General features: G+C 40.5%; 7 protein-coding genes and 1 pseudogene across 7 annotated transcripts; 4 read left to right on the plus strand and 4 right to left on the minus strand.

The window, feature by feature from the left end:
* Positions 1 to 3,668: 3,668 nt before the first annotated feature.
* mief1 (mitochondrial elongation factor 1) lies at positions 3,669 to 8,662 on the minus strand. The gene is made up of 4 exons (XM_066675897.1): positions 8,516 to 8,662; positions 8,142 to 8,322; positions 6,723 to 6,982; positions 3,669 to 5,849 (listed from the first exon to the last, which is right to left on the minus strand). Exons 1-4 carry the CDS (start codon positions 8,660 to 8,662, stop codon positions 5,031 to 5,033), a joined length of 1,407 nt encoding a protein of 468 aa, XP_066531994.1. The 3' UTR covers positions 3,669 to 5,030.
* A 2,690-nt stretch (positions 8,663 to 11,352) lies between these two features.
* LOC136700511 (mitochondrial ribosome and complex I assembly factor AltMIEF1-like) lies at positions 11,353 to 13,424 on the minus strand. The gene is made up of 2 exons (XM_066675898.1): positions 13,299 to 13,424; positions 11,353 to 11,607 (listed from the first exon to the last, which is right to left on the minus strand). The coding sequence occupies exon 2, from the start codon at positions 11,563 to 11,565 to the stop codon at positions 11,353 to 11,355; it is 213 nt and encodes a 70-aa protein (XP_066531995.1). The 5' UTR covers positions 11,566 to 11,607; positions 13,299 to 13,424.
* Positions 13,425 to 23,079: 9,655 nt separating this feature from the next.
* Positions 23,080 to 24,504, plus strand: si:ch211-256m1.8 (asparagine--tRNA ligase). Its single transcript, XM_066675935.1, has one exon. The coding sequence runs from the start codon at positions 23,260 to 23,262 to the stop codon at positions 24,502 to 24,504; it is 1,245 nt and encodes a 414-aa protein (XP_066532032.1). The 5' UTR covers positions 23,080 to 23,259.
* Positions 24,505 to 26,488: 1,984 nt separating this feature from the next.
* On the plus strand, positions 26,489 to 29,640 carry mpst (mercaptopyruvate sulfurtransferase). Its single transcript, XM_066674880.1, has 2 exons — positions 26,489 to 27,118; positions 28,298 to 29,640. The coding sequence occupies exons 1-2, from the start codon at positions 26,530 to 26,532 to the stop codon at positions 28,594 to 28,596; spliced, it is 888 nt and encodes a 295-aa protein (XP_066530977.1). The 5' UTR covers positions 26,489 to 26,529; the 3' UTR covers positions 28,597 to 29,640.
* A 3,641-nt stretch (positions 29,641 to 33,281) lies between these two features.
* LOC136699154 (ciliary microtubule inner protein 4) lies at positions 33,282 to 39,121 on the plus strand. The gene is made up of 5 exons (XM_066673626.1): positions 33,282 to 33,398; positions 34,948 to 35,079; positions 37,016 to 37,136; positions 38,395 to 38,505; positions 38,934 to 39,121. The coding sequence occupies exons 2-5, from the start codon at positions 35,032 to 35,034 to the stop codon at positions 39,011 to 39,013; spliced, it is 360 nt and encodes a 119-aa protein (XP_066529723.1). The 5' UTR covers positions 33,282 to 33,398; positions 34,948 to 35,031; the 3' UTR covers positions 39,014 to 39,121.
* A 4,134-nt stretch (positions 39,122 to 43,255) lies between these two features.
* On the minus strand, positions 43,256 to 45,316 carry LOC136699408 (uncharacterized). The gene has a single exon (XM_066674106.1). The coding sequence runs from the start codon at positions 45,314 to 45,316 to the stop codon at positions 43,256 to 43,258; it is 2,061 nt and encodes a 686-aa protein (XP_066530203.1).
* A 21,717-nt stretch (positions 45,317 to 67,033) lies between these two features.
* Positions 67,034 to 74,496, minus strand: LOC136699409 (uncharacterized; annotated as a pseudogene).
* A 1,753-nt stretch (positions 74,497 to 76,249) lies between these two features.
* Positions 76,250 to 81,581, plus strand: LOC136699410 (tropomyosin-like). Its single transcript, XM_066674107.1, has 3 exons — positions 76,250 to 76,292; positions 78,264 to 78,635; positions 81,073 to 81,581. Exons 1-3 carry the CDS (start codon positions 76,250 to 76,252, stop codon positions 81,579 to 81,581), a joined length of 924 nt encoding a protein of 307 aa, XP_066530204.1.
* Positions 81,582 to 144,179: the final 62,598 nt, after the last annotated feature.

The following is a 144,179-nucleotide window of genomic DNA, read 5'->3' on the forward strand; positions in this document are numbered from 1 at the left end:
CATCACTAACATTACTGTAAAACACAAGTTCCCAAGCCACTGAACTTGAATGTGTACATGTTAAAACTGTGAACGAGGTGTTTACGTACGGCTAAACATGTGTATTATCAGATTCCCTGCCAAACAATCTTTTAAGAGAGTTAACACATTTGAAAAGATTTTGTGGACTGATTTTTAAATCATTTTTAATGAATTAGACTTACGCGACTTTAACTTAAAAGGTAAGTTTAAAGTTATTTTTCACAATTTCAGTTTAAAGTTTATAACCGTTAATGTGGCCCAAGGTGTTTTGGTGAATTGATGTCATTTTGAACTCCCTCACATGCCTCATTAAGTTACGTTTTCCATTTCCTCCCAATTAACCTAGTCTACTCTAAGACTCTAAGAGACCATCACATGACATCCAACATGATCATCATGAGTGATACTAATTTAATTTGACCACCATTAACAAACGGCCACATGCTTCTCCTTAAGCCATAACCTTACAAGGTCAGAGCAGGTCAGAGTAAGTCGAGTCGAGCAATGATGCCAATTCACTCATACATTTATTTATACATCTAACTTTCTGTAATGAATTTCTTACATTTTTTTTTAAATCTTATATTCTCTCCAGCAAAAACGTCTGTGTGATTAGCACATGATTTCATGAATCAGCAGGGACTTCCCAGCCAAGTATTTTAGGGATCAGTAAACCTAATTTGGTCACTGAACATTCTAGCACAGCTTTTAGAGGAAATGTTTCTCTCTGGAAGTCTTATAAACGTTGTAAAACACCAAACCCACAGGAGTTTGTTCTGCCTTTTAGTTCTGACCTCTGTATTGCACAGAGAGTATTGGGTTCCTTGGAAAGTGATTAAACAATGAACCTACAGTATGTTGCATCCAAAGCACAAGGTGCAGATGAACTACAAGGTGGAGGTAGAAGGCTTTAATTGGCTCATGAAATGGCACTGTACAAAAACAACTCTAGCACAGCTTTGGTCCACAGGGGACATCATGTGACACTATTTAAGTTCACGGTAATAATAACTTTGCAAGTCTTAATTCTGGCCTGCTGTTTCAAAATAGACATCTTGTTCTATTATGTCGTTATTATGATTTATAACATCGTAATAATGAAATCCCAACCTATACTCGTACAAAACATGGTAATTTTTGTATTTATGATGTATTTTTGAAAATAACTACAGAGTACTAAAAAGGGTTCTGTTACCAGCTTGACATCTTAATAATGGAACCTTTGTTTCATACACATTTTCCCTCAATCTGAAAAACAATTGATGGCGCAGAGAATCTTTTAAGCATGCATGTGTTTCTCTAAGTTTGACTTTAGATAATACTCCATGGAAAAATTGATTTTTAAGAGTGTAGCAGCTCATATTTATGATTTGAGAAACTTTCTCACAAAGAGATTTTGTCTACTATGAGATTAGTAATGGGGCGGCATGGTGGTGCAGCAGGTAGGGGCCTGAAGGTTGTGGGTTCAGTTCCTGCTTCGGGTGACTGTCTGTGAGGAGTGTGGTGTGTTCTCCCTGTGTCTGCATGGGTTTCCTCCCACGGTCCAAAAACACACGGTAGGTGGATTGGCGACTCAAAAGTGTCCGTAGGTGTGAGTGTGTGAGTTACCCTTTGAAGGACTGGCGCCCCCTCCAGGGTGTATTCCCTCCTTGCGCCCAATGATTCCAGGTAGGCTCTGGACCCACCGCGACCCTGAACTGGATAAGGGTTACAGATAATGAATGAAAGAAATTAGTAATATCTTTATGATTAAATTATGTCAATAATGAGATGCTAAGAGTAAGTCATGATTATGAGAAATCTTAATAAATACAAAGTGGCAAACATGAGTTTCCATTCAGACGGCACTTTTTCTTGGCATAAGATTTTAAGTTTTGTTTAAATTTCTTAAATATTGTGTTTTTGGGATTTGCACACAGATTAACACAATTAGGATCACGGTTTTGTTCAAAGACCCGTTTAGAGAATGGAGTTTTTGTAACAAAAACCTTATACTTCAGTCACAGAAGGTATGATACAATAACCAGAAAATGACTTGTTTGGGTATTACCTGTACATAGAAAAATACTAAAGCCTCCTTTACATTTCTATAATCCCTGTTTTGATCTGTGTACCATACTGCCATATAACCACACACACCCGGTGACTCCTAGCGAGCATTTCCACATTTCACACCTTAAGAGAACAAAACACAGAAATAATCTGGATTTGTAAGCCTAGTTCTCCTTATATTTTATGGCTAATTATATGTTGGCAGTGCCATACAGTCTGTTAATAATAAAATAAATCCAACCAGGACAGCTACTAATCTACAGACATTAGTGATAGAGTTTGACTCATGGGCCAGAGTCCATTTCAGTTTAGTGATTTACTTGCTCAAGCACACCAGCTTTTCAAGGACGAACAGTGTTTTGTGAAGCATCAAAAGCTGTGGGCAAATAGCTCCCCCTTCTGGAGAGCATCTGCCTGCCAAATACAAGCAAGTGAGTGAGTTACAAGCTAAGACTGAGAGGTGCGTCACATTTGAAAATGAAGAACAGCTTTTGGTTAATTAAGAATTAAGCAGATGTGTTTTGAATTACAGTGAAGATATGCTTCAAATACATGCTTGCTATATTTTATAATACTTTGAGTATTTTCCTGTATAGGCATATTTTGCAGAAGTACAACTACAAGACAAATAATAGATTTACTTTTGATATAAAAAATGTATAACATTCATTCATTATCTGTAACCATTTATCCAGTTCCTACCTGAAATCACTGGGCGCAAGGCAGGAATACACCCACTGTGTGTTTTTGGACTGTATGAGGAAGCCGGAGCACCCGGAGGAAACCCACGCAGACACAGGGAGAACACACCACACTCCTCGCAGACAGTCACCTGGAGGAAACCCACGCAGACACAGGGAGAACACACCACACTCCTTGCAGGCAGTCACCTGGAGGAAACACATGCAGACGCAGGGAGAACACACCACACTCCTCACAGACAGTCACCCGGAGGAAACCCACACAGACACAAGGAGAACACACCACACTCCTCACAGACAGTCACCCGGAGGAAACCCACACAGACACAAGGAGAACACACCACACTCCTCACAGACAGTCACCCGGAGCAGGAATCGAACCCACAACCTCCAGGTCCCCGGAGCTGTGTGACTGCGACACTACCTGCTGTGCCACCGTGCCACCCCTTGATTTGTAACATAACCAAATGTATTCAATTAATTGTTGATCTTCTTAATCTCATGATCGTTTCTTAACTTGAAGGTAAAACAAAAAAAACTAGATGAATTAGATTAATCTTATATTTTCTCTCAGAAATAGCACACAAACCCTAACCCAGCCCGAGTTAAATCGTGAATAGAAATGACCTTGAGTTGAACATCCCTCTCTCCATACACTCAGCATGATTGGGCATCTGCTCCATGCGCTTTATTGGTAGTTCAAAATGTATTTGTCTGTAGTGGAGACTCAAGGATAAAGAAAAAGAAAATTAAGTATAAACTCAAAATCGTGTGTGAAAATTGAGTCTGTACCCAGCTTCAACCCCAATATTTTGTTAAGACCCATCTATTTCACATCAGATAACAGTCGTTTGTGATGAAAATATGCAATTTTATTTTTTAAAAAACAATCCCATAAGCTTACCCAAATTTCGATTGTTTAATAATTTCATAAATAGCTATTTGAACATCAAGGCATATTATTACAAACACACACAGCCTACGCATACAACTCTACAAGATTCCAGGTTCTTCATAAACACGTACTGAGAATGAGATGTTTCCTCAGGAATCCCGTGTGATTGTTTTATTCATTCAATACATTTTTGGCAACAACTGCTCAAACACATCCTAAAATTTGGTTCTTCCTTCAACTTCAGTCCCAAAAAACGATTGCAGGACGATGGTAGGCGTTTCTGGATGAGGTTTCACCATGATCACTGCAGCACTGTGATATGGAGGACAGAATATCCAGAGAGATATTTGCATAAATGATGACTGTTGTGCTACAACATCTTGGCGAAACGTGTCCTGCTTTCTAGGACCTCCACTGATCCCTTACTAAGGCAATCCTCTATCCTCTCAACGGTGTCTACAGAAATGGCTGCTTCTCTGCTACATTTGCTCAGTGTACAAAATAAAGTTTGGTAAAATTAACAAGTAGAGAGTCTCAGGTTTCTCCTGAGTGGTTATGTGGGCTAAAATCTCTCAGGCAGGCAGAATAAATACTTCAGAGACTAATACCACATGCCTTAGACCTTGAAACAATATTGATTTTAAAACAGCACAATCCAAGTTACGAGGGTGGATCTCCTGCCATATGAATGTTATCTAAAGACTTCGGGGGGTGATATGAGTGTAGAAACAATGTTTGTGAGCTGTGGGAGCAACACGTCAGTGACAGAAGGGCATGGAATTACTCTGTTTAAAAGGGTTGAGGTAATTACTCAGGCATATTTCAACCTTATTTCTATTTTCCACATCTGTAGCATATGGTCTTTTGCGAAAAAGTTATTTTGATAACGACGCCCCTCCCTATATTTAGTTCAAGAACAAAATGTGTTGACTCGTACAACGGGCAGCTGATGGGCAGGCTGTATATGAATACGTTTACGGTAACTGACCATCCTCCGTTAATAGGAATAAGGCTGGAAATCTTTGAGCGCTCCTTGACAGACGTACTACCACAAACAGGGAATGAAGTGTTTATGGCAAAGGAATCCAGCTCCAACTGTGGTACATTTAGCCAATTACCCTGCTCCTTCACGCATGATCACATTCTACAGCTAGTTACCAACTAAACGTGACTGAGCAGGGAAAAATCAGCCAACTGTGCTGCACTCCGAATCAGAACGGAACTCTAGAATCACTGGTTTATGGAGAAAAACACTGAAATAATGAAAGTGAGGAGTTTCGGAACACTGATGAGGCAAGCAGCATCTTACTTTAGCAGTGAGAGGCTAAAGTAATGTGTTTGTGTGTGCGTTCGTGTGTGTGTTACGCAGTTCTCAACAGGCTCTCTGGGTCTGAAAGAGCACAGTAGAGTGTGTATCCGAGTTCGTCTATTTCTTGAGGGGTTAGCTCACAGAACAGGTTCACTTTTTGGTTCAGGGCAGAGGGTAGCGTTCCAGCCTCTAAATGTCCCACCAGGGTACGCAGCAGCTGTGTGAAACGATCTGCCAGGGCCTCCTGAGTCCAGTTGCTCTCTTGTTCACTGAGGAGAAGGATTGAGTTGGTGAGCTGACTGGCGTTCAGCCGCGTTAGCGCTGGATTCAGCTTACATATGGCTTTAACCACTCTCAGACAAGCACAGCGACAACCACCGTCCTCCTGATCCAGAGTACGAAGCTTTGCTGTTTCCGCCACGCGAAAGCTCTGCCGCCAGAGGTTTTCGTGCCGCTCAGCTGCCAGCCGGTGCGGTTTGGCAATCAACGAAACTCCGTCCTCCATGATGAGTAGTGGGAGGATATCCACGTATAGCCGTCGGTCTGTTTCATACTGCACCTCCAGCGTTAGGGTTTCAGAAGGAACCACGGGTCGGATGATGTAATCCAGAACACTACCGATTGCTGGCCAATTAATAGAACCAGCCACAAGCTTCTCAAATACTTCTAAAACACTTTTAGGGGAGAGGTAACCACCCACCATGCAACGATCCCAGTAGCTGCTGCCCCGAGGGAAGTACTCCAGGTTTTCCCTGCGAACCAGCCAAAATCCAGGAACATTCATGATGGTGTCTTCACCAGGGATTGGTGACCACAAGTTCTTCTCCAGGATCATAGGGACCATGAGCTGAGCATGATCTGCTGTTACCACCTACAGAGGAGCATATTTAAAAAAAAATAATTAAGCATTGAGGCACAGTGCTCTATTAACTGCTCTATTCATGCATTGTTCCTCAGTTCACAATTTATGATTATTTTTAACGTCCATTTATAATTTATTTTTTACTTCAATTTTGAGGTTAATGTTATTCAAACGGTGCAACCACTGGAACCACAAATTGTTAGTTGTTCGGCTTATATGTACAGTGGAAGCTCTACTAACGAACTTTCCAAGATACGAACGGGCATCTGAATATTTTTTGCCAAGCTGGCGGCTGGAAATGGCCACTGACACCAATAGGCGAGTCTCCCAGCGCCCCCCAGACTTGAGTGAGCTTTTAAGATTAGCAAATTGTAGCTTTAGCAATTTAGCATTAGTGTAAATAGCAGACATCGAATAGCAGCTTCGTCTCCCCACATTCACCCGCCTACTCTCCGTTATTCCACCCACCCCCCACCTCCCGTCATACAGCCAGTGCCTGTGTTACTCCTCCAGCCAGTCGTCACGTCTTCAAGGTAGCGATGTGTAACCACTTACAACTTTATTATTTCTTTTTTATTACTGTTTTCACTGTATTTCTCTTTTATTTTTAGTAACGCTACATGTATTTTTTTACTAACTTGAGAGTGTTGTAAACATATATCAGTGCAAAAAGGGTGACTTTCGGGGCGGGGGCTGGAACGCATTAAATGCTTTTCCATTATTTTAAATGGGAAAAATTGACTCGAGAAACAAACTTTTTCACTTACGAACCGGGTCACGGAATGGATCAAGTTCGTAGGTAGAGGTTCCACTGTATTATTAATAGTAGTAGTATTACAATCAACAGTAATAACAACAATGCTTCTCATCCTCTTCCCTCACCTGTAGATCATCATACAGGCTGCCACTGAGGTACATTTCTCGAAGGGGCATGTCAGGCAGTTTGGCATGGAGGAAAACACGGAGCTCAGCGCAGATATCCAGGGCAGCCCGTTTGGCCACCGCCTGCTCTTGAGCAGGGATGGCCACACGCTCGTGAAAAAAGGCCCAAAGGTGCTCTTGCAATGAGAGACGCAACCGCGCCCTCTGCATGTCTGCCTTTCTGCTGCTTCCATCACGACCCACCGCCCGCCGCAGGTAATCTGAGAGCGTGACACAAACAGCTCAATATTACAAACGTAATATTACATAATGTAACTTCAAGAATATACAGAATTCATTTTCTTAACTTGTCTTAACACGTCCTGCATTGTTCAAAATATATTAATTACCCCAAGTATAAAAACACTTATCATATAAATAACAAAAATCTTATTGCAGGTTTAGCTTTCTAAAGCTACATACAGCACTACTTAGGCTCAATCATGAAAGCTACACAACGAGGGGAAAACACACAACAGTCATCTAGCGCTCCTAAATTAAGTGTAGAAACACAACAAATAAGACGTTTTTGAATCTTACAGTGACTAACACTAATGGGTTCATAGTACTAGCCATCAAACATCGCACAGGTTTTAAATACCCACTGAAAATGAAGAACAGCAACTCCACTGTGTTCAAACCTAGTAGTAAATATAGACATTCATAAGGACAGCCCATGGTCAGTAATCTGGAAATGCGGTCCTATTTATTTCAAATTTGACTGTGCCTCAAAAGACACGGTGGAACCCCTCACCCCATTTAAATTTAACTCAAGGTAAGAGGTGGAGTTCTACTTGGAACAACCGTTTTTTTTTTTTTTTTAAACAGATCATCTAATTAAAAGTTCTGCTGCCAGAAATGATTACGTGATGCAGCTATAGGACACAGACTGTAAATATAATTATACTTATACTACAGATCACTTACATATAATCAAAACTAAATAATCAAAAAATGTCTTGCCACTCTATAATACAAATAATTTTCTCTTCACATTTTAACTAGACCTCTGCTCTTTTATCTTCAATGAAACAAGACATGGGGTGCTGGTTTGCTGTGTTCTGAAGAGAACTGACTTTAATGGAGTAATGGTTCATTTGTATTTGAAAATGTAGCACACGTTAAGAAAGACATTTCGATCTAAAAGACTTAGTTTGATCAAATACACTGTAGTCAATGCTATCATTTTAAAGTAAATAAATAAAAGGTAGACTCTGAACACTAACTAATACTAAATATAGGAACCAACTAAACAAATGAGTTCTTAAGTTGATTCTTTCACAAGAAAAGCTCAGTAGCAAAATAAATCTGTTTTATTAAATAATGTTCATCCGTATTTATCCGTCAAATCATGTCACAGTGTTGGCGGAGAACAGTTACCTGGTTTAAACGAGTTAGAAGAAGTGGGCAGTGTTTGAAGAGAGCGGCTGACGTTTTGTTTCATGTCACGGTTCAGCGTTCTCGGTGAAGACCCAAGCCAGCTCGGCTCCTCCCAGCTCCTCTTACTCGATGGGTTGGCTTTAGTTGGACTGGAGGGAGCACTGAGGGCTCGGTCATACATCTGATAAAACGATACAAACGGGAGCTAGATTATATTATGGAAATTCAAAAGAGAAATGTGACCACACTGGACCTATTATTTAACTGTGAACAGTGGCTGTGGGCACAAACACAAGCCCATATGTAAATATAAAACTATTACTCTATAAGAAGATAGGACAGCAGCACCAGAGATATTGAGAATCTGGACTCACTTTCTTAACGGCCAGTGTGGCAATGCCGAGCATGGCGGCTCCTCCGACCCCCAGCACCAGTTTAGCGTTGGACAGTACAAAATCAATAGCTGAGCCGATGCCATTATCGTCTTTCTTCCCTTTCCGATCCCCATTCACTCCTGCCATCCTTTATTCGTCCCTCTCTGAAACAGCAAATGAAAACGTCTCTCACACAATCTTCTCTCATTTAGATTTAATGGACTATACAAAAGCAAACAGCAGATTCACATTTAATTAAAAGGTTTAGGATCCAAACATCATAATATTCAGCAAGAGATCATTTATCATCATCATCCTGTGCGAAAGTATAGTGCAGATTTTTAAAAGAACTATATCTGACCTGTAGAGAGATGTTCTTATGATTTGTTCACAACAATCAAAAGAAATATCTATTTTTTTTAGTATTTATAGTGGACTGACTCAGTGAGATTCATGGTTGGCTTGACAGAACTACTTTGTTGAAACATGCATGCATGAACGTATCTGATCATTGGCTACATTTCTACCTGCCACAGACATCCACTGATTTCTGAGACAAGAGCATAGACATCCATTGATTAACTAAATTTGTGGTTGTGGGAGAAATCTATCTAAACCCCCAGTGTAATCCTCATTTAATGATATAACAACACAGTAATCTGTACACTTTAGGATTCCTTGAACAATTCGATTTCTCACTCTTTCCATTAAAAAAGTAATGACTGGGATACAGATGAGGTGGTGAAAAACTCATGGCCAGTGCAAATGTATTTTACCACGTTAACATCATATTTACCACTCTACCAGGATATTAAACATTGGACCAGTCCTATGAACTGCAATAGATTTAATGCTGAGTTGACAATGTTACACTGTTTGATTCTAAGATACTTTAATAACCTCACAGCTGCTTTTTTCTCCTCCTATGTTAGAATCCAAATTCTCTATGGCACTTCTGGAATGAATATGTTCAATTTATTTTAAGTGATTTAAATACGATTAAAATACGAAAAAAATGGCATTTGGTATAAATGGTGCAGCAGGTAGTGTCGCAGTCACACAGCTCCAGGGACCTGGAGACTGGGGGTTCGATTCCTGCTCCGGGTGACCGTGTGTGAGGAGTGTGGTGTGTTCTCCCTGTGACTGTGTGGGTTTCCTCCGGGTGCTCCGGTTTCCTCCCACTATCCAAAAACACACGTTGGTAGGTGGATTGTCGACTCAAAAGTGTCCGTAGGTGTGAGTGTGTGAGTGAATGTGTGCGTGTCTGTGTTGCCCTGTGAAGGACAACACCTCCAGGGTGCATTCCCGCCTTGTGCCCAATGATTCCAGGTAGGCTCTGGACCCACCGCGACCCTGAACTGGATAAGGGTTACAGATAATGAATGAATAAAATACGAATGGCAATTGTTTCAAAATATAACATCATAAATATATTTATGTACTGCTTCTTCAAATTATTGTACATTTTCTCTCTGATGCATGTAGCTTCCTCTGAGGGTGTGTCTAGCTCAAACTCTCTGAACTATGTTGTACGCAGAGTCACATGCAATTTTGCATGAAACAACTAATGTCTATTTTCCAAAAAACAAGGCATCACCCTCTAAGTCTAAATTTCTTTTGAGGGCTTTTAATATGGAGGATATATATTTTGGACCCACGTGAATGGTGTCTTATATTCATGATGCTTGTGTGAAAACTGTTTAGGAGCTGTTGGTTTTCCAGCTAAACTAATTTTCCTGGTCTTCTTGTAACATAATCATACTTGTTTTAACTCTGTAAAATTGTATTATTTTCCTACTTCATCATGTGCTGGTTGCTAAAAAAAGAGCTCTTTAAATTCCAAATTATCTAATTAGATTTAGTTTTTCCCTCTCTGTGGTATTTATGTGGAGAGGCAAGTTATCTCTTCCACTGCTTAAGATTTCAAGAACTGAGCTGAACGCCAAATGCAACTGATTAACCACAAATAAGACAGTGGAATAACATTTTACATTTCCAGTGTGTCCTAAAAAGGTCATTGTCTAGGGCACAAGATCACGGCCTAACCACCGTATTTCAGTGAGTGATTACGGATTAAAAATCAACTGGGGGTGTCTTTTTTTGGTAGTGATTTTGACGATGACGACATCCATGGCCCAATTTAACACCAGCATGACAAAAAATTTTTGGGAGGATATGACCCCTCCTCGCCGTAATCAGCCAACTTTCATTATTATGTAAATGCAGGACAGAGGCTTTGATCAATGTAATTTACCAGGAATATCAGAAATCCAGTATCTGAAATCAAAAGCTGTTGCCCAAAATGCAAATACTTTACAATTCAGAAGGATAATAAACATACAGATAGGAATGGAAGTTAGACAGACTCCATTTCCAAGAACCTCTCTGATTACCATGTGAAACATATCCAGTCCATGCACTCTCCAGCAGCAAAAATGGAAGACATGTTTGAGACACGCATACCGCTGCTCTCACTCAGCCAGCGCTTCTGTCTCTCTTTAAAGAAATTGCAACGCTGCTTTCCCAGATTGGCGTCCATCACCCCAACCCCCTGTTAAGCATTTCTGCTGTTCAAGAAAATAGATGCTAAATGCTTTCCCAGCAGAGTAGCGGAGGACCTTGTGGATCGTTTAGCGCATGAATACATTCATAGGATTAGTCACTCTAGTGTTAATGGTCTAGCTTGATGGTCCCTGTTTGCCACAGGAAGCAGACATGGTACTTGTCCACTTTCCCAGCAAATCCTAGGCACATACCTGCTGCTCTTTTGGACCCTTGATGTATGGTTATGCTGACTGGGATCGGTGTTGCTCCCCTCTCCTCTCCTCTGTTGTTGGCTACACCAGCCCCCCCAGTCGACTCTGGAGAAAGAACTGGCCTCTCTTCAGTGCGTCCTCCTTCTCAGATGAAGCAGTGAGGGCCTGGCAGCGCCTGAACTCGCTGGTCACAGCGCGCCGGTAGTAGTTGCGGTCGGTGTATTGTAGGCGGCGCCCTGCACGGAGCAGCGCTCTGTACAGCTGCAGCACAGCACTGCGAGACCAGCCGCCCATCAGGGAGATCACACACTGCTCCGAGACGAGAGTCTCTCACACCTGCAGGGTTCATGACATAGTACTGTTCAGGAAATGAAGCATGAGAATACAGTCAAAGCTTTTTTATAGGAAAGACAGTTCACTTGGTGGGTTTCTTGGCAATGATCCCAAGCAGTGATTTCCACTCATATAAGGTTACTCTCCCAGTAAGTTAGTAGAAGACTATGAATTCTAATTTAGTCACACAGTCACACAGCTCCAGGGACCTGGAGATTGTGGGTTTGAGTCCCGCTCCGGGTGACTGTCTATGAGGAGTGTGGTGTGTTCTCCCTGTGTCTGCATGGGTTTCCTCTGGGTGACTGTCTGTGAGGAGTGTGGTGTGTTCTCCCTGTGTCTGCGTGGGTTTCCTCTGGGTGACAGTCTGTGAGGAGTGTGGTGTGTTCTCCCTGTGTCTGCGTGGGTTTCCTCTGGGTGACTGTCTGTGAGGAGTGTGGTGTGTGTTCTCCCTGTGTCCGCGTGGGTTTCCTCCGGGTGCTCCAGTTTCCTCTCACAGTCCAAAAACACATGTTGGTAGGTGGATTGGCGACTCAAAAGTGTCCGTAGGTGTGAATGTGTGTGTTTGTCTGCGTTGCCCTGTGAAGGAATGGCGGCCCCTCCAGGGTGTATTCCCGCCTTGCGCCCAATGATTCCAGGTAGGCTCTGGACCCACCGCGACCCTGAACTGGATAAGCGCTTACAGATAATGAATGAATGAAGTGTATATTCTTTGTTTATAAACGCTTGGGCATAGTAGAATGCTGCTTTTAGACATTAAGAGTTAAGTTAAACCCTCTAGAAACTGTTCCCTGTGCAGAAAATACTTATTTAACTAATAAAATCAACCATTCATTTGACTCAGGGGTGTATTCTACAAAGCAGGATTTCCTATTTTAGCCACATAAAGCCTCAAGTCAAACGCATGATATGCTGATACAATCAAGGTCACAATGCCTGCTCATTCAATATTTCTACTAAAATAAAGTGAATCAATGGGCAGCTTGTCCTCTTGTGCTGCACCAACGTCTACTCTCCTGGGAAGTCTTAACATTAGATATTCAAACACTTGTGATGATTTGATGGCACCTATCCACAAGAATGTTAGAGAGGTCAGGTAGTGAGTTCAGAAACGCCACTGGATGGAGTCTAGAAAGGTTTTAATCCCTTGCTCTGGGCCGTGGGGCATTTGGCCACATCTAAATTTAACAATTAAAAGAAGTCTTCACAAACGTTACCACACATCTTAGGAAAGTATGTATCTAACGTTGATAAAGGTACAACATGACATGATTTTATGTATTAACTCTCTAGGATATGGATATGATTTTAAAGACATTAAACCACACAGAATGCCCCGTTAATGCTGCAACATTTAAGGTGGAACGGAACAGTCGAATAAGAACAAACTCAGCTTCGTTCGGGGGAAATGCATTCAGCGTCTCGTCTACAAAGCAGAAACTAAAGCCAGTTGTCCTAAACTAGTCTAAGTGGCATAACAGAGCAACGCGTTTAAACGCTTCCTTATTTAAAACCTCATTACCAACTCGTGTTGTTATAAACATATTTTAGCTCATTCTGCCCGAACCGGCTAACCAGCTAGCAGCACGCTCAAATGACCTTTGACGTTTAAAGTAACCGGCGCGAACAATAACCCACAATCATACCCAAGCTATCGGAAACGTTCGCACTTTCACCAACGCGTTCTGAAAACTTACGTTTGATAATGCTTTGGTTTAAAAGCAGCCCGTCTCTCCGCTTTAGCCGCGGGGTCGAAACACAGCTCACACCGCAGAGGAACGCCTTCTCTTCGGAAACACACGCTTACATCCGGGGGCGCCCTCATCGACTCTCACGGGCTCCCTACTTCCTACTCCCTATGTAGTGCACTAGCTAGTCAATGCTACACTCAAATGTCGCATTAGATTTATAAACCTCTTTTAATCGCCGTCATTTTCACTTGGATTATCTGATATGTTAATTAAGATGTTTACTTTTGAAAATAACTCTAGCAGAGTATTTTATCTTTTACTTTTGAAGGCGGGGGAGTAAAAATATTCTGGTCATGAAATTAACACTTTCATTCATTCATTTGTTGCGTTCACTTCAGGGTTCTGGTGGTTCTGGAACCTACACTGAATCACTGGCAAAGGCAGAAACACACTGGACAGGGTGCCATTCAGCCATTGGGTCAATATTACTTTTACAAAATAGGTGACAGTATAGACTGGACATTTGCATCTATCAAATAAGAAATGTCTAACTCAAGAACTGACATCTTTATGGAAATTATTGTACTAAACTGTTAAGCGAGATGACCGCAAAAATGTCCTATATGTTTTAATAACAACAATCGTGGTTTCATGGTTTTATACCACAACACAGTTCCAATGTCTTGGGATCTTGGATGTAATCCTCATTTATGGTCACTGCCTGTGAGGAGGCTGGTGTATTTTCACTATTTCTGCATTTGGTAAGGCAATAGCAGCAGGTAGTGTCACCGTCACACACCTCCAGGGACCTGGAGGTTGTGGGTTCGATTCCCGCTCTGGGTGACTGTCTGTGAGGAGTGTGGTGTGTTCTCCCTGTGTCCGCGTGGGTTTCCTCCGGGTTCTCCGGTTTCTTCCCACAGTCCAAAAACACACGTTGGTAGGTGGATTGGCAACTCAAAAGTGTCCGTAGGTGTGAGTTTGTGAGTGAATGTGTGTGTGTGTGTTGCCCTGTGAAGGACTGGCGCCCCCTCCAGGGTGTATTCCCGCCTTGCGCCCAATGATTCCAGGTAGGCTCTGGACTCACCGCGACCCTGAACTGGATAAGCGGTTACAGATAATGAATGGATGCATTAATGGTAAGGCAACAGGCTCTGCAAAATTACCCAGGTGAGAAGGTGTGTTTGAGTGAGGGTGTAATGTCCTCTGACGTCCAGTGTGTGTTCCTGGCTCATGTCCAAATAAATGGTCTAGGCTACACACCCACCACGATCCTGATCAGAATAGTTATTGAAAATGAATGAATGATTAAAAAAAAAAATCCAAGCTTTTGCAGATAACATTTTAACATGTCAATTCCTTACTTCAACAGCACCAGGTCTTTATTTATTATTTTAACTTTGCTTTATTTGCATATTTGTGATATTCTGAAATCAGTAATTTAAGACTGTAAAAAAATCAAGACTGTATGTAATTTACTACACATAGAACTGTGATTATGAGTAACGATTGACCCAGTCCTACTAAAATAAAACCCAGATTTGTTCTGTAAAGTAGTTTCTGAGAGCAGAGAAGAATGCGAGTGTGAGAGTTGGACCAATGATACAGTCAGCCTCTATCAGGAAGGGAAATTGAATTCCTTAATTGAAATCACCAGGTCCATATTACAGCCCACTTCTTGTCTGTTCACTGAAACAGAACGTGTTGCGCACTCATTTTCTTTCAGCACATCATACGTATCTGTGTGTCGTTTCTGGTCTGAGGTGAGTACAGATTTATACACATTTTAGTGCTCCATCTATTAGGATTTTCAAGGTTGGTTGTAGTGATTTGAACAACACAATTTTTGTAAAGATAAATACGTTTATAGAACATAGGAAACAGAACTGCACGTTGTTTTACGCTTTATAACACTTGTCAGTTATGGTGCAATATGAATAATATTTCATAGTTTACTATGGTAAGCTGTAGCATATAATATGTTGCTGGATAAAATGCCAATAATGTTTGGAAATTCATTCAAAACCAAAAAAGGTGCTGGTTTCCCAGAAATAAAATAGTCTACACCTAGACTAAGAATAATTTTCTATAATTTCATTATTAACACTAAAATTTAGAATGAATCCTTATCTGGGGGACTGTCACTAATGTATATTTTGTGTATAGGTGCATTAATATGCATGTATTTATTACTTTGAAAAGCTTAAAAAATATGAAATATAATAAAATCTAAAACGATTATATGTTGACTGCTGAAAGAACATTCTGCCTCTCCAATATTTAGGTTTTTTTCATACATTATTTTAAACATTCCTTTTACATATTGTGCAAAATGTGAAAGAAATTGAGCAACGGAAATGGTACAAACATAGATGGAGCCATGTCTGATAAATAAATGCACATTAAACTTTAAGAATATATATTATATATTTAGGAGATTAAATATTAGGAGCTGCCAACATACTATGGTCTTTCTCTCCAAAAGTGGACCTATTAATTACCAGTATGGTGCAACTAATGAAGGGATCTGACCAGATGTTATTATATTTTGAACCAGACTGATATGTAAAAAACAAAAACAAACCAAAACATCCCACAAAAAACTATATTATTATTATAAATATTATTGTTGTTGTTGCTGTTATTATTATTATTATTATGAATTATTAATTAATTATTAAAAACCTACATAATAAAAACAAAAATCTTTCCTTTCACAGTCCAAAAACACACGTTGGTAGGTGGATTGGCGACTCAAAAGTGACCGTAGGTGTGTGTGTGAGTGAGTGTGTGTGTTGCCCTGTGAAGGACTGGCGCCCCCTCCAGGGTGTATACCCGCCTTGCGCCCAATGATTCCAGGTAGTCTCTGGACCCACAGAAACCCTGAATTGGATAAGCGGCTACAGATAATGGATGGATAGAAGGAAGTTACTTTACCATAATTTGTATCACGTTTAAGCAGCTTGACAACTATAAATTGCAAAACAAATAAAAAATTAAAAAACCCATAATATTTATAGTGTATTGGGTCTTTTACTTTACAAGTCAAGTCTGATAGAATAGACATTTGACTTTTGTATATTTTAATGAATGTAATTGGGTTACAAATGGGATATTCTGAACCCAAAATGAAAAAAAAGGAATGATTACAAGAAACATGGAAAGGGTTGGTTTCCTTAATTCCTAAGTCACTTCAAATCATATTAAACTACTTGCAGTATGAGACTGGCTCTCATGACAACTGCACACACACAAACACCATGCAACACAACCAGCATTTATGAAGAAAAAAAAGGAATTTGGAACCTCCTCCTAAGCACGTGTGAGAACAGTCATAGTCTGTCTTCATGGCATTAGAGCAGATGACTACTTAATCCTGCTTTTTTTTTAACGAATTTCAATAGTGATTCAAAAGGAGCCTTTTGTTGGGAAAAGATGGTAACTTCTTTGGAAATGGTAATGTACTGATTGAATTAAAGCCTAAACAATGAAGACCCAACATGTCACATGCTCCCTGAAAAGCCACATTAGTATAATCATTTACACATGCTTTATAATTCAGTCACATTTTATTCCATTAAACTAAACCTTGCTTTACTCAGAGTTGTTATAAATTACCTGCTGTGGTGGTGCAGCAGGTTAGTGTCGCAATCACACAGCTCCAGGGACCTGGAGGTTGTGGGTTCAAGTCCCGCTCCGGGTGACTGTGAGGAGTGTGGTGTGCTCTCCCTGTGTCTGCGTGGGTTACCTCCGGGTGACTGTCTGTGAGGAGTGTGGTGTGTTCTCTCTGTGTCTGTGTGGGTTTCCTTCGGGTGACTGTCTGTGAGGAGTGTGGTGTGTTCTCCCTGTGTCTGCGTGGGTTTCCTCCGGGTGACTGTCTGTGAGGAGTGTGGTGTGTTCTCTCTGTGTCTGCGTGGGTTTCCTCCGGGTGACTGTCTGTTAGGAGTGTGGTGTGTTCTCCCTGTGTCTGCGTGGGTTTCCTCCGGCTGAATGTCTGTGAGGAGTTTGTTGTGTTCTCCCTGTGTCTGCGTGGGTTTCCTCCACCCACTTTCCCAAAACACACCTTGGTAGGTGGACTGGCGACTCAAAAGTGTCCATAGGGGTGTGTGTTGCCCTGTGAGGGACTAGCGCCCTCTCCTGGGTGTGTCCCTGCCTTGCACCCAGTGATTCCGGGTAGGCTCCGGTCCCACCGTGACCCTGAACTGGATAATAAATGGATGTATGGCACTTCATAGATTTTGATATGTCGGAAATTTTCACATTTTCCTTTTATCTTCACATTTTTAGCAACAATGTCATTATTTTAACACTGCTAATAAAGCCATTAATTTGACATTAGCCAAAATATTGATATAAATAAGATTTTTTTGAAACAGTAAGTCAACACTTGGACAGACTGTGGCCAGAAACATACGCAGTACACATTCTTTGTTTTCTGGTGTGTGTGATCTCATGTACAAAGCCCCTGTTGTTAAATACATGTATTATTTCAAACTTGTTGTTTCTTTCCAGGATGGCACTTCATGATTATCCTATTCCAGAGCTGGACACCACCCTAAAAGAAACAAGCCGTGTACTTCATCTCATTCTGAGCCCTGAGGAGTATGTCCACTATAAAAATGCCCTGTCTCAGCAGTCAGAGGCCCTTCAGGAAGCCCAGGAGAAGCTGAAGGCCAGTGCTTCTGGAAACGAGAACTGGGTGACTGAGCAATTCAAGGAACGCCTGCTCTCCTGCTGTGACCCTCTGCCCACCTCTACGGCAATCCCCTCTGTTCTACCGCCATCCAAGGCCAAGGGAGAGGGTGCACAGTTAGAAAGGGCTTCTATTCTCCTGTGGGCTGCAGCCAAACTGTACAGTGAACCGTGTCTTATTGAGGGAGATTTACCAACAGAGCGCACCCAACAGTCTGAGGTCTTTGCCTCCAGTCGTCTACCTGGCAAGAGTAAAGATCAGATAAATGTAAGCTGGCGACCTTGGGAAATTCATCAACTGAATATTAATGGAATCTATTTCAAAACAAATTTACAATATATGAATATTTGGAAGTATTCCACAACTTTTTCAACATTTTTCTGAATATACTTCCAGCTTGAGTTTAATTGCTTAAATGTTTTTCTTCCCAGGTGTATCCAGAAAGCCTCCATGCCATTGTGACCTGCAAAGGAGGTGTCTTTCCCATTCAAATCTTGAACCCAGATGCAGGGGATACAGCTTCCCCCTCCTCTCTCATTGATATCTATAGTCAGTTGGCCCATGTGATGTGTCTGCCAGCAGCACAAGCAATGCAGGATCCTTCCACAATCTGTGGGTTATCTGCCCTTCATCGCAGGACCTGGCACTCTATCAGAGAGCAAATACTGAAGTGTGGCGGGGAGGCAGCAAAATCACTGGGAGTGATGGAGAGTGCCATTTTATGTCTTTCACTGGATGACTGCCCTGCACCAGCCAATCTGGCTGATATCCTCAATGCTGTCCGTTTGGGAGGGGACAGCCAGTGCCTGAGGTACTATGACAAGGTATGATGTGACGGTGTTGAAATGGTAAAACTTAATTTGTTTTCATCAGAAAGGATGCCTTTACAGTTTAATTAATAAAAACATTCCATTTTGGTCTAGATACATTTGCCAATTCTGCAACTAAAACATAACATATACATATATACACAAATGTGCAATGTATATTTACATTAATTTTCAAAATGGTGGTAGTGTTGGTTAAATAATATAAACGTCAGGTTTTCTTCTCAAATTTGTGACAAAATGCCAATCTTTTGTGATTTAATGTCACATCATTAGCATATTGTTATCATCATAATTATATTTTTACTTAACATTTACATTTTGTAGGGAGGCATGGTGGTGCAGCAGGTAGTGTCACAGTCACACAGCTCCAGGGACCTGGAGATTATGGGTTCGAGTCCCGCTCTGGGTGACTGTTTGTGAGGAGTGTGGTGTGTTCTCCCTGTGTCTGCGTGGGTTTCCTCCAGGTGACTGTCTCTGAGGAGTGTCGTGTGTTCTCCCTGTGTCTGCATGGGTTTCCTCTGGGTGACTGTCTGTGAGGAGTTTCGTGTGTTCTCCCTGTGTCTGCGTGGGTTTCCTCTGGGTGACTGTCTGTGAGGAGTGTGGTGTGTTCCCCCTGTGTCTGCGTGGGTTTCCTCCGGGTGCTCCGGTTTCCTCCCAGGGTCTAAAAACACATGTTGGTAGGTGGATTGGTGACTCAAAGTGTCCGTAGGTGTGAATGTGTGAGTGTGTGTTGTCTTATCAAGAACTGGTGGCCCCTCCAGGGTGTGTTCCTGGTTTGCACTCAGTGATTCTGGGTAGGCACCAAACCCACTGCGACCCTGAACTGGATTAGCGTTACAGACAATCAATGAATGAGTTAATTTACATTTTGTTTCAAAATTGTGTCCTATTACATTTCCACATGCAAGTGATTTTTCTCGAGATAAGAAATCCTTAATTTAAGGGAAATTAATTAGTGTTTTGATAGTCAGAAGTTTGAGGGGTTAGTTTTAACTGTCAAAGTTAATAGTTTGCAAAAAAGAATGGTCAGAAGTCCAAACCCACTCCTGATAATCAAATATGGTACTTATGTGATTTTTGGAGTTTGTCTAATCAAACACATGATTCAGTTCATAAATTCATTAACTGATGTATAGAATGGAAAATATTATGCAAAGCATGAGGTCACCAGGAGAGTGAGAGGTAAACCATTAGTTGTCACCATGTTTTGAATATAAGGATCATCTACAGTAATCCTTTCATTCATTCATTTCTGTAACCACTTATCCAGTTCAGGGTCGTGGTGGGTCCAGAGCCTACCCGGAATCACAGGGCGCAAGGCAGGAATACACCCTGAAGGGGGCGCCAGTCCTTCACATGGCGACACATTCACTCACACACTCACACCTATGGACACTTTTGAGTCACAAATCCACCTACCAACACGTGTTTTTGGACCATGAGAGGAAACTGGAGCACCTGGAGGAAACCCACGCATGGGAGGGGAGACACGGGGAGAACACACTCTTCACAGACAGTCACCTGGAGTGGGACTTGAACCCACAACCTCCTGGTCCCTAGAGCTGTGTAACTGCGACACTACCTGCTGCACCACCGTGCCACCCATCTACAGTAATGAGCATCATAAATATTATTTGTTTGAAGCCCATATAGTATTACAGTGATGTTAGAATCATTGTATACCTGTATCTGGATTTTACTTATTTATTTAAACATAAAATACCTTTTTGATTGGTGATAAACAGTTTACTAATGCGGGTTCATTCTTAACATGTACGCAAAACACATAATGGAACAACAACTATTTTTTTTGCAGGTGGTGAACATGGTGGTGTTCAAAGATGGCGTTGCAGGCATGGTGTTTGAACACAGTGCTCTGGATGGCATGGTGGCTGGCCTTGTAGTTGAAAACATGTGGCACCTTTCAGAGTCCCAAAACATAGACCAAATGAAGTCTCAGATATTGAATGGTTCCAGTGTTGCTTCCTCATATCCAAAAGCTTTAAGATTTCCAATGGATGGTGTAAATATGCCAAGTCAGCTCCTAAATAGCCATCCAAAAGCAAGTAACCCTGTCATCACATTTGAGGTTTCATCTTTTCCAGATGTTTTTGCCACTCTAAGGAGTCACAGAGGTTTATATGATGCATGGATTACTTTTACACTGCAGCTTTCTCTAAGTCAAATCCTTGGAGAAAAAGCAGCCAGATACATCATGGTGACTCCCACACACATGCGTCACTTCAAACATGGCCGGTGTGATCCAACCTACTCTGTCACAACACAGTCTCGTAAACTCAGTTCAGCTCTGCGATCCTGCATTGGGCTGGACAATGCTCCTTGCTACACCAAGGAGCTCTTCCAACAGTTTCACCAGGCATTTTTGGAGCACAAAAATCTTATCAAAGCAACAAAAAGTGGTCATGGGGTAGGGCCACATTTGGCTGTCCTGCGCAGGGGTATGTCTGAAGACAATCCACTCAAGAAGTATCTAGATCTATTTGGATGCCCATCCATCTACCTCACAGGCTCAGATCTGATGGAAGGTGTGGAGTGTGCTGTAGGAAATGTGTATGCTACCAATCAGCTAGCTGTGACTTACCTGGGAAAGAGGGACAAAGTCCGTATTGTGCTGAATGGGAAGGGAACCTTTGCCAGTGTCCTAGAAAAACTAAAACAGTGTCTGGAACAAAACTTAAAGCTTGTGATGCTTTTGGCCGTAAGGTATGGGATTGCTGGGCAAATGGGAGCAATTGAATGCCTCTTGCAAAAAGATAAAGGATCAGCAGAAGATTTCACTAACCTTGACCATACAAATGGAATGAAAGTAAAGAAAGTAAGTCAGAAGCAACTCTCAAACTCCAAACCAGCATTCACTCTTGTGATTCATGGTGGAGCTGGGGAGGAAATGATTCTAAGCCATAAGGTGGTTGAGGTAATTGAATTTGCCCTTCAAACAGCACTGACCCTGGGAGCACAAGTGTTAAGCAATAAAGGCAGCAGCCTGGATGCAGTGCAGAGAAGTGTAGCTGCCTTAGAAGACTGTTTCTTGTTCAATGCAGGTAAGGGCTCTGTATACAACCGAAATGGACACCATGAGATGGAGGCAACCGTTGTTGATGGACATGGAAAAAACTCAGGATCAGTGGCTTGCTTGCGTAGTGTGAAAAACCCAGTGAATGCAGCCCGCCAAGTGATGGAAAAAAGTGTACACTCATTACTGACAGGAGATGGGGCAGAGGAGTTTCTAGAGGGTCTCCAGGATAAAGATAAAACAATGAATGAAGAGTACTTTCACACTGACATCAGATACAAGGAGCTGGCTATGAAGTTAAGCGGCAGTACAAACAACCACCCTCAGACTGTAGGTGCGGTTGCTCTGGATTGCTGGGGAAACCTTGCAGCAGCCACGTCGACTGGAGGTTTAGTAGGCAAGTGGAAAGGTAGAGTTGGAGACACTGCAATTGTAGGAGCAGGAATATATGCTGACAAGAAACTTGCTGTAACATGCTCAGGAGATGGTGATGCCTTCTTACGTGAGACAGTCGCTCATAAAGTGGCTAGTCTGTACAACTTAAAAGGCTACACTTTAGCACAGGCATGTCGGGAAGTCATAAATGAAGATGTAGGTGCAAAATGTGCTGGAATAATTGCAGTTGACCATGAAGGTGATGCTGTAGTTGAAACTAATGCTGGAGTGATGTTTGTTGCTTCTATGGTTAATGGGGTTGCTCGAGCTGAAGTCTTCAGACCGATGATGAGCTTTACGAATGTGATCTGGGAAACAGATGAATTCATAGCCTATTTGCATCCTGAACCTTGGACTCCAGGAACAACAGTTCTTACTCGAAAGGCCTTAAATGGGCTGAGCAGCATTTTTGAGTTACCTGAGCCTGATTATGTGGCAATGCTATTTGGGGCACAAACAGTTGCTAATTTGCTTTGTGAAAAACTCAGAGTGTACCGCTGTGCCCTTGTGTTCATGCCTCAGCTAGGCAAACCTGCTCAGATTAAAATCTTGCCAATTCATGGACTAGAACCCAACTGGAAGCCTCATCTTTCCGGTGAAGAAGAATTTAACACACATGATCCTGGTTACTGCAGTTCTAAGAATGGCCCACGTTGTGAGGATGCTGAGCTTGACAAGGTCCAGGCAAAGATCAGAGATTGCCTCCCAACACCCAATGCTCCATCCTGCTATGATTTCCATGGAGATCCATCCTATGATGACCTTTTTTCACGCATTGTTAGAGGGCAGGAGCAACAGTGGCGAGTATGGGAAGACAATGAACATGTTGCCTTTCTAACCCCATTCCCTAACACACCTGGCTTTACTGTCTTGGTGCCAAGAAAGCCACTAACAAGTGACATCTTCCGTCTAGAAAGGAGTGAGTACACAGCACTGATCTTGACCACACAGAAGGTGGCTCGGCTCCTGCAAAAAGGGATGGGTGCTCGAGGGGTGGCTCTAATATTTGAGGGATTTGAGATTGACTATGCCCATGTGAAGTTGATTCCACTTGTCACAAACCTTGGTGAAATGTTGCCTACAGTGCCTCATCAGTTTTGTCCAACCTACCCTGGATATGTAACTTCAGCAGACGGTCCCCCGGCATCAGCAGAGGCACTTAAAGAAATCCACATAAAGATCACAAAGACCGCTCCACCTCGCACTTGGGAACACCCTCAAAACCACTCCATATTAGCCATTAAGAGCCAGTGGTACCGCAACCTCTTTCAGATCCAAAATACTCTATTTCACAGCACAGTCGAGTACTTCAGCAACAAATGCAAATATGCATATGCTCTAACACCAATCACAACTGATACTATATCATCACCAATGGGCCTGGGTTCAGACTCAGAACCTGTGATCGTCAATATGTTAGGACAAGATGTGTACTTGGCAGACTCCATGCAATTTGTTTTAGAATACTTCTTGCGGTTCCAGGACGGGCTTCCAGGGACATACTATGTCTCCCCCAGCTTTCGAGGGGAGGATCCCGATGCTACTCATCTCAATCAATTCTACCATGTTGAATGTGAATTACTTGGTGACATGGATGATGCTATTAGTATAGCAGAAGGGTATGTGGCCCATTTGACTCATGTGATGTTAAAGCACCACTCCAAGATTATCCTGAATTCAGCTGGAACATTATCACATGCTCAAGACATGCTGAAGAGGTTGGAGGAACCCCTCCCGAGAGTAACTTTGGCCCAAGCTATTACGATGTTGCCCTCCGCTGACTGCCTTGAATGGGTGCAAGACGAACAGCCACAGTTTGGTAGGAAGTTAACCCGCAAAGGAGAAAGAATCCTAATCGAAAAGTATGGTGGTGCTGTTTGGTTGACTGAAATGGATCATCTTAGTGTTCCCTTCTACCAAGCTTATGTTGAAGGTTCTGGAAGAAACAAAGCAAAGGCAGCTGACCTGCTCTTTGGGTTAGGAGAGACAGTCGGGCTTGGGGAAAGACACTCCACTCCTGAGATGGTACAAGAAGCCCTAAGACACCATGCCGTACCAGAGGAGTCATACAAATGGTATATAAACATGAGACAAGTTATGCCTCTGACTACAAGTGGGTGGGGTATGGGCACAGAAAGATACCTATGTTGGCTGCTGCAGCAAAATGATGTCAGAGATATGCAGATCATACCCAGGTTGAAAGCAAAAAAGTTCTTACCTTAAAAAGAGTCATATGACTGAAAAGTAATATTATGTCAGTAGCATATAAGATGTTACTGACTTAATACACTAATTTTCATTGGTAATATATTTTAGAGTTTGAAATACTATAGCCCTCTATCACAGCATGATACTTTGGTTTGGTATTTTTAAGTTTATTAATATATAGGGTTTTTTTTTTATGTTAACATTCTAAAAATAAACTTTGTTGTTGTTTATGTTGATGAATACAGCTTTACGTGAATCTGTAATTTAAAAAATGTATTTTGTTTGTAGCCTGGGTTCACAGATGTATAAACATTTTTGAATTTTTATACATATTGCTTTCATCTTCTTGACCATTTCTTCTTTTATTCCTTTATTTTAATATTGGAAGATAATAATAAAAACAAGACACTGTAACCTTGACATGTCACTCTCTCTTTCCTACACGCTGTTTAAACTGAAGATAATATAGATTAGATTAGTACTGGATTTGTAGTGATTATATGGGTGTAACTGTAATCAACTATTAAGTGCCAAGCTGATTCAAGCTGAAAAGTCTCCACATAGATATCATTTGCACAGTTCTGATCCTTACGTTTAGTGACTTCTCCAGGTTTAATGACACTGTCCAGTCATGAATATGTATTAAAGGCAATTTAGTTAGTGAGATTCTATGCATGTGTACGTTATCATCATTTAAGTAAAGCATAAATGGTTTGTCATAGTTTAATAAACTTTTTTACATAAGGGACACATCACTACAGACCCTGTTTAAAACACCATATATTTACAAGACAAATTCAACAATAAGCATGCATAAAAAGACCTCTGCTTGCTAGAACAAACCAACCCCAACAATATTCTGTAACAAACTAGCACCAGTGCTACACCATCTACAACATTACCCTAGCATCAAATCACCACAATACAGATGTGCACCAATACCATACTAGCAACAATATTTCAACTTTGTAGTTGGCATTTTCCTGCTTGAATAGACCTGAAAATCCTAGATATATTTAGAAATAACAGTGCAAGCATGTTGTTTTTTGATACTTTATCTATCACTAAGCTAGTTTGGATGAACTATGTATATTTTCCTTCAGAAAGAAGAGAGCTGCAGAGTGGTGGAGCTAAAGGAGCTAATTGTATGTTCACACTGGTGAAGACCTAGAGATTCATATATGCTATTTTAGGGTGTTGGGGATATTTTCTGTGAAATACACACAATAACTTATAAATACAGGTATATATATACCTTATAAGGTATAATTGAGGTACATATTACTTTTAATAATTTACTGGAGTCTGGAAAAGGACTTCAAGCTAGCTCAAGGGCAAATTATTTGTGTAGTGAGTAGCTACGATGATGTGGAATGTGGGCAAAATAATTGCACTTTTTTGGAAAGTGGGCAAAATAATTGCACTTTTTTGGAAAGTGGGCAAAAAATAAACCCCACACGTTTGTGAAACTAGAACGAAAAGGTCTTAATGTCGTTATCTGACAGATAAATACTTCAGACAGATAAATACTTCAGCTTATGTGAGCAGGCAGAGTGAAATAAAATTGTTGGTGCCGAGTTGCAGTACACAAAGCTCACACTGGGAGGCGCTGGTGGAGTAAGACCTGAGCTCTATAAAGTTAAGGGATCAACGACTTTACGTTTTCTGGAGTCGACTCAGACTCTCGAGGGAATCGATTCATCAATTCCATCTAATTTTACACAGGCTTGTATAATTTCTTTTTTTTTCTTTTAAACAAAGACTGCGCCCGATATATAGACAAAACGTCATACAGAATTGGGAGTAATCATTAACATGTTTGACCGTTTTTATTTGAATATTACAGGTCATGCAGAAAAATAATGCCATTATGTCATGTTCTAATAAGAGTATTTAAGTTGAATGTGAGGTGAAACCTGTAAACCGGGACTGAGTCGACACCAAATACTTCGACTCAGTTGATCCAGGTGTTCCCAGACGATATGAGTAGAAGAATCAAGTTTCGGGAGTCGACTCCTCATCACTAGTGAAGTGAGTGTCATGGCTGGACAAGTGAAAGCTCTGGTGGCTGCAAAGTGGTTGGCAGAAGCGGTCCGAAACAACCGAGTCGGACCGGGTCTGCGGATCCTGGACGCGTCCTGGTACCTTCCCAAACTTAACCGGAACGCACAGGAGGAGTTCCGACGATGCCATATACCAGGAGCCGCGTTCTTCGACATAGACGAGTGCTGTGATAAATCCTCTACCTTCGACCACATGCTGCCCTCCGCGGGGGAGTTCGCGGACTACGTAGGGGAGCTGGGTATTGGGAACCGGACTCACGTAGTGGTCTACGACGGCAGCGACCTCGGGTCGTTCTCGGCCCCCCGGGTGTGGTGGATGTTCCGAGTGTTTGGTCACAGTTCCGTGTCCGTGCTGAACGGAGGACTGAAGAACTGGCTACGGGAGGGTCACCCCACCACGGACCAGTGCACCAAACCGGACAGAGCCGAGTTTAAACCCGAGTTTAACGCGTCCTGGGTCAAATCATACGAAGAGGTGCTGGAAAACGTGAGCAGCAGAAAAGTGCCGCTAGTGGACGCCAGGGTCGAGGGGCGTTTTCGCGGCATCGAACCAGAACCGAGAGAAGGTAAACATTAAAGCAGTAACCTATTTAGACTCCTATTTAGAACCGATATCGTTTTCTCTTCTCCAAAATTAAAGGAAATGAGTTAGTTTAGAGTTCTACACTTATTTGGGGTTCAGTCACACCCAGTTATTTCCCCCTTCCTCTACAGGATCTGGAGAATTCACAATTACACAATTTTTCATGTAACTTCTACCGGCGTTTCTCAATTTCCGCATTAACTATTAAAGCACTATAGGCCTCTTAGCTGTGGTACATACCCCTTATTTATTCTTTCATCTTCTGTAATTGTTCATCCTGACCAGGGTTGTAAGTTCAGGTGTCTACCCAGAATCACTGGCCACAGTGACTATAAACGTGCTCCGGGTGCTCAGGTTTCCTCCCAAATTAATGCATCTCAAATGAATAAATCTCAAAAATGATCACAGAAAACCGACGCAGACACAGGGAGAACACACCAAACTCCTCACAGACAGTCACACGGAGGAAACCCATGCAGACACAGAGAGAACACACCACACTCCTCACAGACAGTCACCCGGAGGAAACCCATGCAGACACAGGAAGAACACACCAAACTCCTCACAGACAGTCACCCGGAGGAAACCCATGCAGACACAGGGAGAACACACCACACTCCTCACAGACAGTCACCCGGAGCGGGAATCAAACCCACAACCTGCTGCACCACCGTGCTGCCCGACACTCAATTCAACTGCCAAAATGTCTGCATTAAAAAAAAACTTGGAAAAAGAAAAACATCTCTAAAAGCAGAGTCATCAAACAAAATTAAATCATTACTATGTGTTTTTATTTTCTTTGTGGATCAGCAAGTGCATTTTTGAGTTGCATATTGGATCAAGTTTGCTGTGATGGTGTGATTAGAGAATGGAAAAGAATACATGTCCAGTGTAGAGAGGCTTCAGGACCAAGACTAGAACGTACTGAGCTAATGTAACTTATTTGCACTGCACTCTGCACTTCTGCATAAAAGATAACTTGCTGAATGGAGAGCGACAGCCTTTGATACGGCCTATGAGTAGAGTGACTATTAAATAATTAGAACTATGCTGAATTGCTGTTATCACTCAAACAAAATAAATACTAGTCTATGATGAGTATACTCCCTAACTTTTTAGTCAAAATATTGATATTAAATCTCGCTCTCTCACACACTCTTAGGCACCGAACCTGGTCACATCCCTGGCTCTATTAACATGCCGTTCCCCTCCTTCATGGACTCATCTGGACTGGAGCGGCCCGTAGAAGAGCTGACCAAGATGTTCCAAGTGGCAGGGGTGGATCTGCAGAAACCCTTCTGGGTCACCTGTGGCTCAGGTGTGACCGCCTGCCACATCGCCCTCGCGGCCCACCTCTGCGGACACCCGGGAGTGTGTTTGTATGATGGGTCATGGTCAGAGTGGTTTGCCAAGGCTGCACCTGAACATGTGATCTCTGAGGGTAAAGGCAAACAGGTGTGAGAGTGTTGTGACCTGTGTTGTTAAAAGAAAGTGCTGGCAATCATTGGAAAAGGAAGTCTGTGATTAGGTTTTAAAGGGTTCAAATCAACAAGACCTGAGAATAGTGCTTTACAAAACAACTTTCAGTTATTTTAATTATACAGACGTAGGCTAATTCATAGCGTTCCAGAAGTACAATTAATGGTAAAGTGGGTTTTCTTGCCTGAGCTAGGAATATATCCCCAGTGTGATGTTTCAAACACTAAAGTACCCACTGTGACGGGGTCAGATTTAAAATGACTGGAAATGTGAATTCTAAATGGTTCTAACAGCTGTATCTTAAAGCACTTTTCTGTAACCTTTTATAATAATAATTAGAAAAGGAGAAACTAATAATACATTGCAACGGTTTGAAAGTGATTTGGTTATTTGACCCTAGGTCATTTCTGACAATCAGCAGAAATCAGTGTGTCCTGAGGATGAATGGAGCGTTACTGATTTTTTAACCTATTCACTACAATTATATTTCTAGCTGTTCTTTATGTTGGAAAGAAAAAGCAGTGGACTACAGGATATTATGGTCCAACATGTCTGGAATAAACCTGGGCATATCACCAATAAGCCAAACTCATCCTAATATTCTTTAAATTAATTCCAGAATTCTACTACAGCATTAAGAGTATTTTATACGAAATCTAAAATAAATATTTTGGAAATTGTTCAGATATGACTGTGTATATTTATGAGAGCAGAGAAAGTACAGCCTGTGCAGAGAACACTGGTCTAACCAACAAAGATTGCCTTTGCTAAACATTTTTGTAGGGATTTCTCAGTGGTATTTACTGTACTATGCGCTTCTTTTCTGAAATGTCTAGAACAGAACACTGTATGTGTTATTAGTTGAGAAGGATGTTAAGACAGTTACCAAACTGCAGAATGTCATTTACAGTAATGTAATGTAAATATTTCGCCATGTGCCCTTAAAAATCTTCTGCTTGTAGAAGGTTTTTATGTCTTTAAATTCTGTCAGTGTCTGCAATGATAATAAAATACTATTTGAATGATTAGAAGATCTTTTGTTGAATGTTGATTTTTGTTTTCAGTGTATTATTTTAAAACTTTTACATCAGGTGTTGAATATGATAAAATCTCCAGGATTAATTTCCCGCTGCCTGGTTTATTAATTTGTCACATCTTGACTATTTGCACAGTTCCATTTGTACTGTTGAAGTATATGTAGCTATTAAATAAAAATGCTATGACAAACATTTAAACTATTTAATCACTGATTTATATCTAAGTGTGAATAGACTTTTGAAAAATTAGGGCACCCCTGTTCCAATGAGATGCTGATTTCTTTAGATGTAATAGTGTGGCATGAAACAACTAAAATGGTTTGAGTCCATGTCCAGATGGTGTTTTTCCATGTGATAGAAGATGTGTCCTAAGCAAATAAGCAGTCACCACCAGCTTCTCTGGGCCTGAGCTCATCTGAGGTGGACTGACGCAAAGTGGAAAAGTGTCCTGTGATCTGACGAGTCCACATTTCACAATTGTTTTTTGAAATCATGGATGTCTTATTCTTTGGGCTGAAAAAGCAACATATGCTGCCATTCAAGCAACAACTTTTCAGGGACATCCCTGCTTATTTCAGCAAGACAATGCCAAGCCACATTCTGCACGTGTTACAGCAGCGTGGCTCCATAGTAAAAGAGTGCGGGTACTAGACTGGCCTGCCTTGCTAACATCTGCAGGGCACCTCTTTTAACGTGCTCATTGAAGATATATGAAGCAGTTTATTACTGAAGGCCATGTATTTGTAAAAACATAGTGTACATTGTTAAAAACGATGTATGACAACAACTTGTTGATTGTGTTTTTCTTTCTTTTTGTTAACAGTCAGAATACGATGGACTATGAGAAACGAATGAGGGCTCAAGCCAAAATATTTGCACCAACATAATTCACCAGTTACAGCTTGGACTTTGCAGCAGAATGGAGCCAACAATCATGAGTGCAGCATTGCTCCTAAGTCTGTGGCACTTTCAAGTTTGATAACTGTATGATTGTTGTTTCACAAAAGGTTTTGGAGTTTTTATCAGGATCAGGACGATGGATGGCATGTCGATTTGTTTACTGGACTGCTTCAGTGGAGTCAACACAAAGTCTTCTAAATAAGCTAATAAGCCCAAAAGGTCAAAACCACACCACAACAGTCATTCTGAAGTTATTGCTGGTAACTTGTCTGTTCTCAGTGTTCAGCTGAATATGTTTTACTCTATTACAGTTACACAAGTGGAGTGTAAATATGAGCTTGAGCTTTATGTTTATGAGCACTATCATGGCTTTTCATTCTTTAGACACCTGCTTAAGCAAATTTACTTTGGAAATGAAAGGTGTTATTAGATTATTTGGACCCATTTAAAACAGTACCAGCCTCTAGCCTTCTAGGAAGGCCTTACTTCAGATTTTGGAAGATTGCTGTGAGCATTGAACTCAGTCATGAGAACCTTAGTGAGGTCAGAAACTGATGTTGAATGATTAGTTCTAGATCTCAAATTCCACTCCAACTTTTATCCCAAATGTTTGAAGGGAACTCAAGAAAATTTTTACACCGCCCAATGTTGGGAGGCTTCATACCCTTCTATCACTTGGCATGGAATATGATGATCTCAGACCAGTGCTGCTTTTTTTAAAAAAATCCTTGTTTGTTATTTCTAATTCTTGTTGAACCTGTTTCCAGTCAATGGACAAGCTTACCAGAGTGTTTGTAAATAAGTAAATATGTCAATTTGTGGGCAGCACGGTGTCGCAGCAGGTAGAGTCGCAGTCACACAGCTGCAGGGACCTGGAGGTTGTGGGTTAAAGTCCTGCTCCAGGTGACTGTCTGGGAGGAGTGTGGTGTGTTCTCCCTGTGTCTGCGTGGGTTTCCTCCAGGTCACTGTCTGTGAGGAGTGTGATGTGTTCTCCCTGTGTCTGTGTGAGTTTCCTCCAGGTGACTGTCTGTGAGGAGTGTGGTGTGTTCTCTCTGTGTCTGCGTGGGTTTCCTCCGGGTGACTGTCTGTGAGGAGTGTGGTGTGTTCTCTCTGTGTCTGCGTGGGTTTCCTCTGGGTGACTGTCTGTGAGGAGTGTGGTGTGTTCTCCCTGTGTCTGCGTGGGTTTCCTCCAGGTGACTGTCTGTGAGGAGTGTGGTTTGTTCTCCCTTTTTCTGTGTGAGTTTCCTCCAGGTGACTGTCTGTGAGGAGTGTGATGTGTTCTCCCTGTGTCTGTGTGGGTTTCCTCCAGGTGCTCTGGTTTCCTCCCATAGTCAAAAAAACACACATTAGTAGGTGGATTGGTGAGTCAAAATTATCCATAGGTGTGGGTGAGTGTTTGTCGTTCTGTGAAGGACTGGCACCCCCTCCAGGGTGTGTTCCTGCCTTGCGCCCAGTGATTCCTGGTAGGCTCCGGACCCACCGCGACCCTGAACTGGATAAACGCTTACAGATAGTGAATGAATGATGAATGTTTAATTTATAAAGTGTTTCTTAACAGAAATAAAATAACTACTATAATTTAATAAGAAATCCCATGGCTCCAAGTGAGTTAACATCAGTTCAAAGATCTCGATTATCAATTCTGCTCAAGGTGAGAAATCACAAGCTCATGGCTATTGACTTGGCTTCCATAGTGAGAATGTTCTTGGCTCATGTCTATAAACTCTGCTTATGTGGGGAGAAATTCCATAGCTCATTGCCAGTAAACTCTGCTATCACAGAAAGTGAACCCTTAGCCTATAACTATTAATTTTGTTACCATTGTGAGAAAGTGTCTGACTCATGGATATCAAATCTATTCTCAAATGTAAAAGTCCCTGGCTCATGGCTATTAACTCCACTACCACAGTCAGAAAGGTCCTGGCTTGTAGCTATGAACTCTGCTATAACAGGGAAGAGCTGTATGTGTGAGTACAAACACCAGTAACATATGCCCTGAGCTTTACCCGAAATCTATCCTGCTTGCAGCTCATTAGAAACTCGGGTAATGTCTAAGTGGACATGTGTGAATCGAGCCACTAATGTTCCAGAGAATCGCTGTATTTCTTGCATGCTCTGCACAGGAGCCGCAGCTTAAAGCGCGTGGAACATTTTTAGATTGGGAACGCATTGGACACAGAACATCTGCTGTGCGAAAGAACAACTGATTGTGATTACCAAGTCCAACACTCATGTATATCAGTTCTGCTGCCACAGTGAGCAAGTCCTTGGGTTAGGCTGTCAAATCTGTCAAAACTAGAGGTCTCCAATCAATCAATCAATCAGTTTTTATTTACATAGAACATTACATAGCACAAAGTTATCACAACGCAGCACTACAGAGATCTAGGTCTATGCCTCCTCTGAGCAAGCCAAGGGTGACAGCGGTGACAAGATTAAACTCCCTCAGTTCACAGGGGTCTGATGATTGCTCAGTGGGTTTTTGTCCCAGGTGAAAAGAATAAAACAATGGCAGATTTCCGCAGTCCAAAACATTCAAGATGCCATCTGATACATGTTCCAAATGACTGTCGTTTATAGTGTATATAACACCCATGGTCTGGGTGTAAAGGCCCATAATCATATTAAATCATTATGTGGGTAAAATATAATCATCATCCACTTACTGTGACATCATGTGGTTTATCTGTGTACTACATGGTTTCACGTGATTGTGTCATTATGACACGTCTCAGGGGAACTGACCTCTGCAGGGTCCTGCTTAAAATTCCATTATTTATTCATGTTGAGCTCATCTGCAGGTTTCAGTTACTGACACAAACTACTGTCAACTGTTTAGACACAGAGGTAAGCATTTATATATATATATATATATATTCATGTGTGCAGACATGTAGATATTTAGTTACAGATAATCTATTTCTAGCCACAGACATTGATCTTTAAGGTGTTTTATATTTCGTTGTGTTTCTCTTTGTTGAAAACAAACAAAAAAAGGAGGCTCCTCTTGGACACGTGAGGAGCCCATTGCAGTAATTTAGACCTAGGCATATTTAATGTGTCAAGAACATTTTAAGTTTAGACATGATCCTGGTTACAAGGAGGTCCCAAGAACATTTAATAAAGCGATAAAAAGATTCCTGGAGGCACCTTTAAGGGTTCTGCTGGTACAACAGTCTAAAGAAGTCCTGAAGGACCTTTCCAGGAAACTTTCATTTAGAGTGTATGCTCTTATTGTTATAAACTGAATTGCAGAGCATTGTTCATGTAGTAGTTCAGTGTCGCCTCCAGAGGGCAGCAATTTATAGAGTTTCATTTACAGGAAAATTACACAGTGGCAGTTCAGGTAAACTGTGGCTAGAGGTAGAGACCCCTTATAAACGGTGAATACAGCTGCTGACACAGACACTCAGTCGACGTTCAGCTTGAAAAATCTTCATAGAGGAATATTGCCTGTAGAATGAGATGCACTGATGCTGACCCTAAGGTCACCATGCAAAGTATCAGCTAAAGGGGTTTTAGAAGAAAAAAGATTTGGCTGTGGAGTGCAACTGTATTCTGTGGAGTGATGGAACATCATCCAATACCTGGAGTGAGTGCCGTTTGTGATCCAGAACACATCATTTGTTGACTTTAATGCTGACAATCAAATTTTCGCAAAAAGTGCTGTTAAAAAATGTCCTAGAAGTTGTTACTCCATCAAAGGCGAACAAACCAATTATAGATTCTCTTGCCCTGTGTCCGAAACAGCTCCCTATTCACTATTCCCTATATAACTCACTATACAGTGCACTATTATAGGGTACTGAAGTCAGGAGGGTAGTGACATGCAGGGTTTTCCCAAACAGTGCGGTGCCTTATGGGTATCCACTATCCACTAATATCAGCTTGTGTACATGGGTTCTTCACTACCTTTTGCGGTGCATTGTGGGATTGTTTGAGCAGACTGAAAATTCGCCACTATTTTTTCAGACAGTACTACAAAACGGCAGAACATAAAAATAGTGCGCTATATAGTGGATAGAGCACAGTTTCGGACACAGCATTAGATTCAAAAAAAGACTGTGAGGTGTCCACAAAGTTTGACTACAGTGTATATCATTAATAAATCAATATATTTCTCATCATTTCAAAAGTAATTGCTTTGTAATATCTGATCTGTGATTGGTCACCACTGGCTTTGGAGCTTTAGTATTTTCATTTAAACCAAAAAGTTCCAAAAATGGAATAGAATGCAATGTTTTTTTCAGTGCAGCGGTTTTTAAATGTATTTGTGTTCTCCTTAATGCTGTTGTGTTCTGAGGTTTTGTTTGCTTTGTAAATGTTGTTGTGATGTGACTCAGGGGGCCACAGTAGAAAATGGACGTAGGCTACTTTTCCCTCATCTGAATTGCAGGTTGTGCTAAAGACCCTCCTCTAGAGAGTCCACAGAAGAAAGCACAGAAAGGATCAGTGGCAGCTGGACTTCAGCTTCATCAGGATGACGTCTACTGACAAACCAGAGCCTCAGACACAAAACACTCCTCTGGTAACTTCTTTGAAGGAACAATAATTATGACTGTGTTTATTGTTTTGCAACTCACATGAGAGTCCAATTGCTTTGAGGTCCCTGAATGAAACAGTTTATGAGCTTTCCACATAAATCTGAACAGGTAATGCTGAGCTTCAACTGCTTGGAGCTGTCAAATGGCATGGTGTAAGTGTATTATTCAGATAATATTTATGTAAGGAAATGATTAGTTACATTTTTTTTTAATTATGAAAATAGATATTCATTCATTCATTCATTCATTCATTCATTCATTACCTGTAATTGTTTATCCAGGTCAGGGTCGCGATTGGTCTGGAGCCCACCTGGAATCAATGGGCGCAAGGCAGGAACACACCCTGGAGGGGGCGCCAGTCCTTCACAGGGCGACACACACACACACATTTATATCTACTAACACTTTTGAGTCACCAATCCACCTACCAATGTGATCACCCAGAGGAAACCCACGCAGACACAGGGAGAACACACCACACTCCTCACAGACAGTCACCCGGAGGAAACCCACGCAGACACAGGGAGAACACACCACACTCCTCACAGACAGTCACCCGGAGGAAACCCACGCAGACACAGGGAGAACACATCACACTCCTCACAGACAGTCACCCGGAGGAAACCCACGCAGACACAGGGCGAACACACCACACTCCTCACAGACAGTCACTCAGAGGAAACCCATGCAGACACAGGGAGAACACAACACACTCCTCACAAACAGTCACCCTGAGGAAACCCACGCAGACACAGGGAGAACACACCACACACAGTCACCCAGAGCATGACTTGAACCCACAACCTCCAGGGGCATGGAGCTGTGTGACTGAGACACTACCCGCTGCTCCATTGTGCCCCCGTCATTTAGATATTACAAATCCAAATTCCTAAAAAAGTTGAGACGTAAACATAAATAAAAACAAAACGTAAATAAAAACAAAAACTTTATAAATTCTGAAACTGTGTTCACAGACAATGGATCTGAGAAGTGTTTCTGAGCTCCTGCAGTGATTTCAATTACAGAATCATGTCTGTATTTAATTCTATGCCACCTTTAAACACAAATGCTATCGATAGATTTGTATTCCCGCCTTGCGCCCAATAATTCCAGGTAGGCTCTGGACCCACCGTGACCCTGACCTGGATAAGCGGTTACAGATAATAAATTAATGAATGAAACAATAAAATGCCTCAGTTTCAACATTAGATAACTTATGTAGGTAGGTGGATTGACTATGCGAAATTAGCTACTCGTGTGTGTGTGAGTGAATGTGGGAATGTGTGTCACCCTGTAAAGGACTAGTGCCCCCTCCAGGGTGTGATCCTGCCTTGTGCTCAGTGATTCCGTGTAGGCTCCGGACCCACCTCGACCCTGAACTGGATAAGCGCTTACAGACTATTAATGAATGAATAAATATATATTAAAAAAACAAAAACAATAAAATGCCTCAGTTTCAACATGAGTGTGTGAGTGCTTGTGTGAATGTGTGATGCCCTTTGATGGACTGGTGCCATATCCAGAGTGTGTTGCTTCCTTGCACCCAATAATTCCTAGCAGGCTCCAGGCCAATCACGACCCTTATCAGTATGAAACACTTACAGAAAATAAATCAATAAAATATATCTACCAATAACTATATGTGAATGTCTATAAAAAACACTTAAAAAAACTTGTATCTCCAAAATAGTAACTTTAAAGGAGAAGGGAAAAACCTTCTTAACTTTCAGTGGAAGTCAATGTAAAAAGGTTTAATTTTTGGCGCATTTCTATTGGTCGATTCATCAGGAAGTTTTCACACATTATGAAGGACAACTGCTTTGTACAAGGGATGTAGTAAACTAAAAATCAATGAAAATGGAGATACGTTTTTCTTTCAACAGTGATGATATTTGCAGTGTGTGTGTGTGTGTTTTCAAGGTTCAGAAGTTGGAGATTCCTCTGGTTCCTACACTACGTTCTCCTCATTATTCCAGCTTTAATGATCAGAACAGTGGTTACAACATGCTGGGCCACTGTCTGCGTGCCAACATCTTCCCAGGTGTGACACACAAGTTGGTAATACTATATTTGAACGTTACCTACATATACATTTCATAACATATGCATAACCACTGAATAATATAAACAAAAATGTTGGATTTATGACTAGCATACGACTTTATTTCAGCATTCACAAGATGATATAAACTACACTATAACTACACTACACACTTTGTTAGGGGGACTGATGACTCAGTAGTGTCCATAGGAGTGATTGTGTGAGTGAATGTGTAAGTGTGTGTCGCCCTGTGAAGGACTGGCGCCCCCTGCAGGGTGTGTCCCTGCCTTGCACCCAGTGATTCTGGGTCAGCTTTGTATCCACCGCGACACTGAGCTGAATAACGGTTACAGACAATGAATGAATGAATGAATATTATACAACTGCCTTTACTTTATAAGATATCTCACGTCATCATGCAGATCCAGGTATAAGCTGCTTGAATATTGTTTCAGAATGATATTATTCTATTACTGGACAGGAAACAAAGACACACACTTAACAGAGTGACAGTCCTTCATAGTGTATTACACACTCGCACAAATCCTGAGGATAATTTCACAGTCTTTCCACCTACCAACATGTGAGGATGGAAAGCACCTGTAAGAAACCCACTCAGACAAAAGGAGAACACACCAAACTCCTCACAGACTGGGATCTGAGGTGGGGATTGAACCCACAACCATCTGTTGTGCCATTAGATAAATAAATATATAAATAAATGTTACAGTCTGTTACCCGAATTATTTGACATGTACGGCAGTCAGAGTTTTGTGTACATTGCTCAGATTGATTTTTATAAAATTTCGCCTAGGGCGGCACGGTAGTGTCGCAGTCACACAGCTGTTGTGGGTTCGATTCCCGCTCCAGGTGACTGTCTGTGAGGAGTGTGGTGTGTTCTCTCTGTGTCTGTGTGGGTTTCCTCCGGGTGACTGTCTGTGAGGAGTGTGGTGTGTTCTCCCTGTGTCTGCGTGGGATTCCTCTGGGTGCTCCGCGTTCCTCCCACAGTCCAAAAACACACGTTGGTAGGTGGATTGGCGACTCAAAAGTGTCCGTAGGTGTGAGTGTGTGAGTGAATGTGTGTGTTGCCCTGTGAAGGACTGGCGCCCCCTCCAGGGTGTATTCCTGCCTTGCACCCAATGATTCCAGGTAGGCTCTGGACCCACCGCGACCCTGAACTGGATAAGCGGTTACAGATAATGAATGAATGAATGAATGAATGAATGTATGAAAATTGGGCTTGTTTTCTTTACTGTAGGACCTCAGGTGACATGGTGCTCTCTGGTTAAAGATTCTTATCTCAGTCCTCCAGTGCAGTCTTTGCCCCATGTTGATGAAGTCTGGCATGGCCGCAAAACTGATGACATGAGTAAGTGACTCTTTCTATATACAACCTTAAATGTAAAGGACAACTTTTCCAAAATATGCTGCACAGTGCTTGTGGGAGAACTGTAAAAATCAGTGAGCAGGCAAATAACAAAAACAACAGCAACAGGCATAGGTCCAGTTAAAGTTAAATAATGAGAGGCAAGAAATTACTGAAATGGCATTGAAAATCATTATTAAATGAAGCATTCTTACAAAGCTTATACTGTCCACTCATTTAGCTATGTGAAGTGCTATTAAGGGCTATATAAATTAAATTGATGGAGTAAAATTAAAATCACAATGTGAAATCACATTCATCACATTATCATTTGACAGCCAGATAAACCTCTATAATTTATTCTAGTTCTAATGAGAAGAACTGTTGTTGAAACATAACCAATATTTTTTTGTTTATATTTCCCTCTGCAGTGAGATGGACTGAGAGGAACATCATAAACCAGAAGCTGCAAAAGGCTCTGAAAGAAATGGAGCAGAAAGACGTATCTTAAGTGATCCCTATATTTGGGTTATGTAGACAGCCTCTTGCTAGTTTGCAATCCCATAATACACTGTTTGACCTCTGACCTCTTACTCTCTTCTTACTATCTTCCAATAAAGACACAGCATGTAAAAACAGTCTATGACATAAATAGTATATATCATAATCAAATTCAATGCAATACACTGTAAAATGGCTGTTGTAATTTAGAGTAAATATACAGCGCCCTCCATAATTATTGGCACCCCTGATTAAGAAGTGAAAAAAAAACTCTAAGCTTTAATTCAAGTACCTTTATTACATGGGAAAAAATCAGAATACATTTATTAAGAAATAAATCTTTTGAATGAAATCATGTGTGCCACAATTATTGGCGCCCCCTGGTGTTAGTACTTTGTACAACCTCCTTTTGCCAACAAGACAGCACTTAATCTTTTCCTATAACTCTTCACAAAATGGAGAATACAGAAAGAGTGATCTTGGACCATTCCTCTTTGCACAACCTCTCTAAATCTTCCAGAGTCCTGGGTCTTCTCCTATGCACTCTCCTCTTTAGCTCACCCCACAGGTTTTCTATTGGGCTGAGGTCTGGGGAGTGAGATGGCTATGAGAGGAGCTTGATTTTGTGCCTTGTGACACATTTCTGAGTAGATTTGGACAAATGTTTATGGTCATTATCTTGCTGAAAGACCCAGTGACGACCCATCTTCAGCTTTCGGGCAGAGGCCACCAGATTCGGATTCAAAATGTCCTGATATTTCAAAGAGTCCATAATCCCATGTGTCCTCACAAGGTTCCCAGGTCCTTTGATGGAGAAACAGGCCCACAGCACCACCGATCCTCCCCCAAACTTAATATTGGGCATGAGGTGTTTTTCTGCGTACTCCTCCTTGGTGTTAAGCCAGACCCACTAAGAGTGTTTGTTGCGAAAATGTTCTGTCTTGGTCTCATTTGCTCAAAGCACACGGTCCCAGTTAAAATCCCAGTACCGCTGGCAAACTCTACCCGTTTATGCTTATGAGTATAACTCAGAAAAGGCTTTCTCCACATGCCTCCCAAACAGCTCGTTGGCATGGAGACAGCGCCTGATGGTTGTCTGGGAGAACCGTGTAACCCCAAGATGTTACCATTTGATTCAATTCTCTTACATTGAGCTTTGGGAAACTTTTTACTTCTCTTACCATCCTTCTCACTGTGTGTGGTGCGAGATACACTTGCGTCCTCTTCCAGGCTTCGTCACAGTTTGTCACAGTTCCAGATGTTTTGAACATTTTGATGATTGCTCTGACTGTAGATAAGGGCATCTACAGGTGAGTGGCTGTTTTCTTGTAGACATTGCCTGATTTATGAAGGTCGATGCACACCTGCCTTACTTGAATAGTGTGTTCTCTTGTCTTTCCCGTGTTTAAGAATGAGTAAGTGAAACAGGCCTCTGTGTAACACCATACTTATACCCCAGTGAAACAGGAACAAAAAGTTCAGGGAATTTTAAGAGAATAAATAAAAATCCCCCTAAATAGATCCCACTTAAAGCTTAATAATACAAAGAGAGCACAATTGGCTCAAATATTAAAATCAAATACCAAAACAAACAAAAAATGAAAATTAAACATGGAAAAAAAACAGTGGCTACATAAATGTCTGCCCTCGTCTTCAGACACTCCTCTCTGTACTGCAGTGATAGAATCTGTTGTCGCCCTGCCAGGGCTCTCCTCTGTCACCAGCCTCCCCAGTTAGCTGTAATTCCAGCGTCTATCACCAATTTTACTGGCAGTGCCGGCTATGCAAACCACAGTACTGCATCCAGCGTTTTCTCGTACACAATCAGGGAAACAACTACACGTATTATTACTACTACTAATCACTGTGGTGAGAAATAAATACATTTTATGGCTATTTTAATAATCAAAATGATATACATGTCTGTGATTAATAACACACCTGCTGCTGGATTCTCATTTAAAATTCACAATAGAACTATCTTTCCTGATTAATATATTTATTTTAAAATTGGGAGATTTTAGTGGAAGATTTTAGAAGCTGAATGCCTCGTTGCTTGAAGTGATGAAAATACCACATATTGCCAAAACTTTTTATAAGAATTGATCTGCGACAGCCTTAGACTGAAGGTGTTTTAAACCAAAATATATGCTCTAATATCTCACTGCCCTGGCAGATTTTAGTTTTTACAGCCCCTGGCTGTGCCAATACACTCACATTACCACTGGCATAATTTTTCTGTTGACCAAATTACCAAAACTTACCACCAGTTCACCACAAGGTAAACCCTCTTAACATGGTGTTGTGCTAATATTGTGTGGTGCAAATAACATATGACCACATGACTGCATTTATTAAAAATATTTAGCATTTTACTAGGCATTTTAATAGAAAATACCAGTCTCACACAAATGACCAAAATCTTGATTTTCTTCTGAAATTAAACAATTAACTACAGCCATCACATGCAATAAAGAGTTCCTACTGATGTCAAAAATACATATATTCTCAAATATGTCACTGTCCAAATTGATCAAAGAAAACACTTGATTGAGCACAAATTGAATCATTTGTTCATGCTGTTAAATTTATTAATCACATTAATCATTTCAAAAGAACTGAAGTAACTACACATAAGTAAAAGAGAAATAAGCTTAGATTATTAGGAGATTATACAGGTTATATTTCTTTGTCAACTAAAGATATCTTTAGATATCTATGTGCTAAATACGCATAGTTGTATGCGGCATAATTCAAACAAGGAGTTATTATTAAAAAGAAAAGCCAAAAAAAAAATACAGGTAAATATACTCCAGAATATTTTATGACTTTGAAGAAACTTAATGTAAGGAAAATGAAAGCTATTTATTAATTTATCATAATTATCCATATCTTTGTGCCTCTCAGACTTTTCTAGTCTTGTATTGGTCTTCATTCCAAATTCATCTTTGTTTTAAAGGACAAGGTGTTCAAATACATTTCTGAGCTCTTCTCAAACAGCAGACACTCAGTGAGAACTTTTCTTCCTCCATGGTCACTTGTTTTTCCAGGGGGCTAATACAATCCATGAGATACTTCAGTGTAGGTGACTGAAATCTTGTGAACACTGCCAGTGATGTTAGTGGCTTGAAAGGCTCAACTGTAGAGCAGGTCTTTGGTTGTAGGAAATGACTGAGCGTTTTCAGATGCAGAGGCACAGTCTTTGAGGATAATGTTCAGGCTGGTGTTCACAATGTTGGACACCATCTAAAAGAAGCTCACCCTCTTCTCCCACTGCTACTTTATGCTCCTCATAGCATTCATCCCTTTGATCACCTTCGTCATAGTTGTGTTAAAGTCTTTGGGCTCTGTTTTGAATGGAGATCATGATTTTATTCAGGTTCCATTTTCCCCTCTCTTGTTCTCCAGACTCTTCTTATACTGCTTTTTATTTGCATTCATCTGAGCTCAGCTTTGGTGTAATCTTTGAGAAGCTTTTTGTTCCTGATTTAATTCCCTCTTTGAACTTCACAGGCAGTGGTAAAATTAGAGAAGATTTGGTGACATTTTAGCTTCTGCAAATGTATGAGCTGATTCATTCAGTTTTCTGATTTCTTTAATCATTTCATTTGTTATTAACTCTTCACATCCATCTGGTGCATATTTTGCCTATGATCCATAGCCACAATTTCCTATCCACTGTGTAGAGAATTGACTACTCTTTGGTTCTTTGGTTCTTTTGCTTCTTTTAGCTCCACTTCCATGATTTTACTTGTCTTCCCAGTGTTTAACATCCTCCTTTGTTCACTGTTTTCTCATTTGTTGTTCTCCAATTACTCCCTGTCATCTTCCAGCATCTGAGCACATATACTTGTTTCTTGCAGCTCTTGGATGACACAGATTATATCAGTGAATTGATTTTGCTGATGATTCAGCCAGCGCAGCAGTCATCTGCATGGATATTATTGTTCTACAGTGCAGATTTACAACAACATCCTCATCTCCTTCGAACAAGTTTTCAAAGCAGAATCTTACAGTGTAGTCTGGAGCAGCCATTTTGTGATAATAATTCTTTGTTAATAACATATATTCATCTTATATAGATGGTGGCATTATCCACACAGGGGAACAATCAGTAATAAAAAATTAAAAGTAAGTATATTTCATAATTGTTGTATATTTGAAGCATATGCAGAGAAAAATTAAGGCAAACCTATAATTACCAGCAACATCGACTTAATATGGTCTCTAATGGAGACTTTTACACATGCTCTCAAAGATATTGTGATTCATCCTCATTTGTGAATCCACTTTCAACAGCTGCCTGAATTCTCTTCATCTCTTCTGGAGCAGCAGGGGGAAGAATAGCCAGCAACTCTTTGTCAATCTTCTCCAGTCTTGCACTGGTCTTCCTTTCAAACTCATTCTTGTTTTGAAGAACAAGGCGTAAAATACCTTCCTGAGCTTCTTTACAGCCCTTCTCTAGTAGCTGACGCTCATGATCAAACTCAGGTTTTTCCTTGTCCATAGCCATAAGTTTCCCCAGGGAGCTGATACGATCCATGAGATACTTGTCAGACACTTGAGTGTAGGTGGCTGAGATCATGTGGATGAGGCTGGCGATGTTACTGGCCTGAAAGGCTTGAGTGTAGAGCAGGTCTTTGGAGAAGAGCTTTGAGTTATAGGAAAGTGACTGAGTTTTTTCAGATGTAGAGACAAAATCTTTGAGAGTTCTGTTCAGGCTGGTTTTCACAATGTTGGACACCATCTGAAAGAAGCGCACCATCTTCTCCCACTGCTCCTTCACTCTCCCCATGGCATCCATACCTTTGACCAGCATTTTTATAGTTGTGTTAAAGTCTATCTCTTTCAGCTCACAGTTTCGCATGGAGGCCAGGATTTCAGTCAGTTCCTTTTCGTTTTTTTCCATGTTCTCAACACTTTTCTGGTATTGGTCTCTTGTTGAGTTAAGCTGGGCTCTGGACTGTTCTATACGGAACCTGGCATCATCTGATGCTCTTTGTGAAACACTTCCTGATTTAGACATCATTGGTGGATCTGGAGTCAGCGGAGGAGCTCCTGTGACACTTTTGCTTTCACAGTCAAATAAACGAGCTGATTCAATCAGTTCTGATATTTTTTCAATAATCTCCTGTGTTTTGGCCTCTTCACACTTTCCATCTCGGGTGTATGTTGCCATTTCTTCGCAGATATTTATGCCGTCTTCGCATAATTTTTGAGCTTGTTCCTTTGGTTTGCATTTTGAGAATTGGTTTAAACTCAGTTTTATTCTTTGGAACTGCTGTTTGAAGAAATCTGTGTTTGATTTTTTTTTCTTCTGATCATACAGGGCTTTCCAGTCGATGTTGTCATTCTGCACAAACCGCTGAATGAGCTCTGCACATTTTAAGATTTCTGCAGATTTGCTGAAGATGTTAATTTGATCATGTACATTGGGAGATGAACATTCATCTTGTTGTTTTCCTGCATTTATGTTCAAAGGATTACATATTTTTGCCATTGGTTGAGTCTCTGAAGATGCCAGTCCATTAATCATTGTATTGATGCCCTCCGTCACAGCTGCAACAAGTTCCATAGCAATCATGTCCCAACCACTGGGTAGTGAGGACATTGCTTGTTGGTAGCTTTCTTTTGCCTCCTTTAATTCCTTTTCCATCATTTCAGCTGCTTTCTGAGATCTTTTAACAGCCTCTTCTGCTGATTGTTTTCTTATTTTGTTCTCCTCCTGTCTTTTCTTGATTTCTTCCAGCTCATCACCATAAACATGCTCAGCATTTATACATGCTTCCAACAGCTCTTGGATAATATTGATGACATCAGTGAATTTGTGTTCTGTTGATTCAGCCAGCGCAAGACATTCATCAGCAATGACACGAATGTTCTCCAGTTGGTCAGGAAGGTGAGCTTCAACAACTTCATCATTTCCTTGAAACAAAATTTTCAGAGCTTTCTTCATGTAGTCTGGAACAGCCATGGTGTGAAGCCGTATCTGATCCATGTTCTTGTGGGCCTCATTGAATGCCCCCCAGCCAGAGTTGCAAACCTGCATGAGACAGGCACGAAAGGAATCTGGGTATCTGATGTACTTGTAGCCATCCTTGGGTGGGTTTTTGTTGATGGAGAAATCTGTTTTTGAAGAGATGAAGACAAGCTCTCCCAGAATGGCAATGGAGAGTGGTGCAGGAGTCAGGTAATTCTCCCAGTTGGCATAGGGCTGCATCACAAGTTTTGTTTGGTTTCTCATTTCCTCAGCTGTGGTGAGATTTTGACTGATCTTTACAATGTCTGAAATATTTGTTGTTTTTGGCTCCATTGCTTTGGTCCTGCTACAATATAAAAAAAATAAACAAATAAACAGAGAATAAGAGACATTTTATTAAAAAAAGTACAACAAAACATTTACCATGTTTTTACTGACAACTTTTGTATTTTTAAATATAAAAAGAATAGAACTCAATGCCTACAAGAAAATCAACCAAAATCTTTGCTAGCCAAGATGTGTTGTGGCTGACAACTTTTGGGCCAAACTTTTCAAAACGACTGTCACATCTAAGCCTCAAGACTACAAGTCCCAGGAGTACCTGGGAGCTCACGTGGGTAGGAGTGGTTCAGTCTCCAATTGGAGACAGAGCGATTGCTCTCCGTCACCTGAATACTGAATTGCTTGCACCTGTCAGGGTCTACTTATTTGGCATGCTCTCTGTGACTCCTTTGCGAAGTATTGTTTTGTGCACTAAGCATTCATAGTGTTATCTGTTTCTGACCTAAGCTTTGTCTTTCTGATCCCTCTTTGCTATTGCCCCTTGTGTACCTTTGCTCGGACTTGTTTCTTCTGTGTATGACCTTTTGGACTGCTCACTTTGATTTCAGATTAGTACATTATTAAATTATTTACACCACTCCTGAACCCAGTTATCCCTTTTCCCACACCAGCATGACAAAATACATCGCCATTAAAATGCAACAGGCAGAGATGGAGAGTTTTCAAAGAACACTTGGCTCTCAAGGACAACTATTGGGACACCAACAACAACAAGTTGATCAGATCAACCAATCGGTGGAGAAAATTAAACAACAATAACAAACCCAACAGGATCAATTGTCCCAGCTCATTTCTAGTATGCAGGGACTCACACAACAACTCACACAACTGCAGCGCATTACCTGCTAGCATTCCTTTAGTAGCATCTTCAGCCACAGGACAGATGACACATACTAATTTTTTGCCTGTCAGTAAACCAGACAAATTTGATGGTAACACAAACAAATGTAGAAGGTTTCTACTGCAGTGTTCTGTTTATTTTTTCAATATGCCTAATAGTACAGATAAAAGTAAAATATAATTTTTTTGTGTCAAGACTCACTGACAGGACATTAAATTTGTCAACAGCTGTGTGGCATCATATACAGGAAGTTTCTTATGAAGTGTTTTTGAAGGAGTTTAAATCTTTAAATTTTTGATCACAATAATCAGGGCAGGACGAGTGGTGAGTTACTTACTCACTTGTGATAGGGAAGACGTTCAGTGGTGGATTATGCACTTGAATTCTGAACAATTGCGGCAGACAGTGGATGGAATGAGCAGGCTCTGTTAGTATCATTCCATAAGGGTTTACAAACAGAGATCCTGAGTGAACTGGGATACGTGAATGAAGAACTGAATCTTGAGAGTCTAATTAATTTGGCAATACGGAATGAACAGCTTCTTCTCAAGCGCCCTTCTCAACGAAGCACTCGAGTTCCAGCCTTTCCGGTGCGAGAGAGTGTAGTGGAGATGCCAGAGCCTATGCAGCGTGACTACTCCAGTGTGTCTCTAATTGAAAAGCAGCAAAGACAGAGAGAGGGCTTGTGTCTCTATTGTGGTGAATCTGGACACTTTGTTCCAGATTGTCTCACCAGATCTAGACAATCTTGCAATTCAACCCAGAGAGAGCATGTGGAACTGAATCCACACGCTAACACAGTGAGTGCAGATCAAGGTGGAATGATTGTTAAATCATTTATTTTGCCTGTTAAGATTTCATACAGTGGGAAATCATGTTTCTTAACATCGCTGATAGATTCCGGAGCAGAGGGGAGTATTGTGCATAGATGGGTCCAGGAGATGGGCATTCCAGTAAGGAGACTAATAGCACCCCGATGTGTCTCAGTGCTAGACAATGATTCCGTGGGAGGGAATCTCTTCACTAACAGGACACTACCAATTAAAGTAACTGTTGGTGCATTGCGTACAGAACTCACTAGTCTTTTTATTTTGGATAATTCAGAGTTTGATGTCATTCTGGGTCTTCCCTGGTTACAGACTCATAATCTGGTTATTTCCTGGGCTGATCAAGAGTTTTTACAATGGTTTGAATATTGTGCAAATAATTGTTTACAACTGCTTTCAGTAACTATACACTCTACAACCATAGAAAGTCTGGAGGTTTCTAGACCTGTAGTGATTCCTGATGAATATAAAGATTTGTATGCTGTGTTCAGTATGCAAGAATCCACAAAACTGCCACTCCATCGTCATTATGATTGTAGCATTGAGTTGATAGAGGGAGCTACTCTTCCTAAAGCCCAGGTTTATCCTCTAACCCAAATAGAGGAACAGGCTTTTGAGGAGTATATCCAAGAGGCTCTTGAGCAGGGGTTTATTTGTTCTTCTCCTTCCCCAGTTGCATCTGGATTTTTCTTTGTCAAGAAGAAAGATGGTGGTCTTCGACCTTGTATAGATTATACAGGTCTTAGCTCCATTTCCAAGAAATACCCTTATCTCTCTTACCACTAATTCCTTCGGCCTTAGAACAACTTTGGGGAGCTAAATATTTTACTAAGTTACACTTACGTAGTGCGTATAATCTGATCCGAATATACGGTTATGCCCTTAGGATTAGAATCAGCACCTTCTGTATTTATGGCTTTCATAAATGCCATTCTTCAGGACATGCTGGGAATGTTTGTGATAGCATACATAGATGACATTCTCATTTATTCCCCTGATTTTGACACCCATGTGAGACAAATGCACAGACTACTTCAGAGACTCCTAGAGAACAAACTTTTTGTCAAAGGGGTGAAATGTGAATTTCATCTACCAAGGGGATCCTTGTGGTACTGTGGATCGGGTGGTCTGGAGGTACCATTTTGGGGAGCATCTAGTTGATGGAAAGAGGTACTACAGAGTCAGGAATAGCGAATCTCCCAGTGGATGATTTATTGTGAGGACCAAAACACCACGGTAACAAACATGCAAAAATAGAGAATTGATATTTACAAAATATTTACACTAATTACAGTCTTTCAAGAAGGAAAGCTAATTGTGGTGGGTCTGACTACCACCAGTTAAGTTTGATCATTTAATAATTTACTCAAGTCCATAACAACACTCCAGCCATGCAGAGACCAAGCAAACTAAGTCCTTCCTTCCCTCCCTTCTCAGTTTCCCACCCCCTTATATACCCCATTAGCCCCACCCTGGACTAGACCAACATAAGTATATAGGACTAGGGGTGTGCTCCTAAGAACATTAAAATACAAACACATTTAAATTCCAAGATAACCGGTTAGATCTTGATGCATGCATACAATTCTAGATGTTATAGGTAAATATATTCATTCAGTTATATAACAAAAGATATTAACCATGTTGTTTCCCTTTACAAGTTCACTGGATCCCCCTACACCAGCTCTTTACCCTAGTCCACTTAGGACTATAAAAGCTGGGTGACCCGCACACTGCCACTCCTAAAAGGATACAGGTAAGTACCAGTTTTCTATATTTAATATGTTCTTTTTGTGTTTTTAGAAAGGAAGTGTCTTTGGTATGTTGTTTTAGAGAGACGGTCATGTGTTGGGCCAGCCTATATCATCACAGTCCTTTTTAGGATACATCATGTGCAGTTCATGAATTACCATGAATGATAGCAAGGTACAGGCTGTTGTAGTGTGGCCCAAACCTAGCAATATTAAAGATCTACAAAGGTTTTTGGGATTTGCCAATTTTTACCGTAGGTTTATTCAGAACTTCAGTCTTCAGCTCAGTCTCAGCCCCTCTCACTACTTAAGGGAAATCCTAAGCATTTAAAATTGAGTTATGAGGCAGATTCATCATTTAAATAACTAAAACAGGCCTTTACTTCAGCCCCTGTACGTAAACATCCAGATCTTTAGGAACAATTTATTGTCGAGGTTGATGCATCTGAAAAAGCAATTGGAGCGGTGTTGTCCCAGCATACGGCTCCATCTTTTAAACTGTTCCCCGTAGCATTTTACTCGCACAAACGTACACCTGCAGAGCGCAATTATGGGATCAGAGACAGAGAACTACGCACTATAAAATTAGCTTTAGAAGAGTGGAGACACTGGCTAAACATCCATTTGTAGTTTACACAGCACAGACCACAAGAATTTAGAATGTGAGATCAGCCAAGAGACTTAATTTACGTCAGGCTAGATGGTCATTTTTTTTTGTAGATTCCAATTTTCTATCACTTATCACCCTGGAAAAAGGAATAACAAGGCCGACTGACTCTCTAGAATATTTCAAGGAGAGGGCGTATCAGCTATGGGGAGTGAGATTCATATTCTACTGCCTCACAATAGTGTTTTGTTGGTTCGTTGGAGAATAGATGAGGAGATGGAGTCCGTTCTCCGAGGAGGAGTTATTCCATCTCAGTGTACAGCAGATAAACGATATGTTCCAGAGGAGTTCAGAGACAAACAAATTAATTGGGCTCATTCATCCATTAGATCATGGCATCCGGGTGAACAAAGGACTTTGTAATTAATCACTCAAAGATATTGGTGGGGAGACTATGCATGCAAATATACAAAAGGTCCTTCAAAGGAACAAGGATTTTGCAGATCAGAAAAGGGGACCCACTCCCTCCTTTCAGCTAGGAGACCGAGTGTGGCTGTCAACTCGAGACATGAGAGTGATCGGCGAATGTAGAAAGCTCCAAGCCAAGTATATTGGTCCATTTGAAATAATCAAGAAAATCAATGAAGTTTCATATCAGTTTAAATTACCCCTGCATTACCTAATTTCTAACACTTTCCATGTATCTCTTCTGAAACCGGTTATTGTAGGACCACTGGACAAGACTGCTGTGCAGGAGGTTCCTACAGGGCCCGCCAATTTATGTTGTTCTTGAAATCTTGGACTCCCGATGAAGGGCTGGTAGCCTCCAATATCTAGTAGACTGGGAATGATGTGGCCCTGAGGACAGGAGATGGGTAGGACATCCTAGAATCCAGCCTTATAGCAGACTTCCATTCACGTTTTCCTAATAAACCAGCACCTCAACGTTGGGGTCATCTAAGTCTAAGATTCCTGCCAGTTCCAATGACAGCAGGATGGCTGCTACCTTGACTTGGGGAGGGGCTGGTTCTGGTGGAGGTCGTCTCTGCAGTCGGTCTCAGTCCTCTACCTATGCGGATCCTCAGGAGGGGGGTAACGTCATACCTAAGCCTCAAGACTACAAGTCCCAGGAGTACCTGGGAGCTCACGTGTGTAGGAGTGGCAATTCAGTCTCCAATTGGAGATGGAGCGATCACTCTCCGTCACCTGAACACTGAATTGCTTGCACCTGTCAGGGTCTACTTATTTGGCATGCTCTCAGTGACTCCTTTGTGCACTGTCTCAGTCTTTACCAAACTTTTCTTCTGTGTATGACCTTTTGGACTGCTCGCTTTGATTTCAGATTATTGCGTTATTAAAGTATTCCACTCCACTCCTGCAACCGGTTGTCTCTTTTCCCACACCTGCATGACAAAGACGTTTCTCAGCCCATGATGGCAAAGAATTTAGATCTTTAACCATTTGCTGTACATAAGCCTGGATCACACTGTTAATTATGTGTGATCTTCAAGTCCTCAGATGGAATTGTATGGCAAACTGTTATGCTACAATGATAAATATGGCCACATCGGCTTAGGAATACAATTGTTACCTATCCTCTGTCCACTCCTTTTGCTAAAAAAATGCAGCCTGAAACTGTTATGCAAAGAAAAAAGCCATATTGCATCTATTTTATGCAGAAGTACCACTGAATTTCCTAGGTCTGGACTCATTTGTTATCATCAAAAAAGAGCAAAAGCCAAAGGCTTTGGTGACTTGCATATGTGCAAATCATATTTCAGAGAGAAATATGCTACCATCAAGGCAACCTCATTTCCTGGGAAGTCCTTGGATTCATTTTGTACAAGCCACAGCAGCATGACCTATTTGACAAAGAGAGCTTGTGTTTGACTGGCCTGCCTGCAGTCCAGATGTGTCTCATATGACAATGGTGACCATGAACTGTTGAGCAGCTGAATTCTTGCATAGTAAAAAATATAGCAAAAAAGTAATAATAATAAATTAATATAAATAAATAATAATTAAAAAAATATCAGTGAAATCATTGGAAATCTTTAACAAATCATAGATCCTTTTGCATTGCATTTCACACAACACTTCAAGAAACAGGGTGATAGCAAAATAAATGTGTAGTGCATTATGTATGACAAACTGAGTGGAGGAAACCATTTTTTTCATTCATTATCTGTAACCCTTATCCAATTCAGGGTCGCGGTGGGTCCAGAGCCTACCTGTAATCATTGGGCCCAAGGCAGGAACACACCCTGGAGGGGGCGCCAGTCCTTCACAGGGCAATATCTTAATTTGCTAAGTAAAAGTTTCAGGGAGAGCTTTAGCATCAGACATCGAAACATTGAGGTATTATATGGATTTAGATTGACATTCATTCCATATATCATCGATGTCCCATAAAATCATGTATCTCAATTTTTGTGGATTTTTTTATTTGCTACATCATTTGAGCACTATTTGAACAATATTTGAGTTACTATCTACACTCTAGTACTATCTAGCTACAAATCCCCTAACACCTCTCTCCACTAGTCTTACATATGCCTGCCACCCATGTTCCCTCACTTCAGCCACAAAGTCATTCAGCTCTTTCGAATGCTTTGTCCACTGCATCCTCAAATGGAACTGTTAACTCTATAAAATAAACTATCCATTTACTTTTAGAGTACAGCCCCATATCTGGCCTTAGTGTAGATAATGAAGTACACTCTGGGACCTGCAGTTTATTTTTTACCTTTGTCCACAAGCAATTTCCAATTTTTTGCAAGGCCCGCGCTTCCGCATTGCACTTGACCAATCACATCCCTTAGCTCTCATGAGCCCCTGGCTACCTGCACTGCCACTTGTGAGGTCCACGTCCTTCCTGCTTCTGTGACTTACACTGCTGCTTTAACCACTGCATCCTTCGATCCAGCCAAAATCATCTCATGACTCATCTTTGCACATTTAAATTCCTCAACTAAACTTGTGAGTGGTATCTATAGTACCCCTCTCCGATACCATGTCATACTACTTAAACACTGTGTACCCCTTAGCCACTTCCTTATAGCCGTGTCCATAACCCTTTCCATCCTCTCTACTTCTGTGATCGAAACGCCATAAACTGTCAGTGGTCATCTAATACGAGGCAGTAAACCAAACTGCAGACACCACAATTTCAACTTCCCTGGAAGACATGATTTATCAATGCTATTAATAGCCTTCACCAATTCAGCCTTTATTTCCACAGCTTGGTTGGTATCATTAAGCGCTGCACTATACCATCTATCTAAAGTCTTCACTGGTCTCTCCAGTACAGTAGGAATCATATCTCCTTCCATCCAAAAATTGTTCTGTACAAGTTTTCCTTTGACAATTGACGGACTTCTAGATTTGCTCAGTTTAACTTTCAGCCTATTCAACCTTAGATTACCATGTAACTTCCCCAGCAACCACTGCGTAAGCACAGTAGTTGTCAGAGTCATCATATCATCCATGTAAGCCCTGATTGGGGGAAGCCAATTATCATCATGCAAACTGTCCTGTCTAAGACCCACTTAGAAGCCCTGATTACTACCTCCATCGCCATCGTAAATGCTAATGGTGAAATTGTACACCTAGCCATTATGCGTATTTCTAACTGCAGCCATGATGTAACAAATTCCCCTGTAAAAGCAAAACTGAATTTCCTCAAAATATGCTTTAACAAGCCTAATAACCTTATCTGGCACCTGGAAAAATTCAAAAGCTTTCCACATATGTTTATGTGGCATTAAATCCAAATGCATTTGCTAAATCTAGGAAAATGACATGTAGGTCTTTACCCTCTTTCTTTGCTGTCTGAATCTGATGCCAGATCATGCTGTTATTCTCCAAACATCCTGCAAAACCAGAAACCCCTGCTGTTTGTACTGAGGTATCAATTAATTTGTTTACTTTCAAATAAGCAGCAAGTCACACTATCACGATAAAGAAAATCTTACCCTCCACATTAAGAAGACTTATAGGCCGAAACAGTTCTATACCCACAGCATCTTTCTCCTTAGGGATAAGGATACCGCCTGCTCTTCTCCATTGTTTTGGAATGATCCCTTTCTTCCAAACTATGACCATCAACCTCCACAAAAACTTCAAGGTGCATACATGTACACACGATACAGCACATTAGGCCCTCGATCAGAACCTGATGCACCATATCTTACACCTCACTCCGTTTTCATGGGCTAACCTCCATTTGCCACTCTATTTCACTTATTTCTTTTTCCTCCTTTTCCACAAGTTCTCTGCTCTTCTCAACACTGCCAGCCTACCCTTAAGCTCTTTCTGTAGTAACTTAATGCCCTCTCTTTCCTCTTCCCCTACTCACCTCCACTGCTGTCTAAGAGCCCTTAACTCCATATTCATAAATGACTTTACCTAAACTATTAAATTTCTTCTCTGCTAATCCCTTCAAACCAGCCAATATACCTTTCAAAACATCATTTACACTTCCACCCTACTTTATCTACTGCAGCTGGCCATTTTACCTTTATTCTCTGCCCAATCCCTTTATCTTTCACCCCTTGTTTCATCTGCAACCTCCTTCCTTCTCCTACCACCCCAGTTGCCACTTTATGTTTATCTCCTTTCTCATAGTCAAAGCCGTTCCATTGTCTGTAGCCACGTAATCCTCCTGTGAGTCATCTAAAACCCCTGCTCTTGCAGACTCAATGTGTATCTATATGTTTCATCATAGCCTTTATTGATTGCATCCACATGGTTGATCACACCATGGCTGCTGCTGCTATGGGTTGCTAGCCCATGGCAGCCCCACAAACCTCTATTCCCCCATGTCAGCTGTCTCTCCAAGCTGCCACAAGGTCTTTCACCTATTGTCAGCTGCTATGTTCACAGCAGTCACTAGGTAACCTAGATAAGGCTCTAGCATCAGATACTATCAGGCATTCATCTGACATTACGCATAGACCAAAAACTAGAAAAGAACCAGATATAATTCCCTTTGTAATAGATACCAATAGGCTAGTGCCAAACGTGTTACTTACAGAGATAAATCAATTATGACTAAATACACTTTTCCCGAAGAAAATACCGGTGTTGGTAAAGCAAGCAAGCAATAAATAAATAAATAAACAGACAGACAGATGGATAGAGTTGTATATATATATATATATATATATATATATATATAGGTAGATACTTTGAGTTGTAGAGGGATAGATGGATGGACAGTTGTATATAAATAGATAGACAAAATGAAATAAATTCTGGAGATTATTGTAATATAGTTATACTGAGAGGGACAGAGGGATGATATTTTGTTTTTCATGTTTTTATGTGAAAGCCTCATGTACCCTGTTAGGCTCTGTTGTACAAGATGTCAAAACAGTTTAGCAAATTAATAGCATAGATGCATCCATACTTAAATGAGAAATTTGACTTTCCTTTTTATTTCAGAAATACCCCAGCATCTAAAATTCTGGAAGAAGAGCCGTAAAATAACACACCCCACTTTGTTATATGGCGAGAGGTTTTCTAAGGTCAGCTGGTATTTGTGGCCCAAGCCAGAGACTGTGAATAATCTAACTTTTTCTAGTGGAAAAGCTTACGCCAAAGATTCTTAAGACTGGGGGATTTATTTTGTTTTAAATATAGAGTTCATTGCTTTTTCTTAAAGAGGACACTTTGATTCTCTTCCCCTCATTTGTATTGAAATGACCAGATCCAGTGATGAAGAACACCTCAGTCTCCTTTGGATGACTACTGCTGCAACACGATCAAACCAACAGCTCCATGGGTCCTGGGTCCTGCTCTGGGTCCTCTACATGGGTCCTGCTCTACATGACTCGACCCAACAGGGCTAAGTTTGGCACACTTAAAGCTTGTCACTTTTCCACTGGCAGTACTCTGCTGCAAAATGGAGCCAGTGATGTCAAAATACCCTGTCTCTTACAGGATTCGCTGTCTTTGAAAACCACATCAAAAGCGGTAAAGGTATGTGCTGTTTACTCATAATGTATTCAAGTGTCTTTTAAGTTTTTTGGGCTAAACACAGATCCGCACCCCAGTTCTCACAGATCAGTTTTACTTTTGCATGTTCGGCTTTCACTGGAAATTTTCGTTTACCATCGGCCCAAGGAGCTTATAAACCTCTTCAAAAACCTCAAGGTAAAGTTAGGAGCTACCGTTGTGATTCAGATAAAAATAAATGTGAAAGCTGCTGGGTTTGTACCGGGTTTGAATGAGCTCTGCATTTCGTAGTGACTGAAACTTACAGTTCACTATTTACTACCTACTTGGCGCAGGTGGAGGTTCTTGAGCTATGAAGGTTTGTTCAGCACTAAGAGGGTTTCGGCTCCCATAGAGTTCAATGAATTTTCAAAAAGCAGAATTTTACACATTTCTCCTGTTATCATCTCATCATTACACCATCAATTCTCGCTCAAACTTAAAATTTCTTTACACCAACTCGATTGCCTGACTGTCCTTGTCACTACGGTATATTTCGTTCAGTTTTGAACCCGGGAAAGTTTTCGAGCTACGGGAGGTTTTTTGGAGGGTCCCTCCCCGGTCGAAATTCATTGAATCGTGAGTCTGTCAGTTGTGTTCTGTGAGCGTGCGTGTGTGTGAGAGAGAGAGAGAGGGAGAGAGAGGGGGAGGGGCAGAGGCAGAGACTGAGGGGGAGAGCTGTGAGGGACACAGAAATACACAGGCAGTCTCTAACACTTTAAAAGTCATTTTTAAGGTGGACGTCTTAAATATCCAGGGTTTCTTAAGGTGGATTTTTTTTAGAATACCGCCTTCAAAATATACTGGCTGTATTTTCTACATTTTATCCTTTATCTACAGTGGTCATTTTTACATGTGGACATCTCAATACACTTGTGGGTTTCTTAAGGTGGAATTGTTTTATAAGGTGGATTTCAAAATGTATCATTTTCCATTCATGGCCTACGGACCGCCATAGGGTCTCTCTCAACATCCCACTACCAACAGCTTAGCAGTCAACTCCTTCACCATAGTGTCGCCTAGGGACCCACACATTTACCATATCGACGGCCTCGCTTGAAGCGGGAAAGACACGGATCGGGGGACGGGGGTTTCAGGGGCGCAACATCTTGCGTTTCCTCCTGGAAATGCAGACCTCTAGTTAACATTATTTTGGATTACTGGTTCACATTTCTAGCAGTGGTACTCATGATTGGTAATAAGTGAAATAAATTCATAGTTCCTATGTCTTTGTTTAAGTGCATTAAGCCTCATTAAACTGTTTCTTTATAATGGGTTAAAATGGAGAGAAGAAAACATAAAACATATAAATAGTATTATTACTTCATTCTGGAATTACAGGTTGTATGTACAGTTGAAATAAGTTCTTGTGTCATTGTTTAGTACATTAAGCTGTGTTGTTTTCTTCCCTTACAGTGAGTTTTAAGTGGGAAAAATGTAATGTAAAGTAAAATGTAATGTAAAATGTATTATTTTCTCCTTTTTATGACACGTTGATCAGTTTATCATTCATTTTTAGTGCATTAAGACACATTAAGCTTTTTCTATGTTAATCTTTCCAAAATTTACTGTATAATATGCCCCTTTTAATTATTATTTTTCTTTGACAGATGAAAAAAGTCAGTAAAATCTATAATAAAACTTCTGTCTACAACTCAGCACAAATGTTTAAAAATGTAAAAGGTTAAAAGACCAAATAACAACTATTCACCGATTGGTAATCAGCAGGCCTACCTTGAAGTCTCAGTGTTTCTCCGAGAAGGTGTGGAAGAAGTTTCTTCAGTTCTGCTGACCTGATCAGAAGAAAGGCAGTTAAGAAATAAAGGGAAGTCACAGCTTATTTCATTTATGTATAAGTAATAAGCCCAGCCCATCATCACAGATAAGCTGTGCTTCTATGTCTATGACGTCTGATGTCATACTGCACAAGCTCATAACATTTAAGATCAGTTAAGTCTATCATAAATAGCTATTTCTTTTATCTTAATCTACAAACAGGAATTTCCTAAATCAAAATGTTGAAGGAAAAGAAATTGTTGAAAATTATTGATGAAAATTATTATAATTGTTTGAATAAAATTTAAGTTAGAATCACCTAATCCTGTTAATTACTTTGAATATTAGGGATTACAGTTTACAAAGAAATGTAAAAAAAAAATGATTTCTGTACATTTGTATCTTGTAAACTAGGTAATGCACTTTTCCATAAAAGGATAAAAATGGGTTTAAACCTAGAGAAAACTAATTAAGGTAAATATTCTCACAAGCTCAGCAAGTTCACAAGTGTTATATTAACACATTTAGTATTAAATTAACACTGAAGGTGTTAAAATTTAACACCATTACACCCTGAGTGTTAATTTAACACTAGTTGTTTCACTATGTGGTAGGTGAGTGGGAGGTCGTGTTGTTTTATTGTTTGTTGGTGATGTTTCATGTAAGCAGATTTCTGGATGTGTTGTGGGCTTAATTCAACAAAAAAATTGACATGGTTAAGTGCCTACCTAATGACCCTTATGCAGAACTTGTGATGTGGTGAGTGTTTTGAGTACAGATGTAGGGAATAGGCTGGATTTAATTGGTACACTTAGTTCTTAGATGTAGCTGGTTGCTGATCATAAATGGCCACAGCAACCTTAGTAGTTATGTGTAGGATACTTTTCCGTTTTTAATGTTCAATCATAGATGCAATTTGAAATGCTCAGGCTGCTGGTGGGAAGAGAGTGAGCTGGGCCCAATGTGAAGCTCTAATGGACTGGAATAGGATATTTTACATTTTTCCTGTGTATAATTACCATTATTCTTGGATTACTGGTTCACATTTCTAGCAGTGGTACTCATGATTGGTAATAAGTGAAATAAATTCATAGTTCCTATGTCTTTGTTTAAGTGCATCAAGCCTCATTAAACTGTTTCTTTATAATGGGTTAAAATGGAGAGAAGAAAACATAAAACATATAAATAGTATTATTACTTCATTCTGGAATTACAGGTTGTAAGTACAGGTGAAATAAGTTTAGTGTTCCTGTGTCATTGTTTAGTACATTAAGCTGTGTTGTTTTTCCCCCCTTACAGTGGGTTTTAAGTGGGAAAAAATCCTTAATGTAAAATGTATTATTTTCTCCTTTTTATGACACGTTGATCAGTTTATCATTCATTTTTAGTGCATTAAGACACATTAAGCTTTTTCTATGTTAATCTTTCCAGAATTTAATGTATCATATGCCCCTTTTAATTATTATTTTTATTTGACAGATGAAAAAAATCAGTAAAATCTATAATGAAACTTCTGTCTACAACTCCGCAAAAATGTTTAAAAATGTAAAAGATTAAAAGACCAAATAACAACTATTCACCGATTGGTAATCAGCAGGCCTACCTTGAAGTCTCAGTGTTTCTCTGAGAAGGTGTGGAAGAAGTTTCTTCAGTTCTGCTGACCTGATCAGAAGAAAGGCAGTTAAGAAATAAAGGGAAGTCACAGCTTATTTAAGTTATGTATAAGTAATAAGCCCAGCCCATCATCACAGATAAGCTGTGCTTTTTAAAACAAGGGACTCATTCAGTCCTAAGCTCCTCATTGTATGCAAACTTTAACAGGTCTTAAAACACTCGCAAAGGGTAAGATGTCTTTATTTTAACTGATGATTGGCAATCACTTTTCTCTGTGATAATTGTGCTATTTTGTTGATTATTTGTTTATAATGCAATGTTTATGGAGATGCTATTTTCATATGAAAAAACCCATCATAGCTGTCTGCCATCAATTTTATGATAATTATTTTTTTCTCATGAGCATCAAATTGAGAGCAGAGAGCCATTTTGTTGTTGTTGTTTTGTTGTTTTTTCTATGTTAAGAGAAAGTAATGGCCATTTATTTAAACTGATCATTTTTCCTATGAGATGTGTGATAAGTTTTAAGTTTTTTATGTGAATAATCTTCACATATTCCAGTGCCCTTTTTCAGTATTTACCACTGGGGTTTATAGATTTTTGCACATCATATTTTGGTACAGTTGTACAGTTGTTTTATGGGATGTTTGTTTTGAATTAAGGGATGTTTGAGCATGTGTGATTTGGACAATTTTCGGAACAAATGTCAGAATACACACCAGTAAATTGGGATAGCTTGGGCATAAAATGAATTTTTATAAAAATGGTCCAATATATATTATATAGATGTGACCAAAAAATGGTCATATCTATATAAACATTTGCAGCGTGCCCCAAAGCGCACTTTTACTGTAGCAGTTATTTTTTTCAACTTCTGTCCTGTTGAGCCTGATCTCAGAGTTAATCTCCAAATCCAAATCCTCATCATGTCAACTTCTCCCTGTCTCTCTGAATTTTCTACCCCTATATCGCATCTCATTAATCTGTCATTTACTTCTGGCTATAACCTAAAAAAAAAGGTTGTTGTTACCCCTAAAAATAAAAACCCTGGCCTTGATAATTCAGTCATGGAAAACTTTAGATCAATCTCTAATCTGCCATTCATTTTCAAAGTTTTGAGAGAGTTGTTGCCGCACAGCTGCAAGATTTTTATTAACAGCAATAAACTCTGAGCCTTTTCAGGCAGGTTTTCTTCCTCATTATAGCACAGAGACTGCTCTCATCTGTGTCCTTAATGCCCTACACCTATCCTCTGACTCTGGCCAGTCTTCTGTCTCTCTTCTGCTATATCTTACTGTGGCCTTTCATACAGGTAATCACAATATACTTATCTCATGACATTCTAGTATTGGACTCTCTGGCACTTTGCTATTCTTGTTCACATCATACTTAACAGAATCATTTTGTTACAATTGGGAAACACAAATCTATTACTGCTCCAGTTACTCAGGGAGTTCTGTTCTAGGCATATTAATATTTAGATGCTGCTCCTTGGTAACATAATTTGTTCTTATGTCCTCGATCCACATTGCTATGGAGATGACACTCAGATCTGTTTTACCCCAAACCCACTGAATCCTTCCCTCCCTCCAAGAAACCGTCCTGTATCCAAGAATTAATAAGTTGGTTGAATTCCAGCTTTCTTAAGCTAAATACTAAAGAACAGGATTGGGTTTCCCAAAGGCATTTTAGAACAAAGAAGATTCTTAAGTGGTAGAGAGAGCATCACACAGAGTACTCTCTCTCTCTCCCTGTTAAGATGATCTTAACAATATAATGTTTTTGGGAAACTGCAAAATCAGCCACCTAGAACTCCATCTTTGTCATTGACAATACTCCTGTCAGCCCATCCTTTACTGTTCAGAGACTTGGTGTTCGGTGTGATCCTTGTCTCATATTTTTCTCACACATTAAATCTGTGAAACTAAATTAAATTAAAACTGCATTCTTTCAATTACAGAACATTGCTAGACTCTGGCCTATATTTACCTCTAAATATGCTGAGATACATGTGCATCCTGGTTTCATCACTTCTACCCTATACCACGGTATTTAAAAATGAGGACAGTCTCATCTCATTATGAGGGTTGTATGACGTGTCTGCTGTGTCAAATTTCTGTTGCGTCTTTAAAAACATGGCCAAACATTTTGTACATGTAAAAGAGCCACAGGGAGGATACACTGTGGGAGCTCACTGACTGGAGACGTGAGAGTCTGAAAATGGGTAGAGAAAAACAAACCCAGTAGCCCACCGCACTTTTGAGTTTAGCGCTGAGATTGAGTTAAGCGAGGAAGAAAGATGAAAACAGAAAAAATACTCGGAAGACCCTTTACTCGACTTTGTGCTCAAAGGTATGAGGCTTTATCCTGTAATTATGTGTGTTTTGAGCCTCAGTTCATTGAAAAATGATCTGTTGTGGTGCGCTAAACCAAGTGCCTCTTAGCAGCCCAATTCTGTTTCTAAACAGTGCAAAAACATCTTAGTATGCTTGTTTTCAAACTTTTCTCTTCCTCCAAAACCAGTAGCTGAAATTTGCTCTCTTTTTTTTATTGCCAACACGTTGGTGAGCATTGTTGGGCTGTGCAGACGTAAACACACAGGAAACCCTTCACTTTGTGAAAACACATCAATTTGTGCTCACAGACATAAGGCTCAGTGCAGCAAGACAGTACACCTCCTCCACACACCCACACCCTCCCCACGGTAATACCGTGTACTGTGATAAAATTTTAAGACCGTATGAAAAATGTGTGGGCTGTACGGTGGTGCAGCATGTTGTCACAATCACACAGCTCCGGGGACCTGGAGGTTGTGGGTTCAAGTACTGCACCGGGTGACTGTCTGTGAAGAGTGTGGTGTGTTCTCCCTGTGTCCGCGTAGGTTTCTTCCAGGTGCTCCGGGTTCATCCCGCAGTCCAAAAACACACGTTGGTAGGTGGATGGGTGACTCAAAAAGTGTCCATAGTTGTGAGTAAATGTGTCACTATGGTGCCCTCTCCAGGGTGTGTTGCTGCCTTGCGCCCAGTGATTCTAGTTAGGCTTTGGACCCACCGCGACCCTGAACTGGATAAGTGGTTATAGACAATGAATAAATGAAAAATATGGGTACCTCCCATCCCTACAGTCTTAGTGCACACAAAGAAGTCTGCACATATTAACCCCATCCTTCATCAGTTACTTTGGCTTGCATTATCTGAACGTGTCTGATACAAAATTCTGCTGTTAACCTTTAAAGCCTTGCCCAGCCGCGCGCATGCCTACCTCTCTGATTATCACTCCTCCTTGCCACATTACGCAAGCTGAGGTCCGCAATTTCTGGTCTTCTAGTTTTTCCTAGCTCTCACCTATTCCATCTCTCTGGCTCAGCTAAAATCCTACAAATTTTTCATATATTTTCACTCCCTCTAAAATGTATACATAGCGGTAAAGTTGGTTTAATATTCGACATTCGTTTGAGATTCGGAATTCCGCTTTTTTCCTGCAGTTACCAAAAGAAATCAAAAATTACATCAATAGCCTTTATTTACTAAACTGTACTTGCTGAGATTAAGCCAGAAAAGCAAATGGCTATCACTGATTTTGTCCTTGCGCCCAACTCCAGCGTTAGGGACCGTCGCACAATCACCAGAAAAAATGTTGATATCCAAATAATTCTAAATCTCTTTCCTTATTGTACCAAATGATGTCACATCAGCTTACAAATGTACACAGTTTTATTCCTTACTTACTAAGGCTTATTTTTGTGAAAAATGGTACAATAATCAAATAAATCTGTTAAACTGTCAAGTTATGGGACCAAAATTTTTTCAAAACAACCTACAAAAGTACAGATATTTATTCTTTACATATTACAAGGCTTATTTTATGACGGAGTTTTAGGGCCACAGCGTTGGAAAAAAAATAATATTCAAAGAATAAAGTCTGAATTCTGAAAATATTCTCAGAATAATTCTGAGAAAAATCTTGGAATAATTTTGAGAAAGATTTTGGAATAATTCTGAGAATATTCTCGGAAAAATTCAGAGAATAATCTCTGACTAATTTGCTGCACGTATAAAGGGGCAGACACAGTGTAATTGTGGAAGTTTGCTCCTGAATCATACTATGGTAAAGATTTCAGGAATAAACACTCGGTTCTCTTCCACATCAGGACCAGATCGTGATTAGTGTTTAAACCCTGATTCGGTGCACGAACCCATGGGGTGTAGTTTCACAGGATACAATTAATGATCATGAAAATGATCCAGAGCGCGTGGAACTCCGGCGTGCCCACTAGGCTCCATCACAGTTCCTGGACTGTTACAATAAACTAAAGCCGTATGCATCGCAGTCAGGGGCTGCACTGAAGGGGTTAGTCGACATGTCATGTGCATGCGTTTAATAAATAATTCTGTTCACTTCACTGACTGCTTTCACAACTCACACATGGTGCACAGACTTAGTCTGGAAAATAATAACACAAACAGTGTTTCTTTAAATATTCTGATTATATTCTCTATTATACAGACCTTTTCTACTCAAATATTCCGAGATTTTTCTCAGAATTATTCAGAAAATATTCTCAGAATTATTCCGAGTTTTTTTCTCAAATTTATTCCGAGAATATTCTCTGAATTCTGAATTTTTTATTAAACATAGAGAGGCACAGACTACAAGGGTTAATTTGGTGAATAGTGAAATTATATATTTTATTATGATTTTAATATTCAATTAACTCTATTAAACTTTGTAATTAATGCACCTAATGAAGTCAAACCAATTTAGAAAAATACAGAAATTTATTCCTTACATACTGCAAAGCTTATAATGATGAATAGCTCTGTTGTGTAATTTATAATAATGTTATAAGTAGTCTCAGTTATAGTGTTTTTCATTTGATAATGCACCAGATGATTTCAGTTGGTGATATTTCTGGACTAGTTTAACTTCAGACTCTTTTACTAAGGAGCCATGCTGTTGTAACCCATGCAGAATGTTCATTGGCCTTGTCTTACTGATATAAGCAAGGCCTTCCCCGATAAAGACGCTGTCTGGATGCTCCAATATCTGTAAATATTATTGAGCATCAACGGCGCATTCACAGATGTGCAAGTCACCAATACCATGTACACTAATGCCCCCTCATACCATCATGGATGCTGACACTTTGAACTCTGCACTTATAACAAGCTGGTTGGTCCCTCTCCTCTTTAGCCCAGAGGATGCATGCATCCATTCATTCATTCATTCATTCATTCATTCATTATCTGTAACCACTGTATGCACTTAATGGGATTTTAAACATGTATGATGTGTTTAAAATCCTTGTTATTTATTATAGGTGCTTTATACTTATGCACAGGTCATTTTCATGTACAAGGCATTATAATGAAGAGTGACCTTTGTATAACTCTATGTGTATAAGTTACACTATTATCAATTATAGCTCAGAGTTTAAGATTGCTTACAAAGAATTATTACCAAATTACAAAGAGTTATAACTGCATTTATAAAATCTTATAAATATGGGCTTCATATTTATACTTTAACATTAACACTGGTAGATTTTTGTTGTTCTTGTTCTGTATTTTTTTCTTTTTTTTTTGCCTGTGTCAAAAGACTGAAAGGGTGTGTTTCATTAGCTTTCTCTCTGTTTTTGTTAAAAGAGTCCTGTAGTCATGCTGTTGTAAACCATTCAGAATGTGGATTTTTTTTTTCAGTATTAAAAGTGCCTTCACAGATGTGTAAGTCACTCATGCCATGTGCACTAATGCTCACTGACACAATAACAGATGCTGCTTTTTGAACTGTGTACTTATAACAAATCCCTCTCTTATTTCAGTGTTTCTGAGCACATGCAGTGATTTCCACTGCCAAATTCCATCAGTTTTTAATTTAGTGCCATTGGAGGGCCAGTTTTTGGGCTTGTCCCTTGCACATGAAGATTTCTTAGGATTCTCTGAACATTTTAATGAATTTCAATCAAATCACTGTCCCCACATTTCAATCAAATTTACTTTTCAAAATACAATAAAGTGTCCTAGTTTCAATATTTGAAATGTTTTGTACTATTTTAAATAAAATCCAAAATTTAAATGATTTGCACATCATTACATTCTGGTTTTATTTACATTTTACTCAGCAAATATATTACACATATATTAACATACATATTTCTATGGGTCAGACAAATATGTCAATATATTAATTTTGTTAAATTTTTAATAGGTTTCAAATATTACTTGCACAAATATGTACATTTGTGTTTACTTAATACAAACATATATTTCATATATGAAAGTCTCATATATGTACATATATTTTATTTGTGTATGTGTACTGTATCTGTAGGTGTATGTTTGTGCAGGTTGTTTACTTTTTACTATGTTATCCCCAGCAAAGCATAACCTATCAGAATAAAGGTACTCTATTTTTATTCTTGCTTGCTAGTTATTAAAAATAAACAGCAAGTTCACTAGCCAGTGGGTTACACAGCATATTCAAATGTTAGTGTAATAATTTAACACTCGTCAACACTCTCAGTGTTTTTTGCAAAGTGATTCATGCAAGAGCAGAGTGTGAAGTATGCTTTCACAGATACAAGTGGAAATATGATATGTCTGAAAGCTGGTAACTGCTTCTGCACCTCAGCTAAACTGAAATGCTAGACACAGGTGATTGGCTGCCATCTCAATATATAAAGAAATTTAATACCTTTTGATTATTTTTTATCAATAATTCTTAAATTACAAAAAAGACAATGATAGGAATACGTCTTTTAGTAAAATATGAATACGTGCAATCTCACATGCCAATCCTTATGATCTGCACAAAGTAATAAGCTAAATATTTTCAGAATTACAAAAGAGATACAGTAATACCTTTATGATGTTGGTCCATCACTTGCCACCAGCACTATTGGGGTGGCTATGATTAATTTAACTGTTTTACTTCCCATTATTTTGTTTCACATAGATTTGTAGAGAGATAGACAGAAAAATAAATACAGGGTGGTAGATGGATAGACAGATAAATAGATATGGTATCCCAGCTGGTTGCTAATGTATCCCGGGTGATGGCTAAAATATTGCTACATGGTTGTGCCATGTAAAAAATAGTTCTAATACCTGTTTATACCATTTCAGTTGCATATTTCAGTTACAAACAGCAAAGAAGGAAAAAAAGCCTTCACAGATACAAGTGAGAAAATATTTAAGGCTGAAAGATGCTAACCACTCACACAGGATGTTTCTCAGCTAAACTTAGCACCTTTAGTCAGCCAACCAAGATCCACCTTAGTAGGTTTTCCTGCATTGGGTCGGCATCTTATTACCATTGAAGGTCCAAAAAAGCTTGTTCATTTAAATTGTAATCATTGTAAATCAATTGTTCCACTTATCCCAGGAGATGTTAATTGCTCCGTTTTGAATGGTGATCATGATTTAATTCCACTCATTTCCCCCCCCCTCTTGTTCTCCAGACTCTTATACTGCTTTTTATTTGCAGCTTTGGTATAAACTTTGAGAAACTTTTTGTTCCTGATTTAATATTTTCTTTGAACTTCATAGGCAGTGGTGAAATTAGAGGAGATTTGGTGACATTTTAGCTTCTGTAGTCAAATGTATGAGCTGATTCATTCAGTTTTCTGATTTCTTTAATAATTTCCTTTGTTATGGACTCTTCACATCCATCTGGGGCATATGTTGCCTATGATCCATAGCCACAATTTCCTATCAACTATGTAGAGAATTGACTACTCTTTGGTTCTTTTGCTTCTTTTATCTCCACTTCCATGATTTTACTTGCCTTCCCAGTGTTTAACATCTTCCTTTGTTCATTGTTTTCTCATTTGTTGTTCTCCAATTATTTCCTGCCATCTTCCGGCAACTGAGCACATATACTTGTTTCTTGCAGCTCTTGGATGACACAGATTATATCAGTGAATTACTTTGCTGAAGATTCAGCCAGGGCAGCAGTCATCTGCATGGATATTATGGTTCTACAGTGCCTCAGGAAAGAGATTTACAACAAGATCCTCATCTCCTTCGAACAAGTTTTCAAAGCAGATTCTTACAGTGTAGTCTGGAGCAGCCATGTTGTGAAGGGGAATAATTATTTGTTAATAACATATATTCATCTTATATAGATGGTGGCATTTTCCACACAGGAGAACAATCAGTAATAAAAAATTAAAGGTAAGTATATTTCATAATTGTTGTATATTTGAAGCATATGCAGAGAAAAATTAAGGCAAACCTATAATTACCAGCAACATCGACTTAATATGGTCTCTAATGGAGACTTTTACACATGCTCTCAAAAATATTGTGATTCATCCTCATTTGTGAATCCACTTTCAACAGCTGCCTGAATTCTTTTTATCTCTTCTGGAGCAGCAGGGCGAAGAATAGCCAGCAACTCTTTGTCAAGCTTCTCCAGTCTTGCACTGGTCTTTCTTTCAAACTCATTCTTGTTTTGAAGAACAAGGCGTAAAATACCTTCCTGAGCCTCTTTACAGTGCATCTCTAGTAGCTGACGCTCATGATCAAACTCAGGTTTTTCCTTGTCCATAGCCATAAGTTTCCCCAGGGAGCTGATACGATCCATGAGATACTTGTCAGACACTTGAGTGTAGGTGGCTGAGATCATGTGGACGAGGCTGGCGATGTTACTGGCCTGAAAGGCTTGAGTATAGAGCAGGTCTTTGGAGAAGAGCTTTGAGTTATAGGAAAGTGACTGACTTTTTTCAGATGTAGAGACAAAATGTTTGAGAGTTCTGTTCAGGCTGGTTCTCACAATGTTGGGCATCATCTTCTCCCACTGCTCCTTCACTCTCCCCATGGCATCCATCCCTTTGACCAGCATTTTTTTAGTTGTGTTAAAGTCTACCTCTTTCAGCTCACAGTTTCGCATGGAGACCAGGATTTCTGTCAGTTCCTTTTGGTTTTTCTCCATGTTCTCAACACTTTTCTGGTATTGGTCTCTTGTTGAGTTAAGCTGGGCTCTGGACTGTTCTATACAGAACCTGGCATCATCTGATGCTCTTTGTGAAACACTTCCTAATTTAGACATCATTGGTGGTTGTGGAGTCGGGGGGGGGGGGGGGGGGGGGAATCCTGTGACACTTTTGCTTTCACAGTCAAATAAATGAGCTGATTCAATCAGTTCTGCTATTTCTCTAATAATCTCCTTTGTTTTGGCCTCTTCACATTTCCATCTCGTGTGTATGTTGTCAGTTCTTCACAGATCCTTATGCCATCTTTGCATAATTTTTGGGCTTGTTCATTTGGCTTACATTTTGAGAACTAGTTTAAACTCGTTTTTTTTCTTTGGAACTGCTGTTTGAAGAAATCTGTGTTTGATTTTTTTTTCTTCTGATCATACAGGCCTTTCCAGTCGATGTTGTCATTCTGCACAAACCGCTGAATGAGCTGTGCACATTTTAAGTAGATTTGCTGATGATATTTATTTGATCACATACATTGGGAAATGAACATTCATCTTGTTGTTCTCATGAAATTATGTTCAAAGGATTACATAATTTTCCCATTGGCTGCGTCACTGTAGATGCCAGTCCGTTCATTATTATTGTGACGCTCTCCGTCACAGCTACAACAAGTTCCATAGCCATCATGTCCCAAACACTGGGTAGTGAAGACATTGCTTTTTGGTAGCTTTTTTGTTTGGTAGTCTTTAGTTCCTTTTCCATCATTTCAGCTGCTTTCTCATATCTTTTAACAGCTTCTTCTGCTGATTTTTTTTTTATTTTGTTCTCCTCCTGTCTTTTCTTGATTTCTTCCAGCTCATCACCATAAACATGCTCAGCATTTATACATGCTTCCAACAGCTCTTGGATAATATTGATGACATCAGTGAATTTGTGTTCTGTTGATTCAGCCAGTGCAAGGCATTCATCAGCAATGACACGAATGTTCTCCAGTTGGTCAGGAAGATGAGCTTCAACAACTTCATCATTTCCTTGAAACAAAATCTTCAGAGCAGTCTTCATGTAGTCTGGAACAGCCATGGTGTGAAGCCGAATCTGATCCATGTTCTTGTGGGCCTCACTGAATGCCCCCCAGCCAGAGTTGCAAACCTGCATGAGACAGGCGCAAAATAAATCTGGGTATCTGATGTACTTGTAGCCATCCTCTGGTGGGTTTTTGTTGTTGGAGAAATCTGTGCTAACGGTCATCTGTCCTCATGAGTCAGATTATTTAGACGCACTAGTTATAGAGTGATAACGTCACAGCTTGTTTCCACCCACTCCATCCAACTAGTGTTTTTATCTCAGTGGCTAGCAGGAGTTGTTCTGGTGTTGCATTATGGGATTGTCCTTGAGGCTCAATGCTGCCTTAAAATTCAGTGAGGAGGAATAATGCAAGGAATAATGTTCATTCACAAAAACAAAAGCAAACAACAAACTGTGAAAACAAACACAAACAGACAAGTGAAAACACAAACTAGAAATCGACTGAAAAAAAACAAGGATCAAACAGGAAACAGCTGTGAACCGGTGTAGACAGATAGAAATAGAGCCATGTGGTTAAGGACCACATGGCAAACAAGAGAAACACAACAGGGCAGAAAGCTTGACACTTTCAACCCCAACCAAAATTCAACATACTGCTTAAAATGTCTAATCAGTGGTTCACAGGTGACGTCACACGGATGCTATTTTGCCACCATTTTGGAAGTCAGCTGTGGCCAAGGCTGCACTTAAACTATTAAACTCTGCTCATTTCCTTTTAACAGTGAAAAAACACAATTGTGTGCAAGATTGCCCCCTGATGAAAAGATTAAAGATGTTGCCACTAGGGAAATTTTAAATCTTGTAAAATCCTTTGTTAATAATTGCTTCATCCTTAGGGCTGTAAAGAGCTAATATATGAAATAATACTCTGCCAGACAGAGTTGTTTCATTAAGATGGCACAATGATTTTTAAATATATATTTAGTTGAACGTTGACAGCCTAAATTTGTAATGTGTTTGTAAGGCTTTGCTTTTTTTTGTCACAATATTCATTTATTCATTCATTATCTGTAACCGCTTATCCAATTCAGGGTCACGGTGGGTCCAGAGCCTACCTGGAATCATTGGGCACAAGGCGGGGAATACACCCTGGAGGGGGCGCCAGTCCTTCACAGGGCAACACACACATTCACTCACACCTACGGACACTTTTGAGTCGCCAATCCACCTACCAACGTGTGTTTTGGGACTGTGTCACGACTGGACAGAAGGCAGACACAAGCGGCGAGCAGTATAAAGAGTTTATTAGCAACAGTCCACAAAGGGTTAACAATAACTAGCACAGGTCGATTATCAGGAACAAACAGTACCTCAGAGATAAACCAGCAGAGTAGTCGAAAAGCCAGACAGAAGGGTTGAACACCGGGAACAAACAATATATCCGAGATAATCCTAAAGAGTAGTCGAAAAGCCAGGCAGAGTTCATAAACCGGAGAGCAAACAAATCCAAATGGGCAAGACAGGGACGAAAACCGAAAGACGAGCATAAGGTAAGTAACAGGAATTCAAGACAGACTGGAAAATAGAGAACGCTTTGTATTCGGAGATAAATCACGCAATACTCGGCAATGACTGGTGAGTGAGTGAAGCTTAAATAGAGAGATAGGCAGGTGTTCCAAATCAGAACTCTGGTGATTGAGAACGGTGTGGTGTCATGTGACTGTCTAATGAATTCTGGGATCTGGAGTTCAGAGAGCCCTGCGTGACATTACCCCCCCCGAAGGCATAGGAGGCGGCCTGGAGCGAGGACGACCACGACGACGACCACCACTTCGACCAGTTGTATCCGACCTAGGGACATTAGCTTGTGCTGGGATCCGAGAACGCCGCTGACTTCTTGACCTAGACGTAGAACGGGGTAGAGTAGGATTGGATGAAGAACTTCTGGGGCGACCCCTTGGACGCGGAGCAGGCTTCTCGGGATGGCGTGAGTGAAACGCTAACACGAGGCCCGAGTCATAAACATCCTTAGCGGGTACCCATGAATGTTCTTCAGGGCCATAACCCTCCCAGTCAATGAGATATTGTAGAACCCCTCCACGTCTACGCGAGTCCAGGATCTCACGCACAGCATAAATAGATGAATCCTCGTTCTCCATGGCCGTGGATGGTACGTCGTCGGGCAGTTCCTCGTTCAAGGGTCCGGAAACTACAGGTTTGAGATGAGAAACATGAAAAGAGTTATGGATTTGATATTGGGCAGGAAGCTCTTACTTATACGTAACATTGTTGATTTTGGCAGAAATACGAAAGGGTCCAATAAACTTGGATTGTAGTTTCCTACTACCTCCCTCAAACCTGATATTTTTTGTTGACAGCCAAACCCGATCTCCTATCTGGTAGGAGGGAGTAGAAGACCGGTACCTATCTGCCCTCTCTTTATATCTAGACAGAATCTCTGAAATGTGTTGATGGGTTTCTTCCCAAACTTCCTCACTGCGTTGCATCCATTCATCCACAGCAGGTATTCCTGAAATAGCAGCAGTCCAAGGAGCTAACGGAGGTTGATAGCCTAGGACACACTGAAACGGAGTAAGCCCAGTGGTAGAATTGACAAGAGAATTCTGTGCTATTTCGGCCCATGCTAAGTACTGTGACCAGTCCTGTGGATACTTATGACAGTAGGAACGCAAGTACTTTCCCAGTTCCTGATTCATACGCTCGCATTGACCATTGCTCTGGGGATGATACCCGGACGTAAGACTAATTTTAGCCCCGAGATGCTCAAAAAAATGCTTTCCATACCCGTGATGTGAATTGCGGACCTCGGTCTGATAAAACATCTTCTGGAATACCAAGATTTCGGAAAATATGATTATATATAGCTTTAGCCGTGTCGAAAGCTGTGGGGAGTGAGGGAAACGGTATAAATTTTACGCCTCTAGAAAACCGATCAATCACTGTCAGCACAGGGGTATAACCATCAGATATTGGTAGATCAGTGACAAAGTCTAGTGCCAAGTGAGACCAGGGACGTTCAGGAACTGGTAGGGGCATAAGTTTACCTGCGGGAAGTGTCTTGGGAGTTTTTGACTGAGCACAGACGGAACATGATGCAATAAACTTATGCACATCAGCCCTAACCGATTCCCACCAATACTGAGCTAGGATGAGTTGAGTAGTGCGTGTCTCACCCGGATGGCCAGATGACAGGGATGAATGTGCCCATGTGATTAACTTGTCTCGGAGGGAGGCCTGTACATACTTTTTCCCTTCTGGACATTCCCTAGGCACCTCGTTTTGGTTTTCATTGTCGATTTGATCATCAAGTTCCCATCTAATGACTGACACTGATACCGATGACGGTAAAATGAAGTCACTGTCCCCCCTCTCCTTAAGGTCTCCCTGATATAAGCGGGCTAGAGCGTCAGCTTTAACATTTTTACTGCCTGGACGGAAAGTGATAGAAAAATGAAAGCGTGAAAAGAACAATGACCACCTGGCCTGACGAGAATTCATTCACTTTGCAGTCTTAAGATATTCTAGATTTTTATGATCCATTATCACCAAAAAAGGGTGTAAAGAACCCTCCAACCAATGCCTCCATTCTTCTAAAGCTAATTTTACTGCCAGCAGTTCTCTATCCCCAATACCATAGTTGCGCTCCGCAGGAGATAGTTTATGTGAGTAGAAAGCGATTGGGTACAGCTTTGAGGAATCCCCTTTTCGCTGAGATAAGATAGCTCCTACCCCTGTTTCTGAAGCGTCTACCTCGACCACAAAGGGATACTCAGGATCCGGATGTTTGAGAATGGGGGCAGTAGAAAAGGCTCCTTTAAGACGTTCAAAAGCCATTTGTGCTTGAGGGGACCAATATAGACGTTGCGAATTTCCCTTAAGTAAGGCTGTGAGGGGAGCGGCAATGGAACTGAAGTTCCTAATGAAACGTCTATAAAAATTGGCAAAACCTAAAAAACGTTGAAGCTCCTTAATATTGTTCGGGACGGGCCAGTTAACTACAGCCTCCACTTTGTGATCGTCCATGATTATACCTGACACACTTATGACATACCCTAAAAACGACACCGTCTGTTGGTGAAATTCACACTTTTCTCCCTTGACATACAGATTGTTCTCTTTGAGACGTTGAAGTACCTTATTAACATGGATTATGTGTGTGTTTAAATCAGGAGAATAAATCAAGATATTGTCAATATACGCGATCACAAACTGTCCTAACATATCCCGGAATATGTCATCCATAAAGGACTGAAATACAGACGGGGCATTAGCTAACCCATAACTCATCACCAGATATTCATAGTGTCCCTTAGTGGTGCTAAATGCCGTCTTCCATTCGTCTCCCTCCTTTATACGGATAAGATTATAGGCACTACGAAGATCTAATTTCGAAAAAATTGTAGCACCTCTAAGTTGTTCCAATGCTACCGGAATAAGTGGTAGAGGATATGCATATTTTTTCGTAATATCATTAAGAGCACGGTAGTCTATACAGGGTCTCAAACCACCATCTTTTTTCTTTACAAAAAAGAACCCAGAAGCTACCGGAGACTTAGATGGGCGAATAAACCCCTGATCTAAGGCTTCTTTCACATATTCTTTCACATATAAGTGGGTATATACGCGATTTAGGCAAAGAGGCTCCTTCCATAAGTTCAATGGCACAGTCATAGGGTCTATGTGGAGGTAATTTTGTGGCTTTGACCTTACTAAACACTTCTAAGTTCCTAGCATACTCTGAGGGAATTTGGACGTGTACAGGAGAATTAGGACTTTCTACAGAAGTAGAGTGGACAGAAAGTTGATCTAGTGCTAAACAATGGTCTTTACAATAAGTGGACCAGGACCTGATCTCATGCGGATTCCATGAAATAACTGGGTTATGTGTCTCTAACCAGGGTAATCCTAAAATAATCTGAAAGTCTGATTTAGGGAGCACCACAAAGGAAATCCACTCAAGATGCAAACAACTGGTTTGAAGTCGAACTGGAACAGTCTCTTGTGAGATGGGGTCTCCTCCAATTGGAAGACCATCTAGGGCACGGACCAGGACCCGTCTGCACAAAGGTTCCGTCGGGATGTGTAACTTGTTGACGATGGATTGATGAAGGAAGTTTCCCTCGGCTCCCGAGTCAATAAAAGCTGGAACAACAAGAGAATTTCCTTGGCAGTACACAGTGACGGGTATTACAAAAGATCTTGAAATTACTCTAGCTGTGGGTACACTCACCGTATTGATGTGTGAAGCCCTCCCTTGAGGATGTGTATATTTACTCCGTGGACGTTTGAGACAGTCTCGTCTGAAATGATCAGAACCTCCACAATATAAACACAATCCATTATGCAGGCGTCGTCGGTGTTCCTCTTGAGGCAATCTCAAAGCATCACACTGAATAGGCTCCGTTGAAGAGTTAGAACCGGGAACCACAATCGAGTGCATCTTCTGTTTCTCTGAACCAGGAAAGGAACGACCCCGTGGGGTAAGATGTCCCTGACCCGTGTTCTTGGGCCTTTTCTTCAAAAGTTGATCCAGACGAACGGACATGGAAATGAGTTGGTCCAGAGATGTTCCTTCATCCCTACAGGCTAATTCAGTTAATATATCCGAGTTAAGTCCATTTCGAAAAACATTCATGAGTGCTGGCTCATTCCACCCACTCCCTGCAGCAATAGTTCTGAATTCCAGAGCATAGGCAGCTGCGGTGCGAGCGCCCTGTTTAAGAGTCAGAAGAATCTCCCCATTGGATTGGCCCTCATTAGCGTGATCAAACACTTCTCTAAACATAGTCAGAAACTCAGGATACGTTTTGTCCATTATATTATTCCATACCGCAGTGGCCCATTCCAGTGCTTTTCCCGTGAGACGTGACATCAGAAAAGTTATTTTGGATTTATCCGAACCTGGAAGTGTATTCTCAAAGAATATTGAACACTGTAACAAAAATCCACTACATTTAGCTGGATTACCATCAAATACTTCAGGCTTACTGACAGGATAATGCGAAGAGACATTAACCGGGACTGAAAGGGGCTCAGTGTTACGACTACTATCAGAAAAGCAAGTTGTAAATGCTTTAACGCTCTCTAATACCTGTGAAAGTTGTTGTTGCTGATTTTGTTGTTGTTGAGCAAGAGATTCAATGGCGTGAGTAACACTAGCCAACGTTTGTTGGTGTTGACCTAATAGTTGGCCTTGACTGCTTAGCGCCGTAATCACGGCTTCAGAACCCGCTGTCTGCATGTTTGGGCCGAGTATTCTGTCACGACTGGACAGAAGGCAGACACAAGCGGCGAGCAGTATAAAGAGTTTATTAGCAACAATCCACAAGGGGTTAACAATAACTAGCACAGGTCGATTATCAGGAACAAACAGTACCTCAGAGATAAACCAGCAGAGTAGTCGAAAAGCCAGACAGAAGGGTCGAACACCGGGAACAAACAATACATCCGAGATAATCCTAAAGAGTAGTCGAAAAGCCAGGCAGAGTTCATAAACCGGAGAACAAATAAATCCAAATGGGCAAGACAGGGACGAAAACCGAAAGACGAGCATAAGGTAAGTAACTGGAATTCAAGACAGACTGGAAAATAGAGAACGCTTTGTATTCGGAGATAAATCACGCAATACTCGGCAATGACTGGTGAGTGAGTGAAGCTTAAATAGAGAGATAGGCAGGTGTTCCAAATCAGAACTCTGGTGATTGAGAACGGTGTGGTGTCATGTGACTGTCTAATGAATTCTGGGATCTGGAGTTCAGAGAGCTCTGCGTGACACTGTGGGAGGAAACCGGAGCACCCGGAGGAATTTGTCACAATAATGACTGTAAAAAAAGGTTTTATTTTTGCTCTAAAAATGTTACCTAAAAATATATCAATTCATTTCCAGCAAATATATAAATAAGAAAGTGTCTCAGTGAAATATGTGCAGTGTCACATGTTTAGAGTAAACTGTTGCACCACGAGAAGAGGATGGTTGCATCAAAGTTTTCAAAGAAAAGGTTAATAAAGTATGTTAATGTAAAGAGGGGACAAATATTTTTCAAATATAATATCTTTAAAGTGTATACTGTGAATATTTGCTGTTTCTCAACTTTGTTTAATGAGATTGATTTATTTAATAATTGATTGGAAACAATTGTAACTGGTGGGATAACACAGTGCATCTAAGTATACGCATATATAATTATACTTCTATCAAACTTTCTGCACTGTTTTTTCTTTTAGTTTCACTTTGAGTCTAATTCTAGATATATTGGATACAAGTGACCATCTAGACAAGGCATGCTGTATTGCAGGTTTTCTCTCAAAATGAGTAAGATGCTGTCCTCAGTGATTGTGATAGTGATGAATCAGACTGGGAGTAAGAGGGGGAGACGGGTCATTTGCCAGTCAGGATCTTACCTTCATATTCTGAACTTTACACAGATCATGACAGGAACAACAATATCAGTGATGACCTCTGTCTTACAGCCATCCCTCCCACTCTGACCAACCCCCACTAACCACATTCTCACCTTCATCCAGCTAATACAGAGGCAATGGCCACTACCCACCAGAGGGTCCAGGCCACAACAGCCAAGGGTAAAGCTGTAGATGGTCAAAAATTATAATGGAATATTCAAATGACCGAAGAGGCCTACCACCCACATAATTCCAAAACTCATAGTGATGACACACAATCTCTGCATGTGAGAAATACACTAAATTAAAAGTTCAGATGTTATAATAAATTTGCATGGTGGCACTGCAGGTAGTGTCTTCAGTCACAGCTCCAGGGTCCTGGGGTTGTGGGTCTGAGCTCTATTCAATGGTTATAGACAATGAATGAACAAATGTTTCAATACGTGTTGCACAAAAGAAACAATGGTGAAATATGTTGATGACTGATGTTCTAATATCTTTTTTTCAGTATTCATAAGGGTTTTTCCATGTGTAAAATACACTAGAATATAATGGAGAATTCTTGGAGAAATGCTGGGGTCTGCTAATGAGTATATTATACCTTTTTAAAGTGCTATTAACTAGGCTAAGATATACAAGAATTTACATGACTTCATAAGACAAATATTTGAATTGCATATGCACATATTGCATATGCATTGGGTCAACGCAGAAACAGAAATTGGCCTTAAGTGTGTTCTCTGCACCAGAACATAATTGTTTTACTCATTTAGGGACACTAGGCAAGATTTTTTTCTGCTCCTGGCACTCCCCCTAGTGGTTACATAATGCAGTGCTGAGCCAAAAGCAGCAACAACAGAAGTTCTTTTCTCCCTACTACAGGTCAATGAAGCATCATAATGATATTGAAACTGTAGTTTCAAGGTAAAAATAATGCACAGTGTTCCTTTAAGCTCTCTGTTTTGTCTACATAGTATATAAATATAAAACGATCATTGGATTAGGAACACGCACCTATCTACACACATTATCCATTTCATCAGCTCCACTGACCTAGTCTCGCATTGCCAGACTCTCCAGTGTCAGTGTCTAACAGGACCGCCTACCGTAGGAAAATAAATTCCAGAAACCCTACAATGGAATTTCTATCTACAACTCAGCAAAAATATTTGAAAATCTGAAAGATAAAAAGAATAAAGCAGGCCTACCTTAATGTCTCAGTCTTTCTCTGTGAAGATTTGTAAGAGGTTTTCAGTTATGCTGACCTGAACAGAAGAAAGGGAATGAAAGAATAAAGGGAAGTCCCAGCTTATTTATTACCTTACCGTTTTTACCACCCACCATCGCAGAAATCCTGGTGCATTTTAAAATGGACTCATTCAGTCTCAGGCTCATTATTGTACACACATCTTTATTAGGTCTGACAAGACTCACAGAGGGTAAGATTTCTTTATTTCTCATGAAGGTATGTAATGCCTATTTATTAAAGTGAATGTTTTTCAGGTGAGATGTGTGAATGTGAAGACAACTATTAGCTTTGAATAAACTTCACACATTACAATTCACACTGAATAAAATGACACTTTGGATTTCATAGATTTTTCCAGAAAGTAATGTGTCAGAGATTAAATCTGCCAGGCTTTTGAAAGTATAGAATAAATGGATTGCATTAAATTGAATTTATAGTGTGTGTGTGTGTGTGTGTGTGTGTATGTGTGTCTCTGTGTTGCCCTTTGAAGGACTGGCGCCCCCTCCAGGGTGTATTCCCGCCTTGCGCCCAATGAATCCAGGTAGGCTCTGGACCCACCGCGAACCTGAACTGGATAAGGGTTGCAGATAGTGTGTGTGTGTGTGTGTGTGTGTGTGTGTGTGTGTGTGTGTGTGTGTGTGTCTTTTTTCAGGTTGCCATGAGCACTGACATGAACAATTAAGTAAATTTAAATGTAATTTTTCAGTGAGCCAAATCAGTTCATCTGAATGAGGGATGCTTTAAATCATCTACATTTATAACAAGAATAATGAAAGAATCTGGTTTTAAATTAAGTATCCAAGTCAATTTTTGATTTTTCCATGAACTTTAACAGTTAAAATTGCTCACAAGTTGTATATGTATGATTTTTATTCCCCCCCCCTCTTTTTCATTCTCTACAGTTTTGAGAAAGATGTTCAATAAAGATATTATTGTACATCTAGAAAATGGCCTCACATTCATCATCAAATCCTTTCAGGCCCTAACTAATGATGCAGTAGACTCAGGTACTGAGCAGTGCTCCAACTACGACTACATCAGAGAGCAGATTGTGAAGGCCCATCAGAGTCTGGAGATGTCTGAAAATGAAGCCCAAAAGGGTCTGAAGCAGCTGGATGAAAACATTGAGGCCCTTACACAAGAAGAGGGACGACTTGAACAAGAGATGAATAATTCAAAGCGAAGCTTGGAGAGCTTGAAAATAGCACAGACATCTAATGAAGAATTACTGAAACAGTACGAAAATTCTCTGAGGCAGGCCACAGACCATCTACGTTCAACACAAGACACACTTCGACAAATGCAAGAGAAGAAAGGCCATGGCCAAACTGTGAGAGATGTAGGAATCGGACTTCTTGCTGTACCAATTTTAGGATGGATTGCTAAGAATTAAACTTGTTAACTCTGTGGGGCCAAACTATTGTATTTTAAGTTGAAAAGGACCTGAGAATTAAACTATGACCTGTAATAATGTACAAACCGGATTCCAAAAAGGTTGGGACACTAAACAAATTGTGAATAAAAACTGAATGCAATGATGTGGCGGTGCCAACATCTAATATTTTATTCAGAATAGAACACAAATCACAGATCAAAAGTTTAAACTGAGAGAATGTATCGTTTTAAGGGAAAAATATGTTGTTTCAAAATTTCATGGTGTCAACAAACCCCAAAAAAGTTGGGACAAGGTCATTTTTTACCACTGTGTGGCATCCCCCCTTCTTCTTACAACACTCCACATACGTCTGGGGACAGAGGAGACCAGTTTCTCAAGTTTAGAAATAGGAATGATCCCCCATTCATGTCTAATACAGGCCTCTAACTGTTCAATCGTCTTGGGCCTTCTTTGTCACACCTTCCTCTTTATGATGCGCCAAATGTTCTCTACAGGTGAAAGATCTGGACTGCAGGCTGCCATTTCAGTACCCGGATCTTTCTCCTACGGAGCCATGATGTTGTGATTGCTGCAGAATGTTGTGATTGCTGCAGAATGTGGTCTGACATTATCTTGTTGAAAAATGCAGGGTTTTCCCTGAAAGAGATGACGTCTAGATGGGAGCATGTATTGTTCTAGAACATGAACATAGTTCTCTGCATTAATGGTGCCTTTCCAGACATGCAAGCTGCCCATGCCACAAGCACTCATGCAACCTCATACCATCAGTGATGCAGGCTTCTGAACGGAGCGTTGATAACAACTTGGGTTATCCTTGTCCTCTCTGGTCCGGACGACGTGGCGTCCCAGTGTTCCATAAAGAACTTCAAATTGTGATTCATCTGACCACAGAACAGTCTTCCATTTTGCCACACTCCATTTTAAAAGACCCCTGGTCCAGTGCAAACGTCTGAGCTTGTGGAGCTTGCTTAGAAATGGCTTCCTCTTTGCACTGTAGAGTTTCAGCTGGCAACGGCGGACGGCACGGTGGATTGTGTTCACTGACAATGCTTTCTGGAAGTATTCCTGAGCCCATTCTGTTATTTCCTTGACAGTGACATTCCTGTTTGAGGTGCAGTGACATTTAAGGGCCCGGAGATCACGAGCATCCAGTAGAGTTTTACAGCCTTGACTCTTACGCACAGCAACTGTTCCAGAATCTCTGAATCTTTTGATGATGTTCTGCACGGTTGATGATGATAACTTAAAAGTCTTTGCTATTTTACGCTGGGTAACACCATTCTGGTATCGCTGCACTATCTTTCTGCACAACAATGGTGGAATTGGTGATCCTCTTACCATCTTGGCTTCAGAGAGACACTGACACTCTGAGAAGCTCTTTTTATACCCAATCATGTGGTCAATTGACCTAATTAGTGTTAATTGGTCTTCCAGCTGTTCGTTATATGCTCAATTTCCTTTTTCCAGCCACTTATTGCTACTTGTCCAAACTTTTTTGGGATTTGTTGACACTGTGAAATTTTGAATCAACATATTTTTCCTTTAAAATGATACATTTACTCAGATTAAACTTTTGATCTGTCATCTATGTTCTATTACGAATAAAATAATGACATTTGCCATCTCCACATCATTGCATTCAGTTTTTATTCACAATTTGTTTAGTGTCCCAACTTTTTTGGAATCCGGTTTGTATAACTTGACCTCTTTTTTGTGAATGTGACTATACAATGAACTATTTTATAAAATAAGGCACAATTATAACTTTATAATACCTTGCTATTTATTAGTTTTTTCTGCAACTGCTTTATGTTGTTCAGGCTCAGAGTGGTTCTTGAGCCCCTCCATAATTTTCCTGTGTTCTGATGTGCATTATTATACATCACAAATTAAAAGCTAAAGAGTTAAATATGACTAAATAAATTCACATCATACGTTGAATACATAGTCATGGTGTTTTTGTTTCCAAAAAGTTAGATTATTCGACTAAAATATCAATGTGGTAAATAAAAAAGGTCAATGGCTAAAATTAAATTTTAGAATGAGAACATCTTAAAACGTGTGATATAAAACTCTTATTAGCGCTTACATACCAAACTACAGTATAGCAATAAACTTTCATACAACCTACAGAAATTAAATGCTCCTAGTTCACAAGTAAACTCAGATTTAGATTGACATTTTGCTCTGTACTTATGCATATTAATGTCTTAATCAGTTGTGTTAATTGAAAAATTGTGCTTGAACATTTTACAAGAGTAAGCTTTCTTTGTGAAGGATATTCTAACATTTTTGTTTATTTCCTCTCTGTGCAGGTCCTATCATGATTGCATCTGGAGAAGGTGACATTTCTCACGCCTCATATGCTATAGAAGTAGCTCAGAAAGAAGTCAGAAGCTTTGAGTCTGAGGTGGAAAGGTCCAAATCTAAAGTGTCTGAGTACAAGTGTAAGATTTCCCAGATTGAACGTAACATCAAGCAGATTTGTGATCAGGTGGATCAAACCCGTGAAAAGATCCAGAACATGAAGAAGCAATGCGAGTCTGTAGCTGGTTTTCAGAAGGAGGTGAGAAAAGCTGTCAACTGTCTGGGTGTTCTGAGTGGAAGAGCCAGTGTGGCTGAATGTCAGACACGTAGGTTCATCCTCCCAGAACCAGTGATGAAGGCGATTGAAGACGTGATGAAGGCTGCAGAAGATATATCAGGAAATCAGCTTCTGTCTCATGAATGTGTCCAAAAACTCAGTGATGTGATGGAGAAGAACAGAAAACGGGCAGCTATCTGTTACTCAGCCAATAATACTGAAGATGAGTCTTACTACTGAAAGACCTAACTGATGGTAAAACTGGTGTCACAATTGGCTCCTCCTTCTCCTTGTTTTAGTCATGTCTCCTTCTTATTTCTCTGTGCTCTGTTCCTGTCTCCCACAAGTCTTCTGTTTGCATTTTGTCCATGTGCTTGTCTGTCTCTCCCAGCCACATCCCCTATCTCACGTGACTGCCATAGCAATGACACTTCATTAAGTGACTGCTCCAGGTGTCCCTTGTTTGTCTGTGTTTATAATGTTGCATTTAGGTAGTGTCAGTTTTATCTGAAAAATGAGTTTCCCCACCAGGAGGCAAAACGTGAACGCCCTCTGAAGTGCCTGAGTTGTTACATCAACACGGTGGAACAGTCCTACAACAGTAAAATATCAAATAAATCTATATATATATATAATTTGTACTTAATTATAAAAGTATTAATTCATTATTCATTCATTATCTGTAACCCTTATTCAGTTCAGGGTCGCGGTGGGTCCAGAGTCTACCTGGAATCATTGGGCGCAAGGCGGGAATACACCCTGGAGGGGGGGGCCAGTCCTTCACAGGGCAAAACAGACACACACACACACATTCAGTCACACCTACGGACAATTTTGTGTCACCAATCCACCTACCAACCAGAGCACCCGGAGGAAACCCACGCAGACACAGGGAGAACACACCAACTCCTCCAGTCACCTGGAGCAGGAATCGAACCCACAACCTCCAGGCCCCTGGAACTGTCTGACACTACCTGCTGCGCCACCGTGCTGCCCTAATTATTAGAGTAGTGACATTTTAAATCACCTACAATGAACATGTATGTTGTTTTGGTATTTTATGTTCAAAAACACCTGTAAAAAAGGCTAAAATCAGCATGACATCTTTAGAGCACCCATGTTCTTTTTTTAACTTCTCACAAAAACCACATGAACCAAGTCAGGGGAAAGAGTTGGACCTTGGAGGAATCCACTATCCAACTTGCACTTGAATGCAGCATAAGCCCAGTGTCTCTGTCTTCTCATTTCTGGTTTATGTTTTGTCCTCTTTTCTCTCCTGATGTTGTCATGCTGCTTTTCTGATCTTCTAGTTCTGTTTCTCTCTACATTTTTCTGATTCTTCTGTGATTGTGTTTGTCTTAAATTTGCTCTTGTTTAATGTGCTGTCATTTTCTCTCTCACTCTCTCTTCCGCTTGTGTCCTGCCTGTGTTAATCTTTATTTTTGTAGGTTTGCTCCCCTTTCAGTGAGTTCTGTTTTCTAGTTTTAGGTTCTGAAGTTTATTGTATACTTGTGATTCTCTATATCAGTATAGTCTAGTCTATAGTTTGGTGTGATTAGCTTTAGGTTTATAATTATTATTTTTAATGATATTAGTTCCTGGTATTCTCTTTAATCTCTCTTCCTTCTAGTGTTTAGTCATGTTAGGCATTGTTATGGTTTCAAAGCCTGTGGTTTTGCAATGTCACCACCAGGAGCTGTGCTAGTGGAAAATCAACAAGCTAAAAGTGTCGAATCGATTCAAACTATTGAATCATTGTAGTTGCATCTGCCTCTTGCACCACATCTTGACTGGGGATGCCTAGAAACTTAGAGATTGACATAACTGTACAGTTGTGGCTTTAAATGACCATAAAATGTTTAACTTGTTGTTTAAAATGTAATGTTTTTATACCTTTTGGATATTTTCTTCATTACTTTTACCCCCTCTTCTGAAATTCTCTTTATTTACTTGGCTCTGATAACTGTAATGGCGTACTTCACAGATTTATAATATTTTAATCCTTCTATAATGTTTGGTTACTCTTCAAGTCGATTGAAGTTAAATGATACCTGTATGTGTTCATTCCAAAATCATACTTTGTCCACAATAGTTATTTGATTTTTGTTTTGCTAAGCCAAATATGTTCAAGTAGTAATATGTTAGAAGTAAAATGTGCTTGGTGGTTAATCTGTAGAAAGCTTACATTGGACTTTGCATATAATATTAATAAATACAATAATATTTCACATATTTTTCTTTGCGTCATATTTCTAATTGCTAGACTTAAAATTTCATTAAATTGCATATTAGACTGCATACCATTGTCACTGTATGTGACTGCACTGACCATTACATTTTCCCGAATTTGTGTCACAGAAAGTAACAACATACAACACTTAATTAGATGTGGATTATAACAGAATCAACAGAAATAAACAGAAATATTAGATTACAACAGTTAACATCAACACCATAGAGATTGTGTTAGCATTTCACAGCAATATTCGTACAAAGTATTCACTGGCTTGAGTTCTATTATTAGGCATTATTCATGGGTTTATCATCTGGATAATTAATTTAAATACTGTTACAAATTTGCTAGTCACCAAGCCCTCACAAATATATGTTTGCTGCAGTGTTTCATAAAAACACTTACAATTGCTCCTAGTATTGCTCCAATACTTCATTAAAAAACTTTATACCTCACCCCTCACTTGTCAAATTTGTTGCATGCGTCAAGGTCACACTGTAGTAATGTGTATGTATCAGAATCTGGTTGCTAGTGGGTTTTCTAAATACCAGTACAGGGCCTATGGGGCAATTGACATCCTCCCCCTTGCCTTGAGCAAGTTATTTGACATCTACACTGTTTTCCTCAATTTCTCCTCCCTCTGCACTGAAAAGAATTAGGCTGCATTTCAATACCAGTTTTTATTTGCCCTCACCCACTTCAACTGACCACTCAGATATGCATAGCAGCTATGTACACATGTTCTACTAAAAAATCTGGTGTTGACACAGCATTCATGAATCTGGCAGAACGTTTTTGGAAATCTCCATTTACTTGTAAATTACACACCCATTTGCTTGTGTTTTTTATAAAATTTTCATGAATGAGGCCCAGTGTGTTGATGTGAAAGATCTTTTGGACCATTTGAAGTCTCATGTTCCTAAGAAGTGCCCATTCAAAAGTTGTGGCAAACCTATTCATCTAGGTCCTCTTTTACTGCGCATATTTCAATAAAACATTTCAGCTATGCATTTTGTTAAATCTGTGGCAAGCCAGTCTTCTGATGTCACTCAAAATCAGATAAAAGCAATATACATGATGAACCTGAAGAAACCCTGGACCCAGCTTATGTGAAAAGGTTATCTATGAGAAACTTTAAATGAAGATTTTCTTGAAGTGATTGTGGAAGAAGAAGACAGTCATTTTGTGTGGTATGACATTTTTAGCTACAAGAAGAATCTAGCTTGATATTCCTGGTACGGACATTATGGCAGAGAGAGCCAGGAGGAGAAATATATATAGAGAGAAGGAGAGAGAGTGGCCAAATAAGAGTTAATACTGGACTGAATTTATGGAGTAGAGTGAGCTAAAACTGACATGAGGACACAAGTTGTAACTTCTTTCATGTTGCCATTTTACTTATTTAGTGATAAATTTTGTTTACTAAAGTGTTTTAGGTGTTTTTGAGAGTTACTGTGAAGTAGGCGAGTGTTTGTGGCTGCTACCTTTAACTGGATTAGCTCATGTTTTAATGTTAGACATCAATTATGGTAATAAGTGCATTTCTCTGGTTGCTGTGGGGATGAAACTACTTTTTATTTTCGCTACTTTTTCAGTATTATGAAGACCAAGGAACTCACAAGACAGGTCAGAGACCTGGTGACGTTTAAAGCAGGGTTAGGTTATAAAAACATATCCAAAGCTTTGAGCATCCTAAGGAGCACTGTTCAATCCAACATCCAAAACTGGAAAAACTGCAAACCTACCAAGACATGGCCGTTGACCCAAATTGACAGATCAAGCAAGGAGAGCACTGGTCAGGGAAGCAGCCAAGAGGCCCATGGTCAGTCTGGAGAAGCTGCAGAAATCCACAGCTCAGGTGGGAGAATCTGTCCACAGAACAACTATAAGTCGTGCACTCCACAAATCTGGTCTCTTTTCAACATTTGTTGAAAGAAAGACATAAGTGCCATTTGCAGTTTGCCACAAGCCATGTAGGGGACACAGCAAACATGTGGAAAAAGGTGCTCTGGTCAGACCAAAGTTGAAATTTTTGGCCAAAATGCAAAGCGTTATGTGTGTGACGAAAAAGTAATACTGTTCATCACCCTGAACACACCAACCCCACTGTGAAACATGGTGGTGGCAGCATCATGCTGTGTGGATGCTTTTTTTTTCAGCAGGGACAGGGAAGCAGTTGATAGGAAGATGGATGGAGCTAAATACAGGACAATCCTGGAAGAAAACCTGTTGGAGCCTGCAAAAGACTTGAGACTGGGAAGAACATTCACCTTCCAGCAAGACAATGACCCTAAACATACAGCCAGAGCTACAGTGGAATGGTTGAATCAAAGAATATTCATGTGAATGGCCCAGTCAAAATCCTGACTTAAATCCCATAGAGCATCTGAGGCAAGACATGAACATTGCTGTTCACAGATGCACTCCATCAAACTTGCCTGAGCTTGAGCTATTTTGCAAAGGAAAATGGGCAAAAATCTCAGTCTCTAGATAGAAGCTGGTAGAGACATGCCCCAAAAGACTTGCAGCTGTAATTACAGTGAAAGGTGGCCCAACAAAGCATCGATATAAGGGGGCTGAATACTTTTGCACATCACATTTTTCACATTTTTATTTGATTAAAATTTTGATTTCATGTATCATTGTTGTTCCATGTAAGCCACTGTATACCGTAATGTGCAGAAGTCTTAGGCACCTAAGATAATTATATATATTTCAACTAATGCTGCACATATTGCTGATAACAGTCTGGATATTTTGCTTTTATCTTCTACTTTCTGGTGTAAAAAAATATAATTTTACAGTCTCAGGTCTCAAATTTAAATGTAAGTTTAAGGATTATGTTTAAGTTACTGTTATGTAGACATTAGAAAACATTGATTTCATTTTCATGACTATATTTAACCGAGAAACACAAAAAGATAAGGGAACAACAGAGAGTGCTACAAACAAAAAGAACAATGAAAATCCACAAACACCAAGGCAGAGAAAGTTAAATAACTTGGAGACACAAGAAACCAATGACAAATAGAAATGAAAACTTATGACTGTATTTCAATTTGTATCTTACATTTCCATTTTAAAATTGCTACTAATATGCTTCCATACAATGAGTGATGCACATATTATTATTATTATTATTATTATTATTATTATTATTATTATTAGTGAAAGACTCCCCTAGACTTGACAAGGAAAGGACCCAAATGTAAATGAGGGAGAAGATACTGAGAACCCATCAGCTAATTATGTACACATTATATACACATTATTATGTACACATCTGAGGAATGTTAAAGCAGAATGTAGAAGTATATTACTCAGCTGACAAAACATACCAGAGTTTCTAAAGAATTAGTTTTGTTATCTGTATAGTACACATCTGAAGAATCTGAAAGCAGAAAGTAAAGGCACATTACCTTATACTTCCTTCACATTTTTGCAGTGGTAGTTTCTATGAAAAGTGTGTGTGCAGCTGTCATTAAAACTAATGTGATCATAATATATTTAAAAGAACAAATCCCCCAAAACCATCCATAAAACTAAAGAATACACACACAACAATGTTTTTTCTTTAGTCACCAATCTACATACCACACACAGGGGCACAGTAGGTAGTGTCGCAGGGACCTGGAGGTTGTGAGTTTGAGTCCTGCTCCGGGTGACTGTCTGTGAGGAGTTTGGTGTGTTCTCCTCGTGTCCGTATGGGTTTCCTCCCAAGGTCCAAAAACACATTCGCTCACATCTACGGACACTTTTTGAGTGCGTAGGTGTGAGTGAATGTGTGTCGACCTGTGAATATAAACCTATGTTACAGTATAAAGACTGTGTCTTACATATAGAAAATCTCAAACAGCACGCCCCAATAACCTAATCATTATTAAACCATCAGAAATACAATAGAGAATGTATTAAACACCTGATCAAGAAACCAAATCTTAATCATTATCCAGTTACAGAGCTATCTCTAAATTGCCATTTATATCTAAGATCTTAGAAAAAGCGGAGGCCCAAGAACTTCACTCAAACCTGCAAAACATTAAGGAAAAATTCAGTCTGGTTTAAGGCCACATCATAGCACTGAGACAGCTTTAGTTAAGATAAGAAATGACCTTCTTCTCATCTCTGATCAAGGCTGTGTATCCATGCTGGTTGTACTTGACCTCTGTGCACTCTAATGTCTGTGTTTCTTCTGGGTTTCCTCTTTCCAGCCAGTCTGTTGCAGTCAGATCTGCTGGAGTCACTACACTAATGAAAATATTTTAATACACTTTTCTATGCACTCAACCAAACTAATTCCATCACTTTACTGTTTTCTGAGAAAATGATGGTCCACTGATGTTTTCTCCTGTGTTCCACACCAGACCAGCTTCTCACCCTCCATCTACTGCTGCCAGCTGCAATCACCATTACCCACCATCATCAATGACACTGAAGTAGAAATTGACTATTGTTGCTCCAGATTGATGCTACTATCACTTATTATTATTAATATGTGGGTCCCCTTGTGAGTCTTGGTTCTTCCCAAGGTTTCTTCCTCCAGCCTCGAGGAAGTTTTTTCTTTGCCGCTATCACCTTTGGCTTCCTCACATGGGGCTTTCTGATCCACATTATCTGTTCTGATACCAATTCTGTAAAGCTGCTTTGTGATAGCATCAGCTGTAAAAAGCACTATATAAATACATTTTGATTTGATAAGTGTTTTAATGCCATGACTGAACAAAGATGAATTTCCACATTGTGGGCAATAAATTTATTCTGTTCTATTCTATGCATGATTATACATTTCCATTGCATTTGAAAATTAAATATTATTTATAGACTTTTTGTTCCCACTTTATATTATATGTCTCTAATAACTTTGTAATTACTCATGAATAACCTATGCAATAACTATGTAACTACTGATGAATTAGTATCTGTTACAGATGTCTCTCATGTTATTATACACATGTAATAACATATGTGTAATTACATTAGTAATCAGATTACACAGTACTTACATATCAACTACACAGGAACTGTCCACTTATTTTAAAGTGTAACTTTTACACAATTACTGAGGAATAATTAATCATTAAAAACAAATTAAAATTAAACTACTACTACATTCAAAAAACATTATTTGGCTTTCCACACAATATAATTGCTTTCTTTAAACTTATGGTTATTTTGTTGATCCAGTGTAATTTACTTCAGATGGATAAACTTAACATGTTCTTAAAATTCCAGCTGATTAATGTTATCTGAACATGATTTTTTACTGTTAATGAAACTTAAAGTTCATCTAAAGTTGATCTAAAATGTGTCGTGTTGATTTAACTTATTTTACTTTAGTTCATTATATTACATTAACCCCAAAGGGTCTAAGAACATTTTCTAAACTTTTGTATATTTTCTGACATTTACATTTAAAAGCACTTGCATGTAATACCCACAAGTTTTATTTCAATATCTTCAGAACAACTTTAGCTCTATCTTTAAATGAAGCCCATGTGACCTTAAACACTCTGTAAAAAAAACTGTCCCAAACCCTGAAAATTCAATTCAGACTTTAGGAATTCTTCATATTTCTTGACAAAACATACCTTTACTCATTTGGAAAAATTGTTTTTGTGATTGGAGTGGATTTACCAGAGTCTTCGTGTCACAAATATGGAGACATGTGACATATGAATTAAATACTGTATATATGCATAATGCATTTCAAAAATGAAACTTTGTAAAATAATTTATTTAGTAAAAATACCATCTATCACTCTACTTGACAAAATATTCATTCAAATTTGACAAAATTAACCATTAATTAACTGATGCTTAGCTATTTGCATGGTGACCTTAGGGTCAGCATCAGTGCATCTCATTCTACTGGGAATATTCCTCTAAGAAGATTCTTCAAGCTGGACGTCAACTGAGTGTCTGTGTCAGCAGCTGTATTCACCATGTATAGGGGGTGTCTACCTCTAGCCACAGTTTACCTGAACTGCCACTGTGTAATTTTCCAGTGAATGAAACTTTATAAAGTGCTTCCCTCTGGAGGCAACACTGAACTACTGCATGCACAATGCTTGGCAACTCAGTTTAAAACAATAAGAGCATACACTGTAAATAAAAACTTCCTGGAAGATCCTTTAGGGCTTCTTTAGAATGTTGTACAAGCAGAACCCTTAAATGTGCCTCCAGGAATCTATTTATTGCTGTCTTAAATGTTGTGCCCAGGATCTTGTCACATTAAATGTGCCTGGGTCTTAATTACAGAAATGGGCTCCTCAAGTATCCAAGAGGAGCCTTCTTTTTTTGTTTGTTTTCAACAAAGAGAAACACCACCAAATATAAAACTCTCAAAGAACAATGTCTGTGACTAGAAATAGATTACCTGTAACTGTAGATTATCTGTAAACATCTACACACGTGGGCAAAATTGTTGGTCCCCCTCGGTTAATGAAAGAAAAACCCACAATGGTCACAGAAATAACTTGAATCTGACAAAAATAATAATAAATAAAAATTCTGTTAAAATGAACAAATGAAAATCTGACATTCAATTTGAACCATGGTTCAAGAGAATTATATTAAAAAGTAAACTCATTAAACAGGCCTGGACAAAAATGATGGTACCCCTGGAAATAGGGTGACCAAAGGGACATGTTAAATCAAGGTGCGTCCACTTATCACCATCACAGGTGTCTACAATCTTGTAATCAGTCAGTGGGCCTATATATAGGGTTACAGTCCCTGTGCTGTTTGGTGACATGGTGTGTACCACACTCAACATGGACCAGAGGAACCGAAGGAAAGAGTTGTCTCAGGAGATTAGAAAGAATATTATAGACAAGCATGTTAAAGGTAAAGGTTATAAGACCATCTCCAAGCAGCTTGATGTTCCTGTGACTACAGCTGCACATATTATTCCGAAATTTAGGATCCATGGAACTTTAGCCAACCTCCCTGGACATGGCCACAGGAGGAAAATTATGATGAATCAAAGAGACAGATAATACGAATGGTAACAAAAGAGCCCAGAAAAACATCTAAAGACATTAAAGGTGAACTTCAAGCTCACGGAACGTCAGTGTCAGATCGCACCATCCGTCGTTGTTTGAGGTAAAGTGGACTTCATGTGAGATGACCAAGGAGGACACCATTGTTGAAAACTGGACTGGAATTTGCCAAACTACATGTTGACAAGCCACAAAGCTTCTGGGAGAATGTCCTATGGACAGATGAGACAAAAATTGAATTATTTGCCAAGGCACATCAGCTCTATGTTCACAGATGGAAAAATGAAGCATATCAAGAAAAGAACACTGTTCCTACTGTGAAACATGGAGGAGGCTCTGTTATGTTCTGGGGCTGCTTTGCTGCATCTGGCGCAGGGTGTCTTTAGTCTGTGCAGGGTACAATGAAATCTCAAGACTATCAAGGGATTCTAGAGAGAAATGTGCTGCCCTGTGTCAGAAAGCTTGGTGTCAGTCGCAGGTCATGGGTCTTGCAACAAGAGAATGACCCAAAACAGCTAAAAACACCCACGAATTGTTAAGAAAAAAATATTGGACTATTCTAAAATGACCTTCTACGAACCCTGACCCAAATCCTATTGAGCATCTTTGGAAGAAGCTGAAACATGCGGTCTGGAAAAGGCACCCTTCAAACCTGAGGGCTAGAGCAGTTTGCTCATGAGGAGTGGGCCAAAATAAGAGGTGTATATATATATAGAGGTGTGTGTGTGTGTGTGTTGCCCTGTGAAGGACTGGCGCCCCCTCCAGGGTGTATTCCAACCTTGCGCCCAATGATTCCAGGTAGGCTCTGGACCCACCGCGACCATGAATTGGATAAGCGCTTACAGATATATATATATATACATACACACATAGAAAAAAGTGTTGGTACCCCTTTGTTAATGAAAGAAAAACTCATTATGGTCACAGAAATAACATGAATATGACAAAAGTAATAAATAAAAATGCTATGAAAATTAACCAATGAAAGTCAGACATTGCTTTTCTACCATGCTTCAGAATTATTTTTAAAAACAAACTCATGAAACAGGCCTGGACAGAAATCAATATTTGAGAAAATCAATACTTGAGTAACACAACAATAATGCTGCTTAGATGTTACTTTTTATGCACAAAATTTATTTACCTGTCAGCATACTTTTATTTAGAGGGATTTTACAGAAATCTCAGAAGCACGGGGAGTTTCTGACCTTCCATCTGACATTTTGGATCACAATGAGGTTTGTTGAACTGGCAATAATTGGCCACCAGGTGGCGCGATACATTGTTGTTTAGCAACGTCCCCTAAAAGGTCATGCATCAGTTAGAGTTCAATCTAAGCACATAGAAAAGAATGACTTTTAAATAGCTGTCCACTCTAGTGACTGCCATCTGTAGTACCTCAATGCCCTCACTTTCCTCTTCCACTAATCGCCTCCACTGCTTACTAAGAGCCCTTAACTTCTGAAATAGTTTATCCATTTCTACTTGCTGTCTTGACCTTACTCTGTCTTATCCCCTTTGTGTTTTCTGCAACATACCAAACCATTCCATATTTGTAAATAACTATACCTAAACTATTCAAGTTCTTCTCTGCTGATCCCTTCAATCCTATACCTATATCTTTCAAATCATCATGAACATTTACCTACTATTGGACTGACCATGTATATTTAACATTTTTTTTTAGCATTTACTAATTGCCCTAATGAATATATACACAGTAAACATTTGCTAATGGACACACAGTGAACATTTATACAGTAAATAGGTTTAATCCATCAAAGGCAAACAAACCAGTTATAGATTCTCTTAGTTTCAGAAGAAACACAAAGATTGTCTACAGAGTGTATACCAATAAATAAAACAATATATTTAAAATTATTTCATAATATATTGCTTTGTAATATTAAGTTGCTAATTATATGGTTGGTGTAACATGGTGGTTAAACCTACTGCACTCCAGCTGACAAACTAGTTCTAAATTTCCAGATCTGGCCTTCAGTTACACTCCACGGGTAAGAATCCTAACACTGCATTTGTCTAGCCCTGTAATATAATTAATTATATAAGTTAAATATAAAGATGTGGTAAAGATAATTGCATCTGTCAATTTCTGTAAATAAAATTCCTTTTTCATGTATAATATTGTAGTGGTGTACTGTATAGGAGTGTGTAGGTGAACTGATCTGTGATTGGTCACCACTGGCTTTGGAGCTGTAGTATTTTAATGTAAACTAAAAAGTTCTAAAAATAGAATAATAGAGTTTCTACAGCAGTTCTATAAGTTACTTAATAAGTTGTCACCATGATTGTACTTGGGAAGGTACTTCAACTTTTACTTTTACTTATTTCAATGCAGTGTTTTTTCAATGCAGTATTTTGTTTCAATGCAGCATTTTTAAATGTATTTGTGTTCTCCTTAATGCTGTTGTGTTCTGAGCTTTTGTTTGCTTTGAAAATGTTGTTGTGATGTGACTCAGGGGGCCACAGTAGAAAATGAATTTAGGCTACTTTACCCTCATCTGAATTGTGTCAAGAACGCTGAGTCGGACTGACGGAGGTGGACGCTAATAACACAAACTTTTATTTACAACAAAATAACAAAACAAACACAAACAGACTTGAGGGCAAACACAAAAGCGAGGAACAGATGAGGCAGACTAGAACAGGAAACGTGACAGCTGAGAAACGAAACAATATGAGGAACTGGAACGAGAAACAACATGACTAGGAATTAAGACGAGAACATTACTAGGAATATGAACGAAACAAAATGAATGACCGATACAAGGAAATGACACCAGGGAACTTAAATACATCAACAGACGAGACACAGCTGAAACAGATAACGAGGAGTACAGGCAAGGAGGCAGAACAAAGGCGGGACAAGGGCGGAGACATGGACAATAACAGACAGAGCCATGTGCTGAGAGAGCACATGGTGGGGAAAACAGACATGACAGGATGAGGGCGTGACAAATTGCAGGTTGTGCAATTCATTATCATCATTATCATCATCATCATCATGCTAAAATGAAAATAGTTTTTTTTTTAATGATCAAAATCATTCATATATTATTAATCCAATTTCCAAAAAACTGAGCAAAAATGTAAATTAAAAACAAAAAACTTTATAAATGCTGAAACTGTGTTCACAGACAATGGATCTGAGAAGTGTTTCTGAGCTCCTGCAGTGATTTCCATTACAGAATCATGTCTGTATTTAATTCCATGCCACCTTAGGGCCCAAATGTTATAGCCAGTTAATATCTGTTTTGGGTTTTGTCACTGAGAAATCTTTTTATTATATTATGTATAATAGATGTATCATGGTGCTTTAATATTTTCATTTGAGAAACATTATTCTTGAATTGTTGCACTATTTGATCTGTCACACCTTGACACTTTCTGCTTTGTTTTCCTCTTCCATGTGGCTCTGTTCGTTGTTTTCCTTCTCCTCACATGGCTTTGTTTATGTTCACTCGCTCCACCTCTTGTTCCGCCTCTCTGTAATTGTCCTCGTTATCTGTGTCAGGTGTGTCTAGTTAGTTCATGTATTTAAGCCCTCTTCCCTCACTTCCTGGTATCGGTCATTTTGAGTTTGAGTTTGAGTTTGTTCATTTGTTTTCGTGGTTTGGTGGTTTGTTTGATTTTGTTTCTCTGTTTGATTTTGTCTGTTTGTTTGTTTGCCTGTTTGACGCTCATGTTTCTTCGTATTGTTTCCTCGTTTCTCTAGCTTGCCCTGTTTCCTGTTCGTTAATGTTATCTCATGTTTCTCGTAAAGTTTGTTTTTGTTATTTCATTATGAAACCTTTCCGTGTTGTAGCGAGTGTGTCCGCCTCCTTTAAATTTACTCCTCACACCACCCTGACAGAATGACCGATCAAAAGATGGACACAGCTAGCACGGACTACCTCTTTAGGAGAGGTGTAATTCGCCGGACTCCGTTCCGCAAAGATCCCGTGGAGGAGGCGTTGAGAGCGGCTTCGGAGTGGAGTCAACGGCTTCAGCGTATGTCCGGTGCGGTTCCTTTCCCCCGAACAGAAGACTCGATTCAGGAATCGAGTGATTCCACCAGCGGGAATCGACGGAGCCGGAGGAGAAAGCAGGCTGAAACCCCAGCTCCAGAGAATGACCCCCTCAGGTCCGGGGAGATTTTTGGGGGGGCCTTATGGACAAGGGCTGTTAGCCTCAGATCACAGGACATGGGAAATGAGGCTAACAGAGGCGCATCTCCGGGGGAACTAAGTTCAAAGAAGTCCCTCGAGAGTGCGCCCAAACCCGCTAAATCCAAAACTCGTGCTCGGCGAGCAGCACGAGCACCTGCCTCGCTGGGCGTGTCAACTCCTGTTCCTGGAAGAGCTGCACCTCCGGCCGCGCCTCTCTTCGTGCCCGCGGCACCTACGGCCGCGCCTGTCTCCTTGAGCGCAGCGCCTACGGCCGCGCCTGTCTCCTTGAGAGCAGCGCCTACGGCCGCGCCTGTCTCCCTGAGCGCGGTGCCTCCGGCCGCGCCTGTCTCCATGGACGACGTCGCAGATTCTTCTGCCTCCGTGGACGTCGTTGCTAGGACCCCAGTTCCTAAACACCGCTCTGCGCTCAATCCTGACCTCCAGGAGAAGCTTACAGGCCTCATGGCACGCCTGGAGCTCTCCTTGAAGGCGGCGTCCGCTTCTCCTGTCTTCGAAGGAGCGACGCCCGCCTCTTCTGTTTCCGTGGACGACGTCGCAGATTCATCTGCCTCCTTGGACGTCGTCGCACGTTCTCCAGTCTCCGTGGACGACGGCGCAGATTCCTCTGCCTTCGTGGACGTCGTCGCACGTTCTCCAGTCTCCGTGGACGACGGCGCAGATTCCTCTGCCTTCGTGGACGTCGTCGCACGTTCTTCTGTTTCCGTGGACGACGGCGCAGATTCCTCTGCCTTCATGGACGTCGTCGCACGCTCTCCAGTCTCCGTGGACGACGGCGCAGATTCTTCTGCCTTCGTGGACGTCGTCGCACGTTCTCCAGTCTCCGTGGACGACGGCGCAGATTCTTCTGCCTCCGTGGACGTCGTCGCACGTTCTCCAGTCTCCGTGGACGACGGCGCAGATTCCTCTGCCACCGTGGACGTCGTCGCACGTTCTCCAGTCTCCGTGGACGTCGTCGCAGTTCCGTCTGCCTCCGTGGACGTCGTCGCAGTTCCGTCTGCCTCCGTGGACGTCGTCGCAGTTCCGTCTGCCTCCGTGGACGTCATCGCAGTTCCGTCTGCCTCCGTGGACGTCGTCGCAGTTCAGCCTGCCTCCTTGGACGTCGTCGCAGTTTCGCCTGCCTCCTTGGACGTCACTGCAGGTTCCCCGGTCTCCGTGGACATCGTCGCAGGGTCTCCAGTCTCCGTGAGTACGGCTCCCTCAGCTGCTCCTATCTCTGAGACTGTGGCTACGGCCGTTTCTGCCCCTGAGACTGTGGCATCGGCCGTTTCTACCCCTGAGACTGTGGCATCGGCCGTTTCTACTCCAGTGACTTTGGCTAAGGCCGTTTCTGCCCATGAGACTGTGGCTCCGGCCGTTTCTAAGCCAGTGACTGTGGCTCCGGCCGTTTCTAAGCCAGTGACTGTGGCTCCGGCCCCAAGGACTTCGAGGCCAATCCCCAGAACTGTACCCAGGCTGGCACCTTGGACAGTCCCACAGACACATGCCAGTCCTGGGTACCACCCAGTTGTTTTTGTCCCTGTCTCTGTCCCTGTTCTGGTTCCTGTCTCTGTCCTTGTCCCTGTGCCTTTGTCTGCCTTCCTTTCAATTCCAGTCCCTGTCACTGTACTCGTGTCAATCCCTGTTAATGTCTTGGTTCCTGTTCCCCTGCCTAGTCCAGTCCAGTTTCCCGTCTTGTCCCACGTCCAGTCACGTTTATCTCCTCCTGTTCTGCCTCAGTCCCCGTTCAATTTCCAATCTAAGTTCCAGCACCCTGTCTTATCACGAGTCCCGTCTCCTCTTTCTACTTATGTCCGATGTCCATTTAAAGTCTAGTTTCTTGTTCCCCTTTTCCATTCTGAGGCTTTTCTAGTTTGTCTTGTTCTTCTAGCCCCCTCCTGCGCCAGCTCCTGGAGAGTCTCGTTTTTCGCGCTCCGGGAGTTGCGCGTCTTGGGGGGGGGCGTCTGTCACACCTTGACACTTTCTGCTTTGTTTTCCTCTTCCATGTGGCTCTGTTCGTTGTTTTCCTTCTCCTCACATGGCTTTGTTTATGTTCACTCGCTCCACCTCTTGTTCCGCCTCTCTGTAATTGTCCTCGTTATCTGTGTCAGGTGTGTCTAGTTAGTTCATGTATTTAAGCCCTCTTCCCTCACTTCCTGGTATCGGTCATTTTGAGTTTGAGTTTGTTCATTTGTTTTCGTGGTTTGGTGGTTTGTTTGATTTTGTTTCTCTGTTTGATTTTGTCTGTTTGTTTGTTTGCCTGTTTGACGCTCATGTTTCTTCGTATTGTTTCCTCGTTTCTCGTTTCTCTAGCTTGCCCTGTTTCCTGTTCGTTAATGTTATCTCGTGTTTCTCGTAAAGTTTGTTTTTGTTATTTCATTATAAAACCTTTCCGTGTTGTAGCGAGTGTGTCCGCCTCCTTTAAATTTACTCCTCACACCACCCTGACATGATCATGCAGTATTTCACAGACTGGTGAACCCCTCCCCATATTTTCTTCTGAAAGACTCTGATCTGTAGCCAATTAATCTACTTTTTTGTAGCATTAAACATATTTACCAGTGTTGCTAGCATATATTTTGGTGGCATCAAATTAAAAATGTCATATATTAAAAAAAGATAGTAATAAGTAAAATTAATAAATACTGCACAGTATCATCGTTAGAAAACATATAGGTAGGTGGATTGGCTACTGGTGTGAGTGTGTGCTTGTGTGAATGAGTTATGCACTTTTATGGACTAGTGCCATATCCAGAGTGTGTTTCTTCCTTGCACCCAATGATTCCTAATAGACTCCAGACCCAATACAACCCTGAAGCAATTACAGAAAATGAATAAATGAAACATATCTACTGAGAATTATGTGACTGTGTATATTGTCGCTGTACAAAGAAAAACTTGTATCTCCAAAATAGTAACTTTAAAGGAGAAGGGAAAAATCTTCTTAAATGTCAATGTAAAAAAAAATTAATTCCATGTAATTTTGGAGCATTTTTATTGGTTCATCCATTAGGAAGTTTTCACACAATATGAAAGAGAGCTGCTGTGTTCAAATGATGTAGTAAACTAAAAACAATAATTAATTTTAACTTTGTGTGTGTTACAAGGTTCAGAAGTTTAAGATTAGATCAGAAGGTTCAGAAGTTGGAGATTGGAGTTGGAGATCATAAATTAGCCTGTTATAGGTTATACACCTGCCTTTACTTTATAAGATATCCCATGTCATCATGCTGATCCTGACATAAGATGCTTAAATATTGCTTTAGATATAATTATTGTATATTACTGTATACTATTGTATTACTGGACATAAAGCAAGGACACACACTTAACAGGGTGACAGGCAACATTCATAGTGTATTACACACTCGCATGAATCCTGAGGACAATTTCAGTTTTTCCACCTACCAATATGTGAGGATGGGACTATGGGAGGAAACTGGAGCACATGTAAGAAACCCACACAGACACAGGGAGAACACACCAAACTCCTCACAGACAGGGATCTGAGGTGGGGATTGAACCCACAACATCAGCCTATCTGTTGTGCCATTAGATAAATAAATAAATATTAAACGAAGATAATTAAGATTATCTGTCATGTATTGCAGTCCAGTGGCGGATGCTGGTCTTTCAAGGAGGGGAAGCTCAATCTCGGCCTACATCATAAAATGTGTCGGTTTATTTATACGTAAATTCTACCCTCTGTTCCTTTTCAAGAAAATGATCTGTGACCCTGTCGTACCAACAAGGCGTCTTTTCCAGGGACTTGACTACTGTCCTCTCAATGGCCAGCAGAGCTAGGCTGCTTAAACGGCCTTGGCCTATGTGAAGTGTGTCCGCCTGTGAGGGCTTTGTGATGGTGGAGGGGCTCAGTAGCACCCGCTAGAAACTGCGATAGAAGTCAGAAAGAGTGATAGAAGTCAGTCTCCAAACACAAGCAGCTACAAAAAAACCCACCAGAAATAGAAGCTCGATTTGTCACTAGTTGTTTTTAACAAAGAAAATGCCGCTAAGAGGTTTAAGAAAGTCTGGTTCAACTCAGAACAGAATGAAAATGTAATGCTCCCACGGAGCTTTACACCAAAGGATCGCTGATTCGTTCATTTCACTGTCAATCAAAAATGGATTCAGCCTCAGACAGATCATCCAATCACCATGCAGAAGCTGAGCGTCCGGGCCAGCCGAGGCCAGCCCACTGCCCCATAGACCCCCAGAGACGCTGAGCGTCCGATGGGCGGGACAAAGCCCAGCATTTATCCAATGACTCGTCTCGTTTCGCTGCACTTCGCTGCTTCGCTATTGAACTCTGTGGACGCTCAGCGTCCTCACTGTTTAAAGCACTGTGAAACTCCGCGAATGTTTGAGAGGAAAGCCGTGTCTTTACCAGTGATAAGAAGCTGATTCTGAACAAAAGTTGAGCGCGTTGTAGTGCATATTTATTCAATGACATGTACACACAACAGTATATATTTGATCACTTATTTTTTGACATTTTAGGGAAAGCTGAGCTTCCCTTGCAGTCTTAGAGCAATCGCCACTGCTTCCCATTGATGAAATGCCAGAAGAAACCTGTATGACAAACAGTATTCAGCTAATTGTGGTCTGACTTGCCTGGTCTTGTTCTTGTGTTTTAAGACTTTACCACCCTTTTGGCACTTTTCCACTGCATGGAACCTACATGACTCTACTTGACTCTGCATGGGTCTATGAACATCTGAAATTAAAGGATGTAATTAGCCATTAATTAAACCTCATAATTGTACACTACAGTTATTCTGCAACTGTAGAACTCTAGAAAATTGTTAGATAATACATAACAGAATGATAATATCATCTTTTCATCACACTGTTCCCACGGGATGAGTGTGTCAGAGATCTTTCGTTACCTGTGCAAGCACGTCCAACATGTCTGACACATCTTGTAATTGTAGAACTACTCAAAAAAACACACACTCACAGAGCACCCGGACACCCACGTGGACACAGGGAGAACACACCAACTCCTCACAGACAGTCATGGTGACTACTGAAAATTGGCGGTTAAAGAAAATTGAATTGATTATAATGACAGTAGCAACACACATAAGCAGAGCCTTAAACTCCCTCAGTGACCTCCAGAAACACTGATGAACTCCCTGTGTTGTTCTGTTGACTGGGAAGGATTCACTTTGTGTGTCGTTTGGTTGCAGTGCTTTAAGCAAAATGATACATCATCACTCCTACTCAATGAATCCATTTCTTTTACCTCTTTCAGTGTCTTCCTATGATTTCAGAGTCTTGAGAAAGAAAACCTGTTGGACTTGGTGTGAATGTTCCACTACGTTAAAAATCGCATTTTATTAATGCAAAAAAATAACTTATTCTGTGTGAATAGGGGGCGGCACGGTGGCGCAGCAGGTAGTGTCGCAGTCACATAGCTCCAGGGGCCCGGAGGTTGTGGGTTCGAATCCCACTCCGGGTGACTGTCTGTGAGGAGTTGGTGTGTTCTCCCCGTGTCGGCATGGATTTCCTCTGGGTGTTCCGGTTTCCTCCCACAGTCCAAAAAAACATGTTGCAGGTGAATTGGCGACTCAAAAAGTGTCCGTAGGTGTGAGTGTGAGTGTGTGTGTGTCTGTGTTGCCCTGTGAAGGACTGGCGCCCCTTCCAGGGTTTATTCCTGCCTTGTGCCCAATGATTCCAGGTAGGCTCTGGACACACTGCGACCCTGAATTAGATAAGCGGTTACAGATAATGAATGTGTGAATAGGCCTTTATTTGTGCACACAGGCTTTAAATATTATGGGATATATTTGAAATATACATCTAATTGAGGTCTATTACAAATCTAATTTCCAAAATAGTTGGGAGCTCTGCAAAATGTAAATAAAAACAGTGATGCAGTAATGTAAAGCCCCCCACCACTGGACTCTAGAGCAGTGGAGATGTGTTCCCTGGAGTGACAAATCATGCTTCTCCGTCTAGCAATCAGATGGACAAGTCTGGGTTTGGCGGTTGCCAGGAGAACAGTATGTGTCTGACAGCACTGCACCAAGTGTAAAGGTTGGTGGAGGGGGATTATTCCTGAGCCCGATAGAACACCTTGGGGATGAATAAGAGCGGAGACTGTGAGCCAGGCCTTCATCACCCAACATTAGTCTCTGACCTCTCAAATGCGCTTCTGAAAGAGTGGTCATAAATTCCCATGAACACACTCCTAAACCTTGGGGAAAGCCTTGCCCTAAGAGTTGAAGCTGTTATAGCTGCAAATGGTTGGATGACATCATATTAAACCCTATGGATTAAGAATGGGATGTCACTCAAATTCATGTGTGTAGAGGCAGACGAGCGAATACTTTTGGCAATAGTATATCTATCTGCCTGTCTCCAGTAGGACCAGAGAGTGAAGGAATACTGTGTGTAGGGATGGGCGGTATTCATATTTTCCATAATGTGCCGTCTCAAAGATGATAGCGATATATACGGTATTACTGTGGGGAGCGGGTGCTCTGTCAGGCTGCGATGAGCCTTATATCTGTGAGCACAACATCAAGAGAATTTAGCTAAACACAGCCTGATAGTGCACTCAACACACGTATTCAGGCTCCACTTAATTACTCCAATGGCCCCACTATTTAAAACTGTTGTTGAAATGAGGGTGAAGCTAAAGGTTTTTATCTGTTTCGTTAAATAAAGCCAAGCAGGGGCACTTTTAAAAGAAAAATTATTACCACATTCCTTGAATTGACAGGTCTCTAATATAGTAAATGGCTTCAGTCTGCTCAACAGGGGCTGCTCTTTCATGATTCAATCTGGCAGTAACTCATTCCACTGTATACATATAATATATCCATCCATCCATCCACTATCCACCACTTATCCGGGTCCGGGTCGCGGGGGAAGCAGTCGGAGCAAAGAAACCCAGACCTCCCTCTCCCCAGCCACTGACTCCAGCTCCTCTGGTGGTATACCGATGCGTTCCCAGGCCAGTCGAGACATGTAGTCTCTCCAGCGTGTTCTTGGTCTGCCCCGGGGCCTCCTCGCCGTTGGACATGCCCGGAACACCTCTCCAGGAAGGCGTCCAGGAGGCATCCAAACCAGATGCCCGGACCACCTCAACTGGCTCCTCTCGACGTGGAGGAGCAGCGGCTCCACTCCGAGTCTCTCCCGGATGTCCGAGCTCCTAACCCTGTCTCTAAGGGAGAGTCCAGACATCCTGCAGAGAAAACTCATTTCAGCCGCTTGTACCCGCAATCTCGTTCTTTCGGTCACTACCCAAAGCTCGTGACCATAGGTGAGGGTTGGGACGTAGATTGAACGGTAAATCAAGAGCTTTGCTTTTCTGCTCAGCTCTCTCTTCACCACAACGGACCGGTACAGAGCCCGCATTACTGCTGACGCTGCACCGATCTGCCTGTCAATCTCACGCTCCATCTTTCCCTCACTCGTGAACAAGACCCCGAGGTATTTAAACTCCTCCACTTGAGGCAGGATCTCACTTCCAACCTGGAGAGAGCACTCCACCCTTTTCCGACTGAGTACCATGGACTCAGACTTGGAGGTGCTGATCCTCATCCCTACCGCTTCACACTCGGCTGCAAACTGGTCCAGCAAGAGCTGGAGGTCCCGGCTCGATGAAGCCAACAAGACCACATTATTTGCAAAAAGCAGACATGGAATCCTGAGACCACCAAACCGGACACCCTCCGCCACTTGGCTACACTGAGAAATTCTGTCCATATTTGGACAGACGGAGTCCAACTCCGACTGGAAACCAGTCGGACTTACTGCCAGCCATACGAACCAGACTCCTGCTCTGTTTGTACAGGGACTGGATAGCTCGTAACAAAGAGCCCAGTACCCCATACTCCCTGAGCACCCCCCACAGAATACCCTGAGGGACACAGTCGAATGCCTTCTCCAGATCCACAAAACACATGTAGACTGGCTGAGCAAACTCCCATGCACCCTCCAGGATCCTAGCGAGGGTAAAGAGCTGGTCCTGTGTTCCACGACCGGGGCGGAATCCGCATTGTTCCTCCTGGATTCAAGGTTCAACTATCAGTTGGACTCTCTTCTCCAGTACCCCCACATAGACCTTACCGGGGAGGCTGAGGAGTGTGATCCCCCTATAGTTGGAACACACCCTCCGATCCCTCTTTTTAAAAAGGGGAACCACCACCCCAGTCTGCCAGTCCAGAGGCACTGCCCCCGATGTCCACGCGATGTTGCAAAGACGTGTCAACCAGGACAGCCCCACAACATCCAGAGCCTTGAGGAACCCGGGGTGAACCTCATCCACCCCCGGGGCCCTACCGCCAAGAAGTTTCCCTACCACCTTGGCCACTTCAGCCTCAGAGATTGACGAGCCCCCCCGGGATCCCCAAGCTCTGCTTCCTCTGCGGAAGATGTGCTGGTGGGATTGAGAAGATCCTCGAAGTATTCCTTCCACCGTCTGGTGACGTCCCCAGTCGAGGTCAACAGTTCCCCAACCCCACCATATACAGTGTTAGTGGAAAACTGCTTTCCCCTCCTGAGTCGCCTGACGGTTTGCCAGAAACTTCTCGGAGCCAACAGAAAGTCGTTTTCCATGTTCTCACCAAACTCCTCCCACACCCGAGTTTTTGCCTCAGCGACTGCCGAGGCCACGAGCCACTTTGCTCCTCTGTCGGCTGTCTCTGGAGTCCCCTGAGCCAACCAGGCTCGATAGGACTCTTTCTTCAGCTTGACAGCCCCCCTCACCCGGGGTGTCCACCACCGAGTGCGGGGATTGCCACCCCGACAGGCACCGACAACCTTGCAGCCACAGCTCCGTTCAGCCGCCTCAACAATGGAGGTCCGGAACATGGCCCACTCGGACTCAATGTCACCAGCCTCCCCCGGGATGCAGTCGAAACTCTGCCGGATGTGGGAGTTGAAGATCTTTCTTACAGGTTCCTCTGCCAAACGTTCCCAGCAAACCCTCAGCACACGTTTGGGCCTGCCAGGTCTGTCCGGCATCCTCCTCCGCCATCTGATCCAACTCACCACAAGGTGGTGATCAGTTGACAGCTCAGCGCCTCTCTTCACCCGAGTCTCCAGAACATATAGCCGCAGGTCAGGTGATACGACTATAAAGTCGATCATCGAAATGCGGCCTAGGGTATCCTGATGCCAGGTGTACTTGTGGACACCCTTATGCTCGAACATGGTGTTCGTAATGGACAAACTGTGACGGGCACAGAAATCCAATAAGTGAACACCACTCGGGTTCAGATCAGCGGGGCCGTTCCTCCCAATCACGCCCCTCCAGGTCTCACTGTCATTACCCACGTGAGCGTTGAAGTCCCCCAGCAGAACAATGGAGTCCCCAGAATGAGGGCTCTCCAGCACTCCCTCTAGGGTCCCCAAGAAGGCATGGTACTCTGAACTGCTGTTCGGTGCATAAGCACAAACAACAGTCAGAGCCCTTTCCCCAACCCGAAGGCGCAGGGAAATTACCCTCTCGTCCACTGGGGTAAACCCCAACATACAGGCGCTAAGCCGGGGGGCTATGAGTAAGCCCACACCTGCCTTACGCCTCTCACCCTGGGCAACTCCAGAGTGAAAGAGCATCCAGCCCCTCTCAAGGAGATTGGTTCCAGAGCCCATACTGTGTGTCGAGGTGAGCCCAACTATATCTAGCCGGTACCTCTCAACCTCGCGCACCAGCTCAGGCTCTTTTCCCACCAGACAGGTTACGTTCCATGTTCCAAAAGCCAGTTTCAGTAACCGAGGATCAGAACGCCAGGGCCCCCGACCCCGAGGCCGGCCCACTGCCCCATAGACCCCCAGAGACGCTGAGCGTCCGATGGGTGGGACAAAGCCCAGCATTTATCCAATCACTCGGCTCATTTCGCTGCACTTCGCTGCTTCGCAATTGAACTCTGTGGATGCTCAGCATCCTCACTGTTTAAAGCACTGTGAAGCTGTGGGAATGATTGAGAGGAAAGCCGCGTCTTTGCCAGTGATAAGAAGCTGATTCTGAACAAAAGTTGAGTGCGTTGTAGTGCACATTTATTCAATGACATGTACACACAACAGTATATATTTGATCACTTACTTTTTGACATTTTAAGGGAAGCTGAGCTTCCCTTGCAGTCTTAGAGCAATCGTCTCTGGTCTAAGTGACTCCTATATGTGTTTTTTGCAGACAATCTCTTGCCAGTTTGTGATCCTGTAATATACTGTCTGGCCTCTTACTCTCCGCTTATTACCTTCCAATAAGGACACAGCATGTACAAACTGTTTTTAATGATATAAATAGTATATATAGTTCAGGTTCAGAAGCCAAATAACTTGCTGTCTTTTTATACACACAGACTGATTGTGGTGGGCAAGTGTGTGTTGTGCTGGTATGAGTGGATCAGGCATCAGTCTGTCCTGGAAAATTGATCATCCTTCTCAGGATGCCTATTGATCCGGTTTTTCCATTCACATATACATTCCCCTTTAAATAAACATATATTCTGCTGTTGTATCAGTGTTCTCTTCCCCGTACCTGTGTGGTGTGCTGGTCTCAGAGTCACTGTAGCAGACAGATGCTTTTATTTGCTTGGTTGATATGTTGGCTGTGTTTGAAAACATGAAAACTCACTCCCTAGACAGCTGTCTAACTAATGAGTTCAGTTAAGTCATTGCCTTATTAATCAGGTTATTTGAACACGGAGAGATATATTGCATTTCGCTGTGAAGCAAACAAGTGTAGCATCGTGCCATTCAGAACGACGGGATGAGGTGGCACTCCCCTGTCCAGGTTTTCCACTACTCAGATGTGGCAACTCAATACAGTGCTTCTGGTGGCTGGATTTACTGCACGTCGGGCTCAGATGCACTCTGGGAACTCTGTGATTTTCTGTGATCACAGCTTGTTGCTGCATCAAAAAATGCTAGTAGGTTAAAACTCACAAATGCAAAGAGGACACCATATATAAACAGGTTCCAGGAATGCTGCTGTCTTCTTTGGGTCTGAGGTCATTTAATATGAACTGAGGCAAATTGTAAAAATCCTGTGGGCTGACAAATCAAAATTTGAAACTCTTTGGAATTCATGGATGCATCCTCCAGGCTAAAGAGGAGAGGGACCATGCAATTTGCTGTAATCATAGAGTTCAAAGCCAGCATCTATGGTAGTGTGGGGGTGAATTAGTGTACATGTGTGTACATAGTGTACAAACCCACGCGGACACAGGGAGAACACACCAACTCCTCACAGACAGTCATCCGGAGGGAACCCACGCAGACACAGAGAGAACACACCACACTCCTCAAAGACAGTCACCCGGAGCAGGAATCGAACCCACAACCTCCAGGTCCCTGGAGCTGTGTGACTGCGACACTACCTGCTGCGCCACCGTGCCGCCCTGCAGTTCACTTATAATAAATGAAATATTATATGTATACAGTGGAATGAGTTACTGCCAGATTGAATCATGAAAGAGCAGCCCCTGTTGAGCAGACTGAAGCCATTGACTATATTAGAGACCTGTCAATTCAAGGAATGTGGTAATAATTTTTCTTTTAAAAGTGCCCCTGCTTGGCTTTATTTAACGAAACAGATAAAAACCTTTAGCTTCACCCTCATTTCAACAACAGTTTTAAATAGTGGGGCCATTGGAGTAATTAAGTGGAGCCTGAATACGTGTGTTGAGTGCACTATCAGGCTGTGTTTAGCTAAATTCTCTTGATGTTGTGCTCACAGATATAAGGCTCATCGCAGCCTGACAAAGCACCCGCTCCCCACAGTAATACCGTATATATCGCTATCATCTTTGAGACGGCACATTATGGAAAATATGGATACCGCCCATCCCTACACACAGTATTCCTTCACTCTCTGGTCCTACTGGAGACAGGCAGATAGATATACTATTGCCAAAAGTATTCGCTCGTCTGCCTCTACACACATGAATTTGAGTGACATCCCATTCTTAATCCATAGGGTTTAATATGATGTCATCCAACCATTTGCAGCTATAACAGCTTCAACCCTTAGGGCAAGGCTTTCCCAAGGTTTAGGAGTGTGTTCATGGGAATTTATGACCACTCTTTCAGAAGCGCATTTGAGAGGTCAGAGACTAATGTTGGGTGATGAAGGCCTGGCTCACAGTCTCCGCTCTTATTCATCCCCAAGGTGTTCTATCGGGCTCAGGAATAATCCCCCTCCACCAACCTTTACACTTGGTGCAGTGCTGTCAGACACATACTGTTCTCCTGGCAACCGCCAAACCCAGACTTGTCCATCTGATTGCTAGACGGAGAAGCATGATTTGTCACTCCAGGGAACACATCTCCACTGCTCTAGAGTCCAGTGGTGGGGGGCTTTACATCACTGCATCACTGTTTTTATTTACATTTTGCAGAGCTCCCAACTATTTTGGAAATTAGATTTGTAATAGACCTCAGTTAGATATATATTTCAAATATATCCCATACTATTTAAAGCCTGTGTGCCCAAATAAAGGCCTATTCACACAGAATAAGTTATTTTTTTGCATTAATAAAATGCGATTTTTAACGTAGTGGAACCTTCACACCAAGTCCAACAGGTTTTCTTTCTCAAGACTCTGAAATCATGGGAAGACACTGAAAGAGGTAAAAGAAATGGATTCATTGAGTAGGAGTGATGATGTATCATTTTGCTTAAAGCACTGCAACCAAACGACACACAAAGTGAATCCTTCCCAGTCAACAGAACAACACAGGGAGTTCATCAGTGTTTCTGGAGGTCACTGAGGGAGTTTAAGGCTCTGCTTATGTGTGTTGCTACTGTCATTAAAATCAATTCAATTTTCTTTAACCGCCAAATTTCAGTAGTCACCGTGACTGTCTGTGAGGAGTTGGTGTGTTCTCCCTGTGTCCGCGTGGGTGTCCGGGTGCTCTGTGAGTGTGTTTTTGAGTAGTTCTACAATTACAAGATGTGTCAGACATGTTGGACGTGCTTGCACAGGTAACGAAAGATCTCTGACACACTCATCCCGTGGGAACAGTGTGATGAAAAGATGATATTATCATTCTGTTATGTATTATCTAACAATTTTCCAGAGTTCTACAGTTGCAGAATAACTGTAGTGTACAATTATGAGGTTTAATTAATGGCTAATTACATCCTTTAATTTCAGATGTTCATAGACCCATGCAGAGTCAAGTAGAGTCATGTAGGTTCCATGCAGTGGAAAAGTGCCAAAAGGGTGGTAAAGTTTTAAAACACAAGAACAAGACCAGGCAAGTCAGACCACAATTAGCTGAATACTGTTTGTCATACAGGTTTCTTCTGGCATTTCATCAATGGGAAGGTACCACCATGGGAAGGGAAAAATAAATACCCTGCTTATTAGAGGTCCATGAGAAGGTTTTGTGTTTAACATCACTGTTTATGTGTGCTTTTCTTCTGTGATATTATGGTACAGGAAAATGTAGTGCTGAGCTAAAAATGTATAAATAAACAAAAGTATCCCAAAGTCACAGTTATAATTTTTTTTGGTGTTTTTGTGTTTGTAAAATTGTTAAGGCAGTTCACTTATAATAAATGATATATTATATGTATACAGTGGAATGAGTTACTGCCAGATTGAATCATGCAAGAGCAGCCCCTGTTGAGCAGACTGAAGCCATTTACTGTATTAGAGACCTGTCAATTCAAGGAATGTGGTAATACTTTTTTTTTAAAAGTCCTCCTGCTTGGCTTTATTTAACGAAACAGATAACAACTCTCAGCTTCTCCATAATTTCAGCAACAGTTTTAAATAATGGTACCATTGGAGTAATTAAGTGGAGCCTGAATACAGTCGTGAGCTGTATTCAAGCTCCATTAGGACCCACATAAAGTATTAACACCAGTCAACTATAATATTATGACCACCTCTTTCTTTCTACATTCAAGGCCTATTGTCTCAGCTCCGCTGACCAGATGGGAACACTTTGTAGTTCTACAATTTCAGACTGTAGTCTATAATCTATAGCTCTGTATAAATGGTTAGCCTCCTTCCACCCTGTTCTTCATTGGTCAGGAACCTACAGGAACTCCACAGTGCAGGTATGATTGGGGTGGTGGATCACTCTCAGTGGTGTTTTGATACTTACGTGATGGTGTTTTGTTAGCATGTGTGTTGCAATGATACGAGTGGATCTGACACAGCAGGGCTGCTTGAGTTTTTAGATCTCTCTGTATCAATCCATCCTGGACTGAGAATACTCTGCCAACCAAAACATCCAGTAGACAGTGTCCTGTGTCTGTTCTTCTTGCATCAGTACACACATTAACACACATCCACCACGTCAGTGTCACTGCAGTGCTGAGAATGATCCACCACACAAATTATACCTGCGCTGTGGAGGTCCTGACCATTAAAAAACAGGGGGAATGGGAGCAAACAAAGTACCCAGAGTCAGAGACTGTCTACGTTACTAGTGTACGTTACTAGAGAGCAAGCAAAGACACAAAACATGAAACGGCAATGACTTCAGCCAAATGGAGCTTCTATCTGAAGCTATGGTACAAGAGTGAGGCCTTGCACATGCATGCTTCAACAAAGCTGCCTTTTGGTCAGTCAGTCGATCAATCAGTCAGTAAGTGAAAATGCTTCTCCTATGTTAACAGGTTAATTGGCAACATGTCATTGTCATGGCAGAGTTTACAAAGAGCATCTCAGTGGTAGAGTATTTTAAAAGTAAAGTTGGGGAGGAATTTACCATTCTGGCAGTGGTGTTCGAGCTCTCAGGTGGCAGGGAATTACGAACAGACGTTTGGGTATTGAACATCACTGCATGGGCTCAGAAACACTTTCCAAAACTGTTGTCTGTAAACACAGAGTGTTCCTGTGTGCTCCCCATACCCTTAAAATGATCAAATGATCTATATTTGTCTTTAGGTTTACTTTCTTAAAACAAACTTCAGTAATAATTGAGAATCAAATTGTTTTTTAATTAAATTTTTATTAATTAATACAATTATTGCAGATATATTTTACCAGTAATTGTAATTGTGTGTTATTATATGTTGTGTATAATACAACATCTTGAGGCATGTTGTGGATGCACTAATTTGAAACAACCCTTAAACAAGCATTTTTTTCTTTACTCAGGTTTTCTGTCTGGATTATCTTCTTTTCTTTAAGTTCTCTAAGACGCTGGGCCTGCATCATTTTCATCTTCTCCTCTTCTCTTCGCCTTTCTTCTTCCTCCCGTCTTTTGTTTTCCTGCACCAGTGCCTCGTTTTGTATCCTGAGGTGTTCCGCATGTCTTATAGCCTCATCTCTCTGTGCACGTTCTTTGCCACCACCACTACCCATCTTGAAATGATTTACTTTAGCTTCAAGGTAATGGGCTATTGGAGATTAATGACCTACACCCTAGAAAAAAACAAAAAGAAAAAAAATGGTTGAGAAAAAAAAATGCTGGGAAAGTGTTTTTGAAAATAGATACATTTACTGTTGTAAGCAAGCATTTGAAAATCAATTATTAAATTGATTATGAAGAATTAATTAAAATATTTCATTAAGATATCTGTTCCCAGCTCCACTAACAAAAAGCCATTGGACTTGCACTGTACACTTTATTAACATGTATTATGTGATGCTGTTTACAAACACCAGACTGCTGCAATATACTACACCTAAACATATTGTACTCTTCCATTAATATCTAATTGTGGATTGCATATACATTAAAATGTACAATTGACCTATTAGTATAGTAACATAGTTGCACCTTAAATCACATCTAGGCACATGAACGTATTTATATTTATAAGATTTTATTTTTTTATTTTTGTTTATTGTACTTACTGTCAATCCATCTTGTATTTTGCTTATAGTTTGCACTACTGCCCTTATCTTATATAAGTTATTGATCAAAATACAAACAGGACCCTTAAGAAATCTCAATTTATTACCTGATTTGAAAACTTTAATATTCATTCGTTCATTCATTCATTCATTCATTATCTGTAACCCGTATCCAGTTCAGGGTCGAACACACCAACCCCTCACATACAGTCACCCGGAGGAAACCCACGCAGACACAGGGAGAACACACTACACTCCTCACAGACAGTCACCCAGAGGAAACCCATGCAGACACAGGGAGAACACACCAACTCCTCACAGACAGTCACTCGGAGGAAACCCACGCAGACACAGGGAGAACACACCAACTCCTCACAGACAGTCACCCAGAGGAAACCCACACAGACACAGGGAGAACACACCAACTCCTCACAGACAGTCACCCGGAGGAAACCCACGCAGACACAGGGAGAACACACCAACTCCTCACAGACAGTCACCCAGAGGAAACCCACGCAGACACAGAGAGAACACACCACACTCCTCACAGACAGTCACCCAGAGGAAACCCACGCAGACACAGGGAGAACACACCAACTCCTCACAGACAGTCACCCAGAGGAAACCCACGCAGACACAGGGAGAACACACCACACTCCTCACAGACAGTCACCCGGAGTGGGAATCAAATCCACAACCTCCAGGTTCCTGGAGCTGTGTGACTGCGACACTAACCTGCTGCACCACCGTGCCACCCTAGGGGTAAAAGGTTTTATTATTTTTTTTTTGTACTCTACAACAATGTATTGGTATAATGACAATAAAGTTGGATTGAATTGTACATGACAAGATACTTGAAGAACATTTATTCCCAATTATGGTAGCAATATTGGCCAACATAACAGAGATATCCAAACAGAGATAGTGAGGCCAATAAGGCTTTACACCTCTGGCCCTAAATTTTTAAATGTAAGTCTCTACATACTCTACAAGAAACAAACTTAGATGAGACCTTTTTTGTGACTTTACATCACATGATTTATGCACTTTAAAGAAAAAAATATATAAAATCATAAACAAGAACTTTCACAAATATTTATTGCTGCTTTTTTTGAGGTGTAGAACATATTGCTAATGTAGGTGAAATACGATCAATACATGTTTATTAATATTTTAAAGCATGCTCTAAAATATTTAATTTAGAATGACTGATGCCCCCACCGCGACCCTGAACTGGATAAGCCGTTACAGATAATGAATGAATTTTTTATTTTTTGTTTAAAACAATGTAAACAAATATGGGATTAATCGTTTCAGCAGCATGCTAAGCCTATGCCATTATATATAATATTATGTAAATAACATTAAAAAAATGCTTTTCTCATAGATTATGACTTATTTATAGAATTTCACCAGACTACCATTCCTGCAAGTCAATTTGTAAATAATTCTACATGTGGAATATTTTACAAAATGTACTATGATTTCAAACATTTGCACTTTCTTTTTGTATATCAGCCATAGATCTAAATGTCTAAAACTAAAATCATTAATTTATTATTTTTATTTAAAATTATGTTAAAGTGAAAACATGAGCAGTCTTACCTTTTGACAGAGAAGTTAAATTGAAAAATAATAATAATAATAATAATAAAACAGTGTGGAAGATTAAGAGAAAACACATTTTGCTGGTTTTATGACCAGCTTATATCCCCTGTTTTCTGCTGATCTGAAGGGAGGAGCTGCTGCAGACATAGGAAAGGCATAAAAACAGTCACATGACACTTGCATTCTGTATGTGCTACAGCACGGTGGATTCATAGACGGAGTGTGTTTGCTTGTCTGTTCTGTCATCTACATCTGTCTCGTATTGAAAATGTATGGCTTATCAAGAGAACACACTCACCCCGTCCATTTTTCTTATTAAAAAAAAACACACACACAAAAACAAGAAAAACTGAGAAAACATAATTGACCTCATCCTCAGACCTAATTTATTATTTTAATTCCCCTCTATAAAGTAGACATGCCTTAACTATTTCTCATTGTTAGCTGATTAAGGAAAGAATATTGCAAATCCATATTTAGGCAATGACAGCTGGCGCTTAACATCAGTGATGTGATGCAGCATTTTCCATATCCCACAACAAAAAAATGAATATAAATAAAAAATAAATCACACCAGAATACAGAGCTAAAAAACAGATTTTTTCTTTTTAACATTGTGAAAATCCATATCACAATATGTAAGTAATGAAAGCTCATTTCAGATACAGCATACTTTCAGTTTCTATCAGCGCTCACTATAAAACCACGTGAGGTGGGGACAGGACAGACTTTTTTATTCCAGGCTTCAGCAGAGAGCCTGAGAAAGCTTAATCTTTCTTTAATTGCTCTTTCATGAAGAAAGGTAAGTCTATGCACTTATCACTGGAATCTTTTGAACGTCTCTACATTCTAGTCATTTTCATGATATATTTAATTTGCCTGAAATATTAGACACTAGAGAGAAAATGACAGAGAAACTATATAGGAAATAAATTTGAATTAGTGCTGTCAGTACTCCTTTACAGATAGTAATTTCACAAAAAGAAATATTACACTCTGTATGCAATTACAGTAATAAGGGCTGAATGATTTTGGGGAAATGTCTAATTTTGATTCTTCTGACAGATATTGCTATTTGATCATAATTTTTAGAGACAAGGTTCAATTCAATATTTAATGCATAACAGATTTAAAATGTGATGGAACATTACAATGAAATACCATAAAAATATAAATAACTATATATAGATATATATATTCTAAAGCAAGAATGAGACGTTAATAATATGTTCCTGCAGGTATTTATTTATTTATTAGGTTTTCATCATCATAAAGCAATCAGTTACAGTTACAACAACAGTTATAACAAAAATATGACTGTGAAATAAAAAAAATATCTAAAAATATCAATTATGAATAATAATAATAATAATATATTTATGCACTCCTATGCAATTTTTTTACACCATGTGTTAAGGTACAGTGTGTATTGATTTTGTACCGTATTTTCCGCACTATAAGGCGCACCGGATTATAAGGCGCACCTTCATTGAATGACCTATTTTAAAACTTTGTCCATATATAAGGCGCACCGGATTATAAGGCACACACAATAGACGCTAGAGTAGAGGCTGGGGGTTACGTTATGCATCAATTAGATGGAGCTGCGCTAAAGGGAATGTCAACAAAACAGTCAGATAGGTCAGTTCAACTTTATTAATAGATTACAACCCAGCGTAGTTTAAGGTAAAACATGTAGAGCAATGTTAATATACCCCACATAGTGGGGGGGGGGGACTTTTCCTCGATTCAATAATAATAACAATCACAATATAGTAACACTCGAAATAGTGCAAAGCGATAACAATATATCAATAACTCAACGTTGCTCAAACGTTAAAATCACACAACACACAAAATAAACACGTAAAGCTCACTTTACTAAGTTATTCCTCTATTCCCGTGTTCTTCTGCGTGACTGATCGCCTTGAGTTTAAACTCTGCGTCATATGCGTGTCTCTTAATAGGAGCCATTTTGGGGTCTTTACATAAAAAACAAATGGAAATGAAATATATATACCGGTATATATCCAGCATGCACCGCGCGCGGAAGAAAATGAAGTAGGCGGCTGCTTACCGTAGTTGCGAGACCTGGCTCAATATTGGTCCATATATAAGGCGCACCAGATTTTAAGGCGCACTGTCGGCTTTTGAGATAATTTGAGTTTTTTAGGTGCGCCTTATAGTGCGGAAAATACGGTAAGTAAAAGTTATGCATCCTCTACAGGAAACAAACTTCTGCATGTTTACATCTATTATATTTAGTTTCTGTTAATCTAGAATTGTACATATTATTTGGGAAATATGAGAATGAATTGAGACTCACGAATGGCTCAGTGGCACATTATATATATAGGCTTTGACCATGGAACTTTGTGGGGCCTGGGGACCTTTTGGGCCACAAAGGCCACTGTATTTGCATTGCTCTGCTCCCTATAAGGTTTGGGGGTTATTTGTGTGTTTGGGGTAATATTGTGTATTTATTGAAATTTGTTAATGTGTGCTATATGTGTCTGTGTGTGTGTGATGTGTGGTTGTTGTGTGCGGAAATGTGCGTGGATCTTATTATGCCCTTTTGAGACATAAAGCTTGCTTTTCCATTGTGTTTAATTCTGCCACCACTGTTAACCATCAATTGTAAACATGGACAATAATCTCTGTTTCACTGTAACAGATGTCAGATGAAGAGATCATTGAAGTGGCCAGCCTTGGCCAACCATTCCAGTTAGGAATGTTGTATGACTGCCGCAAAGATACTTTGATCCCAGGTAAAGAAAATTAAGTATTTTGTTGATTATCTTTAAGTATACTTTCCAAATAACAAATACAGATTCCATTAATATGTGTTTTAATGGTGGATCAGACAAAGTAGTGCTGCTGAAATTTTTAAATACTGTGTCCACTGACTGTTCACACAGTTAAACAAACCAGCCCTGCTGGTCCACTTTGTACATGTAAAATCAGCTCATCTGTTGCTACACTGTTTGTGATGTTCATCTTCTAGCCCGTGATGGAACCCTGCCCAGCGGGCTTCGCTGAATGAATGAATGAACCTTTTATTGTCATTGTACATTTTACTTATACAACAAAATTGGGTTACAGCCCCCCCTCCCCTTGGTGCAATTAAGAAACAAGGAAGAATTAAAAGAACTTTATTTAAGGAAGCAGTAAACAGATTTAAGAGCCTAACATAAATGATTAACTATGAGTTATTCTATGTACACAATCCACAAGTGCAGCATCGCTTATTGCACAATGTAACTTTAGCAGCATCAGTTATTGCACTGAACCCGTTTAAACAAAACCAGAACTGTTCATACCTGAACTATTTGGTGTTTGTTTAGCAAAGATATGGCCCTGTTGTAAAAACTGTCCCTCAAACATTTTGTCCTTGTTTTAAGTTTTCTGTAACGTCTGCCTGAGGGCAGCAGTTCAAACATCTGGTGTCCTGGGTGTGTACAGTCCTTGATAATGGTGTAAGCCCTCCTGAGGCAACAGGTGCGGTAGAGGTCCTCCAGGGAGGGGAGAGAGTGTCCAATGATTTTCTGCACCGTGTTGATGACCCTCTGTAAGGTTTTTTTATGCGCTGTGGTACAGCTGGAGAACCACGCAGAGATGCAGTATGTCAGAATGCTCTCCACGGAGCAGCGGTAGAAGACAGTCAGCAATTTTTTATCCAGATTCAGATGTACAGATTCTTTACCAATTTAAATATTATTGTTTTACTCATGAGGTCAGCTAGCTTACCACCAGTTAATAAAAAAAGGAAAATTCACTGCTTATTTTTGAAAACAAGTCTAAAATGTTAGTCAGAAACTAAAATCCTCCAAATGATTTTTCCATTATCTTAAGAATTAAATTTCACTAATTCCACCCTATAGACTGCCAGAGTCCTTATTTAGGCTTTTACAGGAAATCCTTTTTGGAAACAAAGGATCCACTGAAAAAAAATTATGAATCTAAAGAGGGGGCCATTTATATGGATACAGCTTAATTAAATGGGAATGGTTGGTGATATTAACTTCCTGTTTGTGGCACATTAGTATATGGGAGGGGGGAAACTTTTCAAGATGGGTGGTGACCATGGTGGCCATTTTGAAGTTGAAAAAACAAAAGTTGGATCCAAAATGGCCGACTTCAAAATGGCCGCCATGGTCACCACCCATCTTGAAAAGTTTCCCATATACTGGGAAATATTCTCGTATTCTCATATTCCCATATACCAATGTGCCTCAAACAGGAAGTTAATATCACCAACCATTCCCATTTTATTAAGGTGTATCCATATAAATGTCCCAGCCTGTATATTAAATCTGCTGGCATGAGACAAAAAAATAGTGAGGTCTATTCATTACGACAATCAAACTAGCAGTTTATCTTCCATAATCTCCCATACTTATCAGCTCTCGAATCACACCAATGTGGATATTTTGGCAGCTGAATAAAACATTATTTCAACCCACCTGGAAAGATGGCCTTATATAGTACAGAATAATGTTGGAAAAAGTGTCCCTTGGAGTAATAAATAAATAACATATCAAGTAAATTTTGTATTTTATATATGTCATTTTTTATATTGGTAACATAAAATAATAAATTCTACCAGCCAAACACCGTCTTATGTGGGATCATTAATTACTAGATTTGTTTGTCCATTTTTTTATTTCAAGATTCAGACAAAACACATATAAATCATATGTTTTCTGTACCCTTCAATTAAATCTGAAAATTTCTTTCTTGAATACAGGTATCACACTCTGGGATTCTGAAATGCTGAAGAAAAACATAAACAAGTGTCCACAGCTAAACACTGACTTCAAAATCATTACCTCAGATTCCACTGAAGACAAGGCAGAAGCTCTGAATGTTACTGCATCGCTCTCAGCTAGTTTACTCTGTGGACTAGTCAATGTTAAAGGGTCAGCAGAATTTTTAAGTAATAGAAAAAAATCTAAGCGTCAATCTTGAGTCACTCTGCAATACAAGACCACAACACAATTTGAGCAGTTGACCATGGAACATCTTGGGGCAGGAAACATTAAACACTGTAATGTGTTTAAAGAGGGCTCTGCAACTCATGTTGTTACTGGCCTATTGTATGGTGCCCAGGCTTTTTTTGTTTTTGATCTTGAGGTGTCCTCTAATGAAAGTGAACACGAAATACAAGGAAACCTGGAGGCATCCATCAAAAAGATTCCTTTAATATCAATTAAGGGTGAAGCATTTTTGAAAATGTCTGAAGAGGAACGACAACAAAGCAGCAAATTCTACTGCACCTTCCATGGGGATTTTGCTCTGGACAAGAATCCAGTCTCATACCATGATGCCATTAAATTGTACTCAGAACTTCCAAACCTCTTGAAGAAACAAGGAGAACATGGTGTACCTTTGACTGCATGGCTTTATCCCTTAAAGAAGCTGGACTCAAGTGCAGCTAGGCTGGTTAGAGAAATAAGTGTCAGTTTGGTACGGCGTGCCCAGAATATAGTTGATGACTTGGATGATGCTGTTGTGCAGTGCCAGGACTTGATCAAAGTTGATATGGCCATTCAGTTCAATGAAATCAGGAGCAATCTCAGGAAATTCAGAGATCTGTGCGTGGAGTATAAAATGGTGTTCCAAAAACAGCTCTGTAAGCTTCTTCCCTCAATAAGGGGGGGTGGAATAGAAGAGCAAGAGCTTGTGACCTTGCTGAACAAAGTGGGACAGTCTCCCTTCCAGGGTACTCTAATATCTGCTTATCTAAATGACCAAGAGGAAGAGATGTATGTCTTAAGATCATACTTAGAAATCATGAAAGAGGTACCTGTGTTTTCCAGCAATGACTTAACCAGGGAAATGTTTAAATCAGCCAATGAATTTGTGGTAGTTTTTGCATTCTCATCCATAGCACAGGAGGATTTGTACTTTTTTGGTGTGGATAAATATGTAAAAGGATTGGACAGAGACCATGACAAAGAGTTTGCATATGAGCCCAGCTCCTCAAAAGATATGCAGTGGTTCAGGGGTGAAATGGCTGCCATCACCAGGCAAAATGTACAAATGTTCTTAGACTTCAAAAAAGCCAACAGTGGATGTGAGAAAATTTCATTCTGCACTGCATCAATCCCAAACAAAAACATCATGAGCTCATCAATCCATGTTTATGAGAAGGGGAAACTGTTGAGTTCACAGTTTGAACTTCCCTCAAAACCACCCATGCCATCCATCTTACACGCTGAACACAACTGTGTACATTTGGAAATTAAGCAACCAACTCAAGGCAACAGCAACATAGAGTCATACATAATCTCATACCAGAAAGACAAGACTTCAGACTGGGTTCATGTAAATACAGAGGGTAATTTTCTCCAAGTCACAATCAAGGATTTATGGCCCAACACAGAATATCGCTTCATCTGCAAGGCTGTGTGCTGTCCAGGTGTTAGTCTTCCTAGTGATGAGACAAGTTTTTTCAAGACTCGTCCATGTAGTCCTCCTGGACAACCCAAAGCGAAATGCTCTGAATCAGATTCAGTAACCATAACCTGGGACATTCCAACATCTGTTGGAGAAACAGCTGAGGTTATTGAATATATCGTTGAATACAGAGAATGCACACAAGGTCAGATAAGTAAACCATGGATATCTAAGACGTCAACAAAGAGAGAGTGTATCCTCAAAGAACTGAAAACTGAGACTCCTTACAGTGTTAGGGTTACAGCCAACTGTGCAAATGCAGGGATGAGTCTTCCCAGTGCTGAAACTGTGTTGACAACTTTAAAGACTTCTGACGCACCTAAAATAACCCCTGTTGAAACCAAGAGTCAACTGTTTTTAGAACAATCTTTTGTCTTACAAAAGGGCAATCCCACTATCCATGGACTACATCTGCACACGAGGTATGGAGAGAATGAAGGGCTCAAACAACATGTGTTTGGAAGAAAGGTAGAGGCAGCAAAAAGTAAAGTGATACTGTTACTTGGAGCAACAGGTTCTGGCAAAACCACCCTTATTAATGCCATGATCAATTACATCCTGGGGGTAAAGTGGGAAGAGCCCTATCGCTTCAAACTGATCAATGAAGTAACCAATCGATCACAGGCAGAAAGTCAGACAACTGAAATCACATCATATGAGCTCTACAACCAACCAGGCTTTCAGATCCCCTACTCACTGACTGTTATAGACACTCCAGGATTTGGGGATACCCGTGGAATTGAAAAGGACAAAAAGATCACAGAACAGATTAAGGAATTCCTTTGTAATCCTTTGGGGATTCAGCATATTGATGCAGTTTGCTTTGTCATCCAAGCTTCTCTTGCCCGTCTGAGTGCCACTCAGAAATACATTTTTGACTCAGTTCTCTCAATCTTTGGCAAAGACATGGCAGAAAACATAATGATCATGGTGCCTTTTGCAGATGGGAAAGATATCCCAGCTCTGGAGGCCATCAAAGCAGCTAATGTGCCCTGCCAAAAGAACAATAAAGGACAACCCACATATTTCAGTTTCAATAACTCAGCACTTTATGCCCAGAAAATGGTTCCCTGTGATTCTGATAATAATTCAGATGAAGAAGACACTGATGAGAACAAAAGGAATCAAATGATCTGGAAGTCAACCTTCAGAAAAATGAAAGCATTCTTTAAAGCCCTGGAAGACATTAAGAGTCAAGACCTTACACTGACTATCCAAGTCTTAGAAGAGCGTCAACGTCTTTCTAAAGCTATGCAGTCCCTCACCCCACAAATCCAGGCAGGTCTTGCAAAGATGGCTGAGATTGAAAGCAAAAAGCAATTGATGAATACATTGCATGAAAAGATGAAAGAAAATGAAAATTTTGAACAAGAGGTGGGTGTGGTCAAGGCTGTCAGAACAGCTGTTAACTGCTATTCTATGAACTGCAACAAATGCTTTTTCACATGTCACTCTACCTGCTTTCTACCTCAAGAAGATAACATAAGCACTTGTGCTGTAATGAATGAAGAAGGGAAATGTATCATGTGTCCTGACAGCTGCCATTTTTCTGCACATGTTATGGAGCAGACAATTTGGACATATGTAACAGTCAAAGAGAAAAAGACTGTCAAAGAGCTGATGGACAATTTCAACAAAGCAAAAGCAACATTCATGAGCAACAAAGACATATCAGATGAATTAGATAAAAAGTTAAATATTATTCGTGACAAGCTCACACAATTGATAAATATTTCTCTAAGGTGCCTTTGGAAGCTGGATGAGATTGCACTGAAACCCAGAGCTCTGTCTGCATTGGAGTACTTTGACTTACTGATTAAGACAGAGGAGGATGAGAAGAAGCCTGGCTTTGAGGAGCGCATCATTCGACTGCAGAGAATGAAAACAGATTACAAACATTTGGATACAATAGCAGAAGGAAAAGACCTTCTCAATTCACAGAATGCCGACTGATTAGACTTAGAACCACCTGTAAGAACTCATAAGGATAGATAGTGTAGCTGAAGAAAGTAACAGGATTGAAACTACTATATCTTGTCCCTGCTTCGAAGATGCTTATGTTTCCTACTTTTTTATATTCCACTTACATTAAAAACCCAACTTCTCAATTTTCTCTATGTCCATGTCTTCTAAACAGTTAATCATTATTAATTATTAATATAAAATAATAAATAAACATTATTATATATTATTATTATATATTAACATTATTAATTAATAAATGTACTTTATTTTAACAAATTAAGTACATTTATTTAATAAAATGAATTTTCAATGAGCAAGTTTTGTTAGCGTTCAACTATAGTTTGAGTTGTGATTGTGTATTAATTGTTCTCTGCATATATGCTACATTTTTAGATGATGTTTAGTTTTTTGTATTTAATCCTAAATATTTGCTGACACAGGTAGTTTAAATCACAAATATCATGTCTGATTCATAAAATGAAATGAAAACTGATTGAGTCTACACACTATATTCATTTTGTAATATGCATTTAAATGATTTCAGAAATAAACATGTATTAAAATAGAGCTCAAGTAATAAGTGTAATTATTATTACTCATTCATTCATTCACTCATGTTCTCTAACTGCTTATCCAGTTCAGGGTAGAGGTGTGTCTAGAGCCTACCTGGAATCACTGTATGCAAGCAGTGAACACACCTCAGACCGGGCCCCCGTCTATCACAGGAACAGCACGCTTAAAGTTATGGAACGTTTAGAGTAGCCAATCATTCTACCAACGTATGCAAGAAATCAGAGCACTGGAAACCCACATGGACATGGGAAGAACACACCAAACACCAGAGACAGGGCTCGAACCCAGGACACCAGAGCTTTGTGACAGTGACACTGCCTGTTGTGCTAACATGCCACCCATTTTTATCACCATTCATTCATTCATTCATTCATTTATTTATTTATTTATTTATTTATCTCCTCCTTGGATCACCACCTTAACGTGGTGGAGGGGTTTGCGTGCCTGCGTGAGCCTAGGAGCTATGTTGTCGGGGGCAATAGCCCCTGGTAGGGTCTCCCAAGGCAAATTGGTCCTAGGTGATGGGCCAGACAAAGAGTGATCCATAAAGACACAGATGAAAAAGACAACGAGGACACAGCCTCCCTTGCCCGGAGCAGGGTTACCGGGGCCTCACCCTGGAGCCAGGCCTGGGGGAGGGGCTCCTTGGCGAGCGCCTGGTGGCCGGACTTTCACCTATGGAGTCCGGCCGGGCTTAGCCCGAAGGGGATACATGGGTCCACTCTCCCATGGGCCCACCACCTGTGGGAGAGGTAGTAATCCGGGTCTGGTGCATTGTGGATCGGGTGGTGGTCGGGGTCGGGGGCCCTGGCGTTCCGATCCTCGGTTACTGAAACTGGCTTTTGGAACATGGAACGTAACCTCTCTGGTGGGAAAAGAGCCTGAGCTGGTGCGCGAGGTTGAGAGGTACCGACTAGATATAGTTGGGCTCACCTCGACACACAGTATGGGCTCTGGAACCAATCTCCTCGAGAGGGGCTGGATGCTCTTTCACTCTGGAGTTGCCCAGGGTGAGAGGCGTAAGGCAGGTGTGGGCTTACTCATAGCCCCCCGGCTTAGCGCCTGTACGTTGGGGTTTACCCCAGTGGACGAGAGGGTAATTTCCCTGCGCCTTCGGGTTGGGGAAAGGGCTCTGACTGTTGTTTGTGCTTATGCACCGAACAGCAGTTCAGAGTACCATGCCTTCTTGGGGACCCTAGAGGGAGTGCTGGAGAACACTCATTCTGGGGACTCCATTGTTCTGCTGGGGGACTTCAATGCTCACGTAGGTAATGACAGTGAGACCTGGAGGGGCGTGATTGGGAGGAACGGCCCCGCTGATCTGAACCCGAGTGGTGTTCAGTTATTGGATTTCTGTGCTCGTCACAGTTTGTCCATTACGAACACCATGTTCGAACATAAGGGTGTCCACAAGTACACCTGGCATCAGGACACCCTAGGCCGCATTTCGATGATCGATTTTATAGTCGTATCATCTGACCTGCGGCCATATGTTCTGGACACTCGGGTGAAGAGAGGCGCTGAGCTGTCAACTGATCACTACCTTGTGGTGTGTTGGATCAGATGGCGGGGGAGGATGCCGGACAGACCTGGCAGGCCCAAACGTGTGTTGAGGGTTTGCTGGGAACGTTTGGCAGAGGAACCTGTCAGAAAGATCTTCAACTCCCACATCCGGCAGAGCTTCGACTGCATCCCGGGGGAGGCTGGTAACATTGAGTCCGAGTGGGCCATGTTCCGGACCTCCATTGTTGAGGCGGCTGAACGGAGCTGTGGCTGCAAGGTTGTCGGTGCCTGTCGGGGTGGCAATCCCCGCACTCGGTGGTGGACACCCCGGGTGAGGGGGGCTGTCAAGCTGAAGAAAGAGTCCTATCGAGCCTGGTTGGCTCAGGGGACTCCGGAGGCAGCCGACAGATACCGAGGAGCCAAGCGGCTCGCAGCCTCGGCAGTCGCTGAGGCAAAAACTCGGGTGTGGGAGGAGTTCGGTGAGAACATGGAAAACGACTTTCGGTCGGCTCCGAGAAGTTTCTGGCAAACCGTCAGGCGACTCAGGAGGGGAAAGCAGTTTTCCACCAACACTGTATATGGTGGGGGTGGGGAACTGTTGACCTCGACTGGGGACGTCACCAGACGGTGGAAGGAATACTTCGAGGATCTTCTCAATCCCACCGGCACGTCTTCCGCAGAGGAAGCAGAGCTTGGGGACCCCGGGGGGGGCTCGTCTATCACTGGGGCTGAAGTGGCCAAGGTGGTAGGGAAACTCCTTGGTGGTAGGGCCCCGGGGGTGGATGAGGTTCACCCCGGGTTCCTCAAGGCTCTGGATGTTGTGGGGCTGTCCTGGTTGACACGTCTTTGCAACATCGCGTGGACATCGGGGGCAGTGCCTCTGGACTGGCAGACTGGGGTGGTGGTTCCCCTTTTTAAAAAGGGGGATCGGAGGGTGTGTTCCAACTATAGGGGGATCACACTCCTCAGCCTCCCCGGTAAGGTCTATGCGGGGGTACTGGAGAAGAGAGTCCGACCGATAGTTGAACCTCGGATCCAGGAGGAACAATGCGGATTCCGCCCCGGTCGTGGAACACAGGACCAGCTCTTTACCCTCGCTAGGATCCTGGAGGGTGCATGGGAGTTTGCTCAACCAGTCTACATGTGTTTTGTGGATCTGGAGAAGGCATTCGACCGTGTCCCTCGGGGTATTCTGTGGGGGGTGCTCAGGGAGTATGGGGTACTGGGCTCTTTGTTACGAGCTATCCAGTCCCTGTACAAACAGAGCAGGAGTCTGGTTCGTATGGCTGGCAGTAAGTCCGACTGGTTTCCAGTCGGAGTTGGACTCCGTCAGGGCTGCCCGTTGTCACCGGTTCTGTTCACAATTTTTATGGACAGAATTTCTCGGCGTAGCCAAGTGGCGGAGGGTGTCCGGTTTGGTGGTCTCAGGATCCCATGTCTGCTTTTTGCAGATGATGTGGTCTTGTTGGCTTCATCGAGCCGGGACCTCCAGCTCTTGCTGGACCAGTTTGCAGCCGAGTGTGAAGCGGTAGGGATGAGGATCAGTACCTCCAAGTCCGAGTCCATGGTACTCAGTCGGAAAAGGGTGGAGTGCTCTCTCCAGGTTGGAAGTGAGATCCTGCCTCAAGTGGAGGAGTTTAAATACCTCGGGGTCTTGTTCACGAGTGAGGGAAAGATGGAGCGTGAGATTGACAGGCGGATCGGTGCAGCGTCAGCAGTAATGCGGGCTCTGTACCGGTCCGTTGTGGTGAAGAAAGAGCTGAGCAGAAAAGCAAAGCTCTCGATTTACCGGTCAATCTACGTCCCAACCCTCACCTATGGTCACGAGCTTTGGGTAGTGACCGAAAGAACGAGATCGCGGGTACAAGCGGCTGAAATGAGTTTTCTCCGCAGGATGTCTGGACTTTCCCTTAGAGACAGGGTTAGGAGCTCGGACATCCGGGAGAGACTCGGAGTGGAGCCGCTGCTCCTCCACGTCGAGAGGAGCCAGTTGAGATGGTTCGGGCATCTGGTTCGGATGCCTCCTGGACGCCTTCCTGGAGAGGTGTTCCGGGCATGTCCAACGGGGAGGAGGCCCCGGGGCAGACCAAGAACACGCTGGAGAGACTATATGTCTCGACTGGCCTGGGAACGCCTCGGTATACCCCCGGAGGAGCTGGCGTCGGTGGCTGGGGAGAGGGAGGTCTGGGTTTCTTTGCTCCGACTGCTTCCCCCGCGACCCGGATCCGGATAAGCGGTGGATAATGGATAATGGATGGATGGATTATTTATTTATTTATTTATTTATTTATTTAATCAATCATCCATTGTCTGTAACCCCTCTAGTTCAGGGTCGCTGTGTTGTCCAGAGCCTACCTGGAATCAATGGGGCACTCACACTCATGGACACTTTTGCATACTTTAACTCTGAAGAAACCAGGACAATTGACTGCCATGTTGTTTTCTGTGTGACCAATGTCAGTGTAGAGGAGGAGTAAATTAGGTGTATAGGAAATAGAATTGAGAGGTATAGTTTAAAAAAACTCCTTTCGTAGCACTTTTTATTTTCATGATCTAATATTTTTTATTGTTCACAATATAATTTAGTAACATTGATTTTGCAAAAGAGAAATTTTGCATTATGGAATTTTGGCTGCTTATGGTGCCATAAATGAGAAGAAAAATTTCTCCAGAACAGGAGAATGTGTTCTGTTCATATGCAAGAAGCTCTTATTGTCATATGATTATTTTTCATATATTACATTTCTCGCAGCTGTGGTCAGGCTTTATCCAATCAATTTAGTCTCTCTAATTCCCTTTAAATGTAGAGGTACACCAGTGACCAGGGGCAGTGGCAATTTTTCGCAGTGCAGTGCATGCAAGTGCCATTAACATTCCTCAGTTATGTAATTATTCTTTATGTTCTCATCACACTGAACACTAATAATACCCAAATAAAAAATCATCAGATGGTTAAGTCCCTTATTTAAAATGGCCTTTATATGTGTTCACACATAAAAAACAGCACACAGAACAGCACCCTCAATTGGAAAACCAACCTGGCAGGGAGAACTTCTGCTCCTCGAGAGCACAAATCAGCACCCACAAATGGGAAAGCATCCCTGTGAAGGAGAATTTCTGCTCTACATCCACAGATGCACGCCTCTGAGCTTGACCTTCTTCATGCTCACACAATCACTCTCAACACATGCCTGCTGCAATTAATTTTAAGAATTTGGACATAGGGACAGTGTCTAATTTCTCCTCTCCATGACATCTCTCCTCTCTTTGTGGCTCAGGAGTTCCAACTGCATTATTATACTGAATTACAATGTGATATAATCAATTAAGCATATTAGAAATGTAAGACTGCTATTACTTATAACAGTAATAACATTTTATAATTAATATTGAATTAAATCAAAGATAAATAATCAATAATTAATGTTTCTCTAATTATTTCAATGATTAAAAAAAGATATACATTTTTGTGGATAAAGGTGCAAAATCTGACGTTTTAAACTATTACAACATTCATTCATTCATTTATTCATTCATTCATTATCTGTAACCGCTTATCCAATTCAGGGTCGCGGTGGGTCCAGAGCCTACCTGGAATCATTGGGCACAAGGCGGGAATACACCCTGGAGGGGGCGCCAGTCCTTCACAGGGCAACACAGACACACACACACACATTCACTCACACACTCACACCTACGGACACTTTGGAGTCACCAATCCACCTACCAACGTGTGTTTTTGGACTGTGGGAGGAAACTGGAGCAACTATTACAACAGCAAACTACAAATTCAGTATAAAGAAAGAGTGGATGTAAGGTGCCCTGAATTAATTCACACATCTTCTATGTTATGTTTTTGTCAACCCCTTGTTTTCATAGCCAGTGTGGTTGTGTGTACATGTTAATCTCACCCTATGGAAACTTTGGACCGCCTCACTTTTTGTTTCGTCCTCCCCTAGAGCCAAGGCACAGCATTGTGCATAAAAGATGGCAGAGTACACTACAAAATGTTCAGGAGAAACTGACAGTCAAAAATTATTTCTCCACCAAAAAATAATAATACACAGCAAGTTCACCAGTGTTAAATCAACACTGTTAGTCTTAACTTAACACTGAGAGTGTTAAATTATTACATTAACAGTGTTGATTTAACACTGGTGAATTTGCTGTGTAATATTTATAAAAAAGACTTTTTACAGCTAAAATCCCCTGTGACAGAGAAGGACATAAAACAGGAACCAACACTGGGCTGGCTTTTCCGAGATGGAAAACAGTAAAAGCTTTTCACACATGTCTGGACAAGCCTCCAAACCAAAGTTTGCATTTCTGATACATAGTATACATTTGATCTGGCCAGTGTTGGAGTCACACTGCAACTTAGTGAGCACACTAAAAACGTTTTTTGTTAAACTTTTGTTTGTTTATCTGCTTCTTAGTCACATTTTAAAGTGTATATCCCAGTACTTACAATGTGTCTTCCAGCATTTTACTGTGTACTTTCCAAATACTTAAAGTTTAATGTCCTAGAGTGTTATAGTTAACTTTCCTGGTACTAACTATGTAACTTTCTGCATTTTAAGGTGTATTTTCCCAGTACATACAGTGTAACTATATTAAGTTACATATTTCCATATTTAATTACACAATAATGAGGGGTGTAGGGATTTATAGAAATAGTTTTATTCATTAACTTCACAAATACCCCAAAGAAAGCACTGTTCTCCTGCTCTTACTCCATGAGTAAAGAAGGCTTCCCATGTAAACAGTTACAACAGGGAGCAGGCTGAATTATGTAACACTGTTCAACCCGTTCTTATTCAAGACACAGAAAGTGAAGTATTGCTTTCCATGTGTGAGAAATCACTTGGGTTATAGTGGGCTAGTTCAACTTAAACCAGCCATTTTAGAAATCTGATAGCATGTTATTTACCGTTTTCCATTTTCCCAGTTTCAAGAACTAACCCTTGGTCCTCCATGTTTATTTTCTGGAGAAGCCTTAGTCAAAAGACCAAAAGACAGCAGCCAAACATCCGCCAAAAGCTCACCTCTGTCTCTACAGATACACAAGTAATTTCTGAACCACAAAATGACTGAAATATTTGGTGCAAAAATGAGAGCGCACAGAATCTGTCGCAACTGGGAGAAAAATGTTAGCATATGATATATTTTGTACTTGTGTCTGTAGAATTGGATTAGTGCACCTGCAATAAAGAATTTGTGAAGGTGTAATTGTTAACTTGTATTTGTGGGAGAAGAAAAAGATTCTACAGGTTTGCAAATCCTGACTTGATTTTCTCTGTGAGTTTAAATTTACTGAAACTAATGTGTGACTTTTTCTACAATTACAAATTCCACTGTCACAGGTGCTCAGGTGCTTTGCTCCAAATATACCTCTGTATTCCATGCTCACCTCACTAGTAGAAATAAATAAATCCTTCAGGGCTTCTGTAGAAAACAGTGTGAGGAAAAGTTTTTTGAAACTGCATCCCCTTGCATAAATGTTGAGTTTCCTCTCTAAGTACACAATGTTACCCTATGTATCTTAGAATGTGTTAATCAAGACACAGTGGCGTGCACTCATGAAAACATTTTACATTTTTAATAACAGGAAAACTGAATTTCCTATTATTCCATTAGTCAATTAGATTTGTGGATTATGGAAAAATATAAAAGGAAGCCTGTTTCTGCCACCTAAATTAATAATTTTTAAAAATCAGCACCTTATACTTTTTTCTTTCTTTATTATGTTCTTTATTGTTCTTCTATTTTCTTCTATTGTTCAGTATTCTTATTATTCCGCGTTTCTTGTCCGCTTAACATGTCCCGCAGTTTTCGAGCTATCGACTCTGTTCCACCTGGAAATCGTACATCTTATAGCAACGATGTGGACTTGTACACAGCTTTCCAATACCCGCACTCGTTCGCCCGCTAATTCTATGGAATTAATTTTCAAAGTGCTCTAACTCTGTCAATTTTCAAGCTATGGACACGAGATTTCAGAAGGTCGGACCCGGGAGCACCGGGACCCGTCAAGTCCGTTTTCGGACCTCTTGCACTCATCCTTCCCTTTCTATCCCTCCTTCAAAATCCCTCCATTCATTTGAATGGGTGACAGCTACAGTGCATGATGTCACCGCACTCTAGCTTCTCTGCCTGAAAACCGTTTTTTCACTTTTTAGCCGAACAATTCGCCATAACGTCCTTATAGTTTCACCTAGAAACTTCATTTAAATTTTAAATGATAGAGAAGCTTGTTCTTTCTAGCACCTGTAAATTTGAACATTTTTGAAAAAACGTTTTTTTAAGTTATGAATTTTTGTTCTGCACTAGGGAGGGTTTCGGCTCCCATAGAGTTCAATGTATTTTTAGAGCGGCTCAGAGTGCGATTTCTAAAATTTTTCTCCTGTTTTTAAGTCGTCATAACATGCTCAATTCACATTCAATCTGCAGATTTTTTAATACCAGATTGATCCCCAGACTCCTTGTCGCAACGGTATATACAGTTAAGTGATTTGGGAAAATCTTTCCGAGCTATAAGCATTTGTTCGGAGGGTGGGTACGCTCCCATAGGAATGCATTGAACTGATTTTTTTTCTTTTTCAATTTTCTGCCGAACATTTCGCCATAACTTCCTTATACTTTCACCTACAGACTTCATTTAAATTTTAAATGGTAGAGAAATTTCCCCTTTCTCACACATGTCAGATTGTTGGTTTGAGAAAACTGTTTTTGAGTTATGAATTTTTGTTCCACACTTCGGAGGGTTTCACTCCCATAGAGCTCAATGTATTTTAAGAGCAGGTCGGAACGCAGAACTTCAACATTTTGCCTGTTTTTAACTCATCATTACACCATCAATTCTCACTCAAAGAGCAAATATTTTGCACCATCTCGATCGCCAGACTTTCCTTGTCGCTACGATATGTTTCATTCATTTTTGGCCCTGGAAAAATTTTTGAGCTACCTCCCGTATTTTGGAGGTATATCCCGTTTTTTGGAGGGTCCCCCCCTGGTCGAAATTCATTGAATCGTGAGTCTGTCAGTTGTGTTCTGTGAGCGTGCGTGTGAGAGAGAGAGAGAGGGGGGGGGGGGTGGAGGGGCAGAGGTAGAGACTGAGGGGGAGAGGTGTGAGGGACACAGAAATACATAGGCAGTCTCTAACACTTTAAAGGTCATTTTTAAGGGGGACGTCTTAATTATCCAGGGTTTCTTAAGGTCGAATTTTTTACAATACTTCACAGTATATTAGCTGTCTTTTGAACATTTTAATCTTTATTTAAAGTGTGTCATTTTTAAATGTGGACGTCTCAACACAATTATGGGTTTCTTAAGGTGGAATTTTTAAGGTGGTATTTAAAATGTATTGGCCATCTTTTTATGCTTTTAAGACTCTTTTGGCCTACGATGAACAACGGGGGACGGTTCTTGAGTTATGAAGGTTTGTTCGGCACTAAGAGGGTTTCGGCTCCCATAGAGTTCAATGAATTTTCAGAAAGCAGAATTTTACACATTTCTCCTGTTTTCATCTCATCATTACACCATCAATTCCAGCTCAAACTTAAAATTTATTTACACCAACTCGATTGCCTGGCTGTCCTTGTCGCTACGGTATGTTCCGTTTAATTTTGAACCCAGGAAGGTTTTCGAGCTACGGGAGGTTTTTTGGAGGGTTTCCCCCCAGTCAAAATTCATTGAATTGTGAGTCTGTCAGTTGTGTTCTGTGAGTGTGAGAGAAAGAGAGAGAGGGGGGAGGTGGAGGGGCAGAGGCAGAGACTGAGGGGGAGAGCTGTGAGGGACACAGAAATACATAGGCAGTCTCTAACACTTTAAAAGTCATTTTTAAGGTGGACGTCTTAATTATCCAGGGTTTTTTTAGAATACCGCCTTCAAAATATACTGGCTGTATTTTCTACATTTTATCCTTTATCTACAGTGGTCATTTTTACATGTGGACATCTCAATACACTTCTGGGTTTCTTAAGGTGGAATTGTTTTATAAGGTGGAATTCAAAATGTATCGTTTTCCATTCATGGCCTACGGAGCTCCATAGAGTCCAATGTAAACTGCCTGTGGGAGAATGCTCTCTCAACATCCCACTACCAACAGCTTAGCAGTCAACTCCTTCACCATAGTGTTGCCTAGGGACCCACGCATTTACCATATCGACGGCCTTGCTTAAAGCGGAAAAGACGCGGATCGGGGGACGGGGGTTTCAGCGGCGCAACATCTTGCATTTCCTCCTGGAAATGCAGACCTCTAGTTAGAAATTGCTGTCTCAATATGTAGTGATACTCTTTCAGTATGTTGAGACACTTAATCATTATTTTGAGACAAGTACTTTTAAGTAATAGTTTCTGTATTTCTCTGAAGGTTTGGGACATTTGTATGAAGATTTGCTTGCATTCATTCAGCATATAGACGTAAGGTCATGATATTTTGGCATGTACTTTTCTCTGGAGCAAAATGTGTGTGTACGATTGCCTGGGCCAGCAATGAGTGCACCTTCAGGTAGTAGAAATGAGGAGATATGTCTTAAACTTTTGGAGAAACAAGGAGTTAAGTATTGTTATAGAAGTTAATAGAAATTAAACTGCTGCCATTCAACAACTGATTTTTCATGATGAGCTACTTATCATAAACACCTACACGGTTATTAGATATATTTATAGAGCTTTTTTAAAAACACAGATGATAACATGATACCTTAGTAAAATTGTTTGTTTAGGAGGTGTCATGTCCTGTTCTGACCTGAAGAGAGCAGTGTATGATAATACAATATTTTTATGTATCAGTCTCATTGTAGTTGGAGACAAAAAGACAGAATTATATGTGAAATATCACCATCTTTTTTAGTTAATGCTACATACAGTTTATTTACCAGAATTTATTTTTTAAATACAACAACTCACTAGATATATAAGACAATACAAACACAGAGATAGAAAGGGTGGCAGTGACCTCTTTTATGTCTAATACGGAAAATGTCAGATTACTTACCAAAAATGTCAAGGTAAAGAATAAGCAAAGACATGAGAATGTGAATTTAGTCATTTGATATGTTAAGGTACACCACATTAAACTTGTTAGCAAATATGTGATGAAGCCAACAGGCTTAAGGCTGAGTGATGGTGAAGATGAAGATGATGTAGATGGATGTGGTTTCACTATTTGGTAAACAACAAATTTTTGCCCCAGTGTAGTGGTCCCTGATATAGGTTTTGTCCTGTTACATTCTGTTTCCACAACTTTACACTTAAAGTAAAGAATTACGGTATAAGAAATAGGGAAATGTTAGCTGTCAAGCTAGTGCTAGAAGAGTAGGGACACTGCCTTGAGGGTGCTAACTATCCCTTTATTTTATTGACTGATCAAAAAACCTTGCCTGGCACGTGCTAGGAGATTAACCTCTCAACAAGCTTTGTGATCACTGTTTTTCTCTCGCATACAATTCCCTATATCTAGTAGATCGGGTAAGCATAACTCAAAAGCAAAAAAAAAAAAGTTAGATATATAGAAATATACTCAGAATCTATGAGGTGGCAGAATAGAGTTTATCACAAACATCTGATAGGAGAACATAGAGCTCTGGAGGGCTTGGTGTTCTTCTAATAAAGGTGTGTTTCAGTGGCTTTTCGTGATAAACTAATTACATGGACATCCTCATCGTTGACTTTGGGCCATCCAGGAGAACAGATGTCTGATATACATAAGTTTGTTACTTTGTGCTCAGTGCAAAACCCTGTACTGCACCGTCCCTGAACACAGGGCTGCACATACAGTGGTAGACTTTGTCACAACTCTGCCTCCGTCTTGTGGCTGTACAGGTATACTTACTGTTAATGATTGGTTTTCTAGGAAGGATGTCCCTTTTGCTTCTCTTCCCAATGCTTTTCAAACCACCAGTGCTATAGTGGACTGTTTATAGAAATATTAGAAAACCTGAGGATATTTTGTCAGAAAGAGAATCTCAGTTTACTTCCAGAATTAGTCACCTTTCTCTGAACATTTGCCTTTTAAGTTCAGTCTCACATCTGGTTACCACTTGCAACCCAATGGCCAATTAGAGAGAGGCCTTTGGAAATGACTTTGTATATTTTGTTATCAAAACACTGTGGACTAGTGTAAGTAATTAATGTGGTCAGAGATTGCACATAACTATTAATGTTATTACAGGCATCCCCCATTTTCAGTTCTTCCTGGGTTTCCAGCCACCTCTAGTACCATGGACAGTGGATATAAGCAATGGCCTGTAGTGGATGAAGAACAGAGAAGTTGTTTGTTATCAAACTCAAAGACGGACTGAATTACCTTTTGCTGCGATAAGTGATTCACTACTTGTTGCACAATAACTACTCCCTCTTATCCGCCTGGTGACAGAGGCTGTTATCTATGAAGGATGTTAGGTTTGAGGTGTGATGTAGCAAACAGCAACATACGCTCTTATAATATAGTTATAGTTGCTATAAAGTGTTATTTGAGTGATGCCATAGAAGAACCATTTTTGGTTCCATAAAGAATTATTTTTGCTAATAACTTTTAAAATGGTAGAGAACTTTTACATCAAATATGTTTTTAGTTCTTTAAAAAATTGTACACTCACACATCTCTTAAAATACATGGTTCTTTATGTAAGAGTAGAGATATATCATATTTTATCACTAGAAAGATAAACAATGTTATTCACTAATTGATTTTATCTTTAAAATACTCATGTTCTTTTTGTATGTCATTCCTCAAGCTCATTACCACTGTGCCAGGTTCCTCCTAGTGTTGCACCTCCCCAGCTAGAGGATTTGGATGGTGGACCTGTGTATGCTGTTTGTTAGCTTCTAGGAAATGTGCTGGACCCTTCCAATACCTGGTGTTACTGAGGAATACAACTATGTTCAGGTGAGAGATGTGCTAGACCCGGGCCTTAAGTATCCTGATAATTCTGCCCCTTGTCCTCTGGATCATTCTGGGGGGTTTCTTCTTGATAGTGGTTCCCAACAGGGTGGGCAGTTCAGCTTGGGTTGCTAGGTTTGCTACACCTGTCCAGCAATGCAGTAATTGTAGTCTTGAAGTCCTTTGGTAGTTCTCGGATTAGGGGAAATGGTCACCAATGTTGGCTTTGATCTTCAGCCTCCACTGACTCTTTGGGGTGGGGTAATGCCTCAATACACACAGGCTAAACAGTGTAAAATATCTCTGAAGTATGTGATGATAATTATTTTGGTAAATCACACGTCCTGAACCTAATGAGTATAAAGCACTCTGCTAGTACCTGTAATAAAAGTAGCTGACCATGTTCTTCCCTGTATGTGCACTGTGAATCATTTTAAATGATCTATAATTACATTCAGAACTACAGTGAATTCAAAAGAGTAGCTGCATTCCTTATTTATATAAAATGACAGTAATAGTCACTTGTGTAAACTCTCATACTTTGAATTTTGTAATCTATAATTATGCTTAGAAATGGATTCGGAATGTAGTTATGTGCTTTATTTGTACATTGTTTGTAAGATACCCAGTAATAACCACATATTTCTAGCATCATGCCCTGTACTTACTCAGTACTTATTTTACCTTACCATTTTCTTAACAGGTACTTACTCTGTACTTACCCAGTAATTAGCGGGCTGTAATTTAAAGTGTTACCGGTGCTTTGAACATAACTTTGTTGGCTTTTAAGTTGGAACAGAACATTCTAATAATAAGCCAGGTTTATTTTTTATGTGGACTGTATTTTCTGCACAACATAAGCAGAAATGTATAAAACTCATCAAGAACTTAACATCTACTACATGCTCAATGTAATGTATGCACCATTTTAAGGTGGAAGGGAAATTTTGAACAAGAACTTAAAAATCATAATCTGGTGGCTAGTAGTGAGGTATTAGTTGCTGCTGTGAGTAGTTCTACACAAAACACAAATATTACTGCAGTAAATCAATACATTGATGTATAAACCTGAAGTACATGGCTGAGGCACACTGTTTTTTGTTTTTTTTTTGTAAAAATCTTGTTTCACTTTACGCGATTCATTAAAAGAGAGTTTACTTTGGAGACTAACAATAGCCAAACTTCTATATGAAGGCATTCCACCACTTTCCCCAACAGCATCCCCAACATTTCATATTGTAGATGCTGTATTGATCCCATTATGAAAGCCTGAGTTATTATTATTATTGTCCTCCAGTGAGGACCCCATAACTCAGTTATGTTTAACAGCTAAGACAATTACAATACAATGTCATGGGATTCAACAACATGGATCACAAATAACACCCCAACTCATCATCAGTGGTGCTGGATCAGTGGTACTGCTCAGTCACTCCAGAGCACGCAGATCTGCTTCACACCTGTCTTGTCATTGTGCAAGGTATTCATAGAGACTCACAAGCAGCTGCTCCAGATTGTCTTATTATGTTTGCATCAATCTGTTTCTAATATTTGATTAATTTAATTTGCAATCAATATTACAATTATTAAGAGGATATTATTTAGACAAAATTTAAAATTCCAAATGTCCAAAATGCATAGAATTCAGATTTGTTTTCATTATCATTTACATCTTGTAAAGCATCCTAACTTTTTTGGAAATGAGGTTGTGAATTTTAAATATAGACAAATGGAACACTAAATGACACAATGATGCAAGACATGTCTCTATCAGATAAACAGTGTAGACAAGATCTATAAAAATCCAACATAAGCTGACATGTTTAAGTTCATCCTTTTTCTAACGAAGACAAGTCTGTTACAAGTCACCAAGGATGTGACTGTTACTGAAAAATAGAAGTATATAATAAAGAAGAAAATATGCCGAGCAAACAAGAAAGATACTGGTGCTCATTGAAGAATGGACTGATCACCCAAAATCCAGGAGCTCAGTATGAATGAATGGGTTTAAGACGAGTTGAATCATGAGTAGAAGTAATTTCAACCAAGATAGACTTCCTTGTACAAGGCTCAGTAGAGTGGACACTTACAGATATAAAGGGTGGACACACATTTAGCTTCATGTTATTATACTGTGAAGTGATCCAATATGTGTGGAATGAGGGGTATTTTTTACCGTAATTTATGATATTTCATAGCATTATGCCATGAACATCAGTGAGGTCAATTACTATTGTTGGGTGATTAGTTCTGTATCAGAAGAAGCCATTCTAGCTCCTCTTAAAACTATTGGATGCTGCTCTAATGTTAGGGTTTTTTATACCCCTCTAACCCATATTTCTCATTGGATGTTTAAACTCATGGCATCTCATTTCATTTAATATTTTTCTGAGTATGAATCTATCTACAGTGGGTTCACCTTAAAGTAAATGATTGTATATATTTTATGAACTTAAAAAAAAGATTATTTATGTTTAATTTGGCTCATGCTGTAAAATAAATGAAGAGATTTTGAATGTTATTTAGTGTGTATGAAAGATAAGTTTTTTTTCCTTTCAATGGCTCTCTCTCTCTCTCTCTCTCTTTCTCTCTCTCTCTCTCTCTCTCTCTCTCTCTCTCTTGCTCACTCGCTCTCATACACACAAAATCTCTGTGTATATTGAGAATATCACACACTTTCACACACGTGTCTCATTTATCAGACATGTGATCTCTTGCCCACGTGCACTTTCTTGCTTTCAATATCTCTGTCCTTCTCCCACCTTCTGTACTCAGTAAACCCACAGTTTGTGTGTTTGTGTGTGTGTGTGATTGTGTGTGTGTGTGTGTGTGTGTGTGTGTGTGTGTGTGTGACTCCAGTACCACAGCAAGGAAATTATGCATCTGCAAGAGAAATGATCAACAATCGGTTGGCTACACCTCATATTTCTAATTGTAAAATTATTCTAAGTTTATTCAGACTATTGTTAGTTGGGTTGTTTTCCATGTTGTAAGTCATTTTTTCTGTATAATGTTTCTGAGTTCTCTGGCAGATCTCTTTTCTCTTTTTTAAGATATGATATTTGCACATTTATCTGCCAAATTAAAGCTGAAAGGTAATGGATCAGATCACTTTCATCAAGTGAAAGTGCATCAAATTCATTTTGTAATATTCTTATAACAATCTCAGCATGAGGATTTGTTTATTTATTGCAGCACAGTTATGATTAGACAAATATAGTGGAGCTAAAATAAGCACTATGTTTTGTAGGTTCTGAGACAGAAAATAGCAGTCAAAACTACAGTTAAAACAAAGGTGTTTTAAATAAATAAATAAATATAGATAAATATATATATATATCATCTTAAAAGTAAACAAAAGTCATTAATTTACATTAAGATGAATTAAGTTATTTTATTATGTGCCTTTGTTTATCTTCAATGAATCCCCACCTCAGCACTTGGTTCCATGTCCCTGTCTCATGTTAACCATGAAAATAAGTCAATGGTTTCTCTATAATTAACTTAAATATGACATTTTCTACATATTTGATTGCACAGTTCTCTTTATAATATTGGAAAAACATCTCAAATGTGCAGTAACATACACAAGTCCAAGTCCGTGCACCATACAATAAACTGTATTTTCTGCACAACATAAGCAGAAATGTATAAAACTCATCAAGAACTTAACATCTACTACATGCTCAATGTAATGTATGCACCATTTTAAGGTGGAAGGGAAATTTTGAACAAGAACTTAAAAATCATAATCTGGTGGCTAGTAGTGAGGTATTAGTTGCTGCTGTGAGTAGTTCTACACAAAACACAAATATTACTGCAGTAAATCAATACATTGATGTATAAACCTGAAGTACATGGCTGAGGCACACTGTTTTGTTTTTTTTTTTTTGTAAAAATCTTGTTTCACTTTACGCGATTCATTAAAAGAGAGTTTACTTTGGAGACTAACAATAGCCAAACTTCTATATGAAGGCATTCCACCACTTTCCCCAACAGCATCCCCAACATTTCATATTGTAGATGCTGTATTGATCCCATTATGAAAGCCTGAGTTAGGACAAAAGACTAAGCTACTGACCTGTTGTTTGTGTGAACCCACATCCAGCCATATTCTTGCTTTTGTTTCTTTTTTTTTCTTAGTCTGTTTAACTTGACTCCTATGTTAGAGTTTGCAGCCTTGGCCTAAAGGTTAGAGGACCAGGCTTGGTACCGGAAGGTTGCTGGGTTGATCCGGCAGGAACATCCATGGCTGAAGTACCCTTGAGCAAGGCACTCCATGGGTGCCAGAGATGGCTGCCCACCACTCTGGGTGTGTGTTCACAGCCTCTAGTACACTAGTGTGTGTGTGTGTGTGTGTGTGTGTGTGTGTGTGTGTGTTCACTGCCACAGATGGGTTAAAGGCAGGAGACACATATCATTGTAAGTTGTAATTGACTGACCTTTATTTTATTTTACATTTATGTTGATATTAAATCAGTAAATGAGTTAAATCGTTTTTATTATTATTACTATTATTAATTAATAATCTTATTAATTATTATTACTTTTAATAATCATTATTATTATTATTGTCCTCCAGTGAGGACCCCATAACTCAGTTATGTTTAACAGCTAAGACAATTACAATACAATGTCATGGGATTCAACAACATGGATCACAAATAACACCCCAACTCATCATCAGTGGTGCTGGATCAGTGGTACTGCTCAGTCACTCCAGAGCACGCAGATCTGCTTCACACCTGTCTTGTCATTGTGCAAGGTATTCATAGAGACTCACAAGCAGCTGCTCCAGATTGTCTTATTATGTTTGCATCAATCTGTTTCTAATATTTGATTAATTTAATTTGCAATCAATATTACAATTATTAAGAGGATATTATTTAGACAAAATTTAAAATTCCAAATGTCCAAAATGCATAGAATTCAGATTTGTTTTCAATGGGAGCATTGCACAGAAGACACAGAAACATACCACAATGTGTTTATCTTCACACTGAACGTGGAGGACAACGTTCATTTTGTGAAGTTTGCAGAGATTTACTGAATTTTGAGTTTGTATTTTGGATCTTTAAGCACAAAGATAAAACGTTTGTTCACGTTGCACATAAATAATTTAAATCATTTAATCATTTAATATCTTTTGTTTTGTTTTGTTTTGTTTTTTGCCTGTAAAGTTAAACAGCCATTTTTTTAAATTAAATCCCAGATTCATCCTTAATTCTTATATCAACACTGCAGTATAAAAGTAAGACGGTTGTTCACAGTAAAACCAAGATATTTGTACAATGTGACTAACTTACATTTGGATTTCTGATTCTAAAGAAAGAAGTTTAAAGAGCAGAGTTTGTGATTTACCACCCACCCATAAATAGGCTTTTTCATAAACTGTTTGCTATTTTGCATGGTATCAATGATTTAATCCATGGTTCCTAATACCACATTTCCATCCAACACTCTTAGTATTCTTCTTATTAGATAGTGGCCCCAGTAAGCCTTGCCTAAACATTGTTAATCATTGTAATTTTCTTTTAATCTTTTATCATATGATCTCCTTTCCATATGTAACTGACAAATTAGAGAGAGAGAGAGAGAGAGAGAGAGAGAGAGAGAGAGAGGAAGAGCAACTGGGTCAGGGATGTTGCAAGCGCATTTTAATCTTCTGTCATGTTTCCTGACCGTTATATGTAATGGTAGCATCAGTGTGATATATAAAGGATTATCACAGCTGAACTGACTGTGATATGTTGAAATTTCTTTGATTGATGTCTTTTCGCTGTAAGATGTGGTATCATCGTAACGTCAAGCAGAAAGCAAGATTGACGTGGTTTGATCTTAAAAACCACCGAAACTTTTTTTATATCTACTCACTCTCTCTCTTTCTCTCTCTCTGTCTCTCTCTCTCTCTCTCTCTCTCTCTCTCTCTCTCTCTTTCTCTCTCTTTCTCCATTTGTCTACTTTAAGTATGCAGTGCCAAGTGAGACGGTTTATTACAAGCGTCTTACTTTTTCAACACTGAGTTGAAAAATTACAGATCAGTGCCTTCATACTATTTATTTAATATTCTACAGTTTAAATACAATAAAACAACACCTTTTACTAATTCTTTGTGTTTTAAAGAACAGTTTTGAGTCACATTCTAAACAAACTCTGGTGAAATGTGACATTCACTCTCTAATCTTTTCTCTAATCATTGGAAGACCACAACATCAGCCATTTCCCTCCTTCATTCAGCGTAATGCTGGCAGGTGTAGACAGATCTGGGAGGTTAGTGTGCTCCTCAAATGTGTTAAGCTCTCAGATGACATTCTGTTAGCAACAGTTGGAAAAAAGACTAAGACAGATGCAGCATGTGCTGGACTTCACCCTTCTAAATTAGTAGCTATCTATAGAATCTGAAACCCCAAGACAGCGAGCATATATCAGTCCACTGATGGTCTGAGCCACTGTTGGTCCACCATCGCACCACTCAGATTACTGTTCTGTGTACAAGATCTAACTAATTTTTAATATTTTCAAACAGATTTAACTTTTATTGTGGAAATGTAACTAATACAGACATTACCAACAACTATAAGAGATATAATAATGAGTATAAGCCTGATATAAAAAAGATTATGCTGAAAATGTTGACACTGTGCTGGATTAAAATGGTTTAATTAATTCATTCATTATCTGTAAGCACCTATCCAATTCAGGGTCACAGTAGGTCCAGAGCCTACCTGGAATCATCCTCACAGACAGTCACCCGGAGGAAACCCACACAGACACAGGGAGAACACACCACACTCCTCATGGACAGTCACCTGGAGGAAACCCACGCAGACACAGGGAGAACACACCACACTCCTCACAGACAGTCACCTGGAGGAAACCCACGCAGACACAGGGAGAACACACCACACTCCTCACAGACAGTCACCCAGAGGAAACCCATGAAGACACAGGGAGAACACAATTTATACAGAATTATAAATGACTGTAATGCAAAAAAGTTGTAAATTGGACTGTGAATGTAAAAGTGCTAAAATGTGGCATTTTGTCTAAAATTCTTTCTAATCACTGGTGGTCCGCCCAGAAAATGCTATGCAAAACACCAGTGGACCTAAAACTTTTCCCTCATTGGACCAAGCATGGCCCAAATCTGCTGAAGCTGAGCAGTTTTTGGCTTGGCTCCTCATCTTGGCTCCACCTCTACTCTACCAGAAGCAGATGTCTAGGGCATGTAGCACAGGAATTAACTGCTGTCACATCATCCATGTGGATGCTGCACACTGGTGCTGGTTGAAGAGACTCCTTTATTTTCCAATGAATATGAAGTGATTTTGCTGTCTAAAAAAGGGCATTATAAGCTAAACAGTCAATGATGATTCAGTCAATCATCCATAATTAATGACAAAATTAATAATTAAAAGCAATCAAAATTAACTGTTTTGAGAGCAGAGATTTAATTGTGGGGAAACTCTGTTCTGTATTTCGTTTACATTTTAAAGACACTTGTCTTTCAGTGGAATTGTATGTTTGATTGAAAAGAAATTATTGTTGTTTGTATCGGGCTGAAGTTAACTTCACTGTAAGTTTTTATTCACTGTTTGAATTGCCGCAGAAACTTATTTGTAACTTGATTAATAAAGCAGATATTCCAATGAAGCAGGAATAGAGCTATATCCTCATCTCAGTTTGTGCGTTTAAACATTTGGAGGTCTCTTCACTGTCTAAATAAACTCCAAACGTTTTTCCTCAGCTGTGAGCAGAGAGGGAGAAACCCTAGCATGTCAGATAAAAACCAACATGTAACTTTGGATTATGGGAGGTCACCAGACAATCCAGAGGAAACTTGTGTAAACACAGGGAGCACACATCACAAAGACGCTCACAGTTTATACTTTTCAACATTTGGAGGTCTCTTCATTGTCTAAATAAATTCCATTCCGTCTTTCTGTGCCGTGAGTATCTCAGAAAGAGACCCTATGTTTTTCTTACCCATTTATTGACACTGGACATTCATAAAAATATTAGCCTGGTTTTGAGCACACAAACAGACTGGAGAGGAAACATGCTAAGAATTTTATAAAAAGTTTTTTTTTAACACTTGTATGGATTTCAGATTTATGGGATATTTATTGACAGTCAAAGCTGTCAATTACTTAATTTCTAAAGTGTAACCCATTATTTTAATACAATGGAATTTTAGGGCCATGACATTGAAAAGAAAATGAAGATTCTGAGAATAAATTATTCTCAGAATTCTGAGAATAATCTCTGAATAATTCTGAGAATAATCTTGGAATTATTTGATGCACGTATAATGGGGCAGACACAACCACAGTGTAATTAAGGAATGCAATGTGTTGCTGAATCCATACTATGAGATTTCAGGAATAAATACTCAGTCCTCTGCCACATCAAAACCAGATTGTGATTATTTTTTAAACCCTAAATCGGTGTAAGAGGTTATTGAGAAGAGGGTATGTAGTTTCACAGGATACAATTAATGATCATGAAAATGATCGATCCAGAATGTGTGAAACTCCATTGTGCTCACGAAACTCCATCATATAACGGTTCATGGACTTGTACAATAAACAAAAGCCATGTGCATCACAGTCAGAGGCTGCACTGACAGGGTTTATTAGACATGTCGTGTGGATGCATTTAATAAATATTTCTGTTTACTTCACTGACTGATCCTTTCACATCTCACTCTATGGCACATAGACTGTTAGTCTCTCTGTCCACAAATAACGCAAAACAGTGTTTCTCTAAATATTCCTGCTTTATTCTCAGAATTATACTGACTTTTTTACTCAAAAAGATTCCAAGATTTTTCTCTGAATTATTCTGAGATTATTCTCAGAATTCGAACTTTATTCTCAGAATTGTTTTTTTTTTTTTTACAATGCCGTGGCCCTAAAACTCAGTTGTAATTTTATAGAATAGAAAGTATATGTAATACTATATATACTATAGAAAACATATAGAGGTAGGCAGAGTTATACTTTATGCTATCACCGTCTATAAGAGGCACTAGAACTGTGCTGGCTTTGTTTCTGAGAGGTGTGTGCTGTCCAGGATTTTGACAGTCACTGGACTCTTCTAAACAGGTTTGAATAATACTTTTAGGGCAGAGACTACTTTTGGGGAATGGACAAATGTGTATCAGAGTGGATGCAACTGACCTGCAATATATGGTTTGGTTTGTACAAAGCAATAAGAATTTTTAATTAACTGAAAACAAAAGTAAGCATTAAAAGGAATCATCTCAAGTGTTTTCACTGATCACCTTGTGTTTAATCAATGTTTTTGTAAATATATACCTATTTAGACTATGATTTTGTTGCAGTTTTGCTTGTGGAATAACCCTGGACCCTCCACAGCCTTGAACTGTAAAAGTGGTTTCAATGAATGAATTTATAAAAATGAACTGCAAAAATACAGACAGTTTTCATAGGATGACTTAAAGAATTGCATTGAGTAGCACATTCATTCATTGTCTGTGACTGCTTATCCAGTTCAGGGCTGCGGTGGGTCCAGAGCCAACCCAGAATCACAGGGCGCAAGGGAGGAACACACCCTGGAGGGGGCGCCAGCCCTTCACAGGGCAACACATGCAATCACACATTCATACCTGTGGACACTTTTGAGTCACCATTCCACCTACCAGCGTGTGTTTTTGGACCGTGGGAGGAAACTGGAGCACCCGGAGGAAACCCACGTGTACACAGGGAAAACACACCACACTCCTCACAGACAGTCACCCGGAGCAGGACTCGAACACCCAACCCCAGATCCTTGGAGTTGTGACTGCAATACTAACTGCTGCGCCACCGTGCCACCCACTGAGTAGTACATACTTAGTTAAAATTTAAAGGAGTAGTTTAAGAGTCAGGGGGGAAACAGACTAATATATGGAGTCTGTGTGCTACTTTAACCAGTTGCTAACTGTGATTTTAAAAAAACTGTCATTATATATATAAATATTCTGATAAATTCTGCTAAATATAACAAAATTTTTCACTAATTGGTATTTTGCTAATACGGACCACGCCCGTAGAGTCTGAAACGGGGAGGTGAACTCAGAAGTCTTGGGGAGGAGTAAAGGGCGGCTTATGAATGCGTATGAAGCCGGACCGTTGGATAAATGAATATGAGAAAAGGGTGGAGACGGGGTGGAGGTGGGGGCAAGTTTAAAACAGGAGGCTCGGTGGGTTTGATAATGCCTGAACACAGCTCTGAATATGGGGATCAGCAGGAATGACCCAGTGCGGAGGAGCAAGCCGATGTAGTGAAGCAGTCGAGTCGAGACCTGTCTCCTGAAATGTCTGACGTGGAAATGACGTGAAGTTGCAGGGTATATATAGGGTTGAGAGGAGGAGTTTGGGCATGGTCCTACTCCCAAAATTATGTTATATATGCTAGACGTACATGACTGTGCGAATGTTTTAGACACCAGAGATTACGAGATTTAAAAAGCTATTTATTTGAGCAGTAAGTGTTTACTTGCTAAAAATAAACAAACAAACAAACAAACAACAAATAACGCCCAAAATTAGAATACAACCAAATATTATTCCAGTGAGTGTGATAGTCTGTGTTAACTTTTTTTCCAAATCTCTCCCCATGGCAGTCCATAATATCTGAGGTTATCACCAAATAGCTG

Source organism: Hoplias malabaricus, chromosome 6 (assembly GCF_029633855.1).
Source record: "Hoplias malabaricus isolate fHopMal1 chromosome 6, fHopMal1.hap1, whole genome shotgun sequence".
In the NCBI taxonomy this organism is placed as follows: Eukaryota; Metazoa; Chordata; class Actinopteri; order Characiformes; family Erythrinidae; genus Hoplias; species Hoplias malabaricus.

Excerpts from the sequence above, each read along its gene's own strand:
- si:ch211-256m1.8 (XM_066675935.1), top strand. The coding sequence starts at position 23,260 with ATGGGTGCTCGAGGGGTGGCTCTAATATTTGAGGGATTTGAGATTGAC.
- LOC136700511 (XM_066675898.1), bottom strand. The coding sequence starts at position 11,565 with ATGGGCGGCTGGTCTCGCAGTGCTGTGCTGCAGCTGTACAGAGCGCTG.
- LOC136699154 (XM_066673626.1), top strand. The coding sequence starts at position 35,032 with ATGACGTCTACTGACAAACCAGAGCCTCAGACACAAAACACTCCTCTG. Across the intron at positions 35,080-37,015 it reads AGACACAAAACACTCCTCTG|GTTCAGAAGTTGGAGATTCC; the intron begins GTAACTTCTTTG and ends TGTGTTTTCAAG. Across the intron at positions 37,137-38,394 it reads GCGTGCCAACATCTTCCCAG|GACCTCAGGTGACATGGTGC; the intron begins GTGTGACACACA and ends TCTTTACTGTAG.
- mief1 (XM_066675897.1), bottom strand. The coding sequence starts at position 8,662 with ATGGCAGGAGTGAATGGGGATCGGAAAGGGAAGAAAGACGATAATGGC. Across the intron at positions 8,323-8,515 it reads CCACACTGGCCGTTAAGAAA|ATGTATGACCGAGCCCTCAG; the intron begins GTGAGTCCAGAT and ends TCGTTTTATCAG. Across the intron at positions 5,850-6,722 it reads GCCTGTATGATGATCTACAG|GTGGTAACAGCAGATCATGC; the intron begins GTGAGGGAAGAG and ends GCTCCTCTGTAG.
- LOC136699408 (XM_066674106.1), bottom strand. The coding sequence starts at position 45,316 with ATGGAGCCAAAAACAACAAATATTTCAGACATTGTAAAGATCAGTCAA.
- LOC136699410 (XM_066674107.1), top strand. The coding sequence starts at position 76,250 with ATGGCCACTACCCACCAGAGGGTCCAGGCCACAACAGCCAAGG. Across the intron at positions 76,293-78,263 it reads CCAGGCCACAACAGCCAAGG|TTTTGAGAAAGATGTTCAAT; the intron begins GTAAAGCTGTAG and ends CATTCTCTACAG. Across the intron at positions 78,636-81,072 it reads GCAGGCCACAGACCATCTAC|GTCCTATCATGATTGCATCT; the intron begins GTTCAACACAAG and ends CTCTCTGTGCAG.
- mpst (XM_066674880.1), top strand. The coding sequence starts at position 26,530 with ATGGCTGGACAAGTGAAAGCTCTGGTGGCTGCAAAGTGGTTGGCAGAA. Across the intron at positions 27,119-28,297 it reads CGAACCAGAACCGAGAGAAG|GCACCGAACCTGGTCACATC; the intron begins GTAAACATTAAA and ends ACACACTCTTAG.